This window comes from Myotis nattereri, assembly GCF_964212035.1.
Source record: "Myotis nattereri genome assembly, chromosome: 9".
Classification (NCBI taxonomy): domain Eukaryota; kingdom Metazoa; phylum Chordata; class Mammalia; order Chiroptera; family Vespertilionidae; genus Myotis; species Myotis nattereri.
Window position 1 is genome coordinate 2,275,529 of NC_138084.1, and position 137,713 is coordinate 2,413,241.

The following is a 137,713-nucleotide window of genomic DNA, read 5'->3' on the forward strand; positions in this document are numbered from 1 at the left end:
CCAGATCGCACAGCCGCCTGCTCTCCTCTGTGCCCCCTCCCGCCTCGCTGCCTCCTGCCCCAGGGCCTTTGCACTGCCTGTCCCTCTGCCTGAACCGCTCTTCCTGCATCACACCCTCCCTCGCCCCAGGGGTGGGGAGGCGGGGGCTTGTTGGACGCCCTGTTGAAGTGCCCTTCCTCCCCCAGGCCTCCTCGCAGCATTCATGCCCCTAGGACACACACACCTTTACTTCCTGGTCTTGCTTATTGTCTGTCTTTCCAAATTGGAAGGTAAGAAGCCGAAGGGAGAGCTGCTTGGGGTCTGTCTGGTTCACTGCTCTCTCCCCAGCACCGAGAACGGTGTCTAGCTGCAGGGGTGGGCAAACTTTTTGACCGGAGGGCCACAATGGGTTCTTAAACTGGACCGGAGGGCCGGAACAAAAGCATGGATGGAGTGTTTGTGTGAACTAATATAAATTCAAAGTGAACATCATTACATAGAAGGGTACGGTCTTTTTTTTTTAGTTTTATTCATTTCAAACGGGCCGGATCCGGCCCGCGGGCCGTAGTTTGCCCACGGCTGGTAGCGCATAGTAGGTGCTTAAGTTGAATAAATGAATGAGTCCAGGCTCAGCGAGCTCCCTCTGGGGCCACGGCCTAGGCAGTCAAGCTCTTCCCCTTCCCCCGTCCCCTCGGTGCCCCATCCGAGTGGATCCGGGTGGGCAGTGTGTCCCCCTGTCCCCTGGTGCCCATGGCTCCCCCCTCTCCTTGCCTCCAGCCTGTAAGGTGCCTCTTGCTCTCTCACCCCTCGCACCCGTCCTGCCTTTCACAGTTTGCCAGGTGCTGCGGCGTCACTGTCCCAGCGTCACCGGTGCGAACCCCAGCAGCACCCCAGCGTCCTGGACACACAGGCCGGGAGACCAGGCTGAGGCCCATGACACGCGGCAGAGGAGGGAGGAGGAGCCCCCACCCCGAATCCTGCTCCCCCGAGAGCGGCACAAGCATGGAACTGTGTGCTGCACGAGCCCTTTTATTTGTTAAAAGGTGTGAGTGTTCGCACGGAAAGGCGTCTAGGAAGATGCCACCAGAAACGTCAACAGCGCTGGTCTCTGGCCAGCGAGCCCATGGGTCACCCGCCCCCTTTCTGTTCTTCCTGCACCTACAGAGCCTCTGCGACCAGCAGGGAGCCATGCCCTCCTGAGTCAGGCGGAGGGGGCGCCTGCGGGAGGAAAGCACATAAGAGTTCTGGGCCTCCAGGCTGTGTGCAGGGGAGGTGGGCGCCGCCCGGCTGTGTGCAGGGGAGGTGGGCACCGCAGGCTGTGTGCAGGGGAGGGGGGCACTGCCCGGCTGTGTGCAGGGGAGGTGGGCACCGCAGGCTGTGTGCAGGGGAGGTGGGCACCGCAGGCTGTGTGCAGGGGAGGGGGGCACTGCCCAGCTGTGTGCAGGGGAGGTGGGCGCCGCCCGGCTGTGTGCAGGGGAGGTGGGCGCCGCCCGGCTGTGTGCAGGGGAGGTGGGCGCCGCCCGGCTGTGTGCAGGGGAGGTGGGCGCCGCCCGGCTGTGTGCAGGGGAGGTGGGCGCCGCCCGTCCAGCGGTGCGAGCGAGGCCCTGCCTCTCCCGGAGCTGGTGCGGAGCGCTGAGCGTCAGAGCAGAGAACCACTTCCTGCTGGGGGCGGGGAGTCGCCCCCCGAGGTGAGAGCAGCCGCTCAGCAAGCACAGCTCTGGGGCCGACCACGTCCCAGACGAGGTGTGCCCGTGGCCCCCGAGGCCCAGCGGGTGGCCAGCCGCGCCTGCTTTAGGGCACGTGGTCTGAAGCAAGAGCGAGCCCAGGCCACAGGCAATGCGTCCCCCTCACCTCCAGCGCACCCCATGTTAGAGCCCCCGACGGACGGGCCTCTCCAAGAAACACCCGCCTCCCCGCAGCCTGGGGGCGTTGGCCAAACCCCACCCCTGCACCCCCAGGGAGGGCCGGTGCTGGGCCCCCTGATTCCATGAGTGAGCAAAGGGACGCGGGCACGAATGCCGAGCAGCCCGCGCACAGGCAACCCACATCCCTGCTCTGAAATGAACATCTCAGTCCAGGAGCTGAGGCTGGGGCAGAGGGGGAGCCCCTCCCAGGATCCCCACCCCCCCACCTTGCAGGGTGAGCGGGAACGGCTTCTGGGAAGAAGTGGCCTCACCTGGGGCAGCCCCGGGGGGTGAGGGGGGGAAGGGTGCAGGGCCTGTTTCCTGCCTTCGTTGGGGATAACGAGGGCCAAGTCTCTCTCAGTGGGAGACGCCCACCCAGTGAAGACACGAGTGGGGGGGCTGGGGGGTGTGGGGGCTCCTCTGCCCCGACTGAGCGATCGGGGGATGTCCCAGCTCTCGGGCGCCTTTGCTGGGGGCAGAGGGAACAGGGACGACCGCGGGGTCTCGCCCTCCTGTGGGGGAATCGCAGACGGATCCCGAGAGCTTGTGAATGAAGCCGGCCCCCGAGAGTGTGAGCGCGGCTGGGGCGCCCCCTCCTCCCTGAGGCTCCGCCACTGACCGCCCGGGGCGACTCGGTCACTGGCCGTCACCCCCCAGCGCACCCTCCCGACTGAGGTCACACCAGCGAGATGCCAGGAGCACAGAACAGCCACGCAGGTGGCCCAGATGCCCGCGGGGAGGAGAGACCCTCTGCCCGCAGCCCCTCGGCAGCCCGAGGGCGGGAGGCTGCTCGGTCGGAGGGCCAGGCCCCAGCCCTGTCGGGCGCCTTGGGGCATTTTCCAGATAGAAGCCGGGGCTCCCCAGGCGCCTGGGTCAGCAGGAGGGGGTACCCGCTGGCCCCACGGGGGGCAGCCCCATCTGCACCCCCGCTGCTCACTCCTCCCCGCTCCGCACAGTTTTTGGGGTCCACACCACACAGAGCCGGGCCCCAGGCTCCCCGGCCCCAAGCAGCGGTGCCCGAGCCTGGGCACGTTCTGCGGTGCCAGAGGCAAACGCTGTCACACCAGCTACTGCCGGGAACAGAAAGACGGGGCGGGGGGGGCAGGGGGGTCTGGGCATGTGGGCGCCGCACGCCGTCCATTTGTCCCGGAACCTCACTGCGGCCGGTGAACACGTGCGCCTGCCAGGCGTGCCCTCCGCTCGCAGCGCCCTCCGCCCACCGATGGATGCTTCCCTCTCATCTGCCACTGTCCGTGGGTCAGCGCCTGTTCACGGGGTCCTGGCCACGGGCTCCCGCCCCTGCATCTCCCCTCAGCGAGGAGCTCCCGCAGCTCAGGAAGCTGCCCCCCGTGTCTGGTGCCCAGCGTGGTGCCCGGCCCTATACCCGCTGCTATCAGTGTTTTCCATCGTAGAGCCCGGGGGCACCTCACCGCCACTCCCACCCCCTCTCTGTGCAAATGGGGGACGGAGGCCTAGAGCAGACATTTTACTGAACCAAATACCAGACCCCATGGGAAGGGGGTCCGTCATGATTATAATATTATGATCATGCTGCCCCCCCCCCCCGACCCCAGCAATCCGTACATTCACTGAAATTTAATCTCATGGGGCTTCCTGGGGTGGGAAACCTGACAGACTTATTCGAAAATGAGTGAGAAGAGCTCAGAATTGTTTGAGAAAGAAAAATAATGTCCTTCCATATGTCGAGAGTATAGGCAAATCCACAGATTTACCGAGATTAAAACGGGGTGTGCCATTTGAGGAATAAACTAATTAATTGAAAAGAAGAGAAAAATCTAGAAAAGGACCCAGATTTATAAGGAAATTCGATAATGTGATCGTGTCCTAACCCGTGAGGGGAAGTGTAGAATTTTCAAATGGTGTTGAAGCAATGGGTCTCCTTCCGGAGGGGGGAAAAAAAATTATAAATAGAAACTTTAAAGATGCTTTTATTTTTGTTTTGTTAATCCCCACCCGAGGATATTTTTCTATTGGTTTTTAGATAGAGTGGAAGGGAGAGGGAGAGACTGAAAGAGAGAAACATCGACTGGTTTCCTCCTGCACAACCCCGGCCATGACCAGGGCCAGGAGTGGAGCCTGCATCCGAGGTACGTGCCCCTGACCGGAATCGAACCCGGGACCCTTCAGTCCGCGGGCTGACACGCCATCCACTGAGTCGAACCAGCCAGGGCTAAAGATAATTTTAAGAAATTGAAATAAGTCATTAAAATACCATACTAAAAAAAAAAAAATACAGGTGCAGTTAAGATGTTTGTGTAATAAAATAAAAGAACAAAATCACTAGGAAAAAACATCAGGGAAAATTTTATAATTTCAATGTGGAAAGGGCCTTTCTAAGCACGACATGAAAGCCAGGAGCCACGGCCTGGCCAGTGTGGCTCCGCTGGGTGAGGCCACCGGTCTGAGTGTTAGTCAGAGCACACGCCCGGGTTACAGCCCGATCGAGTCCCCCTCTCCCCCGCTCTCTCTCTCATCAATAAAAACACATTTTTAAAAGAACCAGGAGCCATCAAGAGACAGAAAAACAAGTTTGATGACACAAGCTTTTGACTTATAAAGCAAAAGGGCACAGAAATAAACCGTTGCCGACAAAATGGCCGCTGGCCCCATCCTGCAGCCCGTGTGCCGGAGGAAGAGTGGCTTCCATCGGCGGAAAGCCCTTCTGCGCCCCAGGCGGCCGGACGGGCCTGAGCCGAACACGGACTTAACCACCGAGAAACACACGGCACACGGGGAACGCGCGAAATACGCGCCCGGCTTCCCTGGCGACTAAAGAAATAAAGACGCAGAAGCCAAGGAGGTACTCAAGCCCAAGACACAGATGAAAGCGAAAACCACGGCGACACCAGCGCCGCGGAGGAGGGGGCGTCAGAGGGCGCGGCCCTGACGGGAGTCACGTCCGTGGCTCAACTTTCTTTCTTTTTTAAAATATGTACTTTTATTGATGTCAGAGAGGAAGGGGAGAGAGAGAGGGAGAGGGAGAGAGAGAGAGAGAGAGAGAGAGAGAGAGAGAGAAACATCCATGATGAGAGAGAATCATGGATCGGCTGCCTCCTGCTCGCCCCACACTGGGGAAGGAGCCCGCAACCGGGGCACATGCCCTTGACCGGAACCAAACCGTGACCTCCTGGTTCACAGGTCAACGCTCAACCACCGAGCCACGCCGGCCGCCGGCCGGGCTCAGCTTTCTTAAAAGACCCACTTCAGCCTCATCTTTCAAAGTGTGAGGCTCTCCCGCACCCGCCTGGGAATCCACGCGCCCGCAGACACAGTGGCCACGCTGCCTCGCCACAGGAGCAGGCGCCCGCCGAAGAGGAAAAGGGTATTTCCGTTCGGGTGACTGTGCAGGCGGGAAGGAGCCGGCAGAGATCCCAGTGTCCTGCCGCGGAGAGTCATGGTTTGTGGGAAGAGGAAAGGAGACGGCCAAGGGTATGGTAGGTAGCGAGCATCACATGGCACGTTGTGTGAGGGAGCACGTAAGACACATGAAGCCTCAGGCCCAACTCTCCGTCCGGGTTCCTCCTGGGGAGGGGCCTGGTGGTGGAGGACAGAGACAAGGGAATGTCGCTTCTAAAAATGTAGGGGGGCCCGGCCGGCGGGGCTCAGGGGCTGAGCATCGACCTATGAACCAGGAGGTCACGGTTCGATTCCCGGTCAGGGCACAGGCCCGGGTTGTGGGCTGGATCCCCAGTGTGGGGCGTGCAAGAGGCCGATGAATGGTTCTCTCTCACCATGGACGTTTCTAGCTCTCTCTCCCTCTCCCTTCCTCTCTGAAATCAATAAAAATATATTTTAAAAAATAAATAAATGAAAAGTTATGTGGGTGTTCCTTCAATGGTATGTTTCTATGATACGTGTAATTTGCACATGAGACACTGTGTGTCTGTTGTGTGTGTGTGTAATTAACAACAAAACAGTGTGTCCTCACTGCCGCCCCCCCCAGAGTCGTCATTCTTCTATTGTAGAGATTCCAGTGCCACCGGCCCAAGGCGCCCTGCGTGCTGTGAGCACCGAGGGAACTCAGCCCCGGCTCCCAGCTGGCCTGGCCCAAAAGCCAGGGCCTTCCTCCCCCTCCCCCCTCCCCCCCACCCCCGGCCCTGCCCAGAGCTCGGCCTGTGAACTGCCCACTTGCCCGTGACGCTGCGGGGCTGGAGGTGGCCAAGTCTCTCCATTCCCGGGTTGATATCTCCGGTCGTCACAGCCCTGCGGTCGCTGTGACCCGTGGAGACGCTAAGAGGCAGCGGGACAATGCCGGCCACTCAGAGACCATGCCTATGTCGGGGCCCCAGGCAGGCCCCCCAGATGCCCCACGTGGCCTCTTGGTGGCTTTGAACGACCGTCACTGGAACCTGCCGCCGCCAAGGTTAACCCGGAGCCCGAGCCTGTCTAATCGGATCTCGCCGCCTGCCCTGATTGGCTGCTTCGTTTCCGTTCGCACCCAAGCCCGGCCTGGACCCCTTCCGAGTGAGCGGCACCCCCTTTGTCCTGTCCGTTCCTCAGGGGCGCGGCGTCTCTTTGTGGGAAAGTACGCAAAGGTGGGGGCTCGGTCCTTCTCTGGGCTCCACTGTGTGGCCGGAGCCTCCCTCTGTGACCCTCCCGCGAGCCGTGTCCCGTCGCCGGCGTCCCCCGTGCGCCTGGTGCGGCGCCCGTGCTGTGGTCTTACTGTTGGTCCGGCTGTAAGGCCGAGGGAGGATCGCGGAGGAAAGCTCCCCCTCCCTGACACGGCTGAGACTGTGGAATGTTTTCCCAGGATTTGCCGCATTTTTAAAACGGCCGATACGACAGTGGAAGTAGGTGTGGTTTTGTGTTTCTCCCTGAAAACAGCAGTGAATCAGAGTCGTTCTCTGATGTCCCTAAAACCTTCATAAACATCAAGATTTAAAAACAGATGTCTTAAGTAGGGGTACCCGCTAGGTACTGTCGCCCTGTCTACCACCCCCACGCACCCTCACCTGCAGCACCAAGTGTCCCCTCTGAGATAAGATGTGTTGAGTGCATTTTTATTAATGTTGTGAATCCTCCCCGAGGGTACGTTTCCATTGACTTCTAGAGAGAGCGGAAGAGAGAGAGAGAGACGGAGAGATACATGGATGTGAGAGAGACACAGCGATGGGCTGCCTCCTGCACGGCCCCGACCGGGGCCTGAGCCAGAGAGGAGCCTGCAGCTGAGGTGCGTGCGTGCCCTTGACCGGAATCGAACCCGGGACCCTTTGGGATTCTATCCACCGAGCCCAACCGGCTAGGGCTGGGGCACATATTTTACTCCAGGCACAGAGATGACTGAGCCGTGCCGTCCCTCATCCCAGACAGCAAGGTTAATTCTGGGCGGATGAAAGGGCCAAAGGGGGGAAATCACAGAAAGACTCGCATCAGGCTGATGAGAGTTTGTGTCAAACCCCGTGAGGGGGAGGACTTCCTAGCCTGCAGCGATGGGAGAAACCACAGAAGAGCAGATCACGAGATGGGGCGAGCCGACGTCCTGACGCGCAGCAAACAGCGAACAGGGAGGTAAAGGTCAGACTGGCAGCGGGGGAGCTGTCTGCAGCGCGTACGACCCAAGATGGGTGGCCGCCATATGTAAAGAGCTCACACGAATCAATACAAAGCAGCCACGGAGCCGGCCGCCGCCATCGGGGAGAGACTGCGGCCTGTGCTACCCAATCGGCAGCCACTAGCCACGGGCTGCTTGCCTTTATTTTTAAATGAATTTAGATTTGAGTGAAAACCGGAAGTAAACTCAGTTCAGGCCAAACTTAGATAAAATTTAAAAATCAGTTTCTCAGTCCCGCTAGCCGCACGCCAGGAGCTCAGCAGCCACAGTCGGCCGGCATCCATCCCCGTAGACCATCGCTCCACTTCAGAAAGTTACGAAAGTACGTAGACAGCTCACAACAGGAGACACGCAGATGGCTAACAAACACATTAACGTTTTCAACTTCATGACGAATGAAAGGACCGCGAATTAAACCAAGGTGGTATTTACATTCATGCAATTAGGGATAAAGCGGACGCTGCCGGCTGGAGAACAGACAGCCCCCGACCATCTGTAAAACACTTGGGCAGAGTGACTAAGAGCTGCGACACCCGTAATCCCGTTTCTGGAAATACATCCCAAAGAAACAGTCAGACACACAGACGCGGACTGAACACAGAAAGTTACCGATCCCGGCGCTACTTACAAACTCAGAGAGAGCCCCGCCCGAAATCCCACCCCGGGAAGCGACCACACTCCCTACGGCCTCCTCCGTGGACCGATAAACCATCAACAAAAAACATGTGTTTCCGTGTGGGCCCATTGACTCGGGAAATACTACCACATGAGATTAATTTTAAAAAAATAATTCAAAGCTGAATCATTCAACCATAAAAGTATGGGGACTGTCTGTGCACACAAAAAGGTCAAATGTCAGAAATAAGCAGGGGAGGGGCGGGGGCTGGGTTCCGCGCAGCCTGGATTGCTGAGAGCCGTCTGCTGGGTCTCTGGAGAGCCAGGACGTTACTAAAATTCCAGAGGGCACGTCACCTAGTGACGGAGGGACAGACTGGAAGCCAGGTGGCGGCTCGGACCTCAGATCGGGTCGCCGGCCCCGCCTGGGATGAAGGGCTCCCCCCCCACCTCCCACTCCCCTCCCCCGCCCCCCGCCCCCCGCCCCCCGCCAGGCCGTGGGAAAACGCAGGAGCGTCCCTGGGGGGAGGAGGTCGAGGCTGTTCACACGGCTGCAGCCGGGACCAGGCCAGGGCCCCGCTCGTGCGCTCCCCACCGCAGAGACCGCCTTTAAACGTGTCGCAAGGACCAGGCGACGCTCAAAGACAAGAAAGGCCTTTCCCTGCTTCCCCACGTTCTCCGCGAGCCGCAACTTTCACAGAAATAAAAACGCTTTAAAACAACAGGCAAAGCTACAGTGAACCAATGCGTTCAACCGGCTGCGCAGACGGCGGGCTCACTGCGGCGGGCGGCGGGAAGGCTGGGCGGGCGGTGGGAGCGGGGGGCCGTGGGAGTGGGGCTCTGGGGCGTGTTGAATGTTTTCTCTACGTGTTATGTATCCTCCGACCTTCGTACAAAGGGCAGTGAATGGGTGCTGTTTCCCTAATCAGAAAGAAAGCCAGGCTCCCTGGTCGAGGGTCGGGAGGGAAACGGAGTCACACAGACACGAGTGCTGAGGGCCGGGCGGAGGGTCAGGAGGAGGGGGCCCACCTGCCGGGCGGGGGGCAGGGCAGGTTGCCCCGGCGGAACACGGTGCCTCTTTATTTCCTAAGCCTCTCAGATGTCGTCTGGATTTTTCCGCGTCAGAGCCCGTAGGAAAGGAGCTTGCATTTCAGTTTGCGAAGCTGATAACAGGTCCATCTCATTTCCGTCTCTGATGGATGGATGTTCCCCGATCCTGTCACCACGACTCCCGCCACCACGACTCCCGCCACCACGACTCCCGCCACCACGACTCCCGCCACCACGACTCCCGCCACCACGACTCCCGCCACCACGACTCCTGTCCTCTCGTCCTCGCTCCTGTCCTGCCGAGGTAGCTCAGGGGGCGGTGGCAGAGCTTTCAGAGAGTAGAAAGGGCCTTTAGAGCCTGTTTAACCCCCGTGCCCACCAGCGAGGCTGCCCTAGAACCAGCCTGCATGGGGTTCCCTGTGCCACAGCCTCCCGCCTGCCCACCCCGCCCCATCTGTGCCTGGGGAAGCCTGCGTGCCAGGCCCCGGGGCCCCACTGCGGCCGGTCCCGGAGGCAGGCCTTCCGGGGGACGAGGCCCAGGGTCACGGGAGGGGGGTGCCTCTTGGGTGGGGAGTCGGGAGCCCTGGGTCTCTGTGGGTCCCTACACTCACCCTGAGTAGGGGGGTCACTTCGCCTCTGAAAAGCGGGGAACGTTAGCTGTGCTACCTCCCTCCGGGGGCTTATGAGATTGACAGCAACATCGAGTGTGAAATTCAACGCGCAGCCAGGGCGACAGTCAGGGTGGCTGACCTGGGGAAGACCACCGCCCTCCCCCCTGGAGGGCAGCACCCTCCCCCCTGGAGGGCACGCACCCTCCCCCCTGGAGGGCACGCACCCTCCCCTGTTTTGCAAATGAAATGAGGTGAGTGAGGCTCAGAGGAAGGCAGGTTCTCACTTCAAAGCGCCAGGGGCTTATTTGATTTAAATGCTGCTCAGAAGGCGCTTGAACCCCGGCTGCTGGGTCTCCACGCCTGGCCCCCCCCCACCCACCCATAACCAGGCTGCTGGGAGGAGTGCTCACAGCCAAGGAATTATCCAGGAGACCCTGCAGATCCCGGTTCGGTTTCGTTTTTGCCAGGTGGCGTGGGAGTCGCTTCCTTCCGCCTCAGTTTCCTCCTTTGATAGCAGGGGGACAAGCCCCCCACCTCCCCCGGGCCTCCCCACCCCCCCGAACTGGGGCGCGAGAGGCTGCCTGGGAAAGTGCGGTATGAAGTGCAAGGCCTCAGAGGAGCATTAAGATCGTCCGAACCACTGCCCGCCTCAAGCAGCTCGGCACCGGGGCGGCACCGGCCGTCACTGCGGGTTTGTGGACCGACACCCCCCCCCCTCGGTTTTAGCTCTTACAGAGCCCGGGCAGCTCCGTGATGCGCCGGTATCTGTGGGAGGCAGCAGAGCTTCAAGCTTAAAACACAGGACTTTGGCCCGGCCGGCGGGGCTCAGTGGCTGAGCGACAACCTATGAACCAGGAGGTCAGGGTTCGATTCCGGTCAAGGTCACAGGCCCAGGTTGCAGGCTCGATCCCCAGTGGGGGGTGGGCAGGAGGCAGGCGGTCCATGATTCTCTCTCATCGTTGATGTTTCTATCTCTCTCCCTTCCTCTCTGAAATCAGTAAAAACACACCATATTTTTTAAAAAAAACTTTGTATGGCTGGTGTCCGTCGTGGTAGAATGGGTACGTATACTGCGGGACCTCCGCACAACGGAATACCACTCGGCAGCCAAGAAAGACAAGCTCTTGCCATGCACGACACATGGACGAATCGCCGGAGCATAATGTTGAGCAGGGAAAAAAAAAAAGCCAGATGCCAACTAGTTACACCCGCCTGGCACCCCTTAGGCACAGTGTAAGATGAGGCGAACGCATCGACGGCACCAGAGCCAGGACCAGACCAGCTCCCACGCGCCGTTCCTGCGCTGCGCCCCACGGGTTTGCCGTGAAGCATCGGGGCGACCCCAGCTCCCGGCACATGGGGCGGCTCAGCCGATTCCTGCTCAGGCCCCCCCCCCCCCGAACCGGATGAACGAGGAATGGCCCACCCCTCGCCCTCCCCGGTCCCTCCTTCGGTCCCCCTTCATGAGGTTTGCCTCGTCCACGTGCAGGTGTGGACATTTTCCACTGGAATCAGTCAGCAGTTTTACCGACATCACCTAGAAAGGGAACTTCACTTCCCGCTCACAAGGCCGGCGGTTGGGTGCTCCCTGCCTCGGACAGGCCTCCCCCACGGGCACCACTGCGGTTTGGGAATGACTCGGAGATGAAGGCATTGAGACCCTGAAAGAACTAAATGGGGGGCCTTGCCCGTAATAAGAGTTGTCGCCAGAAATGACTTTTTATGACCCGTCCATAGGTCAGGGCAAGCTTCTAATACTGAACACCTGCTCTCCTCACCCTTCAAATGGCCTTCCTCCCCTCTCAGGTTCAAGGGCCCGACCTGACCCTCCGCTGGGTTGCCAAATGCCTCCTCCTAGCTCTCTGCCCTGGACCCGCTCGCGTACGTGGGTCTCTGACTCTCTCCCATGTGTGGCGTTCCCATATGTATGTATGGACTTAACTTTGGTCATTTTCTCTGTGAATGTCTCTCATAGCTATTTAATTATTCGACCAGCCAGAGGGACCTCGGAGGAGAAAGATGTCTCTCCCCTACACAAGTATATGAAATTAATGCGCAGTAGAGCAAACACGTAAGGACTGAGATAAAGAAGGTGGCCCACGAGCCGGCCACTGCCGATCATTCTGTGAGAGCGGATAACGCTGGGGAAGAAACAAGGGGATGCGTTACCCAGCGGCCCTGGCACAGTGAAGGCCCTTAGGAAGGGGTAGCCATCCCCACCATCATCGTCACAAACCTCACTGTCATCAGCACCATCATGACCATCCTCAGGATCAACACCATCATCACCAACTGCACTGTCACCATCCCACCGTGATCACCACCATCACTGCCATCATTAGCACCACCACCTTCACCACCATCATCCCCTTCACCACCATCATCACCACCATCTCCTTCACCACCACCATTACCAGTACCATCATCATCCCACTGTGATCAGCACCATCACCTTCACCACCATCATCATCACCACCACCATCTCCTTCACCACCACCATCACCTTCATCACCACCATCATCATCACCACCATCTCCTTCACCACCACCATCACCTTCATCACCACCATCATCATCCCACCATCACCATCCCACCGTGATCACCACCATTATTGCCATCATCAGCACCATCACCTTCACCACCATCATCACCACCATCATCATCATCACCACCATCTCCTTCACCACCACCATTACCAGTACCATCATCATCCCACTGTGATCAGCACCATCACCTTCACCATCATCAGCAGCAGCACCATCACCTTCACCACCATCATCACCTTCACCACCACCATCACCTTCATCACCACCATCATCATCCCACCATCACCATCCCGCCGTGATCACCACCATTATTGCCATCATCAGCACCATCACCTTCACCACCATCATCACCAGCACCATTGCCATTATCTCCGCACACAGAGCCAATCAATATTTGCTTCTAGACCAGTGGTCGGCAAACTCATTAGTCAACAGCACCAAATATCAACAGGACAACGATTGAAATTTCTTTTGAGAGCCAAGTTTTTTAAACTTAAACTATATAGGTAGGTACATTGTTATTAACTTATTAGGGCACTCCTAAGGCTTCGGAAGAGCCACACTCAAGGGGCCAAAGAGCCACATGTGGCTTGTGAGCCGCAGTTTGCCGACCACGGTTCTAGACCATCTTGTGGGGTCAACCAACCTGGCCCCGCCCCCAGTGTGGCTTAAAGAAGCAAGGACATGGGGCGCATTCTGAAGCTTTGGGGCCTCCTGGGATCCCACCCAGGGAGGGCTCCCCACGCCCCACCCTCCACCCCAGACCAGAGCTGTTTCCCCGATGCCCCTGGGCCTGCTTCTCTTCCAGGCCAAGGCCGGCCACGCGGGGGCCACCCCTCACCTCTCAGAACCTCGGCCTCCTTGTCTCTAACCCAGAGCCAGTGACCTCGGCTCTAGAATCTGCCACCGTGGGGTCCGGATCCCCACACCGGCGTCGTATAGGGGAGCCCTGACATTCAGTAAATCATCAACAATGTGCCATCATCTCGCCAATTCGCGCTCCCGGGGGCGCCTGGCCTCCCCTCACTGACTATCGGGGCACCTGGAGGGGCCACTCACAGGATGAAAACGCTGACCCTGAGGTGATGGTGACCCCCTCGGTCTGCCCCCTAAACAAACCCGACCAGGCGCTCAGGGTTACCTGAGCTGGGTGGGAGCGAGTCAGACAATCCTACTTAAAGGAAATGAAGATGGAAAAAGGATGTTTGTGCAGAAACACTCACAAACAGAGTATGTTTCGCAGCAAACAAGAGACAGAATAACGCAAATGCCCAGCAGGGAACCCGTGAAGCAAGGAGCGTCAGGGCTTTACATGTTAGCTACTGCACAGCCATGTTCCAAGCATGTGACATAAGTAAGTCTATGACATGGGGAGACACGCAGGATGTATTTTAAGAGAAAAAGCAGGCCACACACACACACACACACACACACACACAGTGGAGCCAAAGGAGGTTTACAGTTGTGAGTACGCAAAACAGAGTATATTCTTGTATTCTTATTTATTATTGTCTTGTTTCCCATCCAAACAACTGCAAACCTCCTTTGCCCCATCCTGTATACCTTTCTACATCTTATACATAAATGGACGTAGACGTCTTTATATATAAAGACGTAATCATATGTATGATGCTAATTTCGAAACAAAGCATAATTGTAATTATAAATAGAAAAAAGAATGAAAATGAATTCCCTAACGTGTTCACGGTGGTCATGTCGAAACGTAGGATTGTGGGTGGTGTGTAACACTTTCAACAATAAAGAGTTTAAATTAAAAAAAAAAATTGTGGGTGGTGTGAGTTTTCTTTCTGCTCCACTGCTCTTCCTGATTCTCCCACTAAGCCTGCTTCTTTTCACTGTTAAGGAAATTCATATATAAAGTGCTCTGGGGCATACATGGGGCATATATCACTCCGCAGGCCATACCTGGGGCATATATCACTCCGCAGGTCATACATGTGGCATATGTCACTCCACAGGTCACACCTGGGGCATATATCACTCACAGGTCATACCTGGGGCATATATCACTCCGCAGGCCATACATGGGGCATATATCACCCACAGGTCATACCTGGGGCATATATCACTCCGCAGGCCATACATGGGGCATATATCACTCCGCAGGCCATACATGGGGCATATATCACTCCGCAGGTCATACATGTGGCATATGTCACTCCACAGGTCACACCTGGGGCATATATCACTCACAGGTCATACCTGGGGCATATATCACTCACAGGCCATACATGGGGCATATATCACCCACAGGTCATACCTGGGGCATATATCACTCCGCAGGCCATACATGGGGCATATATCACTCCGCAGGCCATACATGGGGCATATATCACTCCGCAGGTCATACATGTGGCATATGTCACTCCACAGGTCACACCTGGGGCATATATCACTCACAGGTCATACCTGGGGCATATATCACTCACAGGCCATACATGGGGCATATATCACCCACAGGTCATACCTGGGGCATATATCACTCCGCAGGCCATACATGGGGCATATATCACCCACAGGTCATACATGTGGCATATATCACTCACAGGTCATACCTGGGGCATATATCACTCCACAGGTCATACATGTGGCATATGTCATTCCACAGGTCACACCTGGGGCATATATCACTCACAGGTCATACCTGGGGCATATATCACTCCACAGGCCATACATGGGGCATATATCACTCCGCAGGTCATACATGTGGCATATATCATTCCACGCGTCATACATGTGGCATATATCACTCACAGGTCATACCTGGGGCATATATCACTCTGCAGGTCATACATGGGGCATATATCACCCACAGGTCATACCTGGGGCATATATCACTCTGCAGGCCATACATGGGGCATATATCACCCACAGGTCATACCTGGGGCATATATCACTCTGCAGGCCATACATGGGGCATATATCACCCACAGGTCATACCTGGGGCATATATCACTCTGCAGGCCATACATGGGGCATATATCACCCACAGGTCATACCTGGGGCATATATCACTCTGCAGGCCATACATGGGGCATATATCACCCACAGGTCATACCTGGGGCATATATCACTCTGCAGGCCATACATGGGGCATATATCACCCACAGGTCATACCTGGGGCATATATCACTCTGCAGGCCATACATGGGGCATATATCACCCACAGGTCATACCTGGGGCATATATCACTCTGCAGGCCATACATGGGGCATATATCACCCACAGGTCATACCTGGGGCATATATCACTCTGCAGGCCATACATGGGGCATATATCACCCACAGGTCATACCTGGGGCATATATCACTCTGCAGGCCATACATGGGGCATATATCACTCACAGGTCATACATGTGGCATATATCACCCACAGGTCATACCTGGGGCATATATCACTCTGCAGGCCATACATGTGGCATATATCACCCACAGGTCATACCTGGGGCATATATCACTCTGCAGGCCATACATAGGGCATATATCACCCACAGGTCATACATGGGGCATATGTCACTCCGCAGGTCATACATGTGGCATATGTCACTCCACAGGTCATACATGTGGCATATGTCATTCCACAGGTCATACCTGGGGCTCTTATTTAAAGAGGCTTTCGGCAGGCCCCTGTCACAGGGTGTTTCATCACAAGAGCATAATGCACATTCTTTGAAAAACCATCTGCAGAATATAGAGACAAAGCCACCAGCTCACCCCGCCCCCTCAGCTGACGTCCATCCCCCACGATCCTCGGTTACCCTCACTTGGAAGAATGGTCTGTGAACGGAGGAAACGTTTTACCTGACTTTTCCGCTCACTCGTGTTTTTATTTGATGGGACTAAGACTGTTGTACACACGTGGTCCTCACAGCTTGTGTGTTTCTGAGCAGAGGCGCCTCTCCCGTCAGCGCACCTTCACCCCGCCCTCCTCTTGGAGGCCGGGTCCGACGCCGAGGGGAGGGGTGGCCATTATCGGCCTCTCGCCTGGTCTCCCCACCCTCTCGGGAGCCAACAGCTGTAGCCCCTTTACTTCATAGACAAACTGAGGCCTGGGAGAGACACGCCAGCGTGGGCACCGAGTCGGGGAGGGGGAGGGGCTGAGTCAGGACCGACGCCCAGGTTCCCCAACTTCCAGGCCCTTCTCACCCCGAGTAACACGGTTATTGCAATAATGCAACCCAGACGCCTGCGCCCTCGGCCCGGAAAACCCATCCCACTGCCAAACTGGCAAACTCCTACTCACCCTTCGAGTCTCAGTCTGATGTCGCCGCCTCCAGGAAGCCTTCCTGACTCTCCCAGAAGATGGATTAGACGCACCTCCTCCTGGGCTCCCTCAGGCCCAACCCCTCGTGCAGCGTCCCCGCTGTGGTCCCAGCTGCCTGGAAGCCCAGCACCGGAGAGCAGGGAGAGAGTGTCTGTCTGCTCACGTGCCTGCCGATCATTCATTCATTTGTTCTAGAAAGAGCTTTGTAGCAGGTGCTGGTGCTGGAGAGCAGAGGCTTGGGTTGGGTAACGAAAGAAAGAAACTAGAGCAGGGAGATTCCAACAGCCCCGGGGTTTTAGAAACGCTGACCCTGCAGACAGGCCCTCTGCCCCTTTTACAGCCGGGAGCTGAGGCTCCCGGAGCGCGGGCTGGGGCCCAGGACACAGCGGGGTCTGCGCGCCTCCCGGGCCCCCGGAGGCCGGGGCAGCCGCCCACGAGGAGAGAGGCGTGCTGAGAAAGGGGGGCCCGGAGACCAGGAGGCCCGGGGCCCGGTCCTAACGGCACTGTCGGTGAGCCGCGTGCTGGGGAATTCACCTAACCGCTCTGGCCTCAGTTACTGCATCTGAAAAATGGGCTCGGTTAGCACCTGTCCTGCTCTGCCTTGTGGGCGGCCTTTTCTCGATCAGAACGTAGGTTCCATGGCCGAACGAGTCCAAGCTCACTCACAGAAGCAACAGAAGAGAAACCATGATTCACACCCGCGTGGGGCCACGGCCATGGGCTGTTTCCCGAACACCAGCTTCCGGGCACCGGGAGGCCTGCAGCAGGCCCGCAGGGAGGGGTGAAGGGCAGGTGGGTTCGTTCAGGGGCAGCTGCTGGGCCTCCGGGTACAGCCCCCAGGGAGGAGGCCTGTGGGGGGGCGGGTGAGGCCTGAGCTGACCAGCCCTCACACTCCAGGGGGTACTAAGATTCACAAGCCCTGCATGACGCTTGAATGGAAGCTTCCAGAAGTCCTGCCCTGCAGGGATCTCTCCCCACCCATCTCATAGGAAGAGAATCAGGCTCAAGAGGGGAAATGACTTGCCCAAGGTCACCCAGCTCGTCAGCATGGAGAGCTGCTTCCGGGCCCTTCCCCTGACCTCCCCCCGGAAATGGCCGTCATTACACAGGTATGGTTACGGTTACGGTTACGGTTACGGTGATAACTATGGTGCCTGGAGCCCTTACTATCAGCCAGGTTGTGTTACACTCTTTGCATCTGTTACCCTGTCCGCTTCCCCTTCTAACCCTCATGGCGTAGAGGCTGGGAGCTCAGGTGTCTCGCGTGAGTCATTTACTCGGGATTGCAGAGCAGGGACGAGAGGCCCGGCTCTGGGAGGGGCCAGGACGGTGTGGGGAGGAGGCCCCACCCGCCTGAAACTCGGGGACCCTGTGCCACGGTGGAGCCAGGGCCCCGCTCAGTGCCCCCTCCAACGCTCTGCCTGCCTGGGCTCGAATCCAGAGCTCTGGCACTTGACACCATCTCATTTGAGAGACCCTCCAGGTTCCAGAACAGAGAAGCCCACACCCCCTCCCATGTGAACCCCCCACCCCCTCCCATGCGAACCCCACTCCCTCCCATGCGAACCCCCCACCTCCTCCCATGTGAACCCCCCTGCTCCCTCCCATGCGAACCCCCCACCTCCTCCCATGTGAGCCCCCCTCCCCCTCCCATGTGAGCCCCCCACCCCCTCCCATGCGAGCCCCCACCCCCTCCCATGCGAACCCCCCACCCCCTCCCATGTGAGCCCCCCACCCCCTCCCATGCGAACCCCCCACCCCCTCCCATGCCACAGAGCTGGCTTCGGGACCACCCAGCCCCTCTGCTGCAGATGAGCCAGCTGAGGCCCTGAGAGCCACTCGGCAATGTGGGCAGAGTGGGACTCAAACGCAGGTGCCACCTGGCCAGCGCCCCTCCGCCACCTGCTCGCCCCTCCGCTGCCCGTCCAGGTCCAGACCTGGGTCTATGCCCCTCCTTCCCCTGCCCTTCCCCTGCCCAGCCCCCACCAGTGATCTGATTGAGCAGGAGCACAGCTGGGGGAGGGGGCGCACTTCCTAAGCGGGGGTGGAGGTAGGGGGTGCTGCAAGACCTACTCCCCGAAGTGGCCCCCCCCCATCCTGGCTGCCGAGCACGGGCGTTCAAGGCTTCAGGTCCCTGAGTCATTCAGCAAATACTTCCTGTCCATCTCGGAGCAGAGGCACCTCCTCGGGCCACCAGGCACCCCCTGGTCTCCGGGACCACCCCTCGTATCCATTCATTCATTCATCGTTCACTCATTCATCATTCATTCAACAATCACTGAGGTCCTACTGTGCACCAGTCACATGCCAGGGTCTCCTCTCCTCCACCACCCTCCCTCCCTCCCTCCCTCCCTCCATCAGCTCCCCCCTTCCCCACTTAACCCTGTGGCCCCTGAGCCCTGGCGAAGAGGCCAAACCCTGGGGGTGCTGGGGCGTCAAGGAGCCCAGGCCGCCGCGGGCTGTCCCACTGACAGGCACACACGCCCCGCGGTTACCTGGTGTGGCCGGGGCAGCAGGCAGCCGCTCTCCAGCGGAGGGAGGCCCAGGAGGTACTGGCGCCGGCCTGGGGGCTGCCAGCTGCTGCCCCCCCGCCCCCCCGACCTGTGGCCGCCACCCGGCCAGGCGCATGGAAAACCCAGCCCAGCTCAGCTGACTTCCTCTTGTGTCATGGAAAGTGAGGGTGACAAGGGCAGGAAACTCCCGCCAGGGGTCTGGGGTCTGAGTGGGGGCAGGGGGCTGAGGCCGGGAGGGGGGAGAGCGGGGTAACTGATGGGGCGTGGGCTGCAGGGAGGGGCTCGAGGAGGCAGAGGAGGGGGTCTGGGGGCGGCTGGAGGGGGAGGCCTGGGAGAGCCAGCGCCCCTTCCCTGGGGACGGGCAGGGACCAGCCCGCGGCCCGCGGCCCGAGGCCCGAGGCCTGGGACACAGCAGCCCAGCCCTGAGCTGCCTTCAGTTTTCCAGGGACAAACAAGTAAAAGACGAGAAACCGTAGCCTCGCGGGCGCGGAAGACTTGGCTCAGACAGGAGGCAGAGCCTCTCTGCGTTTGGTTCGCGGAGGAGGCGGCCGTGCCCAGGGCTGTGAATGGAGGGATGTGGGTTCAGACTCTGCAGGCCAAGGGGGTCCCTGCTGAGGCTCAGTTTCCTCGTTTGGGACACGGAAAACCCCGCCCCCTTCTCACGGAGGCTGGGAGGACGGAGGACCCCCCCTCCCCCCCCCCACCCCCCGGGAGCTCAGTGGCCGCTCTTCGCCCTCTCAGGCTGCAGCGATGGAGCCGCACGGCATCCGCGGAGGCTGCTCCCGGTGCAGCGGGGGCTGTGCGTGCTTAGGGGGGCTGTGAGTGCTTAGGGGGGCTGTGAGTGCTTAGGGGGGCTGTGAGTGCTTAGGGGGGCTGTGAGTGCTTAGGGGCCGCTGGCGGCCCGCAGGTGGGAAAGCTCACGGCCCTGCGCCTGGACACAGATGCGCTGAATGAGTGAGCGAACAGATGAGCGAAAGTGCTGGGGTTGCCAGAGTCCCGGGACACGGCAGTGCCACCTCCAAACCCTGTGAGGCGGTGCGTGTGGCCCCCAATCGCACCTATTCCCTGAGCCCAGGCCTCAGTCCCACCCCCCTGAGGACCTGGTTCAAGTGCCCGACACCCCAGGCCGCCCAGCCCTGGCACCTCGGGCAGGAAGCTGGCAGGAGCCAGGCCGCCATGCGAATTGGGCCAGGTGGTTTCACCGGGAGGAAGTTGACAGTTCAACTTCAAACACGGGCGGCGGGGCCGCTGCTGCGCCGGTACCACCCTGCCCACGCCGCCCCGCCCTCCTCCCCGAGAGGCAGACACAGCAGACGGCCTCACCCACCCCGAGCTCGCGGCAGAGGCAGGAGGAGGCCGTGCCCATGGAGTCGCCGCCAATGCCGCTAGCCGCCCTCTGCCTGCTGGGGGTGCTGGGTGAGTGCCCAGGGGCGTCCGCCAGGGTCCCTGGGCTCGGGGTGCCGGGGGGAGAGGCAGTGCGCCCCTGGGTCTGACTCGAAGGCCCGCACGCACCTCTCGGGAGAATCACTACCCCTGTCGATGAGTCCCCAGCCCCTGCTGCGGCACCCCCAGACCCCCACTCTGCTCTCTCCTGCCCTCATGGGACCCTCCAGGCGAGACCCATGTTAAATCGCCTCTCAGCATGGAAACCAAGCCGCAGCGCCCCCCCCCCCCATGTGGGGTTCCCTCGCAGCCTCCCTGCCCGTGTGCAGGCCCTGGCTCAGACACCTCGGGGACATCGCCTCCCGGGGCTGTCCTGATGATGCTGGCGGAGTGGCTGAGGCAGGGCAGGGACTGCCTCTGAGAGCGCAGCTGAGCAGGTGCCCAAGAGGCACCCTCAGTCCCTGGTGGCTCTGGGTCAGTCCCGGGGGCCCAGCCAGGCCCACCGACCAGGCCGCCAGGCCGGGAGCTCAGCCTGGGTCTCCTCCCGGCGGAGAGAAGGGCTTCGGAACCCAGCCCTGCCCCTCGCCCCAAGGCCACTGTGGGGACAGCCGGACCTCCTGTGTGCAGGGGGGTAGGGGGCTGGAAGCTGGGGCTCCTTGGCTCCAACCACCGCCGTGATCTGGGCCGGCACTGGCTTCTAAGTCTGAGCACATGCACCCAGGATGGGTCCCTGAGGCGCTCCCGGCCGCCATCTCCATCTGTTCATGCCGGGGGTGAGCTGGCCGGGGTCTGAGCGCTTCTCACGGATTTGGAAGGAGCGGCGGGGAGAGGAGGTGGGAGCTGGAGGGAGCCTGCAGCTTCCACGGGAGGGATGTCTAAGGAGGCGGTGCTGCTGAGAGAAGCTGTGAGCAGGTGTGTGAATGTGTGTGTGTTTTCATGCGCCAGACGTGCCTCCAAACGTCGTCTTACTGTCCCCCGAGCGTGACAAGGCATGTGTGCACGCACATTCCCGTGGCGGCTCTGCACGGAACCGCAAAGACACAGCTGCCTCTGTCCCCGGCGGAGGTCTGGAGGTGGCCCTCTGCCTCCCGGGACCCTCTGGGGAGCCGCTGCGGCCTCCTGGGCCCCGGGGAGCCCTAAGACCGGGCCCTTAAACCCCACCTGCCCTTCACCTGTGGCCTCTGACCCTGCCGAGCAGGGGGCATGGGTGGGGGGTCCTGCTTCATGGGCCTCCCTCCCACCTGATCCCATTGAGGAGGGAGGTCCTGGCCGGAAGGAGCAGGGGCACGGCCCGAAGGAGCCCACAGTTAGGACTGGAGGCAACGCCTTCACCCCGAGTACGACGGGGACCATCTGGGACCCCAGAGCATGTGGTTCCCAGGGTGTGTGTGCACGCGTGTGTGTGTGTGCATGTGTGTGTGTGTGTGTGTGTGTGTGCTGGCGGATAATAAACATTCCTGTTGCTCAGTGGGTCACGGCTTAGAAAATACCTTTAAAGCCATTTTCCTCTGTGAGCTCTCCATGGCCTCTGAAGTAGGCCAGCCCGTTTCACAGAGGAGAAGATGAGGTCCAGAAAAGTCAGGGCGAAGCAGCTAGTGCGCGGCAGGGCCGACAAGCCCACCGGCCCATCACTGCTGCTCTGAGGGAGGGCCACAGAGCCGCTCCCGCGAGGAGGAAAATGGCTGCGGACACAACCGTAAACCAGTGGGTTTGCAGCCACCAGGGTCTGGGGCTCAGGTCCAGGGCTGGAGCCGCGGGCAGCCAGCGCAGGCACCTGGAGACACGCCGGGAGGAGCTGCCGCCGTAGCCCTGGGCCGTGCCCGGATCTTAGGACCTTTGGGGCAGATGCCCGTGGCCTGGTTGGGGCGACAGTGACATGGCTTCCCACGGCTGCTCCCCTCTGCCACTGCCCTTAGCCCTACCCTGCCGGGCGCTCACCCGCTGGGATGGGTGGGGGGCGGCCCTGAGCGCTGCCCCCAGGCTTCCAGAAGCCAGCACTGGCTGAAGGGCCAGCACGCCGAGAACTCCGGTCCGCCGCTTGCCAGCTGGGTGGCCTCGGGCCTGTCCGTCAGCGTCAGTTCTCCCTGCAGATGGGAATGGAGCAGCCCCGGCCTCGTGCAGGTTTGCAAGGACTAAATCCGGGGGCCTCGAACTTTTTAAACAGGGGGCCAGTTCACTGTCCCTCAGACCGTTAGAGGGCCGGACTATAGTTTAAAAAAAAACTTTGAACAAATTCCTATGCACACTGCACATATCTTATTTTGAAGTAAAAAAACAAAACGGGAACAAATACAATATTTGTATTTGCGTGTGGCCCGCGGGCCGTAGTTTGAGGACCCCTGGACTAAATGAACCGATGCGTGTAGCGTGTTAGGAAGAATGTGGCATGAAGGAGAGGAAGTGCTCAAGAAGCTTGAACAATAATAATAATAATTACCATTATTGTCCCCACTATCAGAGTCAGCGAGAAACAGGTGAGGTGGGACTCGGTGGGAAGGGTTCCTGCCCCATGCTGGCCTGGCCGTCCTCCTCCCAGCCCGCCCTCCTGCACAGGCTACTCATGCACGTTCTCACCTGCACGTGTTTACTGAGCACTTACTATGTGCCCAGCTCTGTGCGAAGCAGAACAGGACGGGATGCCTCCCCTCGCGGGCCTGGTGCCATGCACGGGCTGGCACAGAGGAGACCGTTAAAGACACAAGTAAACGAGCCCTGAAATACACACTAATATCATGACAAGTGCAGGCAAGGAAACAGCAGGGGAAAGTGGCCGAGTTCACACGGGCAGCCCCAGTCCACAGGGTGGGGCATCCCAGGCGAGGAGGGCGCGGGGCTCCAGCTGCAAGCAGGCCGCCCGGCCTACTGTCCGGCTGCAGAGCGGTGGCCCTGCTGGCACTGGGCACTGGGCACAAGGGATCAGGCCCCAGCGAGGGGCGGAGGGACCAGGGGGTGTTCAGGGCTGTTTTCTCCATAGGGACCAGGGAGGGACTTCAACTCCGCCTGGCAACACTGATTGACCACCTACTGTGTGTGTCTGCATACATGTGGGTGCATGTGCACGTGCTGCGTGTATCTGTGCTGTGTGCAGTGTGTGCCGGTGTGTGGTGTGCACATTGCTGAAGGCCTGTGGGGTTGGAGCGGCCCAGATCTGGGTCTGACTTCGGCATGGCCACTCCCAACGGGCAGGAGCACCTGTCTCGGCTGCTCGGCTGACAGGGGGGCACCCATGGCTGCCTCGGGAGGCTCTCCCGTCATCACACTCAGCGTCCGTCAGGCACTCGGACAGTGTGGATTGAGCACCCACTACGCGCCAGGCCCCGTGCTCAGTGCCGGGGACAAGGACCCCGCCTGGTGGATCCAACATTGCAGTCGGGTGGGATGGGGGACAGACACGAGGCGAAGTGGCCAGTGACTGGGGGGGCGTGGGCCAGCCTGGGGGACCCTGGCAGAAGGGCCGTGAGCACCAGCCCGAGGGGCCTCTGGGAGGACGGGGACGTTTTCCCCCTTGAGCTGGGCGGCAGGAGAGGGTGCTGAGCACCCTTCTCTCGGGGACACAGCCCCTGGCTGAACCCCGCCGGGCGCTTGGGGATTCGGGGTTTTGCAGGCGATAGAAGGTAAACGCAGGGCGACCCCGCCAGCCAGGTCTGTGGCAACAGCTCCTGGCGGGAACTCACACTCAGAGGGACTGAGGCCTCAGGCCCCGCAGCCGAATGCGTTAGGAGGTTGGGGTCTGCATTTTGAACGGCAGCTGCGGTGGTGGCCACTTCCTCTGTAACCATCGTCATATGTGCCCTCTCGGGCTGGCCTCCCAGGCCTCCCCAGGCACCAGCACCCCCTTCGCTCTGGGGGCACAGCTAGGCGAGATGTGGGAGTCCTCCCTCTTCTCAGCCTCAGTTTCCCCTGCCTGTACCCCAGGGCGAGCAGGTTCTGGGGTCTCCCCGTGGTAGATGCCCAGGGGGCCCTGTCAAGTGATGGTGATGGCTTTTCTGCCTCGACTCCACCATGAGCTGTGTGACCGCAGGAGAGCCACTCAGCCTCTCTGAACCTCGGTTTCCTGATCTTAAAATGGGGGTGAGCCTGGTGCCTTCTGCACAGGATTGTGGGTGGGAAGAATGAGCCCCTGTGTGACCAGCCTCAGGAGACGTGAAGCTCTGAACAGAAAGGGGGACAGTGGGGACATATGTGGGGCACGAGACGCATGCAAAGTCCGTGAGCCACCAGGCCACCGGGAGAGAGCAGTGAGCCAGATGGTGAAGGCCGCTCTGCCCCCGTCGGCTCGCTCTCCGGCCGCTGGCACAGGCCCCGGTGAGCGAGGTGAGAGGCCCGAAGCTGCTCTCCCTCCACAGGCCCTGGTCCTCGCGCTGCCCTGGCGGGAGTCCCGTGTGATTCTCTGCGTGTTTTGGACATAAAAAAGCTCCTAATCCTAAACCGATCCCTTCATCTGACTCAGCCGGAGACACAGGATCGGGGGCCCGTGACCTGTGGTCCCCCAAGCGCTGGCACAGATGCGGGTTGGACGCGGCTCCCTGCCTGGGGTCCGCCCAGAAAGAGGGGGTCCTGACCTTCCAGGCGGCCGCTCCTCGGAGGGCGAGAGACAGCAGACCCAGGACACCCCACAGGCCGCCAGACAGATGGGGTTCGCTGGAAATCGAGAGGTTCCTGGACAAGGAGGGGGATCATTGTTTTTTGTTGTTGTTTTCAAAAATATATTTTTATTGATTTGAGAGAGGAAGGGAGAGAGAGATAAAAACATCAACGATGAGAGAGAATCACTGGTCGGCTGCCTCCTGCACGCCCCACACTGGGGATCGAGCCCACCACCTTGACCAGAATGGAACCTGGGACCCTTTGGTCCGCAGGCTGACGCTCTAGCCCAGGGGTGGGCAAACTTTTTGACTTGAGGGCCACAATGGGTTCTTAAACTGGACCGGAGGGCCGGAACAAAAGCATGGATGGAGTGTTTGTGTGAACTAATATAAATTCAAAGTAAACATCATTACATAAAAGGGTACGGTCTTTTTATTTTTTTTTAGTTAAATTCATTTCAAACGGGCCGGATCCGGCCCGCGGGCCATAGTTTGCCCACGGCTGCTCTAGCCACTGGATCACACCAGCCGGGGCGAGGGAATCCCTGTGTGTGGGGAAATGGACCCTCTGACTTCAGTCCACACGACACCAGGCGGCCAGTGTCCTCTCTGGGTACAGCGATGCCGGCCCCACAGCCCGGGGCTGCCAGGGTTTCCGTGGTGAGCTCTCGCCCGCCAGGCAGGAGCCGTGCCGCCGGAAGGCCGTTCCCGGCCGGCCTGGTGCAGGGGCTGTGGGCCCGGCTCCCTCGCCAACGGGCTGCGCACCTCGGGCGGGTCCCTTTCCCTCCGAGTCTGAGCCCCGCTGTCCCCGCTGGAGCCAGGAGCCCGAGAGAGACAGTGCTGCCCCGTGTCCTGCGGGGGGACACTAGGCAGAGCAACCCCGTCTCAGACTCACTTGCGAGCTCATTCCCGGTTCCCTAGGACTGTGGAGGTTACGCTGTTTTGATTGGAAGCAACATACAGGTCATTTTTGCTTTGCAACCTAAGGCACAAGCGCGGTCCTCGCCCTCAAGGCGCGCAGTGCATTCTGGCGGCCACTCTTCCAGTCCATCTGATTTTTAAAGAAATCGATGCTTGCGACATGCTCATCGCTGCACAGAGAGAGCGGGGGCGGGGGCGGGGGGGGGGCGCGGGGGGGGCGATGAGACTGCCGTAGGCCTCGGCCGTGCTGCTGACCACACTGACCTACAGGGGGTTGACATTCACGGGCTTGTGCACTGAGGGAAAGTCAATTTCACTGCACGTCCATTTACAAAGCAAAGTTTTAGGACAAGAAAGGAAGTGATGCTGCAACCACTGAATGGGTTTCATGGCCACTGAGGGCCCCCCCCAGGCCGCAGGCAAAGCCTTGCGCCTCGGCCACTGCTCAGACGGCGGCCACGGGAGCGGAGGCAGCTTCCCTTCCTGACTCCTCTCTCCTCCCTGCAGTCACCGCCTGCCTCGGAGCGTCCCCCTGGCCGGAACCAGGTAAGGAAGAGCTGCCGGGGCCTGGGCGGCGGGGGAGGGGAGCAAGGCTGTGAGTCTATCTGACTGTCGGGGGTCCTGCCAATTAAGAAATCAGCGCCTCCGCCAGGGTGAACGTCCCCCCCCCCCCAGAGAATGAGAGAGAGAGAGAGAGAGAGAGAGAGAGAGGGTCCCCTACACACGTGCACACACGCACACACACGCGCACACACACACACGTAACATGCCCACCTGCCCACGGATGCCCCACGGCTATAACGCACCACACATGCTCGTTCTCAGGATAATTATTATCATGACTCACTCACGTGCACAGAAAACATACCCATAAGGCACCTTGCGAAGTCCCGTTTCCCGCCCAGTCCTGCGAGCTGCTTCCTGGTCTAAGACATTTGCAACTGAGGCTGCAGGGCCCGGCTACCCCAGACTGTACAGCGCGCCGACGGTCCTGCCTCTAGTCCTGGAGGCTGGTGATTCCCACACAGGGGAGGCAACCGCCCTCCGCCTGCTGGAGACGACCGTGTCCCGGGCCTAGCAAAGGCTCTGAGAAGGCCTGCAGCAAAGAGCCCGCTTGAACTTTTTTTTTTTTAACTCACCAGTTGCCAGGCTCGTGTCCCTCAGGCCTCTCTCTGGCGCATTTCCTGAGGTAACATCATGTTGAATGCACTTTAGGAGAAATGTAGCCGGAGGGAGCCACCGGGGGAACAGGGGGCCACAGGAGCCTGGGCGGGCCCTGGACTGGGCCCTGGAAGCACGCAATGGCCTTCCAGCTCCAAGCTCCAGCAAGTTGTTTGGCCTCTCTGAGCCCCAGGTTCCCCACCTGCAAAACGGGGGGAAATCCCCTCCCTGGCCCGGCCTCGGGAGGCCAGCGCGCTGTGCCGTGCCAACATCAGCCGTGGGACAAGCCCCCTGTGCCTCTAACGAGCCACGTGGCCTGGGCCAGCCCCAGCCCCGTGCTCTGGGGCCCAGGGGCCCTCATTTGTGGGCAGAGAAAGGCAGCCCAACCAGCAATTCCCGGCCAGGGAGAGCTCCCAGTGGTCAGACTCACACGGACGACCTTTTCACGTGTAAGAAAACATTCTTGAACAGGCGATGCAGCCGAATGACTCACACCCTCACACCCGAGCAGGCCCCACGCGCATTCCTTCCTTGCCAAGCTTTCCCGAGTCTCGTTACGAAAATGCAAGCGTGTGTCCTCACCGTGTCCAGAAACCACACAAGCATGTCCCTGCCTATGACCCGGCAGCTCCGCGCCCAGCTGTTCCCCGGGAGAAGGGGGACCTGTGCCCACAAAGAGACAAGATGGGTACAGGACGCTCACAACAGCCCAAATCTGGAAGCCACCCAAATGGCAAAGGGATACGCAAGCTGTGGCCTCGCCACACGGCGCCCAATGCCAAGGACGAGCCAGCTACACGCAGCAGTGCCTCAGACGCCCGCGTGAGGCAGCCAGGCGGGAATGGCCAGAGGACACACACGCCAAGGACCCCACTTCCGACATTTTAGAACCGGCCGGGCTGATCGTTAGTGACAGAAAGCGGGTCGGTGGTTGCCCGGGGCTGATCTGGCCATGGAAATGCTCTATTCTAGGGCGGGTGGTGACGGGCACGAGCGCATTTGCCTAATGCCACGGAGCAAGTGCCCTTTCCAATGAGTGTGTTTCACGGTATGTGAGTCGCACCTCAATAAAATTGATTTAAAAGCGCGAGAGAGAGAAAGAGAAGAGGGCGCCCGGCCGCTCTCGGGCCCATGGGGACAGGCGTTCCCAGAGCGGGTGATTCTGCGGGCCTGGCCGCCCAGCACCCTGCCCACTGGTCCAAATCACCCTTGGCTCAGCGGTCTGCACCCCACCCTCCTGGACCAGCTTCAGCCTGAGTTTGGGGAGTCCCTGCAGTGCCCCAAAGGACGTGGGGCAGGAGCCTGGCGGGGTGGGGGAGCCTGGGCGGAGAGTGGGACAGTGGGGCAGTGAGGGGCCCTTCCCAGACTGACCCGCCCCCATCTCTTTGACCCCTAGAGTTCCCGGTGAACCTCCGGGGCTCCAGCTCGCAGTGCCAGGGCCAGATAGAGGTCCTCTTCGATGGCCGGTGGCACACAGTGGACAGCCGGAGCTGGGGCCGGAGCCCGGGCCGCCAGTGGCACCCCAGCGTGGCCTCCCCGCTCTGCCAGAAAATGAAGTGCAGGGAAGCCTTGCTCCTCGGCCCGGTTCCTTCCTTCAGCAGCCCCCGGAACCACGTCACCTGCCACGGAATGCCGGGCTCCCTCTCCCACTGCAACGCCAGCGACGCCCGCCAGGCGGAGCCCCTGAGCCTGATCTGCTTAGGTGGGTTCCCTTGGCCTGGGCACCGCCCTGCGGAGGCTGCCCAGGGCCTGTGATCTGTGGCCCCCAACAGGCCGGTGGAAGGGGGTCCGGTGGGGACCTGGAAGGGGAAGGCAAGGGATTCTGGCTCCTGTCCAATAGGATGGAAAAGGTTGAGGACTTGCTAACTTCATTGTCTCCTCCTAACCTCCATTTTCCCAACTGTAAAATGGGCTGGTACCGCCCACTCAGGGGAGACTGAGAGACAACGTGTGGGGCAGGTGGTATTTGCATCATGCGTTCCAGGTCCTTCTCACCACTGCCTGCTGCCCTCAGCGCCTCCACACCCCCTCTTCCCTCCTCCCAGACCTTCCCCCCCCCCCGCCCCGACCCCTTGCCCCTCCCTCACCAGGTGTCTCATTGCAGAACCACTGAAGACGACCCCTCCTCCCACAAGGCCTCTGCCCACAACCACTCCAGAGCCCGCAGGTAAGAGGTTCTGAGGCCCCTGGGGGAAGGGTGTCGGATTTAGCGATTCAACGCGGGGGAGGCCGTTAGGTGCGATCTCTGGCGGACAGGAAGGGTTCTAGTGGAACATTCGGGACCTCACCACTTCCCAGGGCCACGGCCAGTCATTCATTTGTCCCTGTGTTGGGGCCAAGGATCCAGGAGCAAGGAGGGCCCACGGCTGGAGGCCGTGGGCGCTCAGACGCACCCCTCTCCCTTCCCCCAGCTCCTCCCCGGCTGCAGCTGGTGCCAGGGCCCGGGGGCCTGCGGTGTGCGGGCGTGGTGGAATTCTACAGCGGCCGCCTGGGCGGCGCCGTGGGCTATGAGGACCAGGACGGCACCGAGGCCCTGGGGGACCGCATCTGCGAGGCCCTCCAGTGTGGCTCCTTCCTGAAACACCTGCCGGAGGCCGAGGCCGCGGGGACCCCGGCCCCAGGGGCGCGCCGGCCGCTGCCCATCCGATGGAGGGCCCAGAACGCCAGCTGTGCCTCCCTGGAGCAGTGCTTCCGGACGGCCCAGCCCTGGGAGGGCGGCCGGGCCCTCGCCCTCGTCTGCTCTGGTGAGTGTGCCGGGGCCGGACCCACCGGCATCCCTGGACGGTCAGGCAGCACCCATCCCGAAACCCCACGGGTAGCACAGGGCACTGTGGAGAACAGGGGGGAGGGAGAGGGCGGTGGGGGCGGGGGGGGGGGGGCGGGAGGAGCAGTCACAGCCCGGCCGTGGGAATCTCTGCAAAGCAAAGCAAAGCAAACAGCCTGACCGCCCGATGGCACACGGAGGCGGCCCGCGGGGCCTGCAGGAGGAGGCAGGGACTCCCGGAGGGTTTTGAAGGAGGAGAGGAGCGCGGTGGAGCCAAGGAGAGAAGGTTCTAGGCGGGAAGCGTGGCCGTGCGGGGACCGAGCAGGACAAGCTCACGGGAGGGGAGTTTGTAAGCCCCAGACACCGACGAGGTTGCAGCGCTGGTGGGAGCGGGAGGCCCGGGGAACCGCAGGCAGAGAGTGCACAGCCGTCCCCGGAGGGCCTCCCGCGGAGCCGGTGTGGTCGAGGGACGGTGGCCGATGAGGCTGGTCCGTGGGTCCCCCACACCAGGGTCCGTGAAAACGGAGGGGAAGGAGACACGGCTCAGAACAGGGAGGCACGGTCCTGGCCGGCGGGAGGCGGGGGCTGCTGTCAGAGGGAGGGTGGGGCGGAGTCCGAGTCGGCCAGGGCGGGGCCAGGGGTGGGGGCGGGGCCAGGGATGGGAGGGGGCGGGGCCAGGAATGGGCAGGGCGGGGTCAGGATGGGAGGGGCGGGGCCAGGGATGGGAGGGGCGGGGCAGGTAGGGGCGGGGCCAGGGGTGGGGGCGGGGTCAGGGATGGGGCGGGGGCGGGGTCAGGGGCGGGTTCGGGGCGGGGCCAGGCGCTTTCTTCTCACCACAGCTTTGGGGGGTGGTGCTGCTGTTCTCCCCACTTTACGAACGAGGAGGCTGGGGCGCAGAGAGGCTCCAGTTCCTGCCCAATGTCAGCGCCTGGCTGCGACTGCCACTGAGCAGGGTCGCTCCAGCGCCTGCGGGCTAAGCCTCGGCTCCTCAGAGTGTGGACGTCATGGGGTGGGGGGGCGCTGGCTAGAAAGGCAGACTCCCAGGCCCGCCCCGCCCTGCAGCCTCGGGTCTGCATCTCAGCAGGGCCCGGGGTTCGAGGGCACGAAGCTGGAAAGCATGGCCCTGGGCCCGGGGCTCCCCTGCACACACGGCGCCCCCGCCCATTGGGCGCCTGGTGAGAATGAGCCAACGCTGCCCCTCCAGGCGCAAGCAGCCCCGAGGGTCTCAGCGATCCCCCCCTCCCCGCAGCCCCCTGCAGGCGGCAACCTGCCTACCACCCCAGGGGCCTGGCCTTTGACAGTTGTTGTAAGTGGGAGATGTACTAGGGCTTTGAAGGCAGGTGTTGCCATGGAAACTGGCCAAAGCTGGTTGGATCACAGCTCCTCCAAACGGAGCAGTGGGGACCCTGACCAGCCAGCAGGAAGGTCCGCATTCCTGGCTTCTGTCCCACCTGCGATCGGCCAGGACTCGGAGCAGGAGGCACTTCCCAGGCCCGGACTCAGTTTCCCTTTTTGAAAAGCCCTGTCGCCTCCCAAGGAGCAGAGGAGAATGAGAGGACATGTCCACCGCCCCCTGCTCTCCCCTCAGCGCCACGTGGGCAGGGGCCAGCTGCTGGCAGCTGCCAGAGAGGACGCCCGGCGCAGGGAAGGACAGAGGAAGGTCGTCCCACAGGATGCCCCACCCCCTGCGAGGTGGCCCCACTCTGCCGGCAGCATGAGCCCCCAGCGGCCGGCCTGCAGGCTCGGGCCAGGGGTTCCCTGCAAAGCTGCCACCTCACCTCTGTTGCTTCCTCCCCCAGATTTCCAGCCCCAGGTGCAGAGCCGCCTGGTGGGGGGCAGCGGCGTGTGCGCGGGCTCCGTGGAGGTGCGCCAGGGCCAGGGCCGGCAGTGGGAAGCCCTGTGCCACAGCCCCTCGGCCAAGAGCGCGGCGCGGTGGGCGGAGGTGTGCCAGGAGCAGCAGTGCGGGCCGGTCAGCTCCTACCAGGTGCTGGAGGCCGGCGAGAAGGACACGCGGGGGCTGGTCTGCTTCGGGGAGAAGCTGTCCCAGTGCCACCAGCTGCAGGAGCGGCGAGCCCACTGCAAGCGGGTGTTCCTCACGTGTGAGTTGGCCAAGCCCGGCGGGCGGAGGGCAGGCCTGGGCTCCCCTCTAGGGCCCAGTCAGGAGCACGTTTCCGAAGAACAGGCCCCCCCAAAAGGAGATGGCAAATGGGGGCAGAGGGGGCAGGCGTGCTCAGACACAATGAGCCATGAAGAGGGACCAGCCTGTGTTGTTAGGCAGACGATGAATGCCAGCTCCATCCTATCGTCTACTCTCCCAGGAGGGAAGACAGTCAAGCAAGGGACAGAGGGGAACGCATTTGCTGCATTAACAGTAACCGGGTAACACGTTAAAGAGAGAAGCGGCTGTTGGTAGATGACCATGTACTGGGCCGTGTATGATGGCAAGGCGATACTCGTAGCTGGCGAATGGTAGAAAGTGAAATAGTTGATTGCAAAGGCGGCCAGTGGCAGCGGGGTGGTCAGCTGTTAGGAGATAGAAGGTCGACGGGTGAATGTGTAGCCAGAATCCCCGAGACACCGGAGAGGCAGCCAGATGGACCCCGGCCGTCCGCACGAGCCAGCGACTCCCTGGGAGAAGCCAGTCCGCAGCTGCCCTCCGAGGGGACAGGTTTGATAGCGAGGGGCGGGCCGTCCTGACTCCTCTGCCCCCGCCCCCCCCAGGCCAGGACCCCAACCCGGCGGGCCCGAGCACCGGCACGGTGATGAGCATCATCCTGGCCCTGGTGCTGCTGGCTGTGCTGCTGGTCATGTGCGGGCCTCTCGCCTACAAGAAGCTGGTGAAGAAATGTAGGTGCAGGTGCCCCCGGCGCCCCCCTCAAGGCCCTGTGTGGGGGGAAGTGGAGGGTCCCACCTCTGCATTGCCCCCTGCCCCCCTTTCTCCCTTGCACTGGCCTTTTTCTACCCAAAGTAACAGAAACAGGAAGTCAGGAACCTTGCAGTTGCTCATTCACCCATGTAGGGGCCCAGCTGAGACCCACTCGCGGCCCAAGGGAGGGTGTGGCCATTCTTTAGACGGTGACAGGCCCAGAGGGTCGTCTGCACGGCCGCTGACCTCAGGAGACACATGCCCCAGGCCACCCCTACCAGTGTGCACAATGGTGACTCAGCCACTTCCTCTCTGAGCCTCAGTTTCCCCATCCACCAAATGGGTGACTGCCCCCCTAGTGAGGACTGTATACCACAGGCCGTTGTCTTGCAGACGCAGGAGAAACTCACTCAAAGACAGGACTGAGGTTAGAGGGCTGCGAAGGGCAGGCCCCAGGCAGCAGGCCCCAGGCGGCAGGCCTGGCGGGTCCCTCCCGCCCCCCCCAGGTCTTCTTTCTGGCTCTAACCGGTTGTCTGGGCAACCAGCGCCTCTAGCGTGAGATGAGTGGTTCCCCCCCAGCGAGTCAGAAATCCGAGGCCCCCAAAGATCCCTGGGGGGTTGCGTCCAGCAGTGCCCCCTTCAGCTGCACCCGCCTCCCCCTCCCCCCCATCCCTGCCCCCACCTGACATGCCTTTCCGTCTGCCGCCCAGTCCGACAGAAGAAGCAGCGCCAGTGGATTGGCCCGACCGGGATGAACCAGAGCAGTAAGTGTCGGGGAGGCAGGGCCTCCCTCAGCCCGACCGGTGCCCCGGGCTCCACAGGAACGTGGAGGCAGGGATGGGGCCCACTGCGGAGGGCAGGTGCAGACGGGGCTCTGACCCCCACGGCACTTGTTAAGGAGTGACTGTGCCCACGGGGATTGGCAGGGGGTACTCAGAAGGGGGGCTCCATGATCACATCGACATGGGGATCCGGGAGCTGGGCAAACCCTGACACAGTTCCTTTATTTTTATACATAACACTGGTTCTTTTTAAAAATATATATAGTTTTTTATTGACTGCAGAGAGGAAGGGAGAGGGGGAGAGAGAGAGAGAAACATCAATGATGAGAGAGAATCATGGACCGGCTGCCTCCTGCACACCCCACACGGGGGATGGAGCCTGAAACCCGGGCGTGTGCTCTGACTGGGAATCGAACCCTGACCTCCAGGTTCATAGGTCGACGCTCAGCCACTGAGCCACGCGGGCGGGCCAGACACGGTTCTTTACTCCAGGACTAGCAGAACCTTTCCGGCATTGTGCTTTGTCCATCTCAAAGCGGGGGCACAGGAAGCGGGCTGTTCAGGCTCGTGTTACCATGCGGTGTCTCTGTCACGGGCCTTCCGAAGGCCAGTGGTCAACGTCGGATGAGGCAGCCCGCCTCCCACCGGCCTGGCCTGCGTCTTCTCTCCCTGTAGCCACAGCCAGGCCCCCTCATGGGGGCACCACAGCCCCCCTCCTCCCTCCCCGCCACAGGGCCCCCCCTTTGTCAAGAGCCAGATCCTTCAGGAAGGCTCTGTGTTGCCAAGTCTTTTTTATCAACAAAGGCCCTCAGCTCTGGCGGGCGGGGGGAGGGGTACATCCAATTCCCTGTTTAACCCGTGTCTGGTGACTGACTGACCACGGAAGGCCCAACCCGCCCATCAGCTTGCTGGCCAACCCAAAGCTGCTCTAAGTCTGAGCGTGGCTAGTGTGAGCCCGTCCAAGTAGAAAGGAGGAGAGGGGGTGCTAGAGGAGCTGTGGGTGCCCTTGCAGCCGCCCCCCCCCCCCCACCAATACACCAAGGGAGCAGGAAATTAAAGCTCTGGGCCTGTTGGGAAGGATGAGGAGGAGGAGGAAGGGGAGGAGGAGGGGAGGAGGGGGGAGGAGGGGGAGGGGGAGAGGAGGGGGAGGGGGAGGGGGAGGGGGAGGGGGAGGGGGAGGAGTAATGGCGCTGTCTCTGCATCATCTGCTCAGTGTCTTTCCATCGCGATCACGGGACGACTGTCCGCCGGTCGCAGGTTGAGAACCCCACAGCCGCGCACCTGGAGAACGAGTACAGCCAGCCCCCCAGGAACTCCCAGCTCTCCGCGTACCCAGGTGAGCACCGGGGAGGGACGCAGGGGCCCAAAGGGGAGGCGCCTGGGGAGAGGGGTGCCGGCCTGTCCAGTGCTCGCAGCAGGGGGTGGAGGGATCCGGCCCAACAGGCCGCTCAGCCGGAGAGAAGGCCTTGGCCCAGGCCGTGCCCACAGCCGTTCCTCTTCGGGCCTCAGAGACCCACTGCGGCCGCGGGAGCCCCGTACTGACAGCTCCCTGACCACAAAGCCCAGCGAGCCCTGAGTTCAGTGGGAACCCTGAGTTCAGCGTCATTAGTGAACGTTCGGATGATCTGATTAAAACAGATCCAGGGCTGCTAGCCACCAGCCCCAGGCCCCTCTGATTTTCCACACCCGCGGCGCTGGGCTCCAGGGGCTCTGGGCTGGGGGGGCTCTGGGCTTAGGGGGGTGCTGGGCTGGGGGGGCTCTGGGCTCAGGGGGGCACTGGGCTGGGGGGCTCTGGGCTTAGGGGAGTGCTGGGCTGGGGGGGCTCTGGGCTGGGGGTCTCTGGGCTCAGGGGGGTGCTGGGCTCTGGGCTCAGGGGGGCTCTGGGCTGGGGAAGGCTCTGGGCTCTGGGGGGGACTCTGGGGGGTTTGGGGCTCTGAGTTCTGAAGGGCTTTGAGGGGCTCTAGGAAGCTCTGGGTTTGGGGGGCTCTGGGCTTAGGGGGGCTCTGGGCTGGGGAAGGCTCTGGGCTTAGGGGGGTGCTGGGCTGGGGGGGCTCTGGGCTGGGGAAGGCTCTGGGCTTAGGGGGGTGCTGGGCTGGGGGGGCTCTGGGCTGGGGAAGGCTCTGGGCTTAGGGGGGTGCTGGGCTGGGGGGGCTCTGGGCTGGGGAAGGCTCTGGGCTCTGGGGGGGACTCTGGGGGGGTTTTGGGCTCTGAGTTCTGAAGGGCTTTGAGGGGCTCTGGGAAGTTCTGGGTTTGGGGGGCTCTGGGCTCGGGGAGGCTCGGTCGGCGTAGCTGGTGGGTCAGCCCCGCGGTGGTCTCCTTCTGCCCGCAGCTCTCGAGGGGGCCCTGCGCCGCGTGTCCGCCCAGCCCGATAACTCCTCCGACAGCGACTACGACCTGCACGGGGCTCAGCGGCTGTGACAGGTGAGGCCACCGCACCCGGGAGCCCCCTCCCTGGGATAAGCAGAGCGCCGGCTCCTGCCTCCTGCCCGCCCACTGCGGGGCGCGCCACGGCCTTGACTCGCGTCAAGGGAAAGAACAAGCATCGAGGGTGTGGGTGCGGGAGCTGATCCGCGGTCAGAGAGGGGAGGCCCCGGAAGACCCTCGGGGGCTGCCTGATGGGCTTAGCCCTCCAGGGCTGCCTGACAGGGGCCCGCCCCGACCCTGATGCTGAGCCGTCTCCAGGGGGCAGGTCCTGCCTCTGACCGTCCTTCTCACCCACAGACCAGGGACCCGGAGCGAATGGGAGCTAGCCGGGTCCTGAGCGCTCGCATCTGCCGCTTGGAAACACAGCCGAGGGCAAGGGCCTCCCCACACCCAGCCCTGCCCTCCCGCAGGAGCCGCAGCGAAGCCCGCAGAACAGCTGGCTGCCTGCAGACAAGCAGCCCCTCCAAGCAGAGACGGGGGCGGGTGTGGGAACCCCGCCTCGTCTGTGGGGAGCTCTCTCCTCACGCGGGGGCCCGGGGAGGACTGACGGAAGCGCACACGGGGCAGGGGTGGGAGCCGGGGTCTCCAGTGTATTTAATATGTTCTTTGTAAATAACGGCTTTCCTGCTTCCTGAGGATTGAGCGCCTGGCCCCTCGGTCCAGAGTTCTCTCCGTCCCCCCGGGATGCCCCAGGGCGGGGCACCTGCGGGGCGAGCAGCCCTCATGGTCAGAGATCCCCCCGACCCAGACAGAGTAGCATGGCCAGGCGGCAGCCCCCAACCCCCACCCCCACCCCCCAGCCCATAGCCCCCAGCCTCGGTCAGGAGGATGCCAATCGCCAGGGAGCACTCCCAGCGGCTCCTCAGCCCTAAAGGATGCCGGCAGCCTCGGCAGGTGACCTGGTGCCTCTGAGTCCACTCCTGCCTCATAGCCACTGCCCGACAGAGCAGGGCGCCTCAGCCAGGGGGGCAGCGCGCCCCGTCTCCCCTAAACTGCGCTTCCACCTGACCCCAGAGGCAGGTGCGCATGCACCTGGTTCTAGCACTTTCTCCTTGTGTGAAGTCAGGGAAACCGAGGACCGGAAGGACAGCCCTGAGTCCCCAGCAAGTCTGGCTTCACAGGGTCCGGCCTCGGGGCTGGGCGTGGCGGCTGGGAGGGACCCCACAGCCTCGGGCACCTGGTGGCCCCGCGCCAGCTCGCTCAGCCGCGTCCTTGCTCACTCAGCTGGGAGCCCCTCCGAGGCTCTGAACTTGACACTTAGGGTCCCTCCCAGCAGCCCACTCCACGGCCAGAGGCCAGAGGCCACAGGAGGCCCCGGGGGGTCTGGCGGAGGACACCGTGGTCCGGGTGGTGCGTGCGGGTGGGGAGGGGCTGCAGAGAGCTAGGCCCCGGGAGGAGAGTGAGGGCAGAGCGGAGCCACGCGCTGCGTGACGGGGGGAAGCAGCTCCGGTCCAAGTCTTGTCTCAGAAAGCGGCGCTTCTCCTCTGCGCCCCCGCCCCGCCCCGGACCCACCCAGAGCAAGTGACCCGAGGGTGCCCCTCGAGGTGTCCAGCTCTCCCACAAGGCCGGGCTGTCCTGGTCCCCCTGGTGTCCTGGTGCTCTGCCCGGGCATTTGCAAGGCCAGGCCGCAGTCCAGGAAGCAAAGGTGGGGACATCTGCTGGGGCCCAGGGGGTCTCCACCGTGGGCTCGGACCCCTGGGGCTGTGGTACCACAGGGCATGGCAGGGGCCCCTGCGGCTGGCCAGAGCTGGTGCCAGTCCCGCCCGCACCCCCAGACTGTGTGCCCCCATCACTGAACCACTGCCCTTGTTTAAAATGGGGGGGGGGTCATAGGGCTGCTGAGAGGACCCGAGACAGGCACACTGAGACTTCACGCAGCCACACAGCCCTGCTTTCAGCAGAGGTGACTGCGCATCTGGGAGGCCACAGCAGCCTGCCCGCCCCCGCCACCTTGCAGGGAAGAAGGGGAGCCCCCGGAAGCCACCCTTCCCATGGAAAGGCCTCGTGGTAACTGCCTGAGCTCAGGGTCGCTTGGGGGGGGGCATGGCAGGGACCACCCGCCTCCTCAGCCCGCTGCCCCTCCGTCCCAGCGAGAAACTGGACGGAAGAGAGACCCAGGGGGGTTCCTGGACAGGCCATCAGCAGGTGCCGCCAGCCCAGCAGGGGCAGGCCTCGCACATCCCAGCTGTCCTCCGAGGGCCAGGCAGCTGCAGGCTGGGGCGTGGAGATGCTTAGAGCCAGGCCCAGGTGGAGCAGGGAGGGCAGCGCGCAGGAGGAACCGGAACGATGGGGCACATGAGTCAGGGAGGCCTCAGGTGGCAGAGAAATCGTGCCCCCGCCCCCCAGCCCTCTGCACTTCTCACCCCCAGGGAACCACTAGGCGGCAGAGCTCCTCGGTTTATTGGCAATTATTTATACAACATACAAGCGATCGCTGTCCAGTTCCAACGCACTGGGCCCCGCAGAGCCCGTTAGTGATTCCACTTTATAAATAGCTTATGAGAAGCAAGCTCAATGGGCAGGGGCCCCCGTCGTGAAGCGAGCCTCTTGCCGCGCACCTGCTGCTGCACGTGCACCCGCTGCCGCGCCAGGCACCAGCTCGTCTCCCGCGGGTCCCAGCCGTCGGTGCCGTGACATGGACGTTTCAAGGCACATAGGACCCCCCCCCTCCCCCGTAGCAGCTCCAGGCTCTGCCTCGAGACCTGGCTCACTCCCACCCCCCAGCCCGTGCTGTGTGCTCACACCCGCGGTCTGTCGTCTTCATGGCCGAACGTGCTGCCCCCAGGGGCTGCGCTGGCGCGGAGGCAGGTCCTTGCCCTTTACATTCTGAGGATGAGAGACCCCGACGTGCGAGGTGTCCTAGCACCACGGGGAGGCGCGGTCAGGCGTCTTTTGATGTCTCTCGGAGGGTGTGGGATGGGGAATTCCATCGGGGAGCCAGGAGGGGCTGAGGGCGGGGCGGTTCGAAGGAGACTCAAGGCACTGAGGGGTGGACAGCTGGGCGGGCCTTGGGCAAGGTCCACCAGGAGAGGGTGGCTGGGGAGGCACCTGGCCCCACTCCTAACCGAGCCCCACGGGGCCATGACCTCCTGGGCCAGAGCTGCTCCCTCCTGTCCAGCCAGAGGGCCCGAGGTACCCCCAGGATCCCCGACCAGCGCAGGCGAGATCTGGGCCCACCCTCACGACCCCGTCTTCCCACGCGCTGCTCGGCTGCTGTCCCTCAGACCGCACACAGCGCGAGCTTATCCGACACCAGCTCGTCAGAGCCCAGTTATGGCTTTTTGACTTAAAATCATGAAGGGTGTTTCCTAACTGTTCTCCCCGCGACCCAACCCTGACATGTGTGAGGGGCGGGCCACCCTCGAATGGACCAGAGAGACACAGAGCTACACCCCTGGGTGCGGGCACCACGTGGACTATGCCAACCCGGGGCGGGGTGAGCAGGGGCCGAGACCAGCCGCCCCCAGAGCCGGCGCACTGTTCAGAGTGGGAGGCAGACACAGCAGCCGTCGCAGGCGCACAGCGGCTCCTGCAGACGCCACGGGAGGCGTGGACCCCCCACCTGGCAGCACTGTGACCGCCCATGCCTCTCCGGGGCCTGCAGGCCCCCAAGTCCACGGGGTGAGCCAACTCCACTTCCAATCTAACCTCGAATCTCAGCAGAGGGGGGGCCAACGGTGCGGTTCAGGTGGAAGGAGGGGAGGGCCGAGGCCAGGGCCCTAATACCCAGGCCAGGCAGGACCCTGAGGCGGAGGGAACCCGTAGGGAGGGGCCGGCCCGCGGGGGTAGGGAGGCTGAGGGGGGCCTGTGGGCTGGGGCTGGCCCGGGAAGCTGGGGAACTGGGGCTGCGTCGGGTAAGGAGGTTTTCCTCCCGCCGCGGGGTAGGAGGGCTGTTGAGGGTAACCAGGACTGCGAGCCCGGCCCCCCGACAAGGGGTACCCGGGGCCAGAGGCACCAGAGGCGGGCGTGGGATAGCCAGGCCGGGGCGGCGTGCTCCGCTGTGGGGACCAAGAGTAGCCCCCAGCGGCCCTGGGCCCCGGCTGGGCTGATGGGAAAGGGGGGCCCAAAGGCCCGCTGTAGGAGAAGGAGGGCTGGGACATCACGGGGAAGGGCGCCGGCGGCAGCGCGCCCTGGGCGGTGGGGCCCATGGGCAAGCCGGGAGACGGGCTGTAGGGCAGAGGGTAGGGAGGCACCCCCGACGCCGGCGGGGGTGGGGGTGGCTGCTCCTCAGCCGCAGGGGGGGTGGCCTCGGGGACCGGGCGAGATGGGGGGGGTGGGCGGAGAGGAGGGGTGCCGGCGCCCGCGGGCTCCTGGGAAGCTCTGGGCTTCCTCATCACGTCCTGGAGCTTCTCCACGCGAACGCGGCGCAGGTGCGACAGCCTCCTCATGGCCGAGAAGTCCTCCAGGAACGTCTCCAAGGGCACCTCGCCCTCCAGGAACTTCTCAGCCATGGCCTGGAGCACAGAAGGTCGGTGACCACTAGGGCTGCTGGGACCAAAGCCGCCCATGCCCCACCCCCCGCCCCGGGTCAAAGATGAGCTGCGGCCCTCCCACCTCGCCCCTGCCCCCCCCCACCCCCCGCGTTCCCCACCTCCCCCGGTGCATCCCTGCTGATATGCCCTCATGTGCTCATTCTGTCTCCCACTGAATGTCAGCTCCTGGGGGGCAGGGGCTGCCGGTCAAGGTCCCACGGCCCGGCCGCTGGCCCTGTGCGGGGCCCAGTGGCTGCTGCACGGATGTGCCAAGTGAGTGGTGAACACTGGCCACTGGGTCTAGTGCAGTGGCCCAGGGCTGGCAGGACCCGACCGCTTCCTCCCAGCGCACGGAGACACGCAGGGAGGCGGCCCCCGGAGACGGAGAATGCTCAGAGGGGAGCAGGAGAGAGGCCAGGCAGGCCCAGGTGGGGGGGGGGGGGCGCCCCAGTCCTCGGGGGCTCCTGCTACTCTGCCCTCCGTCCGTCCTGGTCTGCCAGCTGCCCATGACCTTGCCGTCGCTCATCCATTTCTGCTTCAGCCAGGGAGCCCTGCTCTCTGCGTCCCAAAGGGCCTCCGTTCATCTTTGCCACCCTACTCAGGCGCCCTCGCCCCCTGCAGACATCGGCGCTCACGACAAGGGCTCAAGGAGGGGGTGCCAGACCACCTCACCTCAGACTCTTCCTCTATCTTCATGCCCTCAATCTGCAGCAGGTCTAACAGGGCCCCCGGCTGCAGCGCCGACGAGAATTTCTCTGGAACAGAGGGTCCGTGGTCGGCATCTCAACAGTGCCTCCCGCTTCAGCCCTGGGGGCCAGGTTTCGGCCACGGCTCCAGCGCCCGTGTGCCGAGGCCGGGCCCTTGGGCTGCTCAGCGGGCCCAGCCCCAGCGCTGCTCTGCCTCTCGGGGGAGTCACTGCACCGTCCGAGCACCGAGCCTCGCGGGCCATGCGCCTCCCGCCCTCACAGCGGTCCCAGGACAAGAAAGCCGCCCGCTCTGTAGAGCGCAGAAGCGGAGCTGGCCCCGCCGACAGCTGTGGCAGCGCAGGACGCGCTCTCTGGGTTCAAATCCCAGTCCCACCTCCAGCCAACAGCCTCCTGGTATCACCTATGAAATGAGTCACAGCGGGACCACCCTCCAGGGTGACAGTGAGGAAAGCACGGCTAGAGTCACTGGGCCCTCCTGCCCTGGGGGCGAGCGGGCTCCACTCTCCCAGGCTTCCCAGCAGCTCGCCCAGGCCCACCCTGACCGGGACCCCAGCAGCTCGCCCAGGCCCTCCCTCACCGGGACCCCAGCAGCTTGCCCAAGCCCACCCTGACCGGCCGCTCCATCAGCCACCCTACCCAGCTTGGCCTTCTGCTCCTGGCACCGCTCCACAAGCTTCCGGAGCTCCTGGTACTTGTCCGAGAGATTCGAGCGGCTGATCTCCAGGGGGCCCTGGAACTCCAGGTTCCGCTCGGCCAGGCTGCGGTTGGTGGCCAGCGCCATCTCGCGCTCTAGCTGCAGGTCCTGGACCTGAGGGACAGGACACCTGGCCTGAGAACCACCCCACTCAGCAGGCGGCAGGCTGGCCCAGGGCCTCCGGAGAATCGCAGAGCTCAGCCGGCGGCGAGAGCCGAAGGACCTGGGCTCACCCCTGAGCCAGCCTCCACCGGCACCTCCCGAATCCTGGCCCATCGGCCGTGGTGGGGACACGTGGGACACTGGCTCAAGGCCACAGCTGGCCCAAGGCCCAGGACGGCGCACCGTGGACTGAGCAGAGCAGGAGGGTGGTGGGGGGACCAATTTATAGGAAAAGCCCCAGGCCTTCCAGAAGGGAAGGGACCAAGAGCCCCAACACTTTCCCACAGGATTCAGAGTCAGCCACCTGCTCTGAGGCGGACTAAGGTGGCCCAGGCCAGACCACAGGTCCCAAGTCAGTGGCTCTGAGGGCGAGCGAGCCAGGGACAGACCGCGGCACTGACTCGGGGGATACCCCTGCCTCCTGGGCCACGTGTGTCCTGCAGAGAACTGTGCAGATGAGCGAACAGAGGGGCCCCCAAGAACCATAGGGGAGTCCCTACGGCCAGAGGACTCCCGCCAACAGGCGACCTAATGCCAACCTCTGCCCCTGGACATGCCCTGGGAAGGCACTTCCCCAAGCCAGGTGGCACTTCGCTCTCAGCCCAGTCCTGGCCACCAGCCTGAGGCGGCAGCCACAGGAACCCTGGCTGGACCTGCGGTGACCAGAAGCCCTGCGCACTTGCCGGGGAATCGTCTTTACCAAGAGGAGGGCGAAGAGTCAGAGCCCCCACCCTGAGACGGGGGACAACCCCCCTCCAGCACCAGGTGGCACCTGAGCTCTGTGGCCACGTCCGGCGCTGCCCTCTCCCACCTGGCGGGGGAGCCACAGAGCCAGAGCCAGGAGGGCGGGCAGGCCCTTCACGACCTGGGAAGCCCTTTATAACTGGTGACATCCCAGCTGGGCAGCAGACGGAGGGTACTCTGTATCCCCAGGAGGATAGATTAGGGGCTGGATGAGGTGCCAGTTACGACAGGAAATGGGTGTCAGATGAGCCACATCCAGCCCGGGAAGGGCTCCTCGTGGAGACGCAGGCCAGGGGCCCTGGGGATAGGCAGCTGCGATCGGCCCAAGCGTCCAGAAACCGCCTCCAGGGCCAGGCTGCCCCACGGGGCGGCACTCCTGGGCTGGGCAGGTTCATGTGGGGCCTGGACTCTGAGCTCCCAGGAGCCCCGGGAACTGGGCTGACATTTCAGGGGAGTCTCCGGTTGGGTCCCGACCAGGGGGAAGGCCACAGAAAGGGAGATGAACTTGGCCCAACTCCCAGCCAGCCAGCGTTCTCCAGCGCCTGGGTGCCCTCTGCGGGCCTCCCTCTACCTCAGGGGCCTCCTGGGCCAGCCGGTCAATGGCCTCCGGGTCGTTCTGCATCTCCTCCAGCTCCTGCAGGGTCTTGTCTTTCAGGGTCTCCATCGCTCCCTGTGGACACAGGACGGTGCTGATGTGAGGGGAGAAGCTGGCGGGGTGCAGACAGACGAGCCTCCTGAGGGTGTTCCCCGCCAGGGCGGCTCCAGGGGGGGCAGGGGTCCCATTTCCTGTGCTCCTGCCGCCCTGCCCAGCCCTCTCCCCAGGGAGACCAAGGAGCTGCTCCTTCCGCCCAAACATGGCCAGCAGGACATGAGAACGCACTCAGCAGCCAGAAGGAGCACAGATGGTGCTCCCCGAGGAGCAGATGGGAGAGGCGAGCAGAGAGCGCCGCAGCCAGGGGCGGGGAGAAACTGGCCCCAGGCGATGCCAGCGCCCACCCTGGCATGTGTCTATCTCCATCCGTACCAGGAATACGTCCACCCTCACCCAGGCCTGGCTGGCTGCGCCAGCACAGCCCCCAACGCCGCCGCTGGTTACACGCAGGCACCGGCAGCCTCGGGTCCCCTCGGGGTTCTCTGGAACTGCCGTCCTCCCCACGTGCACAACGGACTGTCACGTTCACGTCCTCATCATGACAGGGAAACAATTCCCCACTGGCTTCCCAGGCAGCCAGGAGGAAGAGAAACGGCGACCTGCACAGCGCGACGCTCTGGCGAAGAGCCGCCATCTGCCCGGCGGACACTCACCGACCGTCTGCATGACAAGGCTCACAGCCAGGCCCCGGGGCCAGGAGGAGGCGCACACAGAACACCCACGGCTCGCTGGGTGCTGTGCTTATCTAACTTTTCTAGAAGGCGCTGCAGAGCCTGCCTTCGTGTTGGTCTGCTCACTCCCAAGGCCGCTCGTGTCCTGAAGATTCTGACGCTGGGGAAGCTGCAGGCCCCCACACCCCGCCCCAGTGCTGGTCCAGTGAGTCCGCCCCGACTCGGCCAAGGGGGTGCTCTGGGCCCCGGTGACAGCCAGGGCAGCTTCTGTGGGTGGCGCCTGGCGGCAGGAGCAGCGAGCCTCGGGCAGGGCGCCTAGGCCGGCGGCCCCTCCGCTGTCACACAGGCACGTCGCATGCCTCTCTGCCTTCATGTCACACCTGCGACAGGCATGCGGGCCTGAGAGGGAAGCGATCGAGAAAGCAGAGGAGGTGGGATTAGAGGAAGTGCTACATCCAGTCCCACGGTGGCCAGGGACATCGCAACCGAGAACGTGCTGGCCGGACAGAGGCCGCCTCCGTTTCCCCATCTGTCACAGAAAGGGACAGGCACCTCCGAGGGTCACAAAAGGTGAAGAGAGGAACGGACAGGCCCGACCACACCCCCACAGGCCAGGAAAGGCCTGCTTCCCCGTCGTGTCCCCGCGCAGCCGCGAGGGAGGCCTCTCTCCAGGCTCACAAACGCCCCGCTTCCACACGTCCCAGGCAGACCTCGAAGATACGCGGTCTGGTCACCCCACAGCACAGTCAGTGTCGCGGGAGTGGCCCTCCTCCCCTGCTGGTGGACGGCCTCGCCTTCGTTTATAAGATCACACCTCTGAAACACGACGGAACAGGGTGCCCGTGTACAGCCCCCTTTCAGAGAGCCACCCAGGCAGGGTCACATGGCGCCGCTATCTGCAGGCTGACGGGCCCCAGCCTGGCGGGAAGGACGGGCATCTGTGGTGTGCACCCCAGGACACTCACTCGCCATGCCGGTGCCTGTCAGCGAGCCGGGGGCCCCACGTCGGTCTCTCCAGGAGATGCTGCTGCAGCCTGAGTGTGACATGCGCTGTCCCTCCCAGCCCTGCCCGGTGGCCATCAGCCCATCTGCAGGTGGCAGAGTCAAGTTCAAACCGCACTCTGTCCACACTCCACTGCTGCTCCCCAGCCCGTGGCCCAGCAGCCGGGCAGGGCACAGCAGGCTGCAAGGCCCCGGGGGAGCTGAGCTCCGGACGGCGAGCGAGGTTACGCTGCACGTGTGACCCCCAGGAGGGGGACACGCAGAGCGACGTTCTGAAGACCAAACCACGTCGGGAGGTGGCTCGGGGAGACAGACCCGGCTGAGTGCCTCGCCTGCCCCTCAGCGGCTGCCGGACCTCGCCCAGGTGCGCGCTCCCTGAGCCTCGGGTTCTCCACCTGGGAAATGGGTTAGTGCAGGTTCGATGCGATGGGGTAGGCAGAGCGCTGGCTTAGCGTGGGGCCCACCCTGGAGCCAATGCGAGCAAAAAGCTGCACCACAGAACTCAGTACTCCTCAGGCTCCACGATGCCCGGGAGAACCTGCGGGGTCTCCGCGGCACAGCGCCTAGCCCTCTCCACCCGGGGGGACCTGCCGGAACAGGGTCCACTCGCTCCGCAGTCAGGCTGAGCACGGAGACACCCCGGCCGAGGGGGAGCTCGGCGAGGGCAGCTGGGCAGCTGGCCACCCGCACACGAACAGCACGGCGGGCCCAGGCGCACTCTCATTGGAGGGTCTCCCTGCACCCACCAGGAGAGCCCTGGGCAGAGCCGCAATTCCCTAGGACAGCCCTCCCCCCCCATGGGAGGTGTCATGATCTGATTTCAGCTGTCAATGGGCCTCGGTCCGGGCAGCATGTTCTCAGCGGCCACAGTGGGACGGAGGTAGCACTTCCTCTAATCCCACCTCCCCTGCTTTCGCCACCGACATCCCTCTCAAGCCCACACGTCCTGTGACAAAGGAGGGGACGCCGGCCTAGGCGCCCTGCCCGTGGCCGCAGCTCCTGCCGCCAGGCGCCACCCCTGCTGCCTCCTCTCACCCACCCTCAAGGCCCTCCTAGCCGGGGGATGCCCAGGACCCCACACCCACAGGCGCCCGCACTCTCTTTCCGCGGGGCTCGTTTTCCTCGCCTGTAAGTGGGTGACAACCCCGATGGTCACTTTCCTCTGAGGCAAAGCCCTTTGCAAACTCTCCCGTGAAGCCAGCGACGTCAGCCCTCCGCACCGCACAGCACATAAGCCAACCGCTGCCCTCCTGAGGGGGGCACCAAGAAATGCGTACATTTTGCTGATCTGACAAAAAACAGGTGTAATTTTGATTCATTCACACCGGCTGGCTGTTGTCTTTATTTCAGTCTCCGGGAAGAAAAGTCAGGCCCTGACGTGAGTCAGGCGGTGCATGTTTTGGAAATCCTTGCGGCCACCGGCTGAGAGGCACCGCCTTACATAACCACTAGTGAGTAAAGGGAACACAGGCTTAATGACCCCTAATTCAGGGAGGAAAGCAAGACCAGGAAGAAGGGAAAGTGTTCCAAAGGGCGACAGGCCAAGCCTTGGGTATTTAAATCTCACAGGCACCTCTGCCTCCCGCTCCATCGCCCTGACACGGAGTCAGGAGGGGAGCCCGAGATGCTGGATGGCAGGTCAAGAGCCCCGCCCGCCTGGCCCTCTGACATCTCAAACCCGGCAGGCAAACGCCTGTCTTGTGAGCAACAGCCACCCCTGCAACTGCCACACTGCCGGGCCTGCCTTCCCGAGGCCGAGCCGCCCGTGGGCCTGGGGCAGCAAGCACTTCTCTGGTCCCTAACTGGGAAAAGGAGAAAGGGGCAGGACGATACTCTGCCCCAGGCCTACAGAGCAGGGCCGAGGCCTGGCACCTGCTGCTGGCAGGGCTCGGCCTCCCAGGCACCCACCTGGCAGCAAAATTCCATCCAGCGCGACTCAGTGCCGCAGCCACCAGGGACAGGGACATCCCAACGCGGAGGGCAGGGGCGGGGCTTTTGTGTCCGGAGGCCTGAGGAGCCCATGACCTCGCCCCTTGGCACGCAGGCCCAAGCAGGGCCCCGCCACCTAGCAAGGTGCCCAGGAGGGTGCCGGGTCTGGGGGTGCGGTGTCTGAGTCTGCTGCCTGGAAGGAGGGAGAGGCGAGAAGAGGCCACAGGCAGGAAAGGGGCCTGTTCACCCCGCTATTCCCGCGGTGCCCAGAGGGCCCCCAACAGGGAACCAACAGGCAGGGAGGGGGAACCAGCGCCTCCAGTGGCGACTCACCGAGGCAAGGGGTGTGAGGCCGGGCTTCTCCCGCTTTCCGTCCTCACGCCTTCCTCGGCGCGTACCGAACAGACATCTAATGCTATTCATCGCGTCACGCCAACACTGAACAAGAACCCAAAGGAAGGAGGAGGGTAAAGGGACAGAGGGCTGTAAGTAAATGTTTACTGTGCGCCAGCCGCGGCCGTAAGATACCAAAGCTGATGCAATTCTCCGGGAGCTGTTTGGTTTTAGAAGGCAAAACAGTTCACAGCAACCTGGTGAGCTGTCACTGAGAGGGGCCGTGACAGAGGTGGGGACAGTGGCCTGAGGAGGGCGCCCCCAGGCCCCTGAAGGGGCTGCTTGTGCTGGGAGGCCCAGGGCCCAGGGCAGAGGCTGCGGGGCCACGTGGGGCCGCATGGCCGGGAGAGGGAGAAGGTTGGTGGGGAAGGGGGGGACAGGCACAGCGAGACGACACCTCTTTGGGGGGACAACTCCACCAACTCAGAGGAGGTCAGCCAGGGAACAGGGTGGAAAGGCAAGGAAAGCGAGTGCTCATCTGTGATCCCGCCCCCATGGCCAGCGAAAGTCACTCATCCCGCGGCAGGATCCTAGGAGGGAAAAGGCTTTCTTCTCTTTCTCTTTCTTTTTTTAAATATATTTTGTTATTGATTTCAGAGAGGAAGGGAAAGGGGGAGAGAGGAAAATCAATAAGAAGAGAGAATCATTGATCAGCAGCCTCCTGCACACCGCACACTGGGGACTGAGCCCCAAACCAGAGAATGTGCCCTGATGGGGCATGAACTGTGGCCTCCTGGTTCAGAGATTGACGCTCAGCCACTGAGCCGCGCCGCCCGGGCTCTCTCTTCCTTTTTTTGTTTGTTTTGTTTTGTCTCCTCTGCAGCTCACCTCCACCAGAGATACCTTAGCACAAGCCTGTGCGTACAAGGGCGAGGCAGGCGCACCTGGGCCGAGCCTGTGGCGGGGGTGCGGCCTGTGGTGGGGGGTGCGGCCTGTGGCAGGGGGCACCACCTGCAGGTAGAGGGAGGCGGTTTTGCCAGACCTGCCAGGTTCCCAGGGGAAGCCAGGAGCCTGAACCCGCGTGCTACCTCCCCATCTTTGAAGGTCAGCAGCCCGTTCCCAGTTGTGAGAAACACTGGAGGGCCGAGGTGTTCACCTGAACTGCACATGCCCTGCAGGGGAGACGGGGCCAGGAGGACAGATTCCGCAGACGGGGGAGGGCAGGGGGCCGGGTGACACTGCAGGTCCTGGCTGCACCGGTGCTGCCCCCGGGCCTTGGGCTGGCCCCTGGGTCACAGCATCTTCCCATTTCCTTGTGTCTGGCCTGACTCAGCCTCACATGCTGCTACACGGGACGTGACTGAGTGGAGGGTGTTAGGCCGAGGAGGCTGCCTGCACCTGGGGCACTCAGGCCGGAGGCGGAGTATCCTTTCTGCCCAGGGGCGGGAGGGGCTGCAGAACGTCCAGGTGGAGAGGCGATGCTGGCAAGAGCCCAGGCCCGGGGCGGCCTTGCAGACCTGTCCTTATAGGGAAGGAAGAAAGAGCCACGTATCGCGGATGTTGCTCAATGAGGGTCATTGCCAGAGCTGCTCAGCTCAAAAAAAAACTGCTTCAACTGATATCAGATCCTTTAAAGCAGCGGTTCTCAACCTTCCTCACGCCGCGACCCTTTCATACAGCTCCTCATGTTGTGGTGGCCCCCAACCATAAAATTATTGTCGTGGCTACTTCATAACTGTCATGTTGCTACTGTTATGAATCGTCATGTGAATATCTGATATGCAGGATGTATTTAGGCGACCCCTGTGAAAGGGTCGTTCGATCCCCCAAAGGGTCGCGACCCACAGGTTGCGAACCGCCGCTTTAAAGACTAAACTCGGGGTGGGGGGGCGGCGCGCGGGGGGGCTGGGGGGAAGAGGCGGGAGATTAAAAACAGAAAGCAAAGCGCAGCGCTTCCCCTGCGAGAGCTGCTCAGAGCAGTCAGGTCCCCTCTCCCCCCAGAACGCGAGGAAAGCACAGGCTTTGGAGACGGGCGCCCTGGCCTCGCACGTGGCTCCCCAGCTATGGGGTGGCGTGAGCTTGATCCAGGCCCCTCGCCGCAGCCTCCTCCTCTGGACAATGGGCGCTGCTGGAGCGCCCGTTGGGGCTGTGAGCCTCCGGTGAGCAGGCCTTTGCAGGCTCCTGAGCCCTGAACAGATACTCATCTTCCTGCCTCTTGGGGGTAAGCTGGTCCTTAGGGGCGACTCCTGACGCCCCTGAGCTCAACACTGAGTCAGCAAAATGACCGCTCGCACGGAATCGTAACGAACGCTGACTGGGCCGGCGCCCGCTGTCCCCAGCGCCGGGCCCCTCCTCAGCGTCACACTCAGCACCTGCCAGCTACTTCCAAGCCTGAAGTCACAGGGCCAGGCGTGCTCTAAAGGCCTGGGGTCGCTGGTACATTTCCCGCATCCACCTAGGAGAGCAGAGGGCTTTGTTACCATAGCAACCTGCGCAGTTCAATCCAAGAGTGTGGTACAAGTCTGGCCTCAACCCACCCCTCAGGTCAAGAACACCTGTGGTCCCAGAGAAACCGTCCTGCCTGCTTCTCAGTGAGGAAGTACCTGGTGGCCTGACCTGCTGTCCTTTTCCCAGAAGGACTCCAGCTTCAGGCGGCCGGTCCCTGCCTGCACACGGGAGGTAATGACACCGCAAACCACCACGCCCGTCTCACCTGGCCCCAAGCGCCATCGAACTCACTCGCTGCGATTTCGAAAAGTTGGCATGGCAGCCCCAGAAGGGAGACCCAGCCAGCGCTGTCCTTGCAGGACTCTCTGCAGTTGGGAGGAGGCCCCTCCCGCCCCGATGCTGAGGAGTTAAGAGGCGTCGGGGGTAGAAGAAAGAAGTCGGGGCTTCGGAGCCCAATGGTCCTGCGTTAAATCCAGGGTGACCTTGTACCAGCTGCTTGACCTTGGGCAGATGACCCTGCTTCTCACTGGGAAAGGGGGCTAACCCCGACATGGCCCTCGGGTTGCGGAAGATGGAATGGGAATCACACCAGAGGAACTGTGCCTGTGGCCGGATGAAGCACCGAGCAGGCGCCTGGGGCACCGATTCACACACTCACACCTCATTGTGTGAAGGTCGCCTGGCAACCCTGCCAGGCCCCAGGGAGGCAAAGGGTGTGACCTTCTGAAGCAGGCTCCACGGAACCGGAGCCAAGGCCCCCCGACTACACGCGTGCCCATGCGTGCATGGGGGGCGCAGCCCTCAGGACAGGCTTCCGAAGGAGACGGGCGCCCACAGAAGGCTCCTGGGTCCCCTGAGTAACTCCACCCGAGCCCCTCTTCCCAGAGGCAGGCCTGCAAGTGAGAAGACCCAGGAAGGATGCGCCCAGTTGCCATGCCGGATGGGGGAGGGGCACTCTCATCACCTATTTTTTCTGCCCAAACTAGAAACCCCTCCCAACCACCCTCACTTCCAACCCCCCCAGGCCGCCTGGGAGCACAGGCCTCCCTCACCTCTGACATCCAATCACCAGCTTTATCTGAGTGCCTCCACCCCTGTCCTTCTGCAAACTCCACAGGGGTCTTCCCACCTCCAGGTCTCTTCCTTACAACCATCTGGACTAATTCTTTCTTAACAGCCCCTCCCCTGCCTTCCCGAAAGCTAGTCACCTCGTTGCCCCCTCCACCGTCTCCCAGCGGGAGCATCGGGACAGGTTGCAGGACGTGCCTCCTCTATCTTTTCCCACGTGGTGAGCCCACTCCTGTTGTTTTCACAACCCTTTGCAACTTTTTTTTCAAAGGAGAATATTTTTGGTTTTTTCAGACATTATCCCCAAACTCGCAGCGCAGAGAACAAACCAGAGGCCACTCTTTGGGCAGAGAGGTGGAGGGAGAGCCCTAGTCCCCCTAAGTCTCAAGGGGGCCCCCAGGCACTTCCCCAGAAAGTGGTTTGAAAACCACTATCCTAGCCCTCACCTCTCTGATCCCAACCCTCCCTGCCTGGCCCCTGCCCAAGCCCCTCCTCTGCGCCCGTTCGGAGGCCATGGCTCACCTGAAGGCCCAGGGCGGGGGGAGGGCTCTGCACAGGAAATGCTACCTGGTAGCCCTGGTGCCTACAGAGCACATGGGGGTAGGGTGGGGTGGCGGGATGAAGTCTTGGGAGGAGGAGCAAGGAAAGTGCTGCAGAGGAGCTAGGAGGGAGGAGGTGTGGGACAGAGGGAGGAGGTGTGGGACAGAGGGAGGAGGTGTGGGACAGAGGGAGGAGGTGTGGGACAGAGGGAGGAGGTGTGGGACAGAGGGAGGAGGTGTGGGACAGAGGGTTCCTGGCTGCGGGAAGGTGGAGCAGAGGAGGGCGGTGGATGGGGCGGATGGGGTGCCGAGGGCCGCGGTGGAACCACGCTTACCACCTTCCGCTGTTCCCCCTCCCAGCCTCGGGGTCCCACCATCGAAACAGAAAGAGAGCAGTGCCAGAGCCACTGTGCACAGAGCACCGTCCGGGGCACTCTCCCCTCAGCGTGTGGCCCTCACTGGGTCTTCGCCGGGGAGGCCCTTGGTTCTCCTCCCTTGACAGACAGGAGCACGGCTCAGAGGGAGGTTGGAGCCTGGACTTCACCCAGGGCGGTCCACCCAGGGCGCTCCGGCCCCGGCCCCGGCCCCGGCCCCGGCCCCGCGCTGCACACGGCACCTGCCGCCTCTTAGTCATACAGGGGCGCGTCTCTCCTCTCCTGCCCATCCTAAGCCCCGGGGGGGGGCACTCCATCACCCCAACAAACCTGTTTAGTATTTGCTCACGTTCTCACATCAACACGTGGGAGGGGAAGTTGTGAGAGAACTGCCCTGGCAAAGCGCCTGCTCGGCAAACATGCGTCACCCACTGCGGGTTCAGAGGTCTCTCTGACAAGGCAACGATCCAGGAACACACCAGAACCTTCTGAGAACTCCAGATCCTAAGCAGAAGCTAAGAGAATGCCCAAACAACAGAGATCTGATCAGATTAAAACCAAGTCTTCAGTGGTCTGATTGTGTGATTCTGGAAAAACCCTACGGGTCCCGGCCAACAGTGTCCGAGATGATTCCAGCGGCCAGTCACCCCAGCGCCCCCTGAAAGGCAGACTTAGGTCTGATGAGCCAATCCCACAGCGACGAGGAAAGGAAGAACAGGATGCCCTGGGAAACCGCACATCCGAGCTCAGCAAACCCACGAACTCCTGGAGGCAGTGCTCCCCACACCTGCCTTGTAAGAATCACTCCATGCACATGTTAAAGGCACAGGTCCTCGCCCTGACCGGTTTGGCTCAGTGGATAGAGCGATGGCCTGCAGACTCAAGGGTCCCGGGTTCGATTCCGGCAAGGGCATGTACCCTGGTTGCGGGCACTTCCCCAGTGGGGGGTGTGCAGGAGGCAGCTGATCGAGGTTTCTCTCTCATCGATGTTCCTAACTCTCTATCCCTCTCCCTTCCTCTCTGTAAAAAATCAATAAAATATATTTAAAAGAGACACAGGTCCCTGAGGCCGGCCGGACAGCCTACGGGAGACTCTCCAGAGGGGGCTGGACTCTCAATAAGCATCACAGGGGATTCTTGAGGTCCAGCAAGGGCACATTCTCTTTGAAATGAGACCAGCAGGTCAAACACCCCAACGGGCCGCTGCCTGGCTCTGTGGGACCCCGGCCAACTACCTCCCACCTCTGACTCTCTTCACCTGTGAAACGGGGTCAGCTCGCACCCGGAAGTGTTCTGCGTTCACTAGGATCGCACAGCCCCTCCAGCAGCGCCAAGGCCACGGGCAGCCACGCCGGAAACCAGTTGCCGCCACCTGAACCCCCACCGGCAGCTGCCCCGGTGAAGGCCCTGCGATGGAAATGCCCCACCGAATGGCAATCACCGAGGCCCCAAACCAGACTCCGCGATCGCGTGGGGAGAAGAGCTTTCCTGGGCCCCAGGACCGCCAAGAACAAAGGCTCTCACTTCAGGGTCCGGATTCAGCCTCAAGGTCCTCGCTCCCATCCAGAACCAGAGCCCAGGCCCGGACGGGGCTGCAGCTTTGGGCAACGGCCAAAAACAGGCTTTCCGTCCCAAATCCCTCTCTGGCCGTCTCCTCCAGCTCCAGGCTGACAGCCACGGACCTGGGAGTCGGGTGCAGCGTCGTGGGTGACCAGTGGGATATGGGATCTGGGGTAAGAGGCTGGGAGTCCCAGACCTGCTGGGTGAAAAGGGCATTGGTGTCTGTGTGTGTCCATCTGTCTGTCTAACTCCAGTATGTGCCTGCTTCTCCTGGGTACAAGGGCCGTGCGGGGAGTGGGAGAGGCCTGAGCCAGCACCGGGATGGCTGGGATGCTGCCGAAGCAAAGGGAAGCGCCTCCTCTGCAGTCCCCAGCGCGAAGGTGGGCACCACTCAGGTGAGGGAGCCCAGACGCCTCGAGGCTGAGAGCACTGACTTGTCTTAGGGGCCGAGATCTGAGGTGCAGGGTGACCTCTGCCAGGAACTCCCAGCAGAGCCCGGCCACGTCTTTCCCACCCCGAGGGGGGAATGAGCCCCGAACTGGCAGGGGTCGGCAGGAGGACCCGGCCGGCTGCAGATACACAGAGAGCCCGACGTACCATGTTCCCACTGTACGATGGTGCGGAAGTGACAGGCATGATCAATCACAGGAGGCGGGCTACAGTTCATGATGGAAGAGGCCAGTGTCAGACGACTGTGCCCAATTACAGGCTATGCCGGTGCTCTGAGCTCATTTACTCATAGGGGGGCGAGGCTGAGCGGTGCGCTCAGTAGGTCAGGTGTAGTAAATGCATTTTGTATCGTTTTCCGTTTACGATGGATTTATCAGGATGCAACCCTGCTGTAGGTCAGGGAGCATCTGCCTATCTATCTATCGCTATCGTGTAACTGGATCTGTAGATACACACACACCCCAATGCCCTTTCTTGCCCAGCAGGTCCGGGATAAGGACTGGTCAGTGATTCGGCTGGTCCTAGTCTGGGTCCGGGAAAAAACCAAATAGATAAGAACAGACTCAAGGCACAGAGACTGGGCACGTGTCTGGGAGGCAAAAAAGCAGGGGCCCTGCGACCCCACTCTGCCACCGCCCCCCGCGGTCCCCTGCAGGTCAGGCTCCGCCTGGGGCCCATTTCCCCCGTCGGTGCAATGGGCGCGCCGCCTCTAACGTCTCCAGGACCGAGACCAGCAAAACGCGCAAACGCGGGGTGGGGGGTGGGGGGCGGCGGAGGGCGGGGCTGGAGGCCGGAGCTGCGGGGTAGCCGGCCGAGCCCGCGCGCTCCCCTCGCTCCCCCCGCCCGCCCACGGCGAGGGGCCGGGAAGCCGACCTCGGCGGCGGTCACGCGCCCCTCGCGCCCAATCACCGGCCTCCACCCGCGCGAGGCGGGAAGGAGGGGGCGCGCCGGCGGCCGCCACAGCACCACCCCCAGCCCCGTCCTCGCCCCTCCCCGGGCCCCGCTCACCTGCCGGGGCCGCAGCCGCGCCGCCACAGCCGCGGGTGAAACCACAGCCCACGCCCACACTTCCGGGTCCGGGAGGCCCGCCCCCTCCTGCCGGATGTGACACCTGCCAACTTCCGGGTCTGGGAGCGGGATCCACGTCGCTCGTCCCGCTATCACGGTGGGTGCCCCACGCGCCTCTGAGTCACGGCACCGGCTCCCCCCCTCCCGTACCTCCCCGCACAGACACACTCGCGGCCACGCGGGGCCGCACCCACGACTCCTGGCCCCGCCCCCGCGGGCCCCTGGCCCCGCCCCCAGGAGGGCACCGCCCAGGAGGCGGAAACCAGGCCGCCTGGAGCGAGCGCGCCTGCGCAGGGCGGGCGGGCCAGGGGCTGGTGTCTCACTGCGCTCAGCTGGGGGCGGCTCCCCCAAAGCAGCCCTGGAGGCGCCGAAAGAAAGCGAATGGACCCCCAGGATGTAGGGGACGCCCTGGGTGGGCTGAGCTCAGACTGCGGAGCCCCGCCATGCCCCGCTGTTTGACCTCAAGATCAGCGGTTCTCAACCTGTGGGTCGCGACCCCCTTGGGGGTCGAATGACCCTTTCACAGGGGTCGCCTCAGACCATCGGAAAACACATCTATAATTACATATTGTTTTGTGATGAATCACTATGCTTTAATTATATTCAATTTGTAACAATGAAATTGGGGGTCACCACAACATGAGGAACTGTATTAAAGGGTCGCGGCATTAGAAAGGTTGAGAACCACTGCTCTAGACTATGGTGACCGCAGAACTAAGTGCCCCTCGCCCCGCCCCCCTCCCCCCAACATCAGTGCCTGTCCGTCCAGGGGGTTCCGCAGGGATGGGGAGCAGGATGCTTTCTTGCTGCTCTGCCACCTCCACATGGGGCCTCCATCTCGGGCTAACATGGCTGCTCCGGTGCCGGTCATCACACCTGCATCCCAGCTGCCAGGTACTAGAGAAGGGAAAGCTTGAAGGCAGCAAGAGACGTTGTCAATCATCCTTCCGCTCTCATCCCATTGGCTCAGTCATCCTTCCACTCGCATCCCATTGGCTTGATGATCCTCCCACTCGCATCCCATTGGCTCAGTCATCCTTCCACTCACATCCCATTGGCTCAATGATCCTCCCACTCGCATCCCATTGGCTTTAAAGAAGCCGCAGGTCACTTGTAGCTGGAAGAACGCCTGGGACGTGCACTGTGTGGCTAGGTGGGTCTAACAGCGGTTCTCAACCTGTGGGTCGCGACCCCTTTGGCGGACAAAGGACCCTTTCACAGGGGTCGCCTAAGACCATCCTGCATATCAGATATTTACATGACGATTCATCACAGCAGCAACATGACAGTTATGAAGTAGCAACGAAAATAATGTTATGGTTGGGTCACCCCATGAGGAGCTAGCTGTATTGAAAGGGCAGCAGGTTGAGAGCCGCTGGCCTCTGACAGGTTTGATGGCCACAGGAAGAAGGAGACCATGAGCAGACGCTGTTGTGCCCCTGTCTCAGTGAAGACACCGAGCTCCACGCATTAGGGAGAGGCACGCCCCCAATGCCAGTGTTTCCCCACAGCCAAGGGTTCTCTCCCGTCCACACCCCACACAGGCTGGCAGGGAGCCCTGCTCCCCAGGCCCCGGCGGAGACGCTGGTGCAGGAGAGGGGTGTGTGGCAAATGGATTCTGGTTCTTCCAGGCTTCCTCCCACCTGCCCGGCCGGTGGCTCAGTTGGTCGAGCGTCACCCTGTCCACCGGAAGGTTAGGGTTCAATCGCGTCAGGGCACACGCCTGGGTTTCAGGTTCAGCACCGGTGCTCACGGGAGGCAGCGGGTTGATGCTTTTCTCTCACATGGATGTTTCTCTCCTCCCGCCCTCCATCCCTCCCTTCCATTCTCCCTAAAAAAATCCAGGGCGAAAAAAATCCTTGGGTGAAGATTAAAAATAAAATACCCCCACCTGGAAGAGACACGCATCACCTCTGCCACAGGCCACGTGCCAAAGCAAGCTCTACAGTCGTGGCAAACCTGGTGGGGGAGTGACTGGGGGAGGGGATGCGTTGACAACGCCATTTATTCTGCACTGGTCCTTCCTACCCTGCCCCTCAGCCTCTCTTGGCCCATAGATACCAACTTGGGTAAGGTTATATGAAAAGACATACACTAGGGCCTAGTGACTAGGCTGTTAATAAGGCAGGGAACCAAGCCAAAAAAATAATCAAAAGCTGCCGAAACCGGTTTGGCTCAGTGGATAGAGCGTTGGCCTGCGGACTGAAAGGTCCCAGGTTCGATTCTGGTCAAGGGCATGTACCTGGGTTGCGGGCACATCCCCAGTGGGGAGTGTGCAGGACACAGCTGGTCGATGTTTCTAACTCTCTATCTCTCTCCTTTCCTCTCTGTAAAAACTCAATAAAATATATTTTTTTAAAAAAATAATCAAAAGCTATACTTTAAGAAAGCACGTTTATAACCACAATTTTGTATTTATACAAGAGTACATGTCTGTGTGGGTTATGCATACATTTAAATAAACGGTAAAGGAAAGAAATTCACAAAATGTAAATTTCTTTTCCAAACCCAACAAAATAATACTAAAGCTGTGCCATACACAGTGTATGAGGTTTGTGTTGGGGTGCAGGCTACAGAAAGCCTAAAAAACCACAACTCAGACAAGATAAAGCATGACTTTTCTCCCACTTAAGGCAAATCTGGAGGCAGGCCATCAGGGCTTGAACGAGAGAGAAATGAAACTGTGCTTTATCTAAACCTCCGTTATCCAGGCTTTGGCTGCAGCCGCGGAGCCCGTCACCTAATACCTGTCACCTAATCCCTAACCTGTGTTACCCTTGTCTTAACAGCAACCCTTGGTGGGTGGAGAGCTATCTGCTTCCACTGGCTTATGACCGAGCGAGGGCCCGCCTCCGGAGCACGTGTCCACAGGGCTTTCGGGAATGAAGCCGGGACAAGCCACGGGCAGGGACACTCCGGGGGCCCCGGGAGGGAGCCTGAACGGGTCAGGTGCCTGTGTCTCAGGCCAGGCCCCCGGATGCCGCCCGAGATGCGTTTTCACCTGCCAGTGATTTCTGGCAGAGTGGCTCCCAGGAACAGCAGTGTGGGAGCAGGGGGAGCAGGCGGGAAGGGAGGGGGTCCGGCAGGCAGGGCGCGGCTCATGCAAGCCCTGCGGAGGGCAGCCGCCTGCTCCCACAAAGAACTCTGGGGCGCTAGAAATGGAACCTCAAAAGTGCCGAACCTCAGGCCAGGGCGCTGGGCTCTCACGCTCCCCGCCATTGGCTGGAGTCCCCGTGCCTACGGTGATTGCATTAGTTCCTCCAAACGTCCTCCAGGCGTCACAAGAAGTGAGAGCACAGGGAAGCCGGGGAGAAGGCGGCCACGTAACATGGCGTGGTCTGCACCCCCCTGCTGTATCCAGCATCTGTCAGGACCCCCGCCCCCCCAGGCTGCGGGGAAAGCTTCTTCTAGTCTGGGGAGGCACAGATACCCTAAAGTTAGGGAAGCAGGAGTGCATTCTGCCCCAGTGGCGCCCACAGCACTTAAATCCCCGCCTGCCTCCCCCTGCCCCCTCCCCACACAGACGCAGGCAAGTTTTTTAAGAGCAAGACGCAGGGGAGCCTGTGACTGCTGATGGGGTGCTCAGCCAGGACAGGCCCAGGAACTGTGAGCCTTCCTCACGCTCCCAGCCTGGGTGACCACAGGGTCCCAGGAAGTCACACCCACCTCCTCCCCGCTGGGGCCCCTGGGTGGCAGGAGGAGAGGACAGGCCCCCCAGGCGGCCCCGGCTTCTCCTGCTCAGGCCTGGAGGCCCCTCCCCCACCCTCCACTCCCCGACCCCCACCGAGCAGCCTGCTCACCCCACAGCCAGACAGCCGCGTGGCCAAGCTCACACAGCGCCCTGAGCCCCCGGCCTGGCTCTGTCTAGGGCAGCGGTTCTCAACCTGTGGGTCGCGACCCCTTTGGCTGTTGAAAGACCCTTTCACAGGGGTCGCCTAAGACCAGCCTGCATATCAGATATTTACGTTATGATTCATCACAGTAGCAACATTACAGTTATGTCCTATGTCCCTCGACATAGGACACTGCACTAAGAGGCAGCTCCCTCATAACTCCCGCATCCCAGACAAGCTCCCCACTTACAGCAGGTGTAACAGGTATGAATTCCAGTCCAAATACATGATTGATTTTTAAAATATTTTTATTGCTTTCAGAGAGGAAGGGAGAGGGAGAAGGAGGCAGAAACATCCATGATGAGAGAGAATCATTGGTCGGCTGCCTCCTGCTCGCCCCACACTGGAGATGGAGCCCACAACCCGGGCATGAGCCCTGAAAGGGAATCAAACCATGGCCTCCTGGTTCATAGGTCGACGCTCAACCACTGAGCCACGCCGGCCAGACCATGATTGATTTTATGCAAGACATTATACAGCACTTCCCACGCGTCTACGCACCCTCCACACACTAACTCACCGGGCTCTGTTACTCTCCATCTGAGGACGGGGACCTGAGGCAGAGAGAGAGCCGCCTGCCAAGGTCACACAGCTAGTAGGCGGCCAGGCTAGGATTTGAGCCCAGCACTGGGTCCCTAAGTGCTGTGCTGTGTTCCCTCAATGTCACGGTCCTGCATCTCTTTAACTCAAGTTCAGTCTCCCCCGAGCCTCCTCCTGTAGGCCAGAGAACGCGTGTGTCCCACCTGGAGGCTTCAGGCTATTTAGTTCCAGACAAAAAAAAAAAAAAAAGTGGGGCATGGGGTCCAGACACCATGGGGTCACCTTCATAGCCACAGCCCCCTGACCACAGGGGACATGCCAGTGCCCTCTGTCTCCCAGCAGGCTGCAAAGGTGCCCCTGCCGAGGCCAGGCCAGAGCCAGGGCCAGTCCTAGGGGGTCCCACCCGCTCCTCTCACGGCCACGTGCTTGGTAGTCAGGTCTCGGCACCCACTCACCTACAGTCGGAAAATCTGCCCCTCCAGGTGGCTGCAGGCTGGGGGCATAGCTCAGCGATGGGCACCGGCTAGACTCGGGCACCTTCCCCCTTCCCCTGGCATCTGTGTTCTGGGCACAGTCTGCATGCTGTTCACGCCTGCCAGGCTCCCCATTTAAAGCAAGCACTTGGGGAATTTGGCTTAGAGCATCTTCAAGACGTGTTCACAAGCCCTGGCTGGTTTGGCTCAGGGTATAGAGCGTCAGCCTGCGGACTGAAGGGTTCCGGGTTTGATTCTGGTCAAGGGCACATGCCTGGGTTGCCGGCTCGATCCCAGTAGGGGCCGTGCAGGAGGCAGCCGATCAATGATTCTCTCTCATCATTGATGTTTCTATCTCTCTCTCTCTCTCTCCCTGTCCCTTCCTCTCTGAAATCAATTGAAACAAACAAACAAAAAGTGTTCACTAAAAGAATGGGCAGTTTTCATGGACGAGGCTCCCTTATCGGTTACCCCTGGCAACTCCCATCTCTCCTCTCCGCTCTCTCCTGGCATCAATTCCTGGCCCTCCACCCCCAAGCAGCAGGGTGGTCCACGGCATGCACTCCGCAGTCAGGCAGACCTGGGTTCGCATCTCAGGCGCTCACGAGCCATACGTCCTCAAGGGAATTTAACTCCCCAGCCCCGGTTTGCTCATCTGTAAACTGGGGACATTCTCAACCCCATAGGGCTCCCATGCAAAGCACATGGGAACATGCATTCGCTGTCTATGGGGCTCCTCAAATGAGCCAGGGCCTGTGCCCGCGAGACCAGCGTGGCCAGGGCAGGCCTCACCGAGGAGGGGGCGGTGCAGAAGGACAGCTGAATATGAAGGAGCCAGCCATGCAGAGCGCTGGGAGAAGAACATTCCAGACGGGGACTAGCAATTGCAAAGGCCCCCGGTAACCAAGCCCAGCAAATTGCTGCTTCTCCAGTCTCCCTTCCACATTGGACGCACCAGGGCATCTAGGCCACGGGCACATCACGATGACCTCATCATACACTTGGCAGTGAGTTTTCAGCAGTGAGTCACCCCCCTTCCCAGAATAGCATCCCCCCACCCCCACCCCCCCATCCCCAGTGCTGCGTGCAGCCTGAGGCGGGAGAGCAGGGCTATCAATAGAACAAGTTTCTCCGGCCGTGCGGATAAGCTGGTGGCCGTGTGGATAAGCTGGTGGCCGTGTGGATAAGCTGGTGGCCGTGCGGATAAGCTGGTGGCCGTGTGGATAAGCTGGTGGCCGTGCGGATAAGCTGGTGGCCGTGTGGATAAGCTGGTGGCCGTGTGGATAAGCTGGTGGCCGTGTGGATAAGCTGGTGGCCGTGTGGATAAGCTGGTGGCCGTGCTGATAAGCTGGTGTCCGTGCGGATAAGCTGGTGTCCGTGCGGATAAGCTGGTGGCCGTGCGGATAAGCTGGTGTCCGCCCCCATGAGCGCGAGAGGCCCTGGGCCTGCCCGGTGGACAGCGGCCACGCGACTCGGTGGGCTCGACAGGGTCGTCATAAGGGGAGGCCACCAACTGGGAGGGGCGGGCTCTTCAATAGAAACCCGCGCTGGGCCCGGCCCTGGTGGCCCAGTGGTTGGGCGTCTGCCTCCGGACCAGGAGGTCAGTGTGATTCCTGCTCAGGGCACATGCCCAGGTTGCAGGCAGGAAGCAGCCAATTGATGACTCTCTCATCACTGACGTTTCTGTCTCTCTCTCCCTCTCCCTTCCTCTCTGAAACCAATAAAAATATTTATTAAAAATAAAAACAAAACCACGAAACGCAAGCTGGGCTGAGGGGTCGCCTCTCCTAACGGCGTGGATGCCAATCCCAGGGCTCCGGGTCCCGGGCCTGCAGGAAGGCGAGAGCCACGAGACGCTGTTCTAAAGGCTTCCAGCGACCTGCCGACCGCCTCCCTGCCCAGCGGGTGGGATGCCCGGCACAGGGCGCCAGCGGCGCAGTGGCACGGGGCCCTGAGCTCCATCCCTGCCCAGGCCTTCTCCGTCCCCCCCCCCCGCCCCCCACCCCGGGCCCGGGGCCCAGCCGGCCCTTCTCTGTCACTTGGCTGTGAACCCCGCTCCCTTCCCCTCCAAGACCGCGGCTCGCTGCTGGGCGGCTGCCACCCAGGCCTGGGCCTTCCCCTGCAGCAAAGAGGAGGCAGCATTTTCCCTCAGTTTCCTCATTCCTCCCGCCTCCAGACCCTGACGTGGCTCCCCAACATCGGACACAGCCCCGGGGTGGCGGGTCCAGTGCTCAGGAGGAGCCGGGAAATGGGCGGGTGTGCCTGGCCCTGGAGGCTGTCTCGTCCACTGGGCTTGGGCCCCTTGGGGCATCGATAACAACAGAAACTAACTCCAAAATGACAGTGTTTAAACCTCTTATCATTTCAAACATAAGCGCTTTCAGAACAAAGAGCATCGCAAGTGCTTCAAAAGCGACAACTTTCTTTCTCTCCCCCAGGCTGCCCTGGGCCAGAGGCCCGAGCTGGGCGTCAGCAGCACCCGGCGTCTCTCACTGTCTCCCTTCGTGGGGGGAAGGGGAAGGCACCCTCGTGACCTCACCTCAACCGCATCACCTCCCATGGGGGGTCAAATCCACCAAATTGACTTTTTTTTTCAAATATACCTTTACTGATTTCACAGAGGAAGGGAGAGGGAAAGAGAGACACAAACATCCATGATGAGAGAGAATCACTGATTGGCTGCCTCCTGCACGCTCCCTTCTGGGGATCAAGCCCACAAGCTAGGCATGTGCCCTTGACCAGAATCGAACCCGGGACCCTTCAGTCCGCAGGCTGACGCTCTACCCACTGAGCCAAACCAGCTAGGGTCCAAACTGACTTTTAATGTGCCACGGGGAGGGTAGGACAGAGCCCCCACCACCTGCCAGCTCAGCCCAGGGCGAGGCCAGCCTGCGTGCTGGGGACAGACCTGGGCGGCTCTCACGCGGCCCCGGGGCCTGGGAGGAAGCAGACACGCCCTTCTCCTGGCCCAGCCGGAAGGTGGCCGGTGCTGGGCAGCCTGTGCCTCGGGCGGAGCTGAGCTCTGGGCCGGCCTGCGCCTTCCCGGACGGTGAGACCCTTTCAAAGGGGTTACTCCTTCGTGCTCTGGTTTGGCAGACAAGCTCGCTCCAAGGCCGGGGCCTGCCGGGGGCTCCCTCGGGGCTCGCGAGGGGCAGCTACTCCGTCCGTCGGGGTGTCGGACGCGGGGGGTGTTCTCTCACCTGCGGAGGGAAGGTTGACATGGTCGGGGGGTTCCGCCTCTTAGCCACTCGGCCATGAATGGAACACCCCCCGCCCCTGCACGCCCACCTCTGGGCCAGAAGGAAAAGCTGCATCCAGCCCCCAGCTGCTGGATTTTGGGGGGAAAAGTTTAATTAGTTGCTAACATTTAAAAATCAGGGGAGGGGACTCTTTCTCCCTCGCCAGGTGGGAGTCTGTACTTGTTCTTCAATAAATTTCCACCTTTGCCATGCAAGAAAATAAATAAATAAAAATAAAAATCAGTGGAGTCCACATCAATGTGCAGACTTCAGACTCCCCTTGAAAGCTTGGCCGACCGGCCCGCATCCTACGCCGTCCGAGCCGAGCGGGGGCTGCCCTTGGGGACGGGGATGTGCTGCCCGAGCCCACGCAGCCGCCCAGCGCTCCGCTCCGTCCCCTGTTCTCTGGGCCTTGAGCTCAGGGGCCCGGCCTGGCCTGCACGCTGCCTGGAGGCTGGGACCACCTGTGCCTCCTGAATGGCAGCACCCTGCCCGCCCCGCCTGTGGGTCCTCGGTGCTGCTGGTGGATGAGTCCCTCCTGCGCGTGGGCACCACTTCCTGAGCATCAGGGTCGCACGAGCAGGATGCTGCTTGAGCACAGGTTTCTGGAGGAGACTGGATCTCAAGCACCCCTCCATTCGTACCGTCTGCCCCATCACCTAAAGCCACTCCTACGCCAATGGGCTCCCCGCCGTCTTCCCTCTGCCGGGGGACCCCCATTCCTCCCAGCATGCTCCTCCCCGATGCACAGCTCACAGGGTGGCTACGAGGAGGACATGAGACCAAGGATGCCAAGCGTGGTCGCCAGCACTTACTTTATGACATGATGAGCGAGCTTTCCCTCCAGGCCAGCACGCATCTCCCCGCACTCGCTGAGGTCACGTGCTTTGGGCTGGTCCCCCAGCCATGCCCCAAGGAGGAGATGACGATAGAGATCTCTGTATTCCGAATTTTTCTAAGTCCTTTCCCCTCTCCCCCCAATCCGGAAGCTGATGGGAATAAAGATCTTATCGGGAGGTTAGTTTTTTATCGGGACCATCAGCAGCCCTCCCAGGGGATCGGGCGCAGGTCAGAGCGTATATATGGGCAGTGCTGGCCCCTCGCCGCACCCTCCACACCGAGCCTTCCGGAGGACGTGACGCGGGGAGAACGCGCGATGAGGTGGATCGGGTTCCTCAGCCTGGTGGCCCTGTCCGAGTGCCTGGTGACGTGAGTATGGGGACACCTGTCCCGGCCTCGCTCTCACTGTCCCCTGATCCTTCCACCGCCCGGGGGGTGGAGAAGGGAATGCAATCATTCCCTGTCGTCAGGTCCGCATCTCCAATTAGTTTTCATTTTAATTTTTATAAATCCTCACACAAGGATATTTTTCCATCGATTTTTAGGGAGAGGGAAAGAGAGAGGGAAAGACAGGGAGAAACATCGATGTGAGAGAAAGACATCGATGGGCTGCCTCCTGCACGAGCCCCCACCAGGAACTGGGCCGGGGAGGAGCCTGCAACCGAGGTCCGTGCCCTTGAATGGAATCGAACTCGGGACCCTTCGGTCCGCAGGCGGACGCTCTATCCACTGAGCCACACTGGCCTGGCGTGGCGGCCACGTGGAATGGCGGGTGGGGAGCTGCTGTCTTACTTCTTGTCTTTTCCCTCTGGAAGCGTCCCTCTGACGAAGATCAAGTCCATGCGGGAGAGCCTGCGGGAGAGGGACCTGCTGAGAGATCACCTCCGGCAGTACGCCCACAGCCGGGCCAACAAGCTCCGGCGCCAGCCGCGCGTCACCGTCCAGCCCTTGAGGAACTACCTGGACGTGAGTGTGGGGGCGCAGGCACAGCCTTCCCTAGTGCTGGCCGAGCTCTGGGGTCCACCCGGGGTGGCAGCCAGGAGGTGGGGGGGTGGGGCTCCCGCAGGCAGCAAAGGGGAGAAGGCACTCGCACCCTCAGCTCTTGGTCTGTGGTGACTGGCCCAGCAATGACCAGGCGGCAGGCAGACTCCATCTCGGTGCCCAGGATCCGGCGCTGGGCACCCGAGAACCAGGTGCTGGTTGGACAGATTCTGCTCCTTCTGAACAAAACCGCTGCCTTAACGGGGACTCCAGTTGGACGCCCCAGGCTGAGGGCGCTCAGCCTCTACAGCTCCGAGAATGACCCCAGCAGAGTGCCTGAGCCCCTCCAGCGTGGGAGGCTATTAACACCAACAGTGTGGTTACATCTGTGGGTCACAGGGCGTCTGGCCTGTTCTGCAAGAGGATAAACGCCAGTTAAAGGGCTGCCTGTGTGATAGTGACACAGCCGGCGCTGAGTTGGGAGCAGGGGCCGGGTGACCTAGGAGGGCTTCCTGGAGGAGGGAGCACTCCAGCGGGCTGTGAAGGCTGTGGATTTACAGAGCTGCAGGGGAAAGTGGGGAACTTTTCCAATGAAGGCGCCACCTGAGCCGCGGCCATGGAGGTGGGGTGGTGGGAAAGCGATTCCAGCAGACCCGGGACGCCCTGGTCAAGGCCGGCACCTGAGGACCAGGCGTGACCCGTGCACAAGGCCTGGCCTAAGCCCCTGCCCCCGCCGTCAGATGTACTACGTTGGCACCATCAGCATTGGAACGCCCCCTCAGAAGTTCAAGGTCGTCTTTGACACGGGCTCAGCGGACTTGTGGGTGCCCTCCATCTTCTGCTCCAGTCCCGCCTGTGGTGAGCGCCTGGGCCCTGTTGCGGCTCCCGCCCCCGCCCCCACCCCTGCCCCAGGCCCTGACAGCTGACTGACCCCTGCACTCCGTCTGCAGTGACACACAAAACCTTCAAACCTCTACGGTCGTCCACCTTCCAGGACGCGGACCGGCCCATCCGGCTGCAGTACGGGTCCGGCAGCATGACCGGGCTGCTCGGCTACGACGACGTGCGGGTGAGGGGGAGAGGGGCCTGGCAGCCTCTGCCCACTGCTTACGGGGCCACATGCAGGGTCAGCCAGATGCACCCGTCTCCTCAAGTCCCCCAGCGGCTGGCCGTCTGCCTCGGGGAGACAGTGCCCGGCTGAGAGCACCCCGAGTGGCCAACCAAGCGAGCGGGTCATGGCACGGGAGGCGGGCATTTGCAGCTCTTGCCCGGTGGTGAGCTGAAGGCTGATTTTGCTGGGAGCAGGGAGAGTTGAGGGCAAACCCATTTTTATTTATTTTTTAAAAATATATATTTTTATTAATTTCAGAGAGGAAGGGAGAGGGAGAGAGAGGTAGAAACATCAATGAGGAGAGAGCATGATGGATCGACTGCCTCCTGCACACCCCCCATGGATCGAGCCCACAACCCGGGCATGTGCCCTTGACCGGAATTGAACCCGGGACCCTTCAGTCCACAGGCCGACGCTCTAGTCACTGAGCAAAGCGGCCTGGGCTCCACGCAGTCTTTTCACAAGAACTCGGTGGCCCTGTGTACACCTGGGGTGCAGAATCCACAGTGAATTGCAGGGAATTCACTCGGTTTCTGCCACCAGGTCCCGGAAACACCAAACACAAGACGACCCCGCTCTCTGCTCATGGGGCCTGCAGGGGAACCGCCTGGCCCACTCTGCCCCCGGCGCCCCAGCCGTACAGAGGGATGAGGGTGTTTCACCACCTGGGGTGGTGCTAGCAGGAGGGCGGGTGTCGGGGGGACTCCTCGGCAAAGCACAGTGGGTGCTGCTCGGGCACCTCCAGGCGCAGCCACACCTCAGCTGATCCCTGGGGTGCTGGTGGCATCGCCCCACCCACCTCCCCCCAGCCCAGCCCCAGCTCCGCTTCCAAACCTTCCCATGAGGCCACCTTCTCTCCCCCAGATCAGGAACCTTGTCTGCAAATCCCAGGCATTCGGCCTGAGCACGACGGAGTCCGGCATTGCCTTGGAGTTCGCCGCCTTCGACGGCATCCTGGGCCTGGCCTACCCCACCCTCGCCCTCAATGACACCACCCCGGTCTTCGACAGCCTGTGGAAGCAAGGCCTCCTGCCTGAGAACCTCTTCGCCTTCTACCTGAGCAGGTCAGCCTCCTCCCACCTGAGCAGGTCAGCCTGGCTGGGCAGGCCCTTTGCCCAGAAGCCTTCCGTCGCCTGAGAAATGGTAGACGACCAGCCCTCCCCTCTTTCCTGATAGGGCAGCCTAGTCGAGGGGTCAGCAACTAGTGGCCCTCGGCCACCTGTGGCCCGCCACCTGCTTTTATAAATAAAGTTTTATTGGAACACAGCCCTGCTCCTTCAGTCACATCCTGTCTGCAGCTGCTTCTGTGCTACAATGGTAGCATGAGCACTTGCGATAGAGATCGCGTAGCCAGCGAAACCTAACATGTTGACAATCTAGGATTTTTTTTTTTTATGTTGTTAATCCTCACCCGGGGACTTTTTTCCCATTGATTTTTAGCGAGAGTGGAAGGGAGGAGGAAAGACACAGAGAGAGAAACATCGATGCGAGAGAGACACATCAATTGATTGCCTCTTATGTGCGCCACAACCAGGGCCAGGGATCAAATCCAGGACCCTTCCGTCCGCAGGCCGATGCTCTATTCACTGAGCCAAACCAGCTAGGGCATAATCTCGCATTGTCTAAAGTTTGCCGACCCCTGTATTTCTAGTCCCTCCTCTGATGGATGGGGAAACTGAGGCTGAGAGAGGAGCTGTGCACAAAATGGCCCAGCCAAACACTGGCAGTGGCAGGACTCGAGCCCGGCCACGGTGCTGTACCCTCCGCCGGGTGGTCCGGCCATCAGCAGGTCTCCAGTCACCGGGCCGGCAGTGGAAACGCCCAGCTCCCTGGCTGGCTGCGGGTCTGGAGGGGGTGGAGGGAGCAGCACAGGCTGGAGGGGGACCCGGCGGGCAGACCGTGTGTAGGATGCAGAGTGCAGGTGCGGCTGTGGGCTCTGCGGGGGCCTGAGCTCCAGGCTCTGCAGCATGAGCTGAGCCTCTGGGGTGCTTGTACCAAATCAAGGAGGTGAGCCATTTAACACATATTCACTGAGCACTTACTACGTGCTGGGTACTGCTCTGTACACCTGATGGAGACAGGTGAGAGGGAGAAAAGGCAGACAAGAACCAAGTAAATAAACAAAAGGAAAAGATAACATGCCAGGCAGTGATTGGTTCCGGGAAAGCGGGGAAACACTTTGATAGGACGACAGAGATGAGAGCTAGGTTTCAGAGGGGCAGTGCAAGGACCTCTCTGAACTGAGGCCGGGCGAGGGGCGAGGGGAAGAGGCCCAGGCTCAACAGAGGACCGGCAAGGGGCAGTGTGGCTGGAGCGCTGGGAGGGAGGGAGGGAGGGAGGGAGGGAGGCATGGAGTCTGAGGGGCAGGCAGGGGCAAGGTCGCCCCAGGGGTTTGGTTTTAGGTGGGAGTGGAGGCCTCTGTAGGGGCCTAGGCAGGGAGAAGACATGATCCCATCTCTGTTTCTGAAAGCTCCCCCAGGCGCTGGCTGGAGAACGGTGGACCAGAGAGGAGGCACGGAGGCCAGGGGCGAGGCTGCTCGGCCTCCTTGGAGAGAGAGCAGGAGCTCAGACTTGGGGTGGGGTGGGGGGGGCGGGAGTGTCCCAGGCCTGTGAGCCAGCCTGGGGGAGCCTGAGCACACGGCCTGGGCCCCTCCGCACAGCAGCCTCCGGCTGTGCCTCAAGCACTCGGCTGCTGGAGGGGACCTGGCCGGCCTCAGAGAGGCGGGGGGCCCAAGCCCAGCCAGAATCTCAAGCTCACAGCTGGGCTGCGCTCCTCAGTAGCCAGGGGACTGACCTTGGGCCGAGCTCGGTGCCCCTGCCCCAGGTCCCTTCTGAACAGTGGGCGTCACGGCAGTGCCTGCTCCGCGGGGCCCTGTGCAGTGTGGCTAAGTGGCCGCTGGCCAGTGCCAGCCTCGGTCACTGAGCTGGAGAAGCGCCACCCACCGTCCTCCCCTCACAAGAGCCCCCTCTCCCCCCGCCCCCCCTCTCTCCCAGCAGCAAGAGGAACAGCAGCGTGGTGATGTTCGGCGGCGTGGATCACTCCTATTACCGTGGTGAGCTCCAGTGGGTGCCGGTGAGCAAGCAGGGCTTCTGGCAGGTCGCTGTGGACAGGTAAGCACGCCCCCCCCACCCCCCGCTGAGGGCCACGCCAGTGGCAGCCGCACCTGCAGGCACAGGGCACACGCACACACTCGGACAGACACAGGCACGCACCCCACCACGGGTTCATAACCGCCCTGACCAGGGTCCTGACCAGAGAGCCGGGATTGGGCCTGTGTCTCAGACACCAGGAGCGGGGACAGGCCCAGGCCGAGCCGTCAGGGTGTGGCCGGGGCAGCAAGGGAGGGCCGCACCCCCCAGGTCGGAGCAGCCACAGCGAGAAGGGGTCAAGGAGAATTCCACCGTCTGAATAGGGACATCCAGGTCGCCGGGCTGAGGGGTTCCCAGCACACAGGGCGCCAGCGTGAAAACAGGGGAGCCCTGGGCACACAGGAGGGTGCCCCGCCTAGGGAGACGCTCCCTGGCCCTGGAGACATGTGGGTGCCATCCTAGGGCCTGAAAGCAAATCCCACAAAGGGACCCCCACCCACCCAGTCTGGGTGCCCAGGGCCAGGGGATGGGACCGAGAGCATCAGGAAGCGGGGACCAGGGAGGCTGAGGCCAGGCGCGATCACTGAGGGGGCCACATGATTCTGTCACACGGAGGCCTAAACAGTGCTCTGGAGCCCACGTCCCGCGCCCTGGGCCGGCTCAGGCGTCCCCCGTCCAGGGGCCTGGGGGGGTGGGGGGCGGCGCGAGGCAGGGGGGGAACAACACACTCCCTGCCTCCTCTCCAAGCTTCTGCTCCCCGGGAACCTCTGCTGGGGTCCAACCCCAGCAGGTCCAGGGGTCCCCAAAGGTGTGGACGGAGTCGGCGAAGAAGGAATGACACAGAGACAGCGTTCCGTTGATCAGCAGCCTAGCCAGGATCTCTAGCCAAGTTCTGGTCAGGATCTCCAGCCAGGTTCTGTGTCCATGTTCTCTTGCTAGGTTCTCCAGCCAGGTTCTCCAGGTTCTCCAGCCAAGGTTCTCCAGCCAAGGTTCTGTCACCAGGTTCTCCAGCCAGGTTCTCCAGGTTCTCCAGCCAGGTTCTGTAGCCATGTTCCCTCGCTAGGTTCTCCAGCCAGGTTCTGTCCAGGTTCTCCAGCCAGGTTCAGTCACCAGGTTCTAGTCAGGTTCTCTTGCCATGTTCTATCCAGGTTCTGTAGCCAGGTTCTGTCTCTAGGTTCTTCAGCCATGTTCTGTCTCTAGGTTCTGTCTCTAGGTTCTGTCTCTAGGTTCTGTGTCTAGGTTCTGTCTCTAGTTTCTGTCCAGGATCTTTTGCCATGTTCTCTCCAGCGAAGTTCTTCTGTCTCTAGGTTCTGTGTCTAGGTTCTGTGTCTAGGTTCTGTGTCTGGGTTCTGTGTCTAGGTTCTGTGTCTTGTTGTCTTGTTACATCTGTATTTATACCAGTTGATTCCAATCCTATCAATCTCTATTCCAAAGGTTAGGGCGTTTCTTATCTCCATTCCAGGGAGTAAAGATTATGTAGCTTGAGCATGATTGTTCGTAGTTAAAGTGATTAATTACCCGCCTGGCACTTAGTTAAGGGGCTTTATTCCCTCCCTAACTTCAGGGGAAAATCCCTACCTGGGGAAACAACCTTTCTCAGAGAGGTGACCTTGGTTAAAACACATAGTGCCAAGAAGGTGAGCAAACATATTAAGAACAGTATGCCATATATGCCAGGTCCCTTGAAACAGCAAGGATGGGCCGGCTCCTGGCAAACCTCCATCTTTACCGTGTGGCTTTCATCACTGGCCGGACAGCAGGTCCGTGTCTCCAGTTGACCCTCATTCCTTCACGTGCCCTGCCATTCCCTCGGCAAACACAGTGGAGCATGCGCTGTGCGCTGGGCACGGGCACTGGAGGGGGCACGCAGGGCACAGCTTGCTCTCCCGACGAGCAGGGCAGACACGCGTGAGGGACAGTGTCGCAGCCATCGGGAGTCCCCAGCCCGTGCGCGCTGGACACCAGGAGAGTTTGCCGGTCCAGTCTGGGGAGGAGAGGGGCCTGATCTCATCTCGGGGGACACTTCCCTGGAAAAGTAGCAACTGATCTGGACCCTGGAGGACAGGAGGAATCAGCCAGACAAAGGGGACGGGGTGGGTCCAGGAAGGGTGATGGCACGTGCCAAGGCCCTGAGGCACCGAGAGCACAATGCATTCAAGACCTGCGAGGAAGTCCGTCCAGGAAGGTCGGTGTGGCCGACACAGGGAGACAGGACGGCAGGAGCTGCAGGCTGTTCTGCAGGCAGCTGGGAGGGCCGCGGGGGGAGAGGCCACAGGTGACCCTGGTGCCTGCTCTGTCCCTCAGCATCTCCATGAACGGGACGGTCGTGGCCTGTCCCGGCGGCTGCCAGGCCATCGTGGATACCGGGGCCTCGCTGCTGATTGGCCCACTCGACCCTGTCCTCAACATTCTGAAGAACATCAACGCCCATAACACCAGCACCGGCGAGGTGAGGGGTCATGCCCCGGGGTCACCCTGGGCTCCCCACACACAGAAGGACCCGCAGGGCCAACACCCCCTCCCTCTCTCTCACACAGTACGTCGTCAGCTGTGATGACGTCCAGAGCCTGCCTGACATCGTCTTCACCATAAACAACGTCACATACCCAGTGCCAGCCAGCGCCTACATCCGGAGGGTGAGGGGCTGCCCTGGGGGCTGGTTCTCAGATCTGGGGCTGGAGGGACCTGTGTGGCCGTGGCTAAGAGAGGCCCCCTGGAGGCAGACCGTGCCATTGCAGGTGCTGCCCAGCAGCCCTGGCTGGGAGGGCGCCTCCCACAGCACAAGCCTCTTTTTTTAGAAAAATATATTTTATTGATTTTTTACAGAGAGGAAGGGAGAGGGATAGAGAGTTGGAAACATCAATGAGAGAGAAACATCGATCAGCTGCCTCCTGCACACCCCCTACCAGGGATGTGCCTGCAACCAAGGTGCATGCCCGCGACCGGAATCGAACCTGGGACCCCTCAGTCCGCAGGCTGACGCTCTACCCACTGAGCCAAGCTGGTCAGGGCAGCACAAGTCTCTTGATAGCAGAGTATCTGGGGCATCCATCAGCCACGGAAAAATGCAGAGCGGCCGCCCGTGCCGGCTCAGTGCCGGTGCCGGCTCCAGGAGGGGGCGCTAATGGCCTCGCCCTCAGGCAGCGTCAGGTCAACCAGGGCGCTCTGAGCTCTGACCGCTGGGCTGGAATGTAGGCGGTAACCCCGGAGACAGGCAAAGAGGAGGGACCCTAGGGCTGGCTGGGGACAGCCCCAGTGGCCCCCCGTAATCATGGGCTGTATTCCCTTCCCATCTCGAAGTGTCCTGATTTGGGTGATAAATCATAAGGTCACCCTAGTCCTGGGGTGCAAATGCCCCCTGCTAGGCCCCAATTCCCTGGCTGTGAAATGGGGTACCCAGCTCCCCCTTTGCAGGGCGGTTAGACGCTGACATGAATAAAGCTGCCAGGTGACCGGGCAGTGACCGGGCAGCGCCTGGCATGTAGTGGAGGCTCGAGCAGCGTCGGACCCCACAGCTGTGCCGAGAGGGCGTGGGGCAGCCACGGAGAGAGCAACTGGAAGCCTCTACGCCCTGAACCAGGGAGGCACCCGGGAGCGGAGCTCCTCATAGGCCCGTGTGCTGAGGCTGACGACACAGGGAGCTCAGGCAGCTCCCCACCAGCCGGCAGTGCCAAGGAGGGGCATGGGCCCGGGAGCGCTGCCCAGGCACTCGGCTGGGTCTTCGAGGACGAGGGGGATGGTGGGGAGCAGGCGGGGATCTTTCAGAGCCAACAGCGGAGCATCCATCGGGGTGGCGGGCGGCGAGGGCACGGCTGAGGGCTGCACGTCCTTCCCCTCCAGGAGGAGACCGACATCTGCTTCAGCAACTTGGACAGGAGCACCTCAGGCAGCTCCCGCCCCTGGGTCCTGGGGGATGTGTTCCTGCGACTCTATTTCACCGTCTTCGATCGCGCCAACAACAGAATCGGCTTGGCCCCTGCAGTGGCGTAGACCTGGGCGCTGCTCCAGGAGGCCGCCGGGCCTGCCCCAGGACTCGCACACACTCCCTGCGTCCCCGCCCAGGGGACCCGGCTACAGCTGTGCCTGGGGCTTTGCCGAGCCCTATTTTCAATGGATTGAGCCTCCTCCCGGGCACTCAGAGGTCACTGGTTTGATTCCTGGTCAGGGCACATGCGCCGGGGGGTTGCAGGCTCGGTTCCCAGGAGGGGGCATGCAATAAGCAGTCCATTGATGTCTCACTCTCATCGATGTTTCTCTCTCTCCCTCTAAAAAGTCATAAAAACATTGATTTTTTAAAACATATTGATTTTTAATAAACAGTCTCATTTCAATGGCGCTAAGACGAGTGGTGCCTCTGCCTGGGCCTGGGAAGTGCGTCAGTCAGGCAGGGTTCTGGGATCCAGTCCGGACCACCAGGGCGGGAACCACCTCCAGCCGGCTTAGTCGGAAAGGACGCTCCCTGGAAGGATGTTGGGCCCAGGATGTGGAACCACAGCAGGTCCGCGGAGCTCGGGGGCTGCGCCCAAGAAATCAACACCCACCAGCTCCCTCTCCCCATCCCCCCACCCCCGGCCTCTGTCCCTTCCGTCGTCTCTGATGCTCTTCTCCTGCCAGCGTTCTCTCGGCAGCCTCCTCCAGGTGAAGGGCCCTGCCACCCCTGCCCCAGCCCTTGACATCCTTAAGGCTTGGAAATGAGCAGAGCATCAGGGAGGGGTCTGATTGGTCCACCTCACGTCAAGTGTCCAGCCCTGGACCAATCATGTGGCCAGGGCATGGGGCACTGTGATGGGCTCCACTTGGCCACCCGGCCCCCGCGCTGTGGATGGTGATTGACAGTTTCCTCCAGAACCGCCGGCTGCAGCTGGGTAGAGGCGGCCCCAGAAGGGAGAGATGCTGTAGGACCCAGCGGTCGCCAACCTTTCGGATCTCACGGACCAGCTGCGCTCCGCGGACCACCGGCTGGCGACCGCTGCTGTAGGTGATAGAAGAATTTGTGGCTGCCCCACCGCCTCCGCCACCCCTCACAGTCGTGTTTGGGAACAATGGATGCTGAGAGATCATCTAACATGACATTAGGAGAAAAGGGCAGAATCCGAAACAGCGGGGTTACAGGTTTGCGAAGCCCCTGGAAGACAGGGCAGCGCAGGGCAGGCCGGCACAGCCCGGGGCTCTCGGTCCGGGTTCAGGTCCCAGCTCTGACGTGTACGTACCAGGCACACAGTAGGGCCTCAAAAAATACAGGCCTGTGACCAGTCCTGTGACCTTAGGTCAGCTCATCTCAGACATCTGTTTTCTATTCTGTAATTCTGAGACAAGATCAGCTCCTCCCTCCTTAATCACCAGGAAAACGCAAATGAAAACGACCATGAGCTCTCCCTTCATGCCTTGGAGGGTGGCCACTGGCAAAACACACACATCAACCCGGGCTGGTGGGACCCGGAACCCGTGCCCTGTTTTGTGAGTGTCCCGTGGTGCGGCCACGGTAGGACACAATACGGCGGCTCCTCAGAAAGTGAACAATAGAATTTTTATAAGACCCAGCAACCCCACTTCTGGATTTTCATCCCAAAGAATTGAAATCAGGGTCTCGGAGCGATAGCCGCCCCGCGTACCCATCACAGCGTCAGTCACAATAGCGAGATGTGGAGGCCAGCAAGCGTCCACCGACCGATGAACGATGGAGAAGCCGTGGTACCGACACGCAGTGGGATATTACTCAGTCACAACGAGAAGAAACCCTGCCGTTTGCAGCAGGCTGAAACCTGAGGGCTTACGTGAAGTGAAATAAGCCAGTCCCCGCGGGATGGGGACTATATGGTCCCACGTCTCTGAGGTTTCTGACATCGTCACACTCACAGAAGCCGGGTGCAGCATGGTGGCTGTCAGGGGTTAGGGGGAGAGGGGAGTGTGGAGTTGCTATTCAACAGGCATATTTCAGCAATGCACGTTATGCAAGGTGAATAAGTTTAGGGGTCTGTTACGTAACCTTGTGCCTATAGTGAATAATACTCCCATTGTGCACTTAAAATGTTGTTGCGTCCTGGCCAGTGTGTTCAGTGGTTAGAGTGTTGGCCTGCACACTGACGGGCCACAGGTTCAATTCCCAGTCAAGAGTATATACCTGAGCCCTAGCCGGTTTGGCTCAGTGGATAGCGTGTCGGCCTGGGGAGTGAAGGGTCCCAAGTTCGATTCTGGTCAAGGGCATGTGCCTTGGTTGTGGGCACATGCCCAGTAGGGGGTGTGCAGGAAGCAGCTGATCGATGTGTCTCTCTCATCGATGTTTCTAACTCTCTATCCCTTTCCCTTCCATTCTGTAAAAAATAAAAAAAATATTTTTAAAAGAAAGAGTATATACCTGAGCTGCAGGTTCAGCGCCGACCCCGGTCCAGCATGTGCGGGAGGCAACCAACCGACGTTTCTCTCACATCAATGCTTCTCTGACTCTCCCCCTCCCTCCCGCCCTCCCTCCCGTCCACTCTCTCTAAAACTCAATGGAACAAATATCCTCCAGTGAGGATAAAAAAGAATTATGTTACGAGGGCAGATCTCATGCTAAATGTTCTTACTACAATAAAAAGCAATTCATTCATTCATTCATTAATAATAAAAGAATCTTCTCTTCTAGTTGGGGAAAAGGGCCGGGCTGGAAAAGACGGTTGACTATCGATGTGTACGGCATTTCTTTTTGAGGGATCAAAAATGTTCTAAAATTAAATCATAGGATGGCTGTACAGATCCGTGAATATACTAAAACATACTAAACTACATCCCCGAAACGGTGGCATTTATGAGATATCGCATATATGTCAATCAGGCTGTACAAATACTATATATATAAAGGAATGACAGGAAAAACTGTCCCACCTTCTCAGTCTGTGGTGAAGATTCAATGCGTTCATCTATAGAAAAGCTTCAGGACGGTGCCAGCCCCACAATAGCATGAATTGTTGCTAACGTCACACATAGGGCAGAAAAAGACCCAAGTACATATGACAATAGTCATATCCGGGAGGCAGCACGTGGGCAATTGCTCCTCTCATCTTTGTTATTAATTTCTCCAGTGAGAGCTTTTAAGATCAGGAACAGGCTCAGCATTATTCTCCAAAAGACTGCGGTTTCTGCCCAGCCCGGGTGGCTCAGGGGTTGAGCATCGACCTATGAAGGTCATGGTTCGAGTCCCGGTCAGGGCACAGGCCTGGGTTGTGGGCTTGGCACCAGTGGGGGGCGTATGGGAGGCAGCCGACCAGTGATTCTCTCTCATCATTGCTCTTTCTATGCTTCTTCCTTCCTCGCTGAAATCAATAAAAATATGTTTAAAAGACAGACGTTTCCAACTGAGAGAGGACCATGCCTTTGCTGGGTTTGCCTGCTGGAGCAAATGGATTCCAAGGGAAAAACAGACGGCGAAAGGCGGGCCCCTGTGGCCAAGGTGGGTATTACGTGCACAGGCCATGTGGTCTCACCCTGGTGGCACTGCCCGTTGGCTCCGTGTACTTGAATGTCTCTTTGGCAACATGAAACCGTAGTCACATCGCCTCTCCCACCTTTACAGCTGCTAATGCCACTTTGAAAAACAAGATATATTTATCTATCTAAATAGAGACAGATACAGTGAGCTATAAATTATTATGTTAACTATAAATATTTTCCCACGGAATCTATTTGTACTCATAACAGTTGGAGACCACCCCAGTTTCTAACATCAGGGAAATCATCACCAGGAAGGAATCTATTCTTGACTCTTAAAGTGATAAATGTGGCGCCAGCCGGTGTGGATCAGTGGATAGAGCGTCAGATCACAGGTCCTGGAGACGGCGGGTGGGACTCAGGAGGGAGGGGAGGGCTTCAGCTCTGGCCCCTGAAGCCTGGAGAGCTGCCTGGAGGTGGCAGCCTTCTCCGGCCTCTCCCTGCACAGAGCTCTCCCAGCCCAGAACCACAGCCGGTCCCAGGCGCCGCTAACTCAGCTGGTGAGCTGTGGGCTAGTTACACACCCCAGCCCTCCGTTCCCCGTCTGCAGGGTCAGGAGATTGGGCTTGTTCCACACTGAGTGTCAGTGACGACCCAACACCCGTGGCCGGGGCTCTGACCGCCTGGCGCTCCTGCCCGGGGGCCGGGACGGGGGTGGCAGACCAGGTGCCGTGTAACTGCCCCATGAGCGCGAGAGGCCCTGGGCCTGCCCGGTGGACAGCGGCCACGCGACTCGGTGGGCTCGACAGGGTCGTCATAAGGGGAGGCCACCAACTGGGAGGGGCGGGCTCTTCAATAGAAACCCGCGCTGGGCCCGGCCCTGGTGGCCCAGTGGTTGGGCGTCGGCCTCCGGACCAGGAGGTCAGTGCGATTCCTGCTCAGGGCACATGCCCAGGTTGCAGGCAGGAAGCAGCCAATTGATGACTCTCTCGTCACTGACGTTTCTGTCTCCCTCTCCCTCTCCCCCTTCCTCTCTGAAACCAATACAAATATTTATTAAAAATAAAAACAAAACCACGAAACGCAAGCTGGGCTGAGGGGTCTCCTCTCCTAACGGCGTGGATGCCAATCCCAGGGCTCCGGGTCCCGGGCCTGCAGGAAGGCGAGAGCCACGAGACGCTGTTCTAAAGGCTTCCAGCGACCTGCCGACCACCTCCCTGCCCAGCGGGTGGGATGCCCGGCACAGGGCGCCAGCGGCGCAGTGGCACGGGGCCCTGAGCTCCATCCCTGCCCAGGCCTTCTCCGTCCCCCCCCCGCCCCCACCCCGGGCCCGGGGCCCAGCCGGCCCTTCTCTGTCACTCAGGCTGTGAACCCCCCTCCCTTCCCCTCCAAGACCGCGGCTCGCTGCTGGGCGGCTGCCACCCAGGCCTGGGCCTTCCCCTGCAGCAAAGAGGAGGCAGCGTTTTCCCTCAGTTTCCTCATTCCTCCCGCCTCCAGACCCTGACGTGGCTCCCCAACATCGGACACAGCCCCGGGGTGGCGGGTCCAGTGCTCAGGAGTAGCCGGGAAATGGGCGGGTGTGCCTGGCCCTGGAGGCTGTCTCGTCCACTTGGCTTGGGCCCCTCGGGGCATCGATAATGACAGAAACTAACTCCAAAATGACAGTGTTTAAACCTCTTATCATTTCAAACATAAGCACTTTCAGAACAAAGAGCATCCCAAGTGCTCTATCATTTAGCATCAAAAGCGACAACTTTCTTTCTCTCCCCCAGGCTGCCCTGGGCCCGAGGCCGGCTGCCCCTGCACAGCTGCTGGGGGAGGCCCGCTCCCCACTCCCCACGAACTGCCCTGCTGGGCGTCAGCTGCACCCAGCTGTCTCTCACTGCCTCACATCGCGGGGGGCAGGGGCAGGCACCCTCGTGACCTCACCTCAACCCAATCACCTCCAGGGGCCCATCGCCGCATCCCATCCTATTGGGACTGAGGCTCCAGCTTATGCATTTGAGGGCGGACTCAGTTCAATGCGCAGAGCCGTTCTCAGCCCGTGGGTCGCGACCCCTTTGGCGGTCGAACGACCCTTTCCCAGGGGTCGCCTAAGACCATCCTGCATATCAGATATTTACATGACGATTCATCACAGTAGCGACATGACAGTGATGAAGGAGCAACGGAAATAATGTTATGGTTGGGTCACCACATGAGGAGCTGTATTTAAAGGGCCAGAAGGTGGAGAACCGCTGCGCTAGACACCCCCCTTTTGCTGTGATCGTATCAGGCAGAGGTTATCATTTCACAAAACACACTGGTGTCGCCCCAAACGCATGCACACACTTTAATGATAAAGGCGGCAGCGTTTATCAAAGTGCATTTCGTTTTCGAAACGGAGCTACCAGCTGTCAACGCGCGTATACATTTTGGGGGGCACCCTGTATAGACCCCATTGCTATTTCATCCCAAACAAAACTGACGACTTCCATCTCACCTGAGATCTAGTCCAGGCTGGAATCTTTCTGACTCTCTCAAAAAATGCCTTTGAACAGTTTATTTATTCCCATCAGCGTCTAGACCAGCGGTTCTCCACCTTCCTCACGCCGCGACCCTTTAATACAGTTCCTCATATTGCAGTGACCCCCAATTTCGTTGTTACACATTGAACACAATTAAAGCATCGCGATTAATCACAACAACAATATGAAATTATAGATGTGTTTTCCGATGGTCTGAGGCGACCCCTGTGAAAAGGCCGTTCGACTGGCAAAGGGGTCGCGACCCACAGGTTGAGACCCGCTGGTCTAGACAATGGACACATATGTCGCATTTGGTTGTTGGTTCTTAAGATTTATAATAAGTAGCAGCCTCCCCCTCCCCTTTTTATGGCATTTCCTTGTTTGAAAGTGTGTGTGTGGGTGTCATTTGTCCTGAAGAAATGTCTCCAGTGATGCTTTTAAATGATTGCTTCCTTGCGCCTTTATCTCTGTCAGCGATTGCCAACGGGCGCCACAGGAACGTGTGAAATGTGCAACGCCCTCCCCCCCGGCCGCCCCCCCCCCCGGGCAAAAGTGCAGAACCTGACTAAGTATTACCATTCCAGGAGCACTGGCCTGTTCTCCTAGGGGGTCAGATTACAAAACAACAACAGCCAACGCAATAGCCATTGTTGTGAATGAGTCAAAATCATGCCTGTGTTTTTATGTCAGATCAGCACAAATATCTACTCCGGTGCCGCGAGCTGTGGCAATCAGTTTATGCGCCATGAGCGGAGAGAGGCTGACGCGGCGGAGCTGTGCGGTGCCGGAAACGGGCCGTGAGGCCAGGCCTGGGGTGGGCCGGTCTCCTTGGACCGCCTCTCGGTGGAGCCAGACATTCCCACCGCAGCCCTCCAGGGGCACAGCCTCCCTGGCTGCCACCGCACCGCTGCTCGCTGCTCGGGGTGAGGCCCGCACCCCATTCACCACGAACCTCCCTGCGGCTGCCATCCTGGGCTCAGCACCCGCTGATGGGCTGTGCCAGACCCAGGGCTGCCCTGGGGGGGGGCGGGGTGCGGGGCAGGCCTTTCCCAGCACCGCCACTGCCCCCCGCCCCCGCCCGCCTGTAGCTGCTGGCGTTCTTCCATGCGCCCCTCCACCAGCCCCTCCCTGCCTCTCCTGGCTGCTGTGTGTCACGGGGAATGCGTGGCTTCTTAGGGTTCATTTGTCCCAAGCGATGAGAGGCGATGCTCACACTGGCCTACTCCTGGCCAGCGGGAGCCGCTGAGCACTGATGCCCGAGCCCATGTCGCCGTAACCACCTGGTCCCGGGTCCGCGGGCGCATGTGGCCTGGAATCCCCTGCGCCCTCCAGCAGGAACGTGAGGGAGGGCACACTCCCGGCCTCAGGCTACTCCCTGTGACCAGGTGTTTGTCGCTTCCGGCCTTTTCAGAGTCCTGAGCTGGGAAACAGGTATTTTTAGAAAGTAGTGAGCACAGACCTATATTTCCAATTCAGGTTTAAGATTGCGGGGTTTTAGTCCCTTTGTGTTGGATACCGGCATCTCTTCCCCCCGAAAGCCTTGCGCCGTCACAGCATTCGCACAGAGACTTCGCCGCGTTCACCCGCAGCACACGGATCCGAGCCTCAGAGGCACTGGAGCTGCAGCGCCCGCACTGAGGCTGCCGGGCCAGGTTCAGGTTTCTTGTTTGTTTTCTTTGTTTTTTTGTTTGTTTTGTGCCCGGAAAATATCTGGCTGTGAATATAGAGTCTTTAAAGCCCCTCAAGGTCATGCTTTGCTCTGCATGGCGATGGCGCCAGCTCGATACTGTTCTGGGTTGGCTCAACGAGATAGACCACCGACTCAGAATTTAAATTTAAGAGCCTGGATTAAGCTGGCCAGCTGACCACAGCGCCTATCTCCCCCTCTGGGAGCCTCGGAGGCAGAGACCAAGGGTGCAGTATGATCCTTCATAGCAAAACAGTGTTTTAAAAAAAAAATACAAAGCATTTCATTGGCTGTTCCTTAGAAGTTCACAGAAAGTCCACAAGCACAACGGGGAGGTAAACGGAGTCACACCTGGCTGGAGCATATCATAACACATTGCTTTTCTAAGACAATCTAGCAATTTTTCTCTGTCACGGTTCCTGACCCTAATACAATCGGTAACCTTCTCCAGGCCGCAGTCCCCGCCCCTCCCACATTCCGTAACCCTTCCAGGCCGCAGTCCCTCACCCTAGCACCGATACAATCAGGCCCATTTGTTTTCGTGTATTCTCTCTTTTGAGGGTTGTGATTTTTTAAAAATCTCTTAATTGCTTATATATCCAGAGAAGCGATTTCTCCACTCAAATATCCCTGTTTCCCAGCGCAGGAATACAGGTCATCGGCAGACGGTCTGCTCCCAGTTTAGGAACACAGGCCACTGGGATGGAAATGCCCAAAGAAATGCTTCAGACTGCAAACCCCCTGCCCGCCGAGAACCGCCGGCCGCCCTCGTCTCAGATCTCTCCTGGAGGCCCAGGTCCCGCGGAAGGAGGCCTGCCGGGTCCGAGAGGCGCCCACGGTGTGAAATCGCGGGCTCAGCCCGGCCACGCGGCTGAGGTTTGGGCAAAGCCCCTGCAGACACGGTGGCTCTTTTCTCGTCCATCCGCCCTTCCTGGTCTCGGGGGGTGGGGGTGGGTGGGGGGTTTCCGTGTTTATTTGCTTGATCCCGTAGCACATTTACACGGCTGCAAAGTCGAACATAAAACAAGAAGCACCTCACTTCCATCCGTGCCCCTCACCTGGAATTACAGTTGTTATTCGTGTTTGGGTCACGCCTCATGGTTTCTGATGGGAAACATACATGGATGTGGATGTGTCTGGGCGTGTGTGAAAGCATCGCAAACACTGCTCTGCCTCTTTTACTTTTTTTTTAGATCCTCACCTGAGGACATTTTTTCCATTGCTTTTCTAGAGAGTGGAGGGGCGGGGGGGAAGAGAGTGGGGGGGGGGGAGGGAAACATCGACATGAGAGAGACACATCGATTGGTTGCCTCCTGTACGCACCCCAACTGGAACCAGAGGTGGAACCTGCAACTGAGGTACGTGCCCTTGACCGGGAATCGAACCCTCGGCCCTTTGGTGCTCAGGTGGACGCTCTAACCACTGAGAAACACTGGCCAGGACTGTCCCCTCTTAAAAAACGAATCAATACCCTAGAGATTCGGCCCCTTCATTCGTCTTTCCATCTGCGTTACACCCAGTTGGGTCACATCCCCTCCATGGGGGTCAAATCCACCAAACTGACTTTTAATGTGCCACGGGGCGGGCAGGACAGAGCCCCCACCACCTGCCAGCTCAGCCCGGGGCGAGGCCAGCCTGCGTGCTGGGGACAGACCTGGGCGGTTCTCACGCGGCCCCGGGGCCTGGGAGGAAGCAGACACGCCCTTCTCCTGGCCCGGCTGGAAGGTGGCCGGTGCTGGGCAGCCTGTGCCTCAGGCGGAGCTGAGCTCTGGGCCGGCCTGCGCCTTCCCGGACGGTGAGACCCTTTCAAAGGGGTTACTCCTTCGTGCTCTGGTTTGGCAGACAAGCTCGCTCCAAGGCCGGGGCCTGCCGGGGGCTCCCTCGGGGCTCGCGAGGGGCAGCTACTCCGTCCGTCGGGGTGTCGGACGCGGGGGGTGTTCTCTCACCCGCGGAGGGAAGGTTGACATGGTCGGGGGTTTCCGCCTCTTAGCCACTCGGCCATGAATGGAACACCCCCCGCCCCTGCACGCCCACCTCTGGGCCAGAAAGAAAAGCTGCATCCAGCCCCCAGCTGCTGGATTTTGGGGGGGGGGGGATTTTTTTTAATTAGTTGCTAACATTTAAAAATCAAGGGAGTCCACATCAATGTGCAGACTTCAGACTCCCCTTGAAAGCTTGGCCGACCGGCCCGCATCCTACACCGTCCGAGCCGAGCGGGGGCTGCCCTTGGGGACGGGGATGTGCTGCCCGAGCCCACGCAGCCGCCCAGCGCTCCGCTCCGTCCCCTGTTCTCTGGGCCTTGAGCTCAGGGGCCCCGGCCTGGCCTGCACGTTGCCATCACCTAAAGCCACTCCTACGCCAATGGGCTCCCCGCCGTCTTCCCTCTGCCGGGGGACCCCCATTCCTCCCAGCACGCTCCTCCCCGATGCACAGCTCACGGGGTGGCTACGAGGAGGACATGAGACCAAGGATGCCAAGCGTGGTCGCCAGCACTTACTTTATGACATGATGAGCGAGCTTTCCCTCCAGGCCAGCACGCATCTCCCCACGCTCGCTGAGGTCACGTGCTTTGGGCTGGTCCCCCAGCCATGCCCCAAGGAGGAGATGACGATAGAGATCTCTGTATTCCGGATTTTTCTAAGTCCTTCCCCTCTCCCCCCAATCCGGAAGCTGATGGGAATAAAGATCTTATCGGGAGGTTAGTTTTTTATCGGGGCCATCAGCAGCCCTCCCAGGGGATCGGGCGCAGGTCAGAGCGTATATATGGGCAGTGCTGGCCCCTCGCCGCACCCTCCACACCGAGCCTTCCGGAGGACGTGACGCGGGGAGAACGCGCGATGAGGTGGATCGGGTTCCTCAGCCTGGTGGCCCTGTCCGAGTGCCTGGTGACGTGAGTATGGGGACACCTGTCCCGGCCTCGCTCTCACTGTCCCCTGATCCTTCCACCGCCCAGGGGGGGAGAAGGGAATGCAATCATTCCCTGTCGTCACGTCCGCATCTCCAATTAGTTTTAATTTTAATTTTAATTTTTATGAATCCTCACCTGAGGATATTTTCCCATCGATTTTTAAGGAGAGGGAAAGAGAGAGGGAAAGACAGGGAGAAACATCGATGTGAGAGAAAAACATCGATGGGTTGCCTCCTGCACGAGCCCCCACCAGGGCCTGGGCCGGGGAGGAGCCTGCAACCGAGGTATGTGCCCTTGACCAGAATGGAACCCGGGGCCCTTCGGTCCGCAGGCGGACGCTCTGTCCACTGAGCCACACCGGCCAGGGCCAGGTCTCCATGTACTGATGAGTAGCTTGCCACGTGCACTGTGGGGCCAGGGGTCCTGGGGCAGGTCTGGGGGTTCCACAGCGCCAGGCTGCCCCTGTGCGGATGGTGCCCCCAGGATTGCTCAGGGCACCCCCTGGGCGGCTGTGAGGCTGGTCTGGTCGGGGGACAGCATTTCCCTCCCGTTTGCTGCTCGGTCTCCTCCCCGCTCTCCCTTGTCTCCGTGGGCCCGTGTCTCCACCTCTGTGTCTCTCTCCTGTCTCTCCGTCTCTTCCCATGTCTCTGTAGGTGCAGAACGCCGTGGGTTTTCCCCTCTGTTTGGGTTCTTGCCTGCTCCTCTGCCCTCTGGATTTCCCTAATGTCTTCCCCATCTCCCGCTTCCTGCCCGCCTCCCGCCTCCCCTCTGCTTGACCCTGGAGAAGGGCCGGGAGGGACCCTCCGGGGCCCAGTTTTGCGTTAAGGAGCAGGTGGCCACAGCCAGGTCATGCGCTCCCTGCCTTTCAGGTTCCTCCAGTAAGAGGAGGGGTCCTGCTCCGCTCCCGCCAGGGCATCCTGGAGAGGGAGCCGGTGAGATGACAATGCGACAGCACGGGCTCCGGGTCCAGGTCCCTCCGTCAGGGGCCTTCGGTCCATCCTCACCCTCAAAGCCCCAAACCCGCCAAGGGAGGCCTGCTATCACCCCACTTCTTTACGATGGGGAAATGGAGGCTCCGCATGGGCCTGTGGCCTCCCTGAGGCTGCAACCCGCCCTGTGCTCAGACCTGGGCCCATGGTCCGGCCTTTCCCTGCGGTGGTTGGGCGCCCGCCCTCAGCAGATGGCCGGTGAAATCCTCCGGAAAGACGGTGCGGCTCCACCGCCAGGCGCGGCGGCCACGTGGAACGGCGGGTGGGGAGCTGCCGTCTTACTTCTTGTCTTTTCCCGCTGGAAGCATCCCTCTGACGAAGATCAAGTCCATGCGGGAGAGCCTGCGGGAGAGGGACCTGCTGAGAGATCACCTCCGGCAGTACGCCCACAGCCAGGCCGCCAAGCTCCGGCGCCAGCCGCGCGTCACCGTCCAGCCCTTGAGGAACTACCTGGACGTGAGTGTGGGGGCGCAGGCACAGCCTTCCCTAGTGCTGGCCGAGCTCTGGGGTCCACCCGGGGTGGCAGCCAGGAGGTGGGGGGCGGGGCTCCCGCAGGCAGCAAAGGGGAGAAGGCACTCGCACCCTCAGCTCTTGGTTTGTGGTGTCTGGTCCAGCAATGACCAGGCGGCAGGCAGACTCCATCTCGGTGCCCAGGATCCGGCGCTGGGCACCCGAGAACCAGGTGCTGGTTGGACAGATTCTGCTCCTTCTGAACAAAACCGCTGCCTTAACGGGGACTCCAGTTGGACGCCCCAGGCAAGGGCGCTCAGCCTCCACAGCCCCGAGAAGGACCCCAGCAGAGTGCCTGAGCCCCTCCAGCGTGGGAGGCTATTAACACCAACAGTGTGGTTACAGCTGTGGATCACAGGGCGTCTGGCCTGTTCTGCAAGAGGATAAACGCCAGTTAAAGGGCCGCCTGTGTGATAGTGACACAGCCGGCGCTGAGTTGGGAGTCAGGGGCCTGGGTGACCTAGGAGGGCTTCCCGGAGGAGGGAGCACTCCAGCGGGCCGTGAAGGCTGTGGATTCACAGAGCTGCAGGGGAAAGTGGAAAACTTTTCCAATGAAGGCACCGCCTGAGCCGCGGCCATGGAGGTGGGGTGGTGGGAAAGCGATTCCAGCAGACCCGGGACGCCCTGGTCAAGGCCGGCACCTGAGGACCAGGCGTGACCCGTGCACAAGGCCTGGCCTAAGCCCCTGCCCCCGCCGTCAGATGTACTACGTTGGCACCATCAGCATTGGAACGCCCCCTCAGAAGTTCAAGGTCGTCTTTGACACGGGCTCAGCGGACTTGTGGGTGCCCTCCATCTTCTGCTCCAGTCCCGCCTGTGGTGAGCGCCTGGGCCCTGTTGCGGCTCCCGCCCCCGCCCCCACCCCTGCCCCAGGCCCTGACAGCTGACTGACCCCTGCACTCCGTCTGCAGTGACACACAAAACCTTCAAACCTCTACGGTCGTCCACCTTCCAGGACGCGGACCGGCCCATCCGGCTGCAGTACGGGTCCGGCAGCATGACCGGGCTGCTCGGCTACGACGACGTGCGGGTGAGGGGGAGAGGGGCCTGGCAGCCTCTGCCCACTGCTTACGGGGCCACATGCAGGGTCAGCCAGATGCACCCGTCTCCTCAAGTCCCCCAGCGGCTGGCCGTCTGCCTCGGGGAGACAGTGCCCGGCTGAGAGCACCCCGAGTGGCCAACCAAGCGAGCGGGTCATGGCACGGGAGGCGGGCATTTGCAGCTCTTGCCCGGTGGTGAGCTGAAGGCTGATTTTGCTGGGAGCAGGGAGAGTTGAGGGCAAACCCATTTTTATTTATTTTTTAAAAATATATATTTTTATTAATTTCAGAGAGGAAGGGAGAGGGAGAGAGAGGTAGAAACATCAATGAGGAGAGAGCATGATGGATCGACTGCCTCCTGCACACCCCCCATGGATCGAGCCCACAACCCGGGCATGTGCCCTTGACCGGAATTGAACCCGGGACCCTTCAGTCCACAGGCCGACGCTCTAGTCACTGAGCAAAGCGGCCTGGGCTCCACGCAGTCTTTTCACAAGAACTCGGTGGCCCTGTGTACACCTGGGGTGCAGAATCCACAGTGAATTGCAGGGAATTCACTCGGTTTCTGCCACCAGGTCCCGGAAACACCAAACACAAGACGACCCCGCTCTCTGCTCATGGGGCCTGCAGGGGAACCGCCTGGCCCACTCTGCCCCCGGCGCCCCAGCCGTACAGAGGGATGAGGGTGTTTCACCACCTGGGGTGGTGCTAGCAGGAGGGCGGGTGTCGGGGGGACTCCTCGGCAAAGCACAGTGGGTGCTGCTCGGGCACCTCCAGGCGCAGCCACACCTCAGCTGATCCCTGGGGTGCTGGTGGCATCGCCCCACCCACCTCCCCCCAGCCCAGCCCCAGCTCCGCTTCCAAACCTTCCCATGAGGCCACCTTCTCTCCCCCAGATCAGGAACCTTGTCTGCAAATCCCAGGCATTCGGCCTGAGCACGACGGAGTCCGGCATTGCCTTGGAGTTCGCCGCCTTCGACGGCATCCTGGGCCTGGCCTACCCCACCCTCGCCCTCAATGACACCACCCCGGTCTTCGACAGCCTGTGGAAGCAAGGCCTCCTGCCTGAGAACCTCTTCGCCTTCTACCTGAGCAGGTCAGCCTCCTCCCACCTGAGCAGGTCAGCCTGGCTGGGCAGGCCCTTTGCCCAGAAGCCTTCCGTCGCCTGAGAAATGGTAGACGACCAGCCCTCCCCTCTTTCCTGATAGGGCAGCCTAGTCGAGGGGTCAGCAACTAGTGGCCCTCGGCCACCTGTGGCCCGCCACCTGCTTTTATAAATAAAGTTTTATTGGAACACAGCCCTGCTCCTTCAGTCACATCCTGTCTGCAGCTGCTTCTGTGCTACAATGGTAGCATGAGCACTTGCGATAGAGATCGCGTAGCCAGCGAAACCTAACATGTTGACAATCTAGGATTTTTTTTTTTTATGTTGTTAATCCTCACCCGGGGACTTTTTTCCCATTGATTTTTAGCGAGAGTGGAAGGGAGGAGGAAAGACACAGAGAGAGAAACATCGATGCGAGAGAGACACATCAATTGATTGCCTCTTATGTGCGCCACAACCAGGGCCAGGGATCAAATCCAGGACCCTTCCGTCCGCAGGCCGATGCTCTATTCACTGAGCCAAACCAGCTAGGGCATAATCTCGCATTGTCTAAAGTTTGCCGACCCCTGTATTTCTAGTCCCTCCTCTGATGGATGGGGAAACTGAGGCTGAGAGAGGAGCTGTGCACAAAATGGCCCAGCCAAACACTGGCAGTGGCAGGACTCGAGCCCGGCCACGGTGCTGTACCCTCCGCCGGGTGGTCCGGCCATCAGCAGGTCTCCAGTCACCGGGCCGGCAGTGGAAACGCCCAGCTCCCTGGCTGGCTGCGGGTCTGGAGGGGGTGGAGGGAGCAGCACAGGCTGGAGGGGGACCCGGCGGGCAGACCGTGTGTAGGATGCAGAGTGCAGGTGCGGCTGTGGGCTCTGCGGGGGCCTGAGCTCCAGGCTCTGCAGCATGAGCTGAGCCTCTGGGGTGCTTGTACCAAATCAAGGAGGTGAGCCATTTAACACATATTCACTGAGCACTTACTACGTGCTGGGTACTGCTCTGTACACCTGATGGAGACAGGTGAGAGGGAGAAAAGGCAGACAAGAACCAAGTAAATAAACAAAAGGAAAAGATAACATGCCAGGCAGTGATTGGTTCCGGGAAAGCGGGGAAACACTTTGATAGGACGACAGAGATGAGAGCTAGGTTTCAGAGGGGCAGTGCAAGGACCTCTCTGAACTGAGGCCGGGCGAGGGGCGAGGGGAAGAGGCCCAGGCTCAACAGAGGACCGGCAAGGGGCAGTGTGGCTGGAGCGCTGGGAGGGAGGGAGGGAGGGAGGGAGGGAGGCATGGAGTCTGAGGGGCAGGCAGGGGCAAGGTCGCCCCAGGGGTTTGGTTTTAGGTGGGAGTGGAGGCCTCTGTAGGGGCCTAGGCAGGGAGAAGACATGATCCCATCTCTGTTTCTGAAAGCTCCCCCAGGCGCTGGCTGGAGAACGGTGGACCAGAGAGGAGGCACGGAGGCCAGGGGCGAGGCTGCTCGGCCTCCTTGGAGAGAGAGCAGGAGCTCAGACTTGGGGTGGGGTGGGGGGGGCGGGAGTGTCCCAGGCCTGTGAGCCAGCCTGGGGGAGCCTGAGCACACGGCCTGGGCCCCTCCGCACAGCAGCCTCCGGCTGTGCCTCAAGCACTCGGCTGCTGGAGGGGACCTGGCCGGCCTCAGAGAGGCGGGGGGCCCAAGCCCAGCCAGAATCTCAAGCTCACAGCTGGGCTGCGCTCCTCAGTAGCCAGGGGACTGACCTTGGGCCGAGCTCGGTGCCCCTGCCCCAGGTCCCTTCTGAACAGTGGGCGTCACGGCAGTGCCTGCTCCGCGGGGCCCTGTGCAGTGTGGCTAAGTGGCCGCTGGCCAGTGCCAGCCTCGGTCACTGAGCTGGAGAAGCGCCACCCACCGTCCTCCCCTCACAAGAGCCCCCTCTCCCCCCGCCCCCCTCTCTCCCAGCAACAAGGAGAAGGGCAGCGTGGTGATGTTCGGCGGCGTGGATCACTCCTATTACCGTGGTGAGCTCCAGTGGGTGCCGGTGAGCAAGCAGGGCTTCTGGCAGGTCGCTGTGGACAGGTAAGCACGCCCCCCCCACCCCCCGCTGAGGGCCACGCCAGTGGCAGCCGCACCTGCAGGCACAGGGCACACGCACACACTCGGACAGACACAGGCACGCACCCCACCACGGGTTCATAACCGCCCTGACCAGGGTCCTGACCAGAGAGCCGGGATTGGGCCTGTGTCTCAGACACCAGGAGCGGGGACAGGCCCAGGCCGAGCCGTCAGGGTGTGGCCGGGGCAGCAAGGGAGGGCCGCACCCCCCAGGTCGGAGCAGCCACAGCGAGAAGGGGTCAAGGAGAATTCCACCGTCTGAATAGGGACATCCAGGTCGCCGGGCTGAGGGGTTCCCAGCACACAGGGCGCCAGCGTGAAAACAGGGGAGCCCTGGGCACACAGGAGGGTGCCCCGCCTAGGGAGACGCTCCCTGGCCCTGGAGACATGTGGGTGCCATCCTAGGGCCTGAAAGCAAATCCCACAAAGGGACCCCCACCCACCCAGTCTGGGTGCCCAGGGCCAGGGGATGGGACCGAGAGCATCAGGAAGCGGGGACCAGGGAGGCTGAGGCCAGGCGCGATCACTGAGGGGGCCACATGATTCTGTCACACGGAGGCCTAAACAGTGCTCTGGAGCCCACGTCCCGCGCCCTGGGCCGGCTCAGGCGTCCCCCGTCCAGGGGCCTGGGGGGGTGGGGGGCGGCGCGAGGCAGGGGGGGAACAACACACTCCCTGCCTCCTCTCCAAGCTTCTGCTCCCCGGGAACCTCTGCTGGGGTCCAACCCCAGCAGGTCCAGGGGTCCCCAAAGGTGTGGACGGAGTCGGCGAAGAAGGAATGACACAGAGACAGCGTTCCGTTGATCAGCAGCCTAGCCAGGATCTCTAGCCAAGTTCTGGTCAGGATCTCCAGCCAGGTTCTGTGTCCATGTTCTCTTGCTAGGTTCTCCAGCCAGGTTCTCCAGGTTCTCCAGCCAAGGTTCTCCAGCCAAGGTTCTGTCACCAGGTTCTCCAGCCAGGTTCTCCAGGTTCTCCAGCCAGGTTCTGTAGCCATGTTCCCTCGCTAGGTTCTCCAGCCAGGTTCTGTCCAGGTTCTCCAGCCAGGTTCAGTCACCAGGTTCTAGTCAGGTTCTCTTGCCATGTTCTATCCAGGTTCTGTAGCCAGGTTCTGTCTCTAGGTTCTTCAGCCATGTTCTGTCTCTAGGTTCTGTCTCTAGGTTCTGTCTCTAGGTTCTGTGTCTAGGTTCTGTCTCTAGTTTCTGTCCAGGATCTTTTGCCATGTTCTCTCCAGCGAAGTTCTTCTGTCTCTAGGTTCTGTGTCTAGGTTCTGTGTCTAGGTTCTGTGTCTGGGTTCTGTGTCTAGGTTCTGTGTCTTGTTGTCTTGTTACATCTGTATTTATACCAGTTGATTCCAATCCTATCAATCTCTATTCCAAAGGTTAGGGTGTTTCTTATCTCCATTCCAGGGAGTAAAGATTATGTAGCTTGAGCATGATTGTTCGTAGTTAAAGTGATTAATTACCCGCCTGGCACTTAGTTAAGGGGCTTTATTCCCTCCCTAACTTCAGGGGAAAATCCCTACCTGGGGAAACAACCTTTCTCAGAGAGGTGACCTTGGTTAAAACACATAGTGCCAAGAAGGTGAGCAAACATATTAAGAACAGTATGCCATATATGCCAGGTCCCTTGAAACAGCAAGGATGGGCCGGCTCCTGGCAAACCTCCATCTTTACCGTGTGGCTTTCATCACTGGCCGGACAGCAGGTCCGTGTCTCCAGTTGACCCTCATTCCTTCACGTGCCCTGCCATTCCCTCGGCAAACACAGTGGAGCATGCGCTGTGCGCTGGGCACGGGCACTGGAGGGGGCACGCAGGGCACAGCTTGCTCTCCCGACGAGCAGGGCAGACACGCGTGAGGGACAGTGTCGCAGCCATCGGGAGTCCCCAGCCCGTGCGCGCTGGACACCAGGAGAGTTTGCCGGTCCAGTCTGGGGAGGAGAGGGGCCTGATCTCATCTCGGGGGACACTTCCCTGGAAAAGTAGCAACTGATCTGGACCCTGGAGGACAGGAGGAATCAGCCAGACAAAGGGGACGGGGTGGGTCCAGGAAGGGTGATGGCACGTGCCAAGGCCCTGAGGCACCGAGAGCACAATGCATTCAAGACCTGCGAGGAAGTCCGTCCAGGAAGGTCGGTGTGGCCGACACAGGGAGACAGGACGGCAGGAGCTGCAGGCTGTTCTGCAGGCAGCTGGGAGGGCCGCGGGGGGAGAGGCCACAGGTGACCCTGGTGCCTGCTCTGTCCCTCAGCATCTCTATGAACGGGACGGTCGTGGCCTGTCCCGGCGGCTGCCAGGCCATCGTGGATACCGGGGCCTCGCTGCTGATTGGCCCACTCGACCCTGTCCTCAACATTCTAAAGAACATCAACGCCCATAACACCAGCACCGCCGAGGTGAGGGGTCATGCCCCGGGGTCACCCTGGGCTCCCCACACACAGAAGGACCCGCAGGGCCAACACCCCCTCCCTCTCTCTCACACAGTACGTCGTCAGCTGTGATGACGTCCAGAGCCTGCCTGACATCGTCTTCACCATAAACAACGTCACATACCCAGTGCCAGCCAGCGCCTACATCCGGAGGGTGAGGGGCTGCCCTGGGGGCTGGTTCTCAGATCTGGGGCTGGAGGGACCTGTGTGGCCGTGGCTAAGAGAGGCCCCCTGGAGGCAGACCGTGCCATTGCAGGTGCTGCCCAGCAGCCCTGGCTGGGAGGGCGCCTCCCACAGCACAAGCCTCTTTTTTTAGAAAAATATCTTTTATTGATTTTTTACAGAGAGGAAGGGAGAGGGATAGAGAGTTGGAAACATCAATGAGAGAGAAACATCGATCAGCTGCCTCCTGCACACCCCCTACCAGGGATGTGCCTGCAACCAAGGTGCATGCCCGCGACCGGAATCGAACCTGGGACCCCTCAGTCCGCAGGCTGACGCTCTACCCACTGAGCCAAGCCGGTCAGGGCAGCACAAGCCTCTTGATAGCAGAGTATCTGGGGCATCCATCAGCCACGGAAAAATGCAGAGCGGTCGCCCGTGCCGGCTCAGTGCCGGTGCCGGGTCCAGGAGGGGGCGCTAATGGCCTCGCCCTCAGGCAGCGTCAGGTCAACCAGGGCGCTCTGACCGCTGGGCTGGAACGTAGGCGGTAACCCCGGAGATAGGCAAAGAGGAGGGACCCTAGGGCTGGCTGGGGACAGCCCCAGTGGCCCCCCGTAATCATGGGCTGTATTCCCTTCCCATCTCGAAGTGTCCTGATTTGGGTGATAAATCATAAGGTCACCCTAGTCCTGGGGTGCAAATGCCCCCTGCTAGGCCCCAATTCCCTGGCTGTGAAATGGGGTACCCAGCTCCCCCTTTGCAGGGCAGTTAGACGCTGACATGAATAAAGCTGCCCAGTGACCGGGCAGTGACCGGGCAGCGCCTGGCATGTAGTGGAGGCTCGAGCAGCGTCGGACCCCACGGCTGTGCCGAGAGGGCGTGGGGCAGCCACGGAGAGAGCAACTGGAAGCCTCTACGCCCTGAACCAGGGAGGCACCCGGGAGCGGAGCTCCTCATAGGCCCGTGTGCTGAGGCTGACGACAAAGGGAGCTCAGGCAGCTCCCCACCAGCCGGCAGTGCCAAGGAGGGGCATGGGCCCGGGAGCGCTGCCCAGGCACTCGGCTGGGTCTTCGAGGACGAGGGGGATGGCGGGGAGCAGGCGGGGATCTTTCAGAGCCAACAGCGGAGCATCCATCGGGGTGGCGGGTGGCGAGGGCTCGGCTGAGGGCTGCACGTCCTTCCCCTCCAGGAGGAGACCGACATCTGCTTCAGCAACTTGGACAGGAGCACCTCAGGCAGCTCCCGCCCCTGGGTCCTGGGGGATGTGTTCCTGCGACTCTATTTCACCGTCTTCGATCGCGCCAACAACAGGATCGGCTTGGCCCCTGCAGTGGCGTAGACCTGGGCGCTGCTCCAGGAGGCCGCCGGGCCCGCCCCAGGACTCGCACACACTCCCTGCGTCCCCGCCCAGGGGACCCGGCTACAGCTGTGCCTGGGGCTTTGCCGAGCCCTATTTTCAATGGATTGAGCCTCCTCCCGGGCACTCAGAGGTCACTGGTTTGATTCCTGGTCAGGGCACATGCCCCGGGGGTTGCAGGCTCGGTCCCCAGGAGGGGGCATGCAATAAGCAGTCCATTGATGTCTCACTCTCATCGATGTTTCTCTCTCTCCCTCTAAAAAGTCATAAAAACATTGATTTTTTAAAACATATTGATTTTTAATAAACAGTCTCATTTCAATGGCGCTAAGACGAGTGGTGCCTCTGCCTGGGCCTGGGAAGTGCGTCAGTCAGGCAGGGTTCTGGGATCCAGACCGGACCACCAGGGCGGGAACCACCTCCAGCCGGCTTAGTCGGAAAGGACGCTCCCTGGAAGGATGTTGGGCCCAGGATGTGGAACCACAGCAGGTCCGCGGAGCTCGGGGGCTGCGCCCAAGAAATCAACACCCACCAGCTCCCTCTCCCCCCCACCCCCGGCCTCTGTCCCTTCCGTCGTCTCTGATGCTCTTCTCCTGCCAGCTTTCTCTCGGCAGCCTCCTCCAGGTGAAGGGCCCTGCCACCCCTGCCCCAGCCCTTGACATCCTTAAGGCTTGGAAATGAGCAGAGCATCAGGGAGGGGTCTGATTGGTCCACCTCACGTCAAGTGTCCAGCCCTGGACCAATCATGTGGCCAGGGCATGGGGCACTGTGATGGGCTCCACTTGGCCACCCAGCCCCCGCGCTGTGGATGGTGATTGACAGTTTCCTCCAGAACCGCCGGCTGCAGCTGGGTAGAGGCGGCCCCAGAAGGGAGAGATGCTGTAGGACCCAGCAGTCGCCAACCTTTCGGACCTCACGGACCAGCTGCGCTCCGCGGACCACCGGCTGGCGACCCCTGCTGTAGGTGATAGAAGAATTTGTGACTGCCCCACCGCCTCCGCCACCCCTCACAGTCGTGTTTGCGAAGATTGGATGCTGAGAGATCATCTAACATGACATTAGGAGAAAAGGGCAGAATCCGAAACAGGGGGGGTTACAGGTTTGCGAAGCCCCTGGAAGACAGGGCAGCGCAGGGCAGGCCAGCACAGCCCGGGGCTCTCGGTCGGGGTTCAGGTCCCAGCTCTGATGTGTACGTACCAGGCACACAGTAGGGCCTCAAAAAATACAGGCCTGTGACCAGTCCTGTGACCTTAGGTCAGCTCATCTCAGACATCTGTTTTCTATTCTGTAATTCTGAGACAAGATCAGCTCCTCCCTCATTAATCACCAGGAAAACGCAAATGAAAACGACCATGAGCTCTCCCTTCACGCCTGGGAGGGTGGCCACTGGCAAAACACACCCATCAACCCAGCTGGTGGGACCCGGAACCCGTGCCCTGTTTTGTGAGTTTCCCGTGGTGCGGCCTCGGTAGGAAACAATATGGCGGCTCCTCAGAAAGTGAACAATAGAATTTTTATAAGACCCAGCAACCCCACTTCTGGATTTTCATCCCAAAGAATTGAAATCAGGGTCTCGGAGAGATAGCCGCCCCGCGTACCCATCACAGCGTCAGTCACAATAGCGAGATGTGGAGGCCAGCAAGCGTCCACCGACCGATGAACGATGGAGAAGCCGTGGTACCGACACGCAGTGGGATATTACTCAGTCACAACGAGAAGAAACCCTGCCTTTTGCAGCAGGCTGAAACCTGAGGGCTTACGTGAAGTGAAATAAGCCAGTCCCCGCGGGATGGGGACTATATGGTACCACGTCTCTGAGGTTTCTGACATCGTCACACTCACAGAAGCCGGGTGGGGCATGGTGGCTGTCAGGGGTTAGGGGGAGAGGGGAGTGCGGAGTTGCTATTCAACAGGCATATTTCAGCAATGCACGTTATGCAAGGTGAATAAGTTTAGGGGTCTGTTACGTAACCTTGTGCCTATAGTGAATAATACTCCCATTGTGCACTTAAAATGTTGTTGCATCCTGGCCAGTGTCGTTCAGTGGTTAGAGTGTTGGCCTGCACACTGACGGGCCACAGGTTCAATTCCCAGTCAAGAGTATATACCTGAGCCCTAGCCGGTTTGGCTCAGTGGATAGAGTGTCGGCCTGGGGAGTGAAGGGTCCCAAGTTCAATTCTGGTCAAGGGCATGTGCCTTGGTTGTGGGCACATGCCCAGTAGGGGGTGTGCAGGAAGCAGCTGATCGATGTGTCTCTCTCATCAATGTTTCTAACTCTCTATCCCTTTCCCTTCCATTCTGTAAAAAATAAAAAAAAATATTTTTAAAAGAAAGAGTATATACCTGAGCTGCAGGTTCAGCGCCGACCCCGGTCCAGCATGTGCGGGAGGCAACCAACCGACGTTTCTCTCACATCAATGCTTCTCTGACTCTCCCCCTCCCTCCCGCCCTCCCTCCCGTCCACTCTCTCTAAAACTCAATGGAACAAATATCCTCCAGTGAGGATAAAAAAGAATTATGTTACGAGGGTAGATCTCATGTTAAATGTTCTTACTACAATAAAAATCAATCAATCAATTAATTAATTAATAATAAAAGAATCTTCTCTTCTAGTTGGGGAAAAGGGCAGGGCTGGAAAAGACGGTTGACTATCGATGTGTACGGCATTTCTTTTTGAGGGATCAAAAATGTTCTAAAATTAAATCATAGGATGGCTGTACAGCTCCGTGAATATACTAAAACATACTAAACTACATCCCCGAAACGGTGGCATTTATGAGATATCGCATATATGTCAATCAGGCTGTACAAATACTACATATAAAAGAATGACAGGAAAAACTGTCCCACCTTCTCAGTCTGTGGTGAAGATTCAAGGCGTTCATCTATAGAAAAGCTTCGGGACGGTGCCAGCCCCACAGTAGCATGAATTGTTGCTAACGTCACACATAGGGCAGAAAAAGACCCAAGTACATATGACAATAGTCATATCCGGGAGGCAGCACGTGGGCAATTGCTCCTCTCATCTTTGTTATTAATTTCTCCAGTGAGAGCTTTTAAGATCAGGAACAGGCTCAGCATTATTCTCCAAAAGACTGCGGTTTCTGCCCAGCCCGGGTGGCTCAGGGGTTGAGCATCGACCTATGAACCAGGAGGTCATGGTTCGAGTCCCGGTCAGGGCACAGGCCTGGGTTGTGGGCTTGGCACCAGTGGGGGACGTACGGGAGGCAGCCGACCAGTGATTCTCTCTCATCATTGCTCTTTCTATGCTTCTTCCTTCCTCGCTGAAATCAATAAAAATATGTTTAAAAGACAGACGTTTCCAACTGAGAGAGGACCATGCCTTTGCTGGGTTTGCCTGCTGGAGCAAATGGATTCCAAGGGAAAAACAGACAGCGAAAGGCGGGCCCCTGTGGCCAAGGTGGGTATTACGTGCACAGGCCACGTGGTCTCACCCTGGTGGCACTGCCCGTTGGCTCCGTGTACTTGAATGTCTCTTTGGCAACATGAAACCGTAGTCACATCGCCTCTCCCACCTTTACAGCTGCTAATGCCACTTTGAAAAACAAGATATATTTATCTATCTAAATAGAGACAGATACAGTGAGCTATAAATTATTATGTTAACTATAAATATTTTCCCACGGAATCTATTTGTACTCATAACAGTTGGAGACCACCCCAGTTTCTAACATCAGGGAAATCATCACCAGGAAGGAATCTATTCCTGACTCTTAAAGTGATAAATGTGGCGCCAGCCGGTGTGGCTCAGTGGATAGAGCGTCAGATCACAGGTCCTGGAGACGGTGGGTGGGACTCAGGAGGGAGGGGAGGGCTTCAGCTCTGGCCCCTGCAGCCTGGAGAGCGGCCTGGAGGTGGCAGCCTTCTCCGGCCTCTCCCTGCACAGAGCTCTCCCAGCCCCGAACCACAGCCGGTCCCAGGCGCCGCTAACTCAGCTGGTGAGCTGTGGGCTAGTTACACACCCCAGCCCTCCGTTCCCCGTCTGCAGGGTCAGGAGATTGGGCTTGTTCCACACTGAGTGTCAGTGACGACCCAACACCCGTGGCCGGGGCTCTGACCGCCTGGCACTCCTGCCCGGGGGCCGGGACAGGGGTGGCAGACCAGGTGCCGTGTAACTGCCCCATGAGCGGGAGAGGCCCTGGGCCTGCCCGGTGGACAGCGGCCACGCGACTCGGTGGGCTCGACAGGGTCGTCATAAGGGGAGGCCACCAACTGGGAGGGGCGGGCTCTTCAATAGAAACCCGCGCTGGGCCCGGCCCTGGTGGCCCAGTGGTTGGGCGTCGGCCTCCGGACCAGGAGGTCAGTGTGATTCCTGCTCAGGGCACATGCCCAGGTTGCAGGCAGGAAGCAGCCAATTGATGACTCTCTCATCACTGACGTTTCTGTCTCTCTCTCCCTCTCCCTTCCTCTCTGAAACCAATAAAAATATTTATTAAAAATAAAAACAAAACCACGAAACGCAAGCTGGGCTGAGGGGTCGCCTCTCCTAACGGCGTGGATGCCAATCCCAGGGCTCCGGGTCCCGGGCCTGCAGGAAGGCGAGAGCCACGAGACGCTGTTCTAAAGGCTTCCAGCGACCTGCCGACCACCTCCCTGCCCAGCGGGTGGGATGCCCGGCACAGGGCGCCAGCGGCGCAGTGGCACGGGGCCCTGAGCTCCATCCCTGCCCAGGCCTTCTCCGTCCCCCCCCCCACCCCCACCCCGGGCCTGGGGCCCAGCCGGCCCTTCTCTGTCACTCGGGCTGTCAACCCCCCTCCCTTCCCCTCCAAGACTGCGGCTCGCTGCTGGGCGGCTGCCACCCAGGCCTGGGCCTTCCCCTGCAGCAAAGAGGAGGCAGCATTTTCCCTCAGTTTCCTCATTCCTCCCGCCTCCAGACCCTGACGTGGCTCCCCAACATCGGACACAGCCCCGGGGTGGCGGGTCCTGTTCGCAGGAGGAGCCGGGGAAATGGGCGGGTGTGCCTGGCCCTGGAGGCTGTCTCGTCCACTCTGCTTGGGCCCCTCGGGGCATCGATAAGGACAGAAACTAACTCCAAAATGACAGTGTTTAAACCTCTTATCATTTCAAACATAAGCACTTTCAGAACAAAGAGCATCCCAAGTGCTCTATCATTTAGCATCAAAAGCGACAACTTTCTTTCTCTCCCCCAGGCTGCCCTGGGCCCGAGGCCGGCTGCCCCTGCACAGCTGCTGGGGGAGGCCCGCTCCCCACTCCCCACGAACTGCCCTGCTGGGCGTCAGCTGCACCCAGCCGTCTCTCACTGCCTCACATCGCGGGGGGCAGGGGCAGGCACCCTCGTGACCTCACCTCAACCCAATCACCTCCAGGGGCCCATCGCCGCATCCCATCCTATTGGGACTGAGGCTCCAGCGTATGCATTTGAGGGCGGACTCAGTTCGATGCGCAGAGCCGTTCTCAGCCCGTGGGTCGCGACCCCTTTGGCGGTCGAACGACTCTTTCCCAGGGGTCGCCTAAGACCATCCTGCATATCAGGTATTTACATGACGATTCATCACAGGAGCAACATGACAGTGATGAAGGAGCAACGGAAATAATGTTATGGTTGGGTCACCCCATGAGGAGCTGTATTTAAAGGGCCAGAAGGTGGAGAACCACTGCGCTAGACACCCCCCTTTTGCTGTGATCGTATCAGGCAGAGGTCATCATTTCACAAAACACACTGGTGTCGCCCCAAACGCATGCACACGCTTTAATGATAAAGGCAGCAGCGTTTATCAAAGTGCATTTCGTGTTCGAAACGGAGCTACCAGCTGTCAACACGCGTATACATTTTGGGGGGCACCCTGTATAGACCCCATTGCTATTTCATCCCAAACAGAACTGACGACTTCCATCTCACCTGAGATCTAGTCCAGGCTGGAATCTTTCTGACTCTCTCAAAAAATGCCTTTGAACAGTTTATTTATTCCCATCAGCGTCTAGACCAGCGGTTCTCAACCTTCCTCACGCCGCGACCCTTTAATACAGTTTCTCATGTTGCAGTGACCCCCAATTTCGTTGTTACACATTGAACACAATTAAAGCATCGCGATTAATCACAACAACAATATGAAATTATAGATGTGTTTTCCGATGGTCTGAGGCGACCCCTGTGAAAGGGCCGTTCGACCGGCAAAGGGGTCGCGACCCACAGGTTGAGACCCGCTGGTCTAGACAATGGACACATATGTCGCATGTGGTTGTTGGTTCTTAAGATTTATAATAAGTAGCAGCCTCCCCCTCCCCTTTTTATGGCATTTCCTTGTTTGAAAGTGTGTGTGTGGGTGTCATTTGTCCTGAAGAAATGTCTCCAGTGATGCTTTTAAATGATTGCTTCCTTGCGCCTTTATCTCTGTCAGCGATTGCCAACGGGCGCCACAGGAACGTGTGAAATGTGCAACGCCCTGCCCCGGCCCCCCCCCCCCCCCCCCCGGCAAAAGTGCAGAACCTGACTAAGTATTACCATTCCAGGAGCACTGGCCTGTTATCCTAGGGGGTCAGATTACAAAACAACAACAGCCAACGCAATAGCCATTGTTGTGAATGAGTCAAAATCATGCCTGTGTTTTTATGTCAGATCAGCACAAATATCTACTCCGGTGCCGTGAGCTGTGGCAATCAGTTTATGCGCCATGAGCGGAGAGAGGCTGACGCGGCGGAGCTGTGCGATGCCAGAAACGGGCCGTGAGGCCAGGCCTGGGGTGGGCAGGTCTCCTTGGACCGCCTCTCGGTGGAGCCACACATTCCCACCGCAGCCCTCCAGGGGCACAGCCTCCCTGGCTGCCACCGCACCGCTGCTCGCTGCTCGGGGTGAGGCCCGCACCCCATTCACCACGAACCTCCCTGCGGCTGCCATCCTGGGCTCAGCACCCGCTGACGGGCTGTGCCAGACCCAGGGCTGCCCTAGGGGGGGGGGGTGCGGGGCAGGCCTTTCCCAGCACCGCCACTGCCCCCCGCCCCCGCCCGCCTGTAGCTGCTGGCGTTCTTCCATGCGCCCCTCCACAGCCCCTCCCTGCCTCTCCCGGCTGCTGTGTGTCACGGGGAATGCGTGGCTTCTTAGGGTTCATTTGTCCCAAGCGATGAGAGGCGATGCTCACACTGGCCTACTCCTGGCCAGCGGGAGCCTCTGAGCACCGATGCCCGAGCCCATGTCGCCGTAACCACCTGGTCCCGGGTCCGCGGGCGCATGTGGCCTGGAATCCCCTGCGCCCTCCAGCAGGAACGTGAGGGAGGGCACACTCCCGGCCTCAGGCTACTCCCTGTGACCAGGTGTTCGTCGCTTCCGGCCTTTTCAGAGTCCTGAGCTGGGAAACAGGTATTTTTAGAAAGTAGTGAGCACAGACCTATATTTCCAATTCAGGTTTAAGATTGCGGTGTTTTAGTCCCTTTGTGTTGGATACCGGCATCTCTTCCCCCCGAAAGCCTTGCGTCGTCACAGCATTCGCACAGAGACTTCGCCGCGTTCACCCGCAGCACACGGATCCGAGCCTCAGAGGCACTGGAGCTGCAGCGCCCGCACTGAGGCTGCTGGGCCAGGTTCAGGTTTCTTGTTTGTTTTCTTTGTTTTTTTGTTTGTTTTGTCCCCAGAAAATATCTGGCTGTGAATATAGAGTCGCTTTAAAGCCCCTCAAGGTCATGTTTTGCTCTGCATGGCGATGGCGCCAGCTCGATACTGTTCTGGGTTGGCTCAACGAGATAGACCACCGACTCAGAATTTAAATTTAAGAGCCTGGATTAAGCTGGCCAGCTGACCACAGCGCCTATCTCCCCCTCTGGGAGCCTCGGAGGCAGAGACCAAGTGTGCAGTATGATCCTTTATAGCAAAACAGTGTTTTAAAAAAAAAATACAAAGCATTTCATTGGCTGTTCCTTAGAAGTTCACAGAAAGTCCACAAGCACAACGGGGAGGTAAACGGAGTCACACCTGGCTGGAGCATATCATAACACATTGCTTTTCTAAGACAATCTAGCAATTTTTCTCTGCCACGGTTCCTGACCCTAATACAATCGGTAACCTTCTCCAGGCCGCAGTCCCTCCCCCTCCCACATTCCGTAACCCTTCCAGGCCGCAGTCCCTCACCCTAGCACCGATACAATCAGGCCCATTTGTTTTCGTGTATTCTCTCTTTTGAGGGTTGTGATTTTTTAAAAATCTCTTAATTGCTTATCTATCCAGAGAAGCGATTTCTCCACTCAAATATCCCTGTTTCCCAGCGCAGGAATACAGGTCATCGGCAGACGGTCTGCTCCCAGTTTAGGAACACAGGCCACTGGGATGGAAATGCCCAAAGAAATGCTTCAGACTGCAAACCCCCTGCCCGCCGAGAACCGCCGGCCGCCCTCGTCTCAGATCTCTCCTGGAGGCCCAGGTCCCGCGGAAGGAGGCCTGCCAGGTCCGCGAGGCGCCCACGGTGTGAAATCGCGGGCTCAGCCCGGCCAGGCGGCTGAGGTTTGGGCAAAGCCCCTGCAGACACGGTGGCTCTTTTCTCATCCATCCGCCCTTCCTGGTCTCGGGGGGTGGGGGTGGGTGGGGGGTTTCCGTGCTTATTTGCTTGATCCCGTAGCACATTTACACGGCTGCAAAGTCGAACATAAAACAAGAAGCACCTCACTTCCATCCGTGCCCCTCACCTGGAATTACAGTTGTTATTCCTGTTTGGGTCATGCCTCATGGTTTCTGATGGGAAATATACATGGATGTGGATGTGTCTGGGCGTGTGTGAAAGCATCGCAAACACTGCTCTGCCTCTTTTACTTTTTTTTTAGATCCTCACCTGAGGACATTTTTTCCATTGCTTTTCTAGAGAGTGGAGGGGCGGGGGGGAAGAGAGTGGGGGGGGGAGGGAAACATCGACATGAGAGAGACACATCGATTGGTTGCCTCCTGTACGCACCCCAACTGGAACCAGAGGTGGAACCTGCAACTGAGGTACGTGCCCTTGACCGGGAATCGAACCCTCGGCCCTTTGGTGCTCAGGTGGACGCTCTAACCACTGAGAAACACTGGCCAGGACTGTCCCCTCTTAAAAAACGAATCAATACCCTAGAGATTTGGCCCCTTCATTCGTCTTTCCATCTGCGTTACACCCAGTTGGGTCACATCCCCTCCATGGGGGTCAAATCCACCAAACTGACTTTTAATGTGCCACGGGGCAGGTAGGACAGAGCCCCCACCACCTGCCAGCTCAGCCCGGGGCGAGGCCAGCCTGCGTGCTGGGGACAGACCTGGGCGGCTCTCACGCGGCCCCGGGGCCTGGGAGGAAGCAGACACGCCCTTCTCCTGGCCCAGCCGGAAGGTGGCCGGTGCTGGGCAGCCTGTGCCTCAGGCGGAGCTGAGCTCTGGGCCGGCCTGCGCCTTCCCGGACGGTGAGACCCTTTCAAAGGGGTTACTCCTTCGTGCTCTGGTTTGGCAGACAAGCTCGCTCCAAGGCCGGGGCCTGCCGGGGGCTCCCTCGGGGCTCGCGAGGGGCAGCTATTCCGTCCGTCGGGGTGTCGGACGCGGGGGGTGTTCTCTCACCTGCGAGGGAAGGTTGACATGGTCGGGGGGGTTCCACCTCTTAGCCACTCGGCCATGATTGGAACACCCCCCGCCCCTGCACGCCCACCTCTGGGCCAGAAAGAAAAGCTGCATCCAGCCCCCAGCTGCTGGATTTTGGGGTGGGGGGGGAATTTTTTTTTAATTAGTTCCTAACATTTAAAAATCAAGGGAGTCCACATCAATGTGCAGACTTCAGACTCCCCTTGAAAGCTTGGCCGACCGGCCCGCATCCTACGCCGTCCGAGCCGAGCGGGGGCTGCCCTTGGGGACGGGGATGTGCTGCCCGAGCCCACGCAGCCGCCCAGCGCTCCGCTCCGTCCCCTGTTCTCTGGGCCTTGAGCTCAGGGGCCCCGGCCTGGCCTGCACGCTGCCATCACCTAAAGCCACTCCTACGCCAGTGGGCTCCCCGCCGTCTTCCCTCTGCCGGGGGACCCCCATTCCTCCCAGCACGCTCCTCCCCGATGCGCAGCTCACGGGGTGGCTACGAGGAGGACATGAGACCAAGGATGCCAAGCGTGGTCGCCAGCACTTACTTTATGACATGACGAGCGAGCTTTCCCTCCAGGCCAGCACGCATCTCCCCACGCTCGCTGAGGTCACGTGCTTTGGGCTGGTCCCCCAGCCATGCCCCAAGGAGGAGAGGACGATAGAGATCTCTGTATTCCGGATTTTTCTAAGTCCTTCCCCTCTCCCCCCAATCCGGAAGCTGATGGGAATAAAGATCTTATCGGGAGGTTAGTTTTTTATCGGGGCCATCAGCAGCCCTCCCAGGGGATCGGGCGCAGGTCAGAGCGTATATATGGGCAGTGCTGGCCCCTCGCCGCACCCTCCACACCGAGCCTTCCGGAGGACGTGACGCGGGGAGAACGCGCGATGAGGTGGATCGGGTTCCTCAGCCTGGTGGCCCTGTCTGAGTGCCTGGTGACGTGAGTATGGGGACACCTGTCCCGGCCTCGCTCTCACTGTCCCCTGATCCTTCCACCGCCCAGGGGGGGAGAAGGGAATGCAATCATTCCCTGTCGTCACGTCCGCATCTCCAATTAGTTTTCATTTTAATTTTAATTTTTATAAATCCTCACCTGAGGATATTTTCCCATCGATTTTTAGGGAGAATGGAAGGGAGAGGGAAAGAGAGAGGGAAAGACAGGGAGAAACATCGATGTGAGAGAAAGACATCGATGGGTTGCCTCCTGCACGAGCCCCCACCAGGGCCTGGGCCGGGGAGGAGCCTGCAACCGAGGTCCGTGCCCTTGACCAGAATCGAACCCGGGGCCCTTCGGTCCGCAGGCGGACGCTCTGTCCACTGAGCCACACCGGCCAGGGCCAGGTCTCCATGTACTGATGAGTAGCTTGCCACGTGCACTGTGGGGCCAGGGGTCCTGGGGCAGGTCTGGGGGTTCCACAGCGCCAGGCTGCCCCTGTGCGGATGGTGCCCCCAGGATGGCTCAGGGCACCCCCTGGGCGGCTGTGAGGCTGGTCTGGTCGGGGGACAGCATTTCCCTCCCATTTGCTGCTCGGTCTCCTCCCCGCTCTCCCTTGTCTCCGTGGGCCCGTGTCTCCACCTCTGTGTCTCTCTCCTGTCTCTCCGTCTCTTCCCATGTCTCTGTAGGTGCAGAACGCCGTGGGTTTTCCCCTCTGTTTGGGTTCTTGCCTGCTCCTCTGCCCTCTGGATTTCCCTAATGTCTTCCCCATCTCCCGCTTCCTGCCCGCCTCCCGCCTCCCCTCTGCTTGACCCTGGAGAAGGGCCGGGAGGGACCCTCCGGGGCCCAGTTTTGCGTTAAGGAGCAGGTGGCCACAGCCAGGTCATGCGCTCCCTGCCTTTCAGGTTCCTCCAGTAAGAGGAGGGGTCCTGCTCCGCTCCCGCCAGGGCGTCCTGGAGAGGGAGCCGGTGAGATGACAATGCGACAGCACGGGCTCCGGGTCCAGGTCCCTCCGTCAGGGGCCTTCGGTCCATCCTCACCCTCAAAGCCCCAAGCCCGCCAAGGGAGGCCTGCTATCACCCCACTTCTTTACGATGGGGAAATGGAGGCTCCGCATGGGCCTGTGGCCTCCCTGAGGCTGCAACCCGCCCTGTGCTCAGACCTGGGCCCATGGTCCGGCCTTTCCCTGCGTTGGTTGGGCGCCCGCCCTCAGCAGATGGCCTGTGAAATCCTCCGAAAAGACGGTGCGGCTCCACCGCCAGGCGCGGCGGCCACGTGGAACGGCGGGTGGGGAGCTGCCGTCTTACTTCTTGTCTTTTCCCGCTGGAAGCATCCCTCTGACGAAGATCAAGTCCATGCGGGAGAGCCTGCGGGAGAGGGACCTGCTGAGAGACCACCTCCAGCAGTACGCCCACAGCCAGGCCGCCAAGCTCCGGCGCCAGCCGCGCGTCACCGTCCAGCCCTTGAGGAACTACCTGGACGTGAGTGTGGGGGCGCAGGCACAGCCTTCCCTAGTGCTGGCCGAGCTCTGGGGTCCACCCGGGGTGGCAGCCAGGAGGTGGGGGGCGGGGCTCCCGCAGGCAGCAAAGGGGAGAAGGCACTCGCACCCTCAGCTCTTGGTTTGTGGTGTCTGGTCCAGCAATGACCAGGCAGCAGGCAGACTCCATCTCGGTGCCCAGGATCCGGCGCTGGGCACCCGAGAACCAGGTGCTGGTTGGACAGAAGCTGAACAAAACCGCTGCCTTAACGGGGACTCCAGTTGGACGCCCCAGGCAAGGGCGCTCAGCCTCCACAGCCCCGAGAAGGACCCCAGCAGAGTGCCTGAGCCCCTCCAGCGTGGGAGGCTATTAACACCAACAGTGTGGTTACAGCTGTGGATCACAGGGCGTCTGGCCTGTTCTGCAAGAGGATAAACGCCAGTTAAAGGGCCGCCTGTGTGATAGTGACACAGCCGGCGCTGAGTTGGGAGTCAGGGGCCTGGGTGACCTAGGAGGGCTTCCCGGAGGAGGGAGCACTCCAGCGGGCCGTGAAGGCTGTGGATTCACAGAGCTGCAGGGGAAAGTGGAAAACTTTTCCAATGAAGGCACCGCCTGAGCCGCGGCCATGGAGGTGGGGTGGTGGGAAAGCGATTCCAGCAGACCCGGGACGCCCTGGTCAAGGCCGGCACCTGGGGACCAGGCGTGACCCGGGCACAAGGCCTGGCCTAAGCCCCCGCCCCCGCCGGCAGATGTACTACGTTGGCACCATCAGCATTGGAACGCCCCCTCAGGAGTTCAAGGTCGTCTTTGACACAGGCTCAGCGGACTTGTGGGTGCCCTCCATCTACTGCTCCAGTCCCGCCTGTGGTGAGCGCCTGGGCCCTGTTGCGGCTCCCGCCCCCGCCCCCAACCCTGCCCCAGGCCCTGACAGCTGACTGACCCCTGCACTCCGTCTGCAGTGACACACAAAACCTTCAACCCTCGGGGGTCGTCCACTTTCCAGAGCACAGACCGGCCCATCCAGCTGCTGTACGGGTCCGCCAGCATGACCGGGCTGCTCGGCTACGACGACGTGCGGGTGAGTGGGAGCGAGGCCTGGCGACCTCTGCCCACTGCTTACGGGGCCACATGCAGGGTCAGCCAGATGCACCCGTCTCCCCAAGTCCCCCAGCGGCTGGCCGTCTGCCTCGGGGAGACAGTGCCCGGCTGAGAGCGCCCTGAGTGGCCAACCCAGCGAGCGGGTCATGGCACGGGAGGCGGGCATTTGCAGCTCTTGCCCGGTGGTGAGCTGAAGGCTGATTTTGCTGGGAGCAGGGAGAGTTGAGGGCAAACCCATTTTTATTTATTTTTTTAAAATATATATTTTTATTAATTTCAGAGAGGAAGGGAGAGGGAGAGAGAGGTAGAAACATCAATGAGGAGAGAGCATGATGGATCGACTGCCTCCTGCACACCCCCTATGGATCGAGCCCACAACCCGGGCATGTGCCCTTGACCGGAATTGAACCCGGGACCCTTCAGTCCACAGGCCGACGCTCTAGTCACTGAGCAAAGCGGCCAGGGCTCCACGCAGTCTTTTCACAAGAACTCGGCGGCCCTGTGTACACCTGGGGTGCAGAATCCACAGTGAATTGCAGGGAATTCACTCGGTTTCTGCCACCAGGTCCCGGAAACACCAAACACAAGACGACCCCGCTCTCTGCTCATGGGTCCTGCAGGGGAACCGCCTGGCCCACTCTGCCCCCAGCGCCCCAGCCGTACAGAGGGATGAGGGTGTTTCACCACCCGGGGTGGTGCTAGCAGGAGGGCGGGTGTCGGGGGGACTCCTCGGCAAAGCACAGTGGGTGCTGCTCGGGCACCTCCAGGCGCAGCCACACCTCAGCTGATCCCTGGGGTGCTGGTGGCATCGCCCCACCCACCTCCCCCCAGCCCAGCCCCAGCTCAGCGTCCCAAACCTTCCCATGAGGCCACCCTCTCCCCCCAGGTCGGGGACCTTGTCTGCAAATCCCAGGCATTCGGCCTGAGCACGACGGAGTCCAGCATGTCCTTGGAGTTCGCCGCCTTCGACGGCATCCTGGGCCTGGCCTACCCCACCATCGCCCTCAAGGACACCACCCCGGTCTTCGACAGCCTGTGGAAGCAAGGCCTCCTGCCTGAGAACCTCTTCGCCTTCTACCTGAGCAGGTCAGCCTCCTTCCCCCTGAGCAGGTCAGCCTCCTCCCACCTGAGCAGGTCAGCCTCCTCCCACCTGAGCAGGTCAGCCCCCTCCCACCTGAGCAGGTCAGCCTCCTCCCCCCTGAGCAGGTCAGCCTCCTCCCCCCTGAGCAGGTCAGCCTCCTCCCACCTGAGCAGGTCAGCCTCCTCCCACCTGAGCAGGTCAGCCTCCTCCCCCCTGAGCAGGTCAGCCTCCTCCCCCCTGAGCAGGTCAGCCTCCTCCCACCTGAGCAGGTCAGCCTGGCTGGGCAGGCCCTTTGCCCAGATGCCTTCCGTCGCCTGAGAAATGGTAGACGACCCGGCCTCCCCTGAGGGGCAGCCTAGTCGAGAGGTCAGCAACTAGTGGCCCTCGGCCACCTGTGGCCCGCCACCTGCTTTTATAAATAAAGTTTTATTGGAACACAGCCCTGCTCCTTCAGTCACATCCTGTCTGCAGCTGCTTCTGGGCTACAATGGCAGCATGAGCACTTGGGATAGAGATCGCGTAGCCGGCAAAGCCCAACATGTTGACAATCTAGCCCAAGCCCAGCCAGAATCTCAAGCTCACAGCTGGGCTGCGCTCCTCAGTAGCCAGGGGACTGACCTTGGGCCGAGCTCGGTGCCCCTGCCCCCGGTCCCTTCTGAACAGTGCCTGCTCCGCGGGGCCCTGTGCTGTGTGGCTAAGTGGCCGCTGGCCAGTGCCACCCTCGGTCACTGAGCTGGAGAAACGCCACCCACCGTCCTCCCCTCACAAGAGCCCCCTCTCCCCCCGCCCCACCCCAGCAACAAGGAGAAGGGCAGCGTGGTGATGTTCGGCGGCGTGGATCACTCCTATTACCGGGGCGAGCTCCGGTGGGTGCCGGTGAGCACGCAGGGCTTCTGGCAGGTCGCTGTGGACAGGTAAGCACCCCCCACCCCCCGCTGAGGGCCACGCCAGTGACAGCCGCACCTGCAGGCACAGGGCACACGCACACACTCAGACAGACACAGGCACGCACCCCACCACGGGTTCATAACCGCCCTGACCAGGGTCCTGACCAGAGAGCCGGGATTGGGCCTGCGTCTCCGACACCATGAGCGGGGACTGGGGTGGCTGAGACCAGGGGTGACCACTGAGGGGGCCCCGTGATTCTGTCAGACAGAGGCCTAAACTGTGCTCCGGAGCCCACGCCTCGCGCCCTGGGCCGGCCCAGGCGTCCCCCGTCCAGGGGCCTGGGGGTAGGGGGGTCACGAGGCAGGGGGGGAACAACACACTCCCTGCCTCCTCTCCGAGCCTCTGCTCCCCAAGAACCTCCGTCTTTACCGTGTGGCTTTCATCACTGGCCGGACAGCAGGTCCGTGTCTCCAGTTGACCCTCATTCCTTCACGTGCCCTGACATTCCCTCGGCAAACACCGTGGAGCATGCGCTGTGCGCTGGGCACGGGCACTGGAGGGGGCACACAGGGCACAGCTTGCTCTCCCGACGAGCAGGGCAGACACGCGTGAGGGACAGTGTCGCAGCCATCGGGAGTCCCCAGCCCATGCTCGCTGGACACCAGGAGGGTTTGCCGTCCAGTCTGGGGAGGAGAGGGGCCTGATCTCATCTTGGGGGACACTTCCCTGGAAAAGTAGTGACTGATCTGGACCCTGGAGGACAGGAGGAATCAGCCAGACAAAGGGGACGGGGTGGGTCCAGGAAGGGTGATGGCACGTGCCAAGGCCCTGAGGCACCGAGAGCACAATGCATTCAAGACCTGCGAGGAAGTCCGTCCAGGAAGGTCGGTGTGGCCGACACAGCGAGACAGGACGGCAGGAGCTGCAGGCTGTTCTGCAGGCAGCTGGGAGGGCCGCGGGGGAGAGGCCACGGTGACCCTGGTGCCTGCTCTGTCCCTCAGCATCTCCATGAACGGGATGGTCGTGGCCTGTCCCAGCGGCTGCCAGGCCATCGTGGACACCGGGACCTCGCTGCTGATTGGCCCACTCTCCTCCGTCCTCAACATTCTGAAGAACATCCACACCTGGACCACCAGCACCGGCGAGGTGAGGGGTCACGCCCCGGGGTCCCCCTGGGCTCCCCACTCACAGAAGGACCCGCGGGGCCAACCCCCACTCCCTCTCTCTCACACAGTACGTCGTCAGCTGTGATGACGTCCAGAGCCTGCCTGACATCGTCTTCACCATCAATGGCGTCGCGTACCCAGTGCCAGCCAGCGCCTACATCCGGAGGGTGAGGGGCTGCCCTGGGGGCTGGTTCTCAGATCTGGGGCTGGAGGGACCTGTGTGGCCGTGGCTCAGATAAGCCCCCTGGAGGCCAGGCCGTGCCATTGCAGATGCTGCCCAGCAGCCCTGGCTGGGAGGGCGCCTCCCACAGCACAAGCCTCTTGATAGTAGGGTGTCTGGGGCATCCATCAGCCTCAGAGAAATGCGGAGCGGCCGCCATGCCTGCTCCGTGCCGGGTCCAGGAGGGGGCGCTAATGGCCTCGCCCTCAGGCAGCGTCAGGTCAACCGGGCACTCTGACCGCTGGGCTGGAACGTAGGCGGTAACCCCGGAGACAGGCAAAGAGGAGGGACCCTAGGGCTGGCTGCGGACAGCCCCAGTGGCCCCCCCGTAATCATGGGCTGTATTCCCTTCCCATCTCAAAGTGTTCTGATTTGGGTGATAAATCATAAGGTCACCCTAGTCCTGGGGTGCAAACGCCCCCTGCTAGGCCCCAATTCCCTGACTGTGAAATGGGGTACCCAGGGCGGTTAGACGCTGACATGAATAAAGCTGCCCAGTAACTGGGCTCCAGAAGCGCAGGTCCCCACGGCTATGCCGAGAGGGCGTGGGGCAGCCATGGAGAGAGCAACTGGAAGCCTCTCAGCCAGTGGTTCTCAACCTTCTGGCCCCCTAAATACAGTTCCTCATGTTGTGACCCAACCATAAAATTATTTTCGTTGCTACTTCATAACTGTAATGTTGCTACAGTGATGAATCGTCATGTAAATATCTGATATGCAGGACGGTCTTAGGCGACCCCTGTGAAAGGGTCGTTCGACCGCCAAAGGGGTCGCGACCCACAGGTTGAGAACCGCTGCTCTAAGCCCTGAAGGCCCCTGGAGCTGTGCCATGGGGTGGCGGGCGGCGAGGGCACGGCTGAGGGCTGCACGTCCTTCCCCTCCAGGAGCAGACCGGCATCTGCTTCAGCAACTTGGACATCGACACCTCAGGCAGCTCCCGCCCCTGGGTCCTGGGGGATGTGTTCCTGCGACTCTATTTCACCGTCTTCGATCGCGCCAACAACAGGATCGGCTTGGCCCCTGCGGTGGCGTAGACCTGGGCGCTGCTCCAGGAGGCCACCGGGCCCGCCCCAGGACTCGCACACACTCCCTGCGTCCCCGCCCAGGGGACCCGGCTACAGCTGCGCCTGGGGCTTTGCCGAGCCCTATTCTCAATGGATTGAGCCTCCTCCCGTGCACTCAGAGGTCACTGGTTTGATTCCTGGTCAGGGCACATGCCCCGGGGGTTGCAGGCTCGGTCCCCTGAGGGGGCATGCAATAAGCAGTCCATTGATGTCTCACTCTCATCGATGTTTCTCTCTCTCCCCCTCTAAAAAGTCATAAAAACATTGATTTTTTTAAAACATATTGATTTTTAATAAACAGTCTCATTTCAATGGCGCTAAGACGAGTGGTGCCTCTGCCTGGGCCTGGGAAGTGCATCCGTCAGGCAGGGTTCTGGGATCCAGTCCGGACCACCAGGGCGGGAACCACCTCCAGCCGGCTTAGTCGGAAAGGACGCTCCCTGGAAGGACGCTGGGCGCAGGATGCGGAACCACAGCAGGTCCGCGGAGCTCGGGGGCTGCGCCCAAGAAATCAACACCCACCAGCTCCCTCTCCCCACCCCCCCACCCCCGGCCTCTGTCCCTTCCGTCGTCTCTGATGCTCTTCTCCTGCCAGCTTTCTCTCGGCAGCCTCCTCCAGGTGAAGGGCCCTGCCACCCCTGCCCCAGCCCTTGACATCCTTAAGGCTTGGAAATGAGCAGAGCATCAGGGAGGGGTCTGATTGGTCCACCTCACGTCAAGTGTCCAGCCCTGGACCAATCATGTGGCCAGGGCATGGGGCACTGTGATGGGCTCCACTTGGCCACCCGGCCCCCGCGCTGTGGATGGTGATTGACAGTTTCCTCCAGAACCGCTGGCTGCAGCTGGGTAGAGGCGGCCCCAGAAGTGAGAGATGCTGTAGGACCCAGCGGTCGCCAACCTTTCGGACCTCACGGACCAGCTGCGCTCCGCGGACCACCGGCTGGAGACCGCTGCTGTAGGTGATAGAATAATTTGTGGCTGCCCCACCGCCTCCGCCACTCCTCACAGTCGTGTTTGCAAACAATGGATGCTGAGAGGTCATCTAACATGACATTAGGAGAAAAGGGCAGAATCCGAAACAGCGCGGTTACAGGTTTGCGAAGCCCCTGGAAGACAGGGCAGCGCAGGGCAGGCCGGCACAGCCCGGGGCTCTCGCTCCGGGTTCAGGTCCCAGCTCTGACGTGTACGTACCAGGCACACAGTAGGGCCTCAATAAATACAGGCCTGTGACCAGTCCTGTGACCTTAGGTCAGCTCATCTCAGACATCTGTTTTCTATTCTGTAATTCTGAGACAAGATCAGCTCCTCCCTCATTAATCACCAGGAAAACGCAAATGAAAACGACCATGAGCTCTCCCTTCACGCCTGGGAGGGTGGCCACTGGCAAAACACACACATCAACCCGGCTGCTGGGACCTGGAACCCGTGCCCTGTTTGTGAGTGTCCCGTGGTGCGGCCTCGGTAGGACACAATAATGCGATTCCATACCTAAATAGAGATCGATATATTGAGCTATAAATATCTTCCCACGAAATCTATTTGTACTCGTAACGTTTGGCGACCACCCTAGTTTCTAACATCAGGGAAATCATCACCAGGAAGGAATCTATTTCTGACTCTTAGTGTGACCATCCCTGGCTGGTTTGGCTCAGTGGATAGAGCGTCAGCCTGCAGACGGAAGGGTCCCAAGTTCGACTCCAGTCAAGGACACATGCCCGGGTTACGGACTTGAGCCCCAGGAGAGGTCGTGCAGGAGGCAGCCGATCCATGATTCTCTCTCATCTTTGATGTTTCTATCTCTCTCTCCCTCTCCCTTCCTCCCTGAAATCAATTAAAAAATATATATTTTTTAAAAAGTGATAAATGTGGGCTATGTCCATTAAGAAAAATGTGAAGATGGGGACTATATAAAATGGAGTCGCTGTCACCAAGCTACTAAAATTACTAACATTATACAGGTTGGGGCATGAGAAAGATTGCATTCCTGTCCCAACTAGCCTGGGCCTTCCGGTCCTGCATCCACGCCTGGATAGACCAGGCCGTTCCGATGATCCTCCGATCACCCCTGGACGGACTCGGGCACCCGGACCCCTGCCATCATCACCGGTGGTGATCAGACCTCCTGGCACCCGCCTTCCGTTCCGGACCGTCTGGCATCTGGCATCCTGGCTGCCTGACGTCCGACGGGTCCTGGTCCTGGACCGATCCCAGACCTAAGAACACGCCCCTGGCGCTTCTCAAGAAAGCGGTTTCTACTGGGAGCACTTTCAACTCTTCTTCCTTGTTTGGAGCACCTGTGGGCTTTTGCCTTAGCTGTGTCCCAACTTTGCAAACTTGAAGGAAATCGTAATCCTGTAGTTCCAGCAAGGCCACCAGATTCTTTCTGAGTTTGTTCAGCACCATATAAAGAAAAGGGCAGCCCGTGTACGCCTAAGACCGACACACAGAAGCACTGAACGCAAGCGGTAACCAAATTAAGAAGTAATAATTGCCTGCCGTGCAGTGCTATTTCATAGAAAGATGCAGAATGTCACCAAAAAAATAAATAAATGAATAAACTGGTCAGAAGTGCAGCCCAAACTGCGGGCCGCGAGCACACACATCCCCCCTCCCCCTTCGGACCTGCACCCTAATGGCCCTCGGGGGGCCCTCTGGTCCTCTCCCCGAAATGCCAGCCCCCCAGCGCTCCCTGTCCCTCCTCGCTCTCGCTGCCCCGCACCGCACGGCGCCCACTGTGTGGCCTCTCTCTCCGGTGACTGTCTGTCTCCTGCCCGGAGTGGACACCAGGGAGACAGCGCTAGGTCTGCCTTGTTCTCTGAGCGACCGCCCCCCCCCTCCCCCAGGGCTGCACTGGCGCCTGCAACCCAGCGACACTCAGTGCCCGCTTGGGGCCGAACGCCAGGCGAGCTCAGTGTGAAGAAGACGCAGGCCCTGGGTCCACACCCAGCACAGTGCTGCCGAAGCAGGAAGCCAGGGCGCTGCCGGCTGCGTCCCTTGTGCCATGTGTCCCGGCCTCCAGGCAAACGCCAGCGACGGGCGAGGGGCGCATGGGCACACGGAAGTCCACTATCTCGCAGCTCTGGAGGCCAGAGAGCCGAGAGCGGGCGTCTGCAGGGCGGCTCCCTGAGCCTCGCTGCTTGGCGTTCGGCTGTCTTCCTCCCGGCCTTCCCCGGTCTCTCCTCTGTGTGCCTGTGTCCTAACCGCCTCCCCCCCCCCCCCCGCCCGGCCCCTCGTCTGAGGACATCAGTCACAGTGGATGAGGTCCCAGCCTCGTGACCTCATTTCGTCTCTTTATAGTAAGGACCCCGTCTCCAAGTCCAATCGCATTCAGAGTTCTCTGGGTTAGGGCTCCCGCACATGAATTTGGGGAGCACAATGCAGCCCCTTACCACCGAGACGGGCAGGGAGCACGGCTGGTGTTGCCCCCAGCCAGGCTCAGAAGCCTCCGCCTCCTTCCCACGCATCCCTGAGGGCCAGCTTGGGTGCTCAGCCACTTGCTAACGTCCCCTCTGCACCATGTTCCGATCCCTGTGCGAAGGTGATTCCCCCGGGGAAGAGGGGACACACTCCTGGGCTGACTGCAACTTCCAATTTAAGTATTGTTAAAACAGCTCGAATGCCGCCGCCTCCGGGATGGCCTCCCAGATGTCCACTGGAGGCGAGAGCCCTTTTTTCTAAGTGACCCAGAGCACTCGGCCTCTTTCCGTGCCCTGCTCGTCGGGCACTCAGGGACCCAGCCAAAGTGGGTGCTGCAAGGCAGGGAGCAGGGCATGAGAAGGTGGCACAGGCTTCCACTCGGGCTCACGGCCTCGCTCCCCCCCCTCCGCCCCCCAGGCCAGGGCATGAGGACCCCGATGCTGCTGTTGCCACAGGCTCGCTGGGCAGGGAAGGCCGGCACCCGGCGGCGGTGAGAACAGCTCTGTCCATCAGAGCAGGAGGCCCCGGGACCGCATTTTAAACTCCCTCCCGCCCACCCCAGCTCCCTCGCTGTCAGCAGACATCACAGTCACAGGGCAGCAGCCGGGCCCAGGTGCCCCCAGGAGGCCAGGGCGCAGGTCAGATCAGATTGGACCCGAGAAGGCGGGCAGAGCGGGCCAGGCGGAGGCGTGCTCACCTGCCAGGGGGGATGTGGCATTAGAGATACGGGGACAAAGGAGCCGGGCCGGGCGGGCCCATATCAACGGGGCCTTGACCTTCTTTGGTCCACAAGAGGGGTTCACCCCAGGCCACCAGCTGCAGCAGGTGCTGGCTGGGCCCCGGGGCAGGGTCAGCTCAGGGGAGCCACCCAGGAGGGCGGGGGCTGCAGGGGCTGAGGGGCGCTTCCCGGGAATGTTCCAAACCCGGTTAAAACGGCTACCACCTCACTCCTCTGCCAGTCGCCCCCCACCCCCCACCCCCTGGCAACTCCCAGCTTTCCAACCTTTCCTCGTCCGCTCCCAGGGAGCCCTGCACTGCCCAGGTCCTGGTTTCTGCTTCCCCTTCCCCCAAAGCAGGCGTCAGAGGCCCCGAGGGTGGCCAGCCTGGCGGTGGGAGCCTGGGGCTGAGGCCCAGGGCCATGCCCCTCCCTTCTGGGACTCCCCACGAGCACACTCCTGCCCCTAGTCCCCGCCACCACCTCTCTGCTCCCCGACTCTCCCAACAGCTTGGACCACCCGGCCCAGGGCCCTCCCCGTGCGAGGGCCCCAGAGTTGGGACCATCGGGGTCCCAGATGGCTCCCACTCCCCACGCTCCAGGCCCGGAGGCAGGAGGGCTCCCGCTGCCCCAGAGAGACGGCGTTCATTCACTCATCACTCCTCCTCCCTCGTGCACGTCCCCCGTGAGGATGGGGGCCTGCTCAGCACCAGTGCCCGGTGGCCCCCCGACTCCGCTCACGTGCCTCCCGGCCAGCAGAGCTCACTGCCTGCCATCACCTGACCCACAACCAGCAACTTCACCTGCGGGAGAGAACGCCTGCCCCTGATGGGCCCCAGGGAGGGGCTGGGGCAGCTCTGAGATTGGGGGGGGTCTTCCACACTGTGAGCGGCAGCCAGTGCTGGCAAGTGTGGGTTCAGGGTCCAGGCAGCCGGGCTTTGAGCCCCAGCTCTGCCCCCTGCCTGCAGTGGAACCTGGAGCCGGTACCGACCCTCTTCCATCCCATCGGTAGAGCATGACCAGGAGGAGCGCCCACGTCACGGGCTGTGGAATGAGATGTGACGCGCGTGGCACACTGGCCTGGACACGTTAGCCACTGTCCGGCCTCATGTCGCTGGCCGAGGCCTGTCCCCGTGACCTGTCCGGGTGGGAGGGCCTTTGTCCCGCCTGCCCCCGGAGAGGGGCTGTGCTGGGACAAGCCTTCCCTTGCCCATGTCCCCTCGCCGCCCCCGAGGTCGGGGCCAGGCCCAGTTAGAACCCACTTTCCTTAGTGAGTCTGGAGGAGCGGAGCCGGAAGGAAGGGACCCCGCTGCTCAGGGCGCCACAACAAACATGTGAAAACACGCTTAAAGCAGAAGTGCACAGCCTAACACACTGTCCTAATCCACACAAGCAGCCCCGCCTGCCGGCCAAGGAGTGGAAGGGCCCCGAAGCCTCTCACAGGAATCCACTCAGCAGACCACCTCCCCCCCCCCTCCCCCCCGCCCCGTTTCCCCCAAGAATCTCTCAGGCCCCAGGACAGGCGGCACCGCTCTGAGCCTCGGTTCACCTGCTGTCCGTCTGTAAAATGGTGCCACAGAGCCTGCGTCTGCCTCGGGAGGAGAGACCGAGGGTCCCTGGCACCGCGTGCCCCTCGCCTGCGGGCCGTCGTCGTCACCGGAGCGGGGACAGCCAGCGGGAGCCGCAGCAGGGCTCTCGCCCCTGCACCCCGACGCCAGAGCTGCACGTGAAACGGGCGCCCGCGGGAGGGTCTGCAGAGTGTCCGCTTCACAGGTTTTCCAAAGCGCGTCCCTCCCATCGATCCCGGGGCCGCGGGACGTCTCGGGGCGGGTCTCCGTGCCCGCGTCCGAGCAGCTCAGCTCTCCCGTCATGGCCTCGGCCTCGGTGCAGGCACGGCTTATGCGAAGGCATTTGGCCCCTAGAAGTTAAAGTCTGAGGCAAACGTCTACGAATGGACGCGGAAGACTAGATCGTCGTGTTAAACGAGCGAGAGACCCGAGCAGGTGCTTCTAAGAAGACCTGTCGGAGGCCTGTGCGCAGGGAGAGCTGCTCCGCGCCCTGCCTCGCCGGACGCAAAGGGAAACCGCGAGAGAGGACCCCCCACCCGCCAGACCGGCTGCGCTGACGTGGCTGACGTACCACTGGAGCCACCGGAACTCCCCCGTGGCTGCGGGGAGGGCAGCCTGGCCCACCACTCGGGGAAGCTGGCCAGTGGTTTCTTTCTTTCTTTCTTTCTCTCTCTCTCTCTCTCTCTCTCTCGCTCGCTCTCTCTCTCTCTCTCTCCCTCCCTCCCTCCCTCCCTCCCTCCCTCCCTCCCCTCCTTTCTTCTTTCTTTCTTCTTTATTACTTTCTTTCTTTCTTTTAATATATTTTTATTGATTTCAGAGAAGAAGGGAGAGGGAGAGAGAGAAACATCAGTGATGAGAGGGAATCATTTTTTAATATATTTGTATGGATTTCAGAGAGGAAGGGAGAGGGAGAGGGAGAGAAAAACATCAGTGATGAGAGGGAACCATTGATCGGCTGCCTCCTGCGCGTTGGGCCGAGCCCCCAACCCAGGCATGTGCCCTTGACTGGAATGAACCTGGGACCCTTTGGTCCACAGGCCGACACTCTATCCACTGAGCCAAACTGGCCAGGGCGAGAGAGAATCATGGATCGGCTGCCTCCTGCACACCCCGCACTGGGAACGGAGCCCACAACCTGGGCATGTGCCCTGACCGGGAATCCAACCGTGACCTCCTGGTTCATAGGTCGACGCTCAACCACTGGCCATGCCAGCCGGACGCAGCAGTTTCTCCTGACGCCAAACACACGTCTGCCCTAGGATCCCGCAGTTCCTCCCCTGGGCCCGCGCCCAACAGAAATGGCTGCGCACGTTCACGGGATGGGGGGAGGGGAGGGGTACAGACCAGAAGGCTCAGAGCGGCCCTGTCCTAAGAGCCCCCACGGGAAGCCGCTCACACGCCCACCGGCCAGAGACGAGGTCACTGAGGCGTCTGTACACGTGGAACGAGACGCAGCAGTGAGAACTGCCGGCCCGCGACGACACGCAGCCCCATGCGACTCCCGCACACGCGATTCTGAGCCACGAAGCCGGACGCAGCCGCGGGCCTGTTCCGCGGCCTCGCGCACCTCAAGTACAAGCGCGGGCCCCGCCGTCTCTGCTGTCTGCAGTGAGAGTGACGGTTATGCTCGGTTTCGGGGAGGGTTTGTGGCTGGAAGGGAGCTTGGGTCCTTGTAATGTTCCCTTTTTATAAAAATCCTCACCCGAGGATATTTTCCATTGATTTTTAGAGAGAGTTGGAGAGGGAAAGACAGAAAGAAACATCGATGTGAGAGAGACACATCCATTGGCTGCTTCCTGCACGCGCAGCAACCAGGGCCCGGGTCGGGGGGGAGCCTGCAACTGAGGGACGTGCCCTTGACTGGAATCCAACCCTGGATCAAAGGGTCTGTAGGCCAACGCTCTACCCACTGAGCCACACCAGTCAGGGCTATGCTGTTTCCTGACGTGGTAGTGGTTACACGGCTACGCTCGCTGTGTGACGTTCATCAAGCTGTTCCCCATGACACCCATCTTTCTGTGTGCATATTGTATTTCAAGGAAAAATTTTAAAAATGATGATGTAACCCTGACTGGTTTGGCTCAGTGGATGGAGCGTCGGCCTGCGGACTGAAGGGTCTCAGGTTCGATTCCAGTCAAGGGCATGTACCTTGGTTGCAGGCACATCCCCAGTGGGAGGTATGCAGGAGGCAGCTGATTGGTGTTTCTCTCTCATCGATGTTTCTAACTCTCTATCCCTCTCTCCTCCTCTCTGTAAAATATCAATAAAATATATATTTTTTTAAAAAAAGATGTAGACCAGTGGTTCTCAATCTTCCTAACGCCGCGACCCTTTAATACAGTTCCTCATGTTGTGGTGACCCCCAACCATTAAATTATTTTCGTGGCTACTTCGTAACTGTAATTTTGCTACTGTTATGAATCGTCATGTAAATATCTGATATGCAGGATGTATTTTCACTGTTACACATTGAACATAATTAAAGCATCGTGATTAATCACAAAAACAATATGTAATTATATCTGTGCTTTCCGACGGTCTTAGGCGACCCCTGTGAAAGGGTCGTTCGACCCCCAAAGGGGTGGCGACCCACAGGTTGAGAACCGCTGATGTAGACGGATAAGAAATCCCTTGGAAAATACATGAGCACTTACTTCTCCTCTCGACAGTAATCTGCAAAAACAATGTGTTCTCTCCTGCCTGGCCCCCTTGCTGTACATACATAACACAGTCACTTACAGCGTTCACGGGGGAGGGGTCTGGGCAGTGGGCCGGGGCCTTTTTTAACTTTTATTTGCCTGTGAATAATCTGCAACGGACATGCGTTATTTGTAGACTTGGGCCAAATGTTATTATAAGTTTAATATTTAGAACCAGTGCCGGTCCCTGGGGCTGGGAGCAGACACGGGCTCCGTGTCCCGGGAAGACTTGGTGGCCGGTGAGGCCTTGATGGAAAATTCCCGGGGGCCCCGCGTGCAAGCCTATCAGACCCCGATAACACCTATCGCGCTCAGTCTCGGCCGGTCCTGCCGCCATCGGCTCCTTACATCGCGTTCCACTGCCTGATTCGCTGTGTCCACAGAACGTTCCTGAACACCTGTGCCCTTGGCGGGGCTTCCCCCTCCCCGATGCGGCTCCCGGAGCCCCTCAGAGCCGAGTGCCGGGCAGCACTAATGGCAAAGTCAACGCTGTTGTCTAATCTCTCCACCGGCGTCTGGCACACACAGATTAGCGGCTTCCCTGCTGGCAGCCGCCCCTCCCGTCCAGGCGCGGCCCCAGCTCCCACGCTCCTCCCACAGCTCCCCCGGGAAGGAGGCTGCGGCCACCACAGGTGCCCCCCCTGCACTGAGGGGCAGATGCGAGGGGGCGGGACAGAGCCCGGCCCAGGACAAGTCTCCCAAGACCAGAGCCTCCTGCGGCCCGTCCTGGGCCTCGCGTGTCACCCCTCAGCTGCGTGACCCTGCGCTGGCCCCGTCCCCCTCTGAGCTGCCTGCGGGGAACATGCAGGGATAATCATGTCTGAAAGCTCGTGTGTCCCCACGCACTCAGACCGCACGGAGCCCTGGCAACGCGACAATGCGCCCTCGTTGCATCCACGGGGGTTTGCGGACCGCGGCCCATGCCGCCGCCGGAAAGCCCCCTTGCCCCGCACTGAAGTGGCCCCGGACGGAGCCGCCGGGGGGACCTTGTGGGGCTTTCTAGGGGTTCCCAACCCTGTGTCCACTTTCTATGGCCGGTGCCGAACGCCCACAAATCTGGCGAGTTAACGCACTCACCTTCACTCCCCCAGTTCCCGGGCCGGGGGTCCAAGTCCATGGGCTGCCGCTGCCTCGGGGCCTCCAGCCGCCTCGAGGGGTCAGCCAGGGCTGGCGTCTCCTCTGAGCTACCTGCTCGTCGGAGGGAATCCGTTCCTTGCGGATCATCGGGAGGCGGGGGGCTCGCTCCCCTGGTGGCTGTTGGCTGGAGGTTCCGCTCTGCTCCTTGCCCGGTGGGGCTCTCCGGGGGGGGGGCGGGCGCTGCATCGGAGCCGGCAGGTGACATCTGCACAAAGACAGTGGCCAGCTCATGTGATGTCATCACAAGTCCAAGCGCCGTGTCCCATTGGCCAGCAGCGCGTCACAGGCCCGCACGTGCCCAAGGGGAAGGGTGACAAGGAAATGACCCCCCCAGGACACTTGGGGGCCCCCGTGGGCCCTGCCGCCAGCCCGGACTGGGGGCCACCAAGCACGCCAGCCTCCCCAGGTGTTAAAATCTCTAATGTGGGGAGACAACTCCTCGCGATCCAAGAGCTCCCCGCTCGTGGGACCCCACCCTTTCCACGGGTGGAAAGGAAGAAGGCCCCTCCTGTCGTCTCCTGGGCCAGCCGTGAACTCCCGCAAGGCCTGGCTTCTTTCCATCTTGCTCACGGATGTGCCCCAGCAACCAGAACACGCCTACCCAGCACGAAGCAGGCGCATAATCAAGAAGCACTGAACACCAGCCCGTGTGGCTCAGTGGTTGGAGCATCAGCCCTCGGACCGGAGGGTCCCTCCCTCCCTCCCTCCGTCCTCCCTCCTCCTGCCCCCTCCCTCCCTCCCAGTGGTAGCCTTGACCCAAGGTTTCCGCCTACTGCTCCTGGGACTTGGGGAGATCTTTAGGACCATCAGCCCCTCCAGGCAAGCGCTGAATCCGCGAGAAGGTGAGAGTAGGTCAAAGGAGAAAGGCTCAAGGGGCAGGAAAGAGGAGAGGAAGCAGCAGGCTATGTGAAAGCGGAAAACGCAGGTCAGGGACCCGTGTCTGGGCAGGAAGATGTCTTAGGTGGCTTTGCATACAGACGCGCTCGTGCCGACCTCCACGGGTCCCCCCTTCACACTCACCGGGGGGATCTGGAGCTTGGCTAGAACCTAGGTCCCTGGCGCTGAAAAACCCGGGGCCCAAGAAATCCGATTTCAGAACAAGACCTCGGACAGCGCTCTCCGCCTCCTGGTGACCTCCCTCCCGCACTCCCCGCCCCACAACTCCCGGCGACGCTGTGGCTCCAATTTGTCCGCTGAACAAACCCCAGAGAGAATCCAGCGGGTTAATAAGCATCCGCCTTTAAGAAGAGACTGTCTTTTAAGAAGAAATGACTTTCGGAGTCGGTCACACACGAGTACACATTTCCCAGGTGGCTTTGCCGCCTTGCAGCGGCTCCAGCCAGGTCATAGCACGGAGGACAGAGAGAGCCAGGCCCACTGGGACCCCAAAGATGTAGGCTTCGCCCGGCCGGCGTGGCTCAGTGGTTGAGCATCGACCTTGGGACCAGGAGGTCAGGGCACATGCCTGGGTTGCCAGCTCGATCCCCAGTGTGCAGGAGGCAGCCGATCCATGATTCTCTCTCTTCATTGAAGTTTCTCTCTCTCCCTCTCCCTTCCTCTCTGAAATCAATAAAAATACATTGAAAATGAAAAAAAAAAAAAAGGTAGAGGCTTTGAGCAACCTGAGAGGGCAGGAGAGGAGCCGTGGACGAGGAGGAGCGCGGGAAGTGAGGGGCACAGGTTCCAGAGACATGCCGGCCTGCCTCAAGTTCAACGTCCCCCACCCGCTCCGCCCTCCCCTCTTCCTCTGCCCCGCACGCGCCACTCTGCGGGACTCGGCCCAGCCGCGTGAGAACAAGACACTCAGCAACTCCTGCAGTGACATTTCTGTAGGGAAAGGTCTCCAGTCCCCAGCCACTGGCCTGGGACCACGCTGCGGGGTCTCAGCCACAGGAACCAGCCCATCCCTATGCGGGGAGCTGTTCCCCCAGAACCCCGGCCGTTGGCACCATGGGGACAAACCAGGGACACCGGGCTCCTCGGACATCTGGGAAACGTCAAGGGCCCTTGAGCCAAATTTTGACAAAATACTCAGCTTGTCAAGGTTTCTTGCATTCCATCACTTAAGGACTAAACCCCCATCCCGCCCATCGCCGGCTCCCACCGTCCATCCCAGCCTGGGGAGGCGGTGCCAACGGATGTGGGTACAAAGCACGTTCCTGGAACTTTCTCAGGACCTGGCTCGGAGGAGGACAATCTTATCAGGAAACTTGGTGTTTGGGTTGGGATAAGGGGTCATCTCTGAGGGCTGATAGGATTGGTTCCCGCGCACCGGGGCGGTATATAAGGCGCCGTGCGGCCTGCCCTGCACATCGCCCCGTCCGCCTCTCGTCCCTTCTCAGAGACCGGAGACCAGAGCCAGAGGAAGCATGAAGTGGCTGCTGCTGCTGGGGCTGGTGGCGCTCTCCGAGTGCATCTACAAGTGAGTCGGGCGCCGGGCACAGAGCGCTCCGGGGCTCCCCCTCGGCTGCCCGCCCCCCCCCCCCCCGGCCTCTCCCCCCAGGTGTTTCTCCTCCTTCTCACACTCCTCTCCTGCCCGTTCTCTCTCTCTCTCTCTCTCTCTCTCTCTCTCTCTCTCTCTCTCCGCCCTTTGGGGAGCCAGCGCTGCAGGTGTGGGTCACTGTTCAGAGGAAAGAACATTCTGTTCATTTAAACGCAAGAGTCCCAGCCCTGGCTGGTGTGGCTCCGTGAATAGAGCATCGGCCTGCGGACCAAAGGGTCCCGGGTTCGGTTCCGGTCAAGGGCACGGACCTCGGTGGCAGGCTCCTTCCCGGGCCGGGCCCTGGTCGGGGCTCGGGGTCCTTTGATGTGTCTCTCTCACATCGATGTTTCTCTGTCTTTCCCTCTCCCTTCCACTCTCTCTATAAAGCAATGGGAAATATATCCTTGGGTGTATATATATGTGTATATATATCCAGGACAGAGCGCCCAGCGTAACTCTCTCTCGAGCACTTCCTTGTTTGTAAATGAGAAGCTCTAGTCGAAAAGGAGTGAAGCGCTAACAGTGGGGTTTTGTTCGAGACCTCGAAACACTCCCAAGCCCAGAGCACTGTGCGTAAGACCCACCCGGGCAGCTGGCGTCACGACCGCCTGTGGCTCCGGGCCGGCCTGGGCGTGGTCCCAGCTCCACCCCTGGGCCAGGGGACTCGGGACAACCACCAACTTCTTTGTATTTTTGTGCCCAAATAAGAACGCCTTCCCTCTTGACTTCTTTGTTCCTTTTTTTCTTTTTTAATATATTTTTACTGATGTCAGAGAGGAAGGGAGAGGGAGAGGGAGAAACATCCATGATGAGAGAGAATCATGGATCGGCTGCCTCCCGCACGACCCCACTGGGGATCAAGCCCACAATCAAGCCGTGCGCCCTGACCGGGAATCGAACCCTGACCTCCTGGTTCCTCGGTCGACGCTCAACCACTGAGCCGCACCGGCCGGGCTCAACTTCCTTCCTTCGTCCTCCCTCGGGCCAGCTTTCTCCCCTTGCTGCTTCCACAGCACCCTCCCCGCCATCCCCCACACACACACACACACACACCCAGCAGACTCCTTGCCTAACGACGCTTCCGCCCCCAACCACCCCATTGCAAACCTCGCCACAGGGTCCCCCTCGTCAGAAGGAAGTCCCTGCGGACCAACCTGAGGGAGCATGGCCTCCTGAAAGACTACCTGAAGACCCACCGGCCCAACCCCGCCAGCAAGTACTTCCCCGAGGCGGCCGACATGCTGGCCACCCAGCCCCTGGAGAACTACATGGACGTGAGTGCCTGGCGGGCGGCGGCTCCCCGCCTCGGCCGGAGGAGGGAGAGAGGGGCTCGGGGTCCGGGAGATGGACGGGGACTCTGATTCCCCTGGGCGGTCACCGGGGCCGCCCCCAGATGGCGGAGGCTCGGGGAGGGCACAGAGAACGCGCTCCTCCCCGCGCTCACGCGTGCAGTGCCGGTTCACACAGGGCGGCTCTGTGCTGGGCCCAGGAAGCAGCAGGGAGCAACCGGGCACAGCCCTGCCCCACGGGGCCACAGGCGGGTAGGGAGAGACCGGCAGTGATCTGTGGGCCCCCCGAGCCCTGTGCAGACAGGTGAGGGCTGCGATGAAGGTGACACACAGGGTCAGGGTGGCAGGCGGCAGGTGGGACTTCTCCCGGGAGCAGTGAGGGACGCATAGGGGTCCCAGAGAACGGGAGCGAGCAGGAGGGCTGGTGTCAGGGCCGGGGGACAGCGGGGACAGAGCCAGTGGCAGCGGGGAGCAGCGTGCAGGGAGCAGAGAGCGCGGGAGGGGTGGGGAGGGCCGTGCAAAGTGAGGCCGAGGGTCCCTGATAGAGTCTCTGATCACCGTCAGCACCCGGATTGGCTGAACCATCCTAACGGGTGTCAGCCTGGGGTCACAGGAAGGTCGCTCCGACTCTTCTATCTGGGACATGGCGGCCCCGCCTTGCCCTTCGTTAAATGCTGTGTCTCCTGTGACAATAGTTGGGCCAGGGGTACCAGCGGTGCTGCCTGTCTGGAGAGCTTGGTCTCTGGAACCTGTTGGCCTGGCGCCATCTGGGCTCACATGCTCCCTGTGACCGTGGGCAAGCCAGCCGCAGGCTCTGAGAGACCCCGCTCCCTCCCGCAGAGCTCACACCTCCCAGCAGAGGGCTGCTTAGTGCAGTGAGGTTTTGGACTGAGCGCAGGTCTGGTCCCTGGGAGAGACAGCCCGTTTAATCGCTTACATATTATGAGGCACCTACCACGTGCCAGAGGCGAGGCAAGGAGCTGAGAAAACAGTTGAGTAAGCAAAGTTCTGGAGCTGCTACACTGGAGAAGACAGATAAGAGACCCGTAATACGTGTGTAAGACGTCAGAGCATGACAAGGGGCACAAAGAGAGATGAATGGGGGCATGAGTGAGGGGACGGAGAGGAATGAGGGAGGCAAACTTGGGCCACGTGGTCAGGGAGGGCCTCCTGGTGGAGGTGACACTGACTAGAGCTCTGAATGACTGCGGAGTCAGCTAAGGGGCGATCTAGAATAAACGTTTCCCAAGCACAAGCAATCACAAGCACAATGTCCCTGAGGTGAGAATGACCTTGTCATCATCAAAGAACGCAAGACCAGCGTGGCCGAAACCAAGAATAAAAATCCTGGCAGGCCCAACTCTGGATATAGGAAGGAAGTATGGCGAAGGGCTCCATCTGTCGGTAGCTGTGTGTCTCCCGATGGACCCGTTAATGGATGAGCACAGGGTGCTGTAAGGGTCCCGCTGTCCCCTAGGATGGCAAGGCTGAGACAGACAAGACGAGGCTATCATTAGGTGGCAACGGACCTTGGGAGGAAAACAGTCGGAGAGGAACTGGGGAGCAATCCGGGAGGGCTTCAGGGAGGCGGCAGAGAGACCCGCTGGGCCGTGTAGGACAGAAGCATAGAGCAGGGAGAGAAAGGCAAGGAGAACAGTGAAGGGGAAGGTGGGGGGTGGGCTGAGGAGCCGACCCGGAGACAGCCCCCGGGGAGGCCCGGGTGGGGAGCCCGGGTCTGTGAGCTGTGCTGCCCCCCAAACCCCGCAGATGGAGTACTTCGGCACCATCGGCATCGGAACGCCCCCTCAGGAGTTCACCGTCATCTTTGACACCGGCTCCTCCAACCTGTGGGTGCCCTCCGTCTACTGCTCCAGCCCTGCCTGCTGTGAGTGCCCGCCTGCCTGGGTCCAGCCCTGACGGACGGGGGGCCCGGGACACTCGGGGGCTGCAGTCGGGTCCCATCCCCAGACGCTGGAATTTGCTGAGCACTTACTCTGTGCCAAGCACTGAGCTTCGGTGCTCTGGGGGCTAAGGGGTGACTCACACAGGATCCCTGCACCCAAGGCGGTCAGGCCAGTGGCAGAGAGAAGTGGGCAGCCATGGGCCTGCGCCCCTCGTGTTCGGCTGGGGCGTCCGGGGGGCGCCGTGGGGTCAGCTGGGGACCTCCCATCAGGGAGAGGGTCCCAACGGGTCGAACCAGCCAGGACCAGGACCTGGAAACGCCTGGGCTCCAGAATCTCGGGTGAAGTCACCCTTCTCCTCCCGAGTCCCCTCCCAGCACCCGGGCGCCCGCCCCGGGAAGACGGGCCCGGCCCTGCCTCTCTCTCGGTCAGCTTTCGGGGGTCGGCAATGTCCCTTCTTGCCCTCGCAGCCAACCACAATCGCTTCGACCCTCGGAAGTCCTCCACCTACCAGGGCACCAACCAGAAGCTGTCCGTGGCTTACGGCACCGGCAGCATGACCGGCGTCCTCGGGTACGACACGGTCCAGGTGAGCGTCTGCTGGCCCCTTCCCCTGCTCGGCCGTGGGGCCAGCTCCCAGGGACCTGGGGGCCCCCGGACCTGCACCCGGAACCAGCTCACTTCAGCAACATGGGTCTCGTGATCACAGAATTGAAGGGGGGGGGGGCAGGTGGGGAGGAGGACGTGGCAGAGATGCCAGACCCTTTTAGACGGGGCGGGAGTGGGTGAGGGGGTGGTGCTGGGAGTGGGTGAGGGGGTGGTGCTGGGAGCCGTAAGCCAACCTCCGCCCCACCGGGCTGAGGGCTATAGGGGAGGCCGGGCAGGAGGTGAAAAATGGCTCCGTTCCCTCTTAGCACCCCCTTCCCCCACTGCAGCCACCCCCAGTCCAAAAGCTCCTCCAGCTCCCCCTTCTGGACGCAGCAGGGGGCAAGGGCTCTGACCCCCCTGGGGTCTGCTTCCATCCGCACGTCAGACACACAAGCACACGGCCACCCCGTTCCCAGCCAATTCCCACTCCGACCCGCAGCGGTGGCCACCTGGGGTCGGCCACACGGTCACCTCCAGAGGAATCACAAGCATGGGGACAGTCCGCTCCTGTCCCCCCAGCCGACGCCCCAAGCTGAGTCCCGCACGGAAGGAGCCGGAAGGCGCCCGGCCCAGCACTGGCGCCGATGGGGAACACCTGGTCTCCCCCTCAGGTTGCAGGCATTGCCGACACCAACCAGATCTTCGGCCTGAGCCAGACGGAGCCCGGCTCCTTCCTGTACTACGCGCCCTTCGACGGCATCCTGGGCCTGGCCTACCCCAGCATCGCCTCCTCGGGGGCCACGCCCGTCTTTGACAACATGTGGAACCAGGGGCTGGTTTCCCAGGACCTCTTTTCCGTCTACCTGAGCCCGTGAGTCGGGCAGGGAGGCCAGGGCCCGGCCCAGCAGGGCTGTCTAGGCTGGGGGGGGGGGGGTGGGCAGGGAACTGGGGAGCAGGGGTTAGACAGGGTCTTAGCAGGTGCGGGGTTGGCAAGGCCAGTGTCTGGGCCTGAGAGGTGTATCTGTAGGGAACGGCCCAGGTCCCTGTGCCCCGACCGGGAATGGAACGGTGACCTCCTGGTTCCTGGGTCGATGCTCCACCCCTGAACCACACCGGCCGGCACTATGGACATTTCGGACCAGATCATCCCTTGCCGTCGGGGGCTGTGCTGTGCCTTGTAGGGTGTTTAGCGGCCTCCCTGGCCTCTACCTCCAGACACCAGGGACAACCCTCTCCCCACCCAGTCATGACAATCAGAAACAGCTCCAGAAACTGGCATGTGTCCCCAGGGGTGGGGCTAGGGGCCTGCCCACGGCTGAGGATGAGTCCCTCAGAGCAAACACCATCACAGATTCCTTTCACCCTGGAGCCAGAAAGAGCTGGGTGCTGATCTTGGTTCTGGCGCTCCCTGGCTGTGTGGCCTTGGGCCAGTCGCTTTACTGCTCTGTGCTCTGTGCCTCTCTGCACAGTGAAAATAGTAATAATCCCAGTGGCCATGGCACGGTCCTTCGTGTAACGAGGACTCAAAGAAACCCTCAAAGGAGAAGGGCAGCTCTTGGAAGACGTAGAGTGTATGTCCCGCTGAATGAGGGGACGACGGAAAGAATGAATTCCTGTCTTTCCCCCGACGTTGCATAGCAACGACCAGAGCGGCAGCGTGGTGATGTTTGGGGGCATCGACTCTTCCTACTACACCGGGACCCTGAACTGGGTGCCTCTCTCCTCGGAGACGTACTGGCAGATCACCGTGGACAGGTGAGCGCACCGTGGCCCGGCCCCCTCCCGGCAGGGGCCCCAGGGCCCATAGCTCTATAGGCTCACCGTCGCTAAGCTTCCCAGAATGCCACTGGAAGGGCCAGCACGCGGGAGACGTCCCCCAGGAGGGGGAAGGGGAAGGTGGCCGAGCCAGAGAGACCCCGAGAAAGGCACCTCCCTGCAGGAGGGGAGCTGCCCGAGACCCCCAAACACTGCCAGATGGGACAGCCCCTCACCTCCTGGTCACAGAGGCAGGACAATCTACCAGCACCCGGGAGCCTGGGGGCCTGGCGGTGCACACCCCCCAGCGTTTAGGGGCCTGGGAGCCGGCACACGCCTCCCGTTCTGGGAAGATGTCCTCTAGCCTCTCGACAGGGCACATGACGGAGGAGTTTCAGGCCACTCCGCCCACCTTGTCCTTCAGGGCCTGCCCCGGCCCCAGGCAGCCTCACTCCCCAGCTGTCCTTGCCCCGCTGGCCTGCTGGGGCGACCAGTCACCAGGTTTGCCCAGGCCTGAGCGGGTGCCCGGGATGCGAGAAATTTCAGTGCTCGAACCAGGACAGTCCTGGGAAATAAACCGGGATGCGCCGACCGCCACCTCCGTCTGTCCAAGCCATGCGTCTGTCCCTCCCACGCCAGCCCGCTCCTCTGGTCTCCGCCCCTCCCCGCCCCCCTGCCTGCCCTCTGCCTGGGGCGCCCTCCTCAGCTCGTCACCTCCTGGGCCACCTCTGGGTGTCTGCTCCCCCAGCACCTCCCCTGGCAGCTCCGCCACCCCCTCACGCCGCGCTGTTTCTGTTCCCTGCCTCGTGCCCTGCTCCTCCCGCCCCTCCTCCACCATCACTTATCTTTCCAGCTGGACTGAGCTCCCGGCAGCCAGAGCCTGGTTAGGCTCTGCACCCCCGTGCCTGGCAGGGCAGGCTCGGTCGCTGGGTGCGGAGTCACTGGGTGCAGGAACGCATACATGGGCGCGTGACTGAGAGACGCTGACATTCACTGGCTGATGGACGGGGACGGGGGGTGGGGGCGGGGAGGAGCCCCTGGAGGCACCTGGCTCCTCCTTGGGGAGAGGTGCTCCCCGGGGGCTAAGGAGACCCCTTGCTGCCTGTCGCCCTCAGCATCACCATGAACGGAAAGGCCCTCGCCTGCAGCGGGGGCTGCCAGGCCATCGTCGACACGGGCACCTCTCTGCTGTCTGGCCCCACCAATGCCATCGCCAACATCCAGAGCTCCATTGGCGCCACCCAGGACTCCTACGGCCAGGTAAGCCGCCCCCCCTGACAGCCCTAGCACAAACGGGGGGGGGGGTCTGCCGCAAGGGATGCGGCCCTTCTGACCCTCGCTCTCTCTGCCCCAGATGGTGGTCAGCTGCTCAGCCATCAACAGCCTGCCCAGCATCGTCTTCACCATCAACGGCGTCCAGTACCCCCTGCCGCCCAGCGCCTACATCCTGCAGGTAAGGGCCCGGCACAGGACGTGGCCCATCCCCCACTCCGTGCAGGGGGAGTGCCTGCCACCGGCCCCATAGCTCTGGACCGCCAGAGAGAGAGAGAGAGAGAGAGAGAGAGAGAGAGAGAGACAGACAGACAGACGAGAGCACCCTAACAATAAATGCGCGAATGAGAATTTGGATACAGCCTTCCCCCAAGAGGAGAAGCGAGGCCGGATGGTAGCGGGCAAGGGTTTCCGGCTGGGCCCTGGGTCTCTCACAGCCCGTGGACCCGAGTGTGGTTTAGGGGAGCCTGGGGGGTTGACACCTGACAGCCGTCCAGGGCTGAGCAGATAAGACCCCGACCTGCGTGGCGTCCAGGCGAGGACACTCCACCGTCTCTACCAACTAACACCTTCCAGCAAGCCACAGGAGGACGCTCACCTTGTCCTGCGGTGCCGGGAGGGGGCTGGCGGCCCAGAGGGGGGATGTCTGCCACGCCCGGCGCCGGCCAGGCCGCCTCACCAGCAGGCGGGGCCGGCGGGCTTTCTCCAAGCGCCCAGGTGTCCTCACTGCGCCCAGGCGCCCGGCGCCAGGTGAACCCGGGGCTGGCAGCTGGCCTGGCTGTCGCCCCGTGGGAGCCGGTGGTGAGAAGAGGCTGTGCCACCAGCGCTTCCCGAACCTTCCCGCAGCCTCCCTCCGCCTCAGCTCCGATGCTGACGGCAGGGTCTGTGCTCCTGGAACCGACGTGCAGGGAGCGGCACACGGCAGACCCCGGCCGCAGGCGCCGGCCGCGCTCAGCCCGGAGCTCCCCGCTTCCTGCAGCGGCCGCAGCCCTGGGCTCGGCCCCAGCGCCTCCCATGAACCGTTCCCACTCGTCTTGTTCTCCTCCCTCCAGAGCCAGGAGGGCTGCAGCAGCGGCTTCCAGGGCATGGACATCCCCACGGCCGCCGGGGAGCTCTGGATCCTGGGCGACGTGTTCATCCGCCAGTACTTCGCCGTCTTCGACCGGGGCAACAACCGCGTGGGCCTGGCTCCCGTGGCCTGAGCCCCGTCTTCGGCCGCTTCCCGGAGCCCCGGCCGGGTCCGTGCCGGCTCCAAGGGAACAGCCTTCTCCCCAGGGTCTCCCCGGGGGGGTCACCCCGATAATGTAGAATAAAACCTAACCTCCTGGAAACGTGTCGTGGAGTCGCTTCTCTTCATTGGTACTGCTCCTCGCGTCACTGGGGTCAGGGGTCAGGGCACAGGGCAGGGGTCGGAGCTGGCCACGTGCACTGGGACGGCAGTGGACACAGCGAGGCGGCCGCTCACGCGCCAGGTGGAGCCGGGAAGACAAATGGGGCCTGGCAGGCGCTGCTGGGAGCATCGCGTGAAGACGTGGGATTCGCTGCCGCCTCCATTTAAAGAGACAAGGAAGTAAGCCCTGGCCGGTGCAGATAGAGCGTCCGCCCGCGGGTTTGGACCGAAGGGTCCCGCGTTCGATTCCGGTCAAGGACATGGACCTTGGCTGCAGGCGCCCGGCCCTGGTCAGGGTGCGTGCAAGAAGCAACCACTCGATGTGTCTCTCACACCCATGTTTCTCTCTGTGTCTCTCCCTCTCCCTGCCACTCTCTCTAACATCAATGGGAACCTATCCTCGGCTGAGGATTAAAAAATAAAAATTAAAATAAAAGCTAAGCCTTGGGGACCAGAAATGCCAAGCCGCTGCCTCCCCATAGAACAGGGGGTTAAGGGAACTGACGTCCCATTTCTCCCAAAGCCAGTAAGACAAAGAGGAAAAAAGAGGGACCGAGGACAGGTGGCCACGCACGGTGACAATCCTAAGCAGGACAGGCAGGTGGTCTTGCCTGTAAGACATGGCTGGGGGTGCGGGGGTGACAGGCTGACCCCCCCCCCCCATCTGCCAGGCTGCTCCTGCTCAGCTAGTCGATCCGGACTATCCCAAGGAGCCCTCTGCGCTCTGCCATCGGGAAGGACGATGGTCTCCCTGCTCCCTCCAAAGAGGTTTCCAGGGAGGCACGGAGCATGCTCACTGGCCCAGGAGCCTAGAAATGCAAGCAGGAGACAGCAGGGTTTCTCAGAGCGCGTTTGGCAGCAGCGTGGTCAGTGAAAACCGAAGTCTCTAGAGTGAGGACGGGACATGCTCATTCTGGGCCCTTCTCCGAGGTTCACGAGGCACATCCCCAATCAAGGCTCTGATAAGTCCTGCAGCAAAGCGATGTTTCGCTTCAACTCAGCTCAGCTTGACCACAGTTCCTCTTCTGCCAGTAAACCGACTCTGGTCCTTGTGCTCCTCCGCACACATGTCGGAAAACCGCCCCCTGCCACCGCTGATGGCTGATTCCAGACTGTTCGCCAGACACTGGCCTGCAGGCTGGCGCTGGGCCGCCCTGCTGAGAGGGGCGACGTTGGGGTGACCAGAGCAGCAGAGCTCGAGGTGCTCTTTTGTCGCGTCTCCCACGATGTGCCCTCTGCCACTCACACAAGTATCAGAGGCTGGGCTCGAGGGAGGGACAGCGGAGCGATCTTTTTTGAAACATAAATTTGACCACCTACCTTCCTTGCTTAAACCCTTTCATGACCATCAAACCTCAGAGGGAAGGTAGGGGAGGGTGGGGGTAAGCAGGAGAGATCAGCCAAAGGACTTGTTTGCAAGCATATAGGCCTAACCAATGGACACGGACACCAGGGGGTGAGGGCATGAGTGGGAGTGGGGGCAATGGGGCGATAAGGGCACACATGTAATACCTTAATCAATAAAGAAAAAAAAAGGACCTTTCGTGAATGCCTTGCAATGCCTCTGGGATAGGACCATAAAGCTCGGGTGTGGCCTCCAGGCCTTGCGTGCTCTGGTCCCTACCACCGTCCCCCCTCACCGCAACCCCCCTTACCTGAGCTCCCAGCTCCACAAACACGCACACTTCTCCCCCCGCCCCCGCCCCCCCGGCCTCTGCACACACTGATCCCTTGGCCTGGGCTGCTGCTGCTCTTTTCCTGGCCTGCTAACACCTAGCGTCCCGCAGGTCTCAGCTTACCCGTCACCTCCCCGACCACCCTCCCACGGAGCCCGGCCGCCTCCTGTGCAGCTCTGGGCACGACCGTTCCACTCGTAGGGGTGGCTGCTTCACACCCGCCAGCGCCGGGACTGATCGCGTAACTGCTGGAGCCCAGGGCCTGGCACACAGATGTCGACTGAGTGATGAATCTGAGATGACTTTTCAGGAGGAAACAATTTGGACAGAACGACAGAGTGGATCTGACCCCGCTGCGGCCAGGCCTACAAGAGGGGGGTCAGCCCCCCCCCACCCCCCCCCCCCCCGGCATTCCGTCCCGGTCATATTTGGTCATGAGACCAACAGGTGCGCCTCTCAGATTTCTGGGAGGAATTTCCCTGGCGGTTGGCGTCTCTGGCATTTCCCGAGCACCCGCTAGGAGGCAGGCCGTGGGCTAGGCCCCGGGGGTCTCCCTGGACCCTTCCCGTCCTGCTCCGGGCCACACGCCTCCTCCTTGCCGTCCTCCTCCGCCAGCGGCAGCCCCTTTCCTCCCAGCCCCGCTTCCGTCCTGTCCCCCTGGGATTCCTGGATCCAGACGGAACCTGAAAAGGCTCCCGTTAAGCAGACCCTTTGGACGGGAAGAGGCTGTGCTGACATCTCTGGTCCGACACCCCCCACATCGCTGCACGGGATACGAGTTCACGTTGCTTTTCTCCAGTCTCCGGCCTCTTCTCCATGCTTCACGCTCCGTTCCCCGAGGGCCGAGCCAGGGGTCTATGCTCAGCTCACTCCGCCCTTTCCATCCACTCTTGTCCACCTCTCACCAGGCCCCCTCCACTGACCCCTGGAGCCCAGACCCTCCCGGACGCAGCTCCCGCACGTGGCGGCTCCTCTCCTGACCATCTGGGCCGCTGTGGTCCCGGCGGTGAACTGGGGGGCGAGGGAGGGTCAGGTCAGCATGCTTTACACTTGGGCCAACTTGGGGAATGTTTACAGCTGCCCTCCTGTCTTCCTCTCCCGCACTTTTTTTTTTAATAACTTTTTAAAAATATATTTGAATTGATTTCAGAGAGAGGAAGGGAGAGGGAGAGATAGAAACATCAGTGATGAGAGAGAATCATTGACCAGCTGCCTCCTGCACACCCTGCCCTGGGAATCGAGCCCACAACCCGGGTATGTGCCCTTGATCGAATCGAACCCGGGACCCTTCAGTCCGCAGGCCAATGCTCTATCCGCTGAGCCACACCGGCCAGGGCTCCCACACATTTTTCTAACATGGGAAATGAACATCATTTACTGGAGTCCTATTGGGGGTGGGGGGAGGGCGGAGACTAGTGTTAGAACATGAACGCACCCTCGATTGAACTGGCACAGCGATGAGAAAACGGCGCGTTGAGCCACCGCCATGTTGCCGCTGGCCCGTCGGAGAAGTCCCCACTGAGGGCCCGAGTCCCTCAGCTGATGGCAGCTGAGCAGGGCGCACCCCGGTCAGGGCGCCCCCCGGTCAGGGCGCCCAGGCCGCACCCTGAAGCACCACCCGTGTCTAACGGGCAGAACGCCCTCCGCACCGTCTGCGGTTTGTTCTGCAGCCTCGTGGCTTCAGCGGGAGCTCGGCAGTGACGTCACAGCCGGCCTCGCCTGCCTCCGCCGCCCCTTAATGACAGCACTGCCCTCTTCCCGCCCCCGCGACGGGGCCAGGCGGCCGGTTAGTGCCCCAGCTGCTGGGGGGCTGCTGGCTGCAGCTCTGGGCCACCAGCCCCATCGGGAATCGCCTGGCTGCAGGGAGCCGCCGGGCCCAGGCTCTCGCCGCTTCCTGGGGCAGCCTGATCGGATGACTGGGCCACACGGGGACACGCAGCCGTCCCCGGGGCCCACTCAGGGCAGCGCCGCACGGCCACGCAGCCTCAGGGTCCGAGGGGCTGGCCGGGGCGGGGATGTCGCCCTCTCCCACCCCCACAGGTGCCTGCTGCCACTTGCTCCCAGGCCCCCGTCCACCGCAAAGCCCTCCCACCCGCCTCCCCTTCTCCCTGCAGGGGGCTCCCGCCTGCCCCGCGACAGAGGCCAGCGGGCCTTACACAGACCCCCAGCCCCAGTTCGGGCAGGCTTTTCTCCCCAGCTGGGGGTTGGAGGGGTACCACCTCCCACCCGTGGGCGTGGGGGGAGGTCTCCCCACTTTTCTGAAGGCGAGAAGAGAATGAGCAGGCAGCCAGGGAGACTGAGGCAGCCTTTAATCAGGAAACCTCGGGGGACAGCCACACGCGTGACAATCCCAGGGGCACCTGGGCCTCCTGACCTGCCTCCTGCAGAGCGGGGAGCCCAGCCTTCCCCCAAAGACACGAGGGGCCTCAGAGAGGGCGCTGCCGGGACAGGCTGGTTCTCAGCTTCCCAAACGCTCCCGGGAGGCAAGGGGGGAGGGGGGGGGGACACGAGGCTGTCAGCCCCGAGCGTGTCCCACGGCCAGAAGCCCCTGGGGAGTGGCCCTCGCTGGCCCCAGCGGCTCCCTTGGTGCGTCTCCCGGGGTGGCGCTGCATGGAGGCCCCTTACCCCGCGGACTCCTCTTCACTCGCGGTCCTGGGTGGGGGCTGGGAAGTGCCAGGGCTGGTGGTCGCCACACGGGCAGCAGAAAGTCCGGAGGCGGCGGGGGAGAGTCCATGGAGGGTGGCGGGGGCCTCTGGGGAGCTCGGGTCTGCCGTGGAGAGGGCTGGAGCCTCCGGCAGGACGGCGGGGGGCAGAGCAGAGGCCGTGGCTGAAGGCTCTGGAGTAGCAGGAGCCCCGGGAGAGGCAGGAGGTAGAGAGGAGGCTCCTGGGGGGACGGGAGGCCCCGGTGAGGGCCCCGCGGGGGGCAAGGGGGAGGCCTGGGCCCCCGAATGGCTCCTGGGTAAAGTCTGCCGGTTGGACATGTTGGTCCTCAAGAGGAGCTGGAGGAAGTGGGGCGCAGGCCGCTGAGGCTGGGCTGCCGGGGGCCCCGGGCAGGAGCTGCAGGTGGCGGGGTCCTGGGGGGCTCTGCGGGGGCTCAGGGCCGCGTCTGCAGGAGGGGGCAGCCCCCGCCCGTCCTCCGGGGAATCTAGAGAGAGGGGCAAACGGGCACAGTGGCTCCGACAGCCGAGGCAGCTCTGGGCGGTGCCCCCTCCTCGTCTGAGGCCTTGAGCCCCGGTGAGGACCAGTCGGGAGAGGAGACCAGACACGCGCGGAGGGAGGCAGTTCACAGAGGCCCTGCCACGCACTGGCCGTGACGTCGTGTGAGGCACACGGCTGCCCGGGCCGCTGTTTCCCCATCTGTGAAATGGGCGTGATAATGACGGGCGCACACAGGGCCGCTCTGAGGACCCAGCGACACGGGGCCGGGACGTCTCGGCCTAAACCCCACTGAGAACTCCGCACTGTGGGTGGTGAGCTGTGAGCCTGTGTCCGCATAGGGTCCCCCGCTAACCAATGTGCCATCTGCTGCGGGTGGGCTGGCGCTGGGCAGGCTGCGCGGGAGGCGGAGGGTCCACGAGAACGCCCTGTCCTCCTCTCAGCTTTGCCGGGAACCTGAAACCGCTCTATAAATGAATCTATTGTAAAGTGGTGTTTTTTTCATCTCAGCCTCGACCCCGGAACATCCTGGGGGTTTCATACATGGGTGGGGGCGGGGCAAGGAAAGGAAGGAGGGGGTAGGAGAGACGCAGAGAGACGTGGAGACGGAGGGCAGACAGAGGAAGGGCTGGAGAGAGGCACGTCCCGGAGACCCCGGAGGCAATGGCTGTTGTCACACACACGAACGCACTGGACCAGCGACACCCACAGCCGCCCAAGGACACTCACACACTCTCACACTCACACCCTGGACGGTCCGCTGGCGTGTGTGACGCGGACAGCATGGGAATCACAGTGTGTGCGTGCGTGTGTGTGTGTGAGTGTGCGTGTGTGCGTGCGCATGTGTGTGTTTTAATCCTCACTTTAATCCTCACTGGAGGATCTTCTTCCCATTGATTTTTATAGCGTGGAAGGGAGGGAGGGGAAGAGAGAGAGAGAAATCGATGTGAGAGACACATCAATTGGTTGCCTCCCTCCTGAACCCTGACCAGAGCCAGGGATCAAACCGAGGTAGGTGCCCTTGACCAGGAATTGAACCTGCGACCCTTCGAGTCCGAGGGCCAGCGCTCTAACCACTGAGCACCCAGCCAGGGCAGCTGTTATTTTTTGTTTGTTTGTTTGTTATAAAAAAATCCATGTTCATGCCGAAACCGGTTTGGCTCAGTGGATAGAGCGTCGGCCTGCGGACTGAAAGGTCCCAGGTTCGATTCCGGTCAGGGGCATGTACCTGGGTTGCGGGCACATCCCCAGTAGGAGGTGTGCAGGAGGCAGCTGGTCGATGTTTCTCTCGCATCGATGTTTCTAACTCTCTATCTCTCTCCCTTCCTCTCTGTAAAAAATCAATAAAATATATATTTAAAAAAAAAATCCATGTTCTATTTAAATAAAAAGCAGTTTGTCCTTCAAAGGAGTGAGGAAGAGCCTGTGGCGAAGGGAATGGGGGCTGTGTTTCGGAGAAGGCGCCCGCTGTACCTCACTCCTTTGGGCCTCATTTCCCCACCCAGAGGCGGGAGAGCGGAGCGGGAAAGAGCAGGGCAACGGGATCAGAGAGATCGGCCTGGCCCGACCGGTGTGGCCAGTGGTTGAGCATCGACCTAGGAACCAGGAGGTCACGGTTTGATTCCCGGTCAGGGCACAGGCCTGGGTTGCGGGCTCCATCCCCAGTAGGGGGCGTGCAAGAGGCAGCCGATCAATGATTCTCTCTCATCATTGGTGTTTCTATCTCTCTCTCCCTCTCCCTTCCTCTCTGAAATCAATAAAAATGTAGTAAAAAATAAAAATAGACCTAGCCTGGAGTCAACACCAGTACAGCTTAAAAACAGATACTGAACTTCCTGAGCCTCTATTTCCCCATCTGCAAAATGGGATGATAACGGCCACTCTCGAACGTTCCCAGGAGCATGCAAATGAGAAATACAGCTGAAACGCTCCGTATCCTGCCGGGCACCTCCGCTAACGGCTAGTTTCTGGACAGCTCGGGGAATAACACCTCTCGGCTGGCACAGGAGGGGGTGGTGGGTAA

At 61.0% G+C, this 137,713-nt stretch overlaps 7 protein-coding genes across 7 annotated transcripts in view; 5 read left to right on the forward strand and 2 right to left on the reverse strand.

Annotated features, from left to right (window-relative positions):
• The first annotated feature begins 20,369 nt into the window (after window positions 1–20,369).
• On the forward strand, window positions 20,370–36,597 carry CD5 (CD5 molecule). Its single transcript, XM_081099464.1, has 11 exons — window positions 20,370–20,490; window positions 26,472–26,510; window positions 28,522–28,827; window positions 29,230–29,292; window positions 29,537–29,869; window positions 31,689–31,988; window positions 32,611–32,736; window positions 33,466–33,519; window positions 34,751–34,873; window positions 35,867–35,958; window positions 36,259–36,597. The coding sequence occupies exons 1-10, from the start codon at window positions 20,439–20,441 to the stop codon at window positions 35,953–35,955; spliced, it is 1,485 nt and encodes a 494-aa protein (XP_080955590.1). The 5' UTR covers window positions 20,370–20,438; the 3' UTR covers window positions 35,956–35,958; window positions 36,259–36,597.
• A 1,752-nt stretch (window positions 36,598–38,349) lies between these two features.
• On the reverse strand, window positions 38,350–54,824 carry VPS37C (VPS37C subunit of ESCRT-I). Its single transcript, XM_081099621.1, has 5 exons — window positions 54,775–54,824; window positions 43,312–43,410; window positions 41,777–41,948; window positions 41,106–41,188; window positions 38,350–40,415 (listed from the first exon to the last, which is right to left on the reverse strand). The coding sequence occupies exons 2-5, from the start codon at window positions 43,402–43,404 to the stop codon at window positions 39,681–39,683; spliced, it is 1,083 nt and encodes a 360-aa protein (XP_080955747.1). The 5' UTR covers window positions 43,405–43,410; window positions 54,775–54,824; the 3' UTR covers window positions 38,350–39,680.
• A 9,311-nt stretch (window positions 54,825–64,135) lies between these two features.
• LOC308525355 (pepsin F-like) lies at window positions 64,136–72,991 on the forward strand (the record flags this gene model as incomplete). Its single annotated transcript, XM_081100190.1, has 9 exons — window positions 64,136–64,188; window positions 64,635–64,785; window positions 65,541–65,658; window positions 65,751–65,869; window positions 66,776–66,975; window positions 68,906–69,022; window positions 71,306–71,450; window positions 71,539–71,637; window positions 72,842–72,991. 9 exons carry the CDS (start codon window positions 64,136–64,138, stop codon window positions 72,989–72,991), a joined length of 1,152 nt encoding a protein of 383 aa, XP_080956316.1.
• Window positions 72,992–83,439: 10,448 nt separating this feature from the next.
• Window positions 83,440–93,153, forward strand: LOC308525615 (pepsin F-like; the record flags this gene model as incomplete). The annotated part of the gene is made up of 9 exons (XM_081100377.1): window positions 83,440–83,492; window positions 84,805–84,955; window positions 85,711–85,828; window positions 85,921–86,039; window positions 86,946–87,145; window positions 89,075–89,191; window positions 91,475–91,619; window positions 91,708–91,806; window positions 93,004–93,153. The coding sequence occupies 9 exons, from the start codon at window positions 83,440–83,442 to the stop codon at window positions 93,151–93,153; spliced, it is 1,152 nt and encodes a 383-aa protein (XP_080956503.1).
• Window positions 93,154–103,603: 10,450 nt separating this feature from the next.
• Window positions 103,604–110,615, forward strand: LOC308525588 (pepsin F-like; the record flags this gene model as incomplete). Its single annotated transcript, XM_081100355.1, has 9 exons — window positions 103,604–103,656; window positions 104,981–105,131; window positions 105,878–105,995; window positions 106,088–106,206; window positions 107,113–107,312; window positions 108,105–108,221; window positions 109,197–109,341; window positions 109,430–109,528; window positions 110,466–110,615. 9 exons carry the CDS (start codon window positions 103,604–103,606, stop codon window positions 110,613–110,615), a joined length of 1,152 nt encoding a protein of 383 aa, XP_080956481.1.
• Window positions 110,616–122,550: 11,935 nt separating this feature from the next.
• On the forward strand, window positions 122,551–130,792 carry LOC308524782 (pepsin A; the record flags this gene model as incomplete). Its single annotated transcript, XM_081099327.1, has 9 exons — window positions 122,551–122,603; window positions 123,781–123,937; window positions 125,720–125,837; window positions 126,324–126,442; window positions 127,113–127,312; window positions 128,080–128,196; window positions 129,312–129,456; window positions 129,551–129,649; window positions 130,521–130,792. The coding sequence occupies 9 exons, from the start codon at window positions 122,551–122,553 to the stop codon at window positions 130,668–130,670; spliced, it is 1,158 nt and encodes a 385-aa protein (XP_080955453.1). The 3' UTR covers window positions 130,671–130,792.
• Window positions 130,793–134,828: 4,036 nt separating this feature from the next.
• VWCE (von Willebrand factor C and EGF domains) overlaps window positions 134,829–137,713 on the reverse strand; it is a gene marked incomplete at its 5' end in the record, with an annotated part of 29,487 nt that continues 26,602 nt past the window's right edge. The window contains one exon of the mRNA XM_081099465.1: window positions 134,829–135,679. Within this exon, the coding sequence (XP_080955591.1) occupies window positions 135,156–135,679 (524 nt within the window). The 3' untranslated portion in view covers window positions 134,829–135,155. The remainder of the gene's footprint in view (window positions 135,680–137,713) is intronic.

Bases quoted from the DNA above. Each gene is read 5' to 3' on its own strand.
- CD5 (XM_081099464.1), top strand. From the start codon at position 20,439: ATGGAGTCGCCGCCAATGCCGCTAGCCGCCCTCTGCCTGCTGGGGGTG. The intron at 20,491-26,471 runs GTGAGTGCCCAG...TCCTCCCTGCAG, and splicing joins CTGCCTGCTGGGGGTGCTGG to TCACCGCCTGCCTCGGAGCG. The intron at 31,989-32,610 runs GTGAGTTGGCCA...CGCCCCCCCCAG, and splicing joins CAAGCGGGTGTTCCTCACGT to GCCAGGACCCCAACCCGGCG.
- VPS37C (XM_081099621.1), bottom strand. From the start codon at position 43,404: ATGGAGACCCTGAAAGACAAGACCCTGCAGGAGCTGGAGGAGATGCAG. The intron at 41,189-41,776 runs GTAGGGTGGCTG...CCTCTGTTCCAG, and splicing joins GGAGCAGAAGGCCAAGCTGG to AGAAATTCTCGTCGGCGCTG. The intron at 40,416-41,105 runs GTGAGGTGGTCT...TCTGTGCTCCAG, and splicing joins AGATAGAGGAAGAGTCTGAG to GCCATGGCTGAGAAGTTCCT.